Below are 130132 nucleotides of genomic sequence, written 5' to 3'. Positions count from 1 at the left end.
CTATCCGCACAAATGCCATTAAGGCCAAAATCGAAAAATCCTCTGATGATGCCAATTGCAGACTTTGCAAAGAAGCTGATGAAACTGTTGATCACATACTCAGCTGCTGTAAAAAAATCGCACAGACTGATTATAAATTGCGGCACAATTCAGTAGCACAAATGATCCATTGGAATTTGTGCAAAAATTATAATATCAAAACAGCAAAAAACTGGTGGGAACATCAGCCTGAAAAAGTCACCGAAAATCAGATGGTCAAGATCTTGTGGGATTTCCGTATACAAACCGACAAAATACTGGCACATAATACACCAGACATCACACTGGTTGAAAAAAATAAGGTCACAATCATAGACATCGCAATACCAGGTGATAGCAGGGTCGCCGAGAAGGAACATGAAAAAATCACAAGATACCAGGACTTAAAAATCGAAATTCAACGACTATGGCACAAACCAGCAGTAGTAATTCCAGTGGTAATTGGCACACTGGGTGCTATTCCAAAAGCACTGGAATTACATTTAAAACAGTTAAAAATTGACAAAATCACCATCAGTCAAATGCAAAAAGCCGCACTGCTTGGATCTGCACGCATATTGCGAAAATACGTTACAACGTCCTAGGCCCCTGGGTGGGGCCCGACTAGTAACCAATGCCAAATCCGGCGAAACAACTGGCCGCTGTGATACAATTGTACAACAACAACAACAACAACAACAACAACAACAATAATAATATTTGTGTCTTGTGCCTAGGAGTTCAAAAACATATATAAAATAGAATTGTCCTGTTATGCTGTACATCCCAATATTAGTTGCAATCATTATTGACCTAGTTTTTTTTTAACCTCGGGATACTAAACACCTTTGACTTTGCTTGGAGTGGTTGATCAACAAAGCTGTCACAATGATGGATTTTTCCTGAATTATTGCTTAATTAGCTTAGCTGAAGGTATAAATCAAGTGCAGTGTCAATTGCTTTATTCCACACACTGGCGCCCATGCTCAGCCTGACTGTAATGAATTATTAGTTTCTGCCACAAAATAACTGTAACATACAATATCAAGCTCATAATGGGACTAAAGCCCAAATGCATGTATAAAGCCCCCCCCCCCCCAAATGGGACAACTTTACCACAGATGTAACAATGTGGGTTACACTTTTAATTTCATTACTCTGTTAAGGCATGGGTTTTCAGACCTGTGACTAAACTTAGACCATAATCTGACATACATGTCATAAGAAAATATTTGGCCTTTGGTAATGGCACATCTTGACATATTTAGCCAGAATGTATCACACAAAACCAAGATGCTTTTGAAGCTTATTACAGAGCTCTATAATATTATATAATTCAAGTGGGGAAAGTAACAACTTTATGGGCAATCTTAACACACAAATTCCAATTTAAGTTTGATAAAGGTAATTAAAAACAATATTTTGCAGAATCTTACTTTTTAGCAACTGAGAGTTTAAGCTGCTTGAATTCTATTGGAAAGCAAAGTAATAAGTTGGAAGCAACTTGATGATCTATAGATCTTAGGGACTGGAAATGATTTTTGATCAATTCTGTGATCTGGTAAGCAAGAGGAGAAGGGAAACCGTAAATAATATAGAACACCAAGAAAAATAATCTCCAGGCAAATGGTTTCCCCGCTTCCACATTAGTTTTCCAGGCTAGGACTGAGCCCTTTGATTTAAAGTCTTGGGTAGTTCTCTACTTGTCCATATCATTCGCATGGGAAGGACTGAAGTTTCATTTAGATCTGAAACTGATAAAATGCTATTGAAGACCTCAATTTCTCATGGGCACCTGAGCAATACTAACAGTGACATTCTAGATTTTGGGAATTCTGTGAAATTTCATCCCACAGCAGTGTTTTTCAGCCTTGACAACAACAAATCTGGAACTTGAAGTCTACACATCTTCAATTTGCCAAAGTTGAGAAATACTGTTTTACAGGAAGCAAGCTTGAAGATGTCTCTTCAGCAGCTGAAGTTTCTGGGCTTCCAAAAATGTACAAATGAATGCCCCAAAGGCGCTTTTTCAAGAGGAAGCTGGACTTTATTTGAAGAGGTTTCCCTTCTTATCCAAGAAAATTCTTCAGAGCTGTCAAGCACGCCTCCTTGAGCAACCAAGAAAGAAATCTCTCAACTCCATTGTTTGTGGAATTAAAAGTACTTTTACTGGTTATGAAAAGATAGCAGTGAAGTAAAGCAAGGTCTGAGGCAGAAAAACGTGAAATCATACATATCAAACATTTGCCCAGCCCCCTCCCTCCAACAACCCCCACCCCATGCCCAATTCTGCAACTCCCTTAGGTGTCATGTGGATTGCATCTCCAAGAAGCATCTTCAGGTTGGTATGCAGGACGGTTGGCCTTGACCAGGTCCAAACATCAGCCATCAGCATGCACAGAAGATGGTGAAGACAAAACTCCCTTTTTTCCTAAACCTCCTGTAGCAATTACTTCCATCCCAAATACCATGCCCCCCCATTTCCATGGCAGCCGAAAGCAAGCAAGCGAAACCGAGGCTGACAAGAGCTTTCTGTTTTTTCTTTGAACAGGTTTCCTTTCTTATCTAAGACACTTCTTCAGCACTGCCTCTTGAAAAAGCATCATAGGGACAGCCATGACCTGGATGACTGAGAACCTCCATGGACATGTAAAAAAAATAATGAATTTGTAATCTTTATTCTCTGTGGAGTGGTGATGTGGGTAGTCTCTTTTTATTAGCAACAGACCATATGAATTTATCCCCCCCCCCCCCACTCTTTTTCTGAACTTTGATGCCATTACAACTTAGATTGTACAACTTCAAGCTGACACTTTGGCCAAACAGAATAGGGGAACAGGCAGGAAAACTTTTGGACATAATTTATTTGTCTTTTCAGCTTTGTTTGAAATAAATGGGGATTCAGATTCCATCTGTTACTGCAGCAGCAAAAAGACAGCAGGACAGGTATTAACACAGACTGATAATCATGGATCTCTGAAACTGCTAATAACAAAAACCAGGTAAGGCACTGTGTCAATCTTTGACACACTGCTGTAATGAAATTTTAATGCAGTGCTATAGAACTTCCTGTTTGTTTGCTTTTAAAATGAGTTGGCTATGGATTATTGAGTTCTGATTATGCAGGTAGGATGTGGAACTGTATTCTCTAGTGATTAGCTAACATATAATGGAGCAGATTTAAACATATTTTTAAAGCTACACATGCGCTATGTGTTAAAGTTATCTCTCACTCTCTTTTACACAAATTGTTAAATTATACATGCAGGATTCTATATCAGGGACTTGCAGACTTTAGATATTTATTTTGTATTTAAATTTATCTCCAAGTTTCTAAAATCAGGTGCAACAGACATACAATAGTATTTTATTAGCTATATGGGTGCTTCGTTTAAGCACCTTCTAAGCCAAGGATTTGACTTTCAGCACCGGAACAAACTGACTTCTAACACCTTTCAATTAAAAATCTTCTGTTACTGCATATTTCAGGATTTTGGGGAATGAAGTAGTGCCACTGCCTATTATATTACTATATGTGCTCTTGGGTTTATTACAGGTGCTACCATTTGCTGCCAGCATTGCCTTTCCCTCAACATCTCTATCATTTGGGATACTTGAAAGGTAAGGTCAAACTGACAGGAGTTCTGCCAAGTCACCTTCCAGTCCATGTTGCAAGAAGGCTCACAATTTTGTCCACTAGTTTTCTGAACATATGGTAGATCTCTATCTAAAACAAAAGTTTAGGGTTTAGGATGGATTCTTTTTGGCTGTATTCCCCTTTTGTCCCACAAACTGTTAGCTGGTAAGTTTTAGACTTAAGTCTACTTATCTTCCAGAAGACTGATAGATATGTGTTCAGAAATAGGCTAAGTAACATCTTACCAGCTGACAATATGTCATCTGAGCAACCTGAATTTCTTGCCAATGGTTCTTTACACAGTCTATTAGGAGAGTGATTAGTGGCTTTTCTGATGACACAGGGTAGGCAGGGATACCAAGCCTGGGGAATTTACCAATTAATAAAACCTCAAGGACATGGCCTTGTTACTGAATCACATTAGAGCTGAGTCATCTGGACAATGCAAAATATGTCAGGATATTTTTCCTTGGACTCAAGACTAGAGAAATGCATATTAATGAGAATAGGCCCTACAGGCTGGAAATATATTTTCTGCCCGGGTTATTTTACCTTGCTCACTTTGTTCTCACTTGAAATGCAAGTGAAAATTGCAGTCGTTGCACCAAATTGCAGAAATTCATATTTGCTTAGACCAGTGCCTTTTCCAAACAGTTGTATGACTTTGCAATAGTGAAAAATATCTGTAGGTCAGGTGTAGGATGAGGGTGATTCTCCAAGCTTGTGGATTGGTTTCAGAACATTTCATTACCACCCTAGGTAACATCTTCAGTGGAGTTTAGGGAATGTCAGTGTTCTTCTGTTTAAAGGGGCTTCAGATGTGGATGTGCCAAGTGAGGGTCTTGTGATGGGTCAGCTGTGAGTCATCAATGAGTCTTGTGATGGGTCTTGTGATTATATCAGGTCAGGGTCATTCGGAGGTGAACTTCTGGTAGAGGGGTTATATGGGTTGGTTGAGAGTCAGTGCTGTCTCTGGTTGGCTGTGCAGTTGATTTGGATTCTCAGGGGGGTCGTAGGCTGCTTATAAGACAATGTGTCTGTTGATGGAATTGCTTGAGGAGTGCCAGGCTTTGATAAATTCATGAGCATAGCAGGTGGTAGCATAGCAGATTTTTGTGTTGCTCCGATTGAACTTGTGCTGTTTGATGTCGGTGTGGAATGTGGATAGAGTTGAAAGACTTGCAGCAGTAGCCCAGTAATAGTGTGAAAAGACTAGGTGGCATGACTTCCATTCCTAGCTTGGGAAAAAGACTACAAATAGAGAAGCAAATAAAGATGACTTCTGCCCATTCCATTAGATCCAACACAAGAGGCATGCTCCAAGTCCTATCAGTGAAGCATCTAGTGAGACTTAGGAAGGATACCTTCTCTGTCATGCAACAGGCTCCTCTTGAGATTTTTATGGCTCCAATCCTATAGTCTTCTGTAAGTATTTGAAGCCTTGAATTTTTCAGTCACTGACGTTGGGATGTTAATAGTAGGTGCATGTGAGAAATGTTGCTGAAGTCTTTTTATAGTGACTTTGACTTGTTTCTTTTAAGTTATAGTGCATTGTATTCTATTTTTTGTTTGCTGCCCATTAGTAAATAAACAGTTACATAAATTTATCAAATAAGTAAATAAAGAAATAATTCTGTTTCTCCCAGTATTGTCAGCAATATTTATGCAAATAAATGTTTCTCTCAGAAAAAAAAATGGATTCAATGATTTCAGACGGTCTTCTCAAAATATATTTAGGACTGGCTCCAAACCATTCTGTTCAACTTACATTCTAGTTAGGACACAAATTATATTACCACAAAGCATATAAAAATATATCTAGAACATGCAACCCCCTCCAATGTTTGTGATTCATACATTTAAATGATAGTGTTGACATTTCAACAGTCATAAAACTGGATAGAGTGCAAAGTGAAATCCAAACTTGAAACTACATTTCAAAGAGTTATTTCTTGAAAAGCAAATGGCAGAAGGGTATCTCCATTATTCTGGTGTAGCAAAAACAATAGAACAAAATACATCAAGTCCCCCCCCCCTTCTTGTGTCTCCTTAAAACTATTATAGTACAAGTTTTCATATACTATTATAGCTCATGAAGCACATACCATAGAAAACTTCTCAACTTTAAGCTGCTACAATAAACTTCTTTACATTCAAAGGCTTAGAGAAAGATAAACATTTGTTTATACCATGTGTACATTGGAAACACTTTCATACTTCATTTCTATAAGTTAAATTTATGTTTTTCATCATCTTACAATCAATGCCATTCAATAGTCATATCTTTGATTTTCTTATCTAATATTTATTATATATTTATCATTGCATATTTACCATCACATATTTATCCATGCTTTCAAGATGTTTATATGCTTCTATTCCTCCCCCCCTCTTTTGTATTCAGGGCCTAAATCACTTCATGAATTACATGAATTAATACAAATTTGACACCTCTATATCCTAATCCAAGAATAGGCAATTTGATACTATTCTAATTGTTGAGTTACACCTGGAAAATGATTATGGGAGTTATAAGACATCAAGTTACTTGTATCTGTAATCTGTCTTAATTCATGTACTTGTGAGTTTTTCCACTTGATCTGCATCTTACAGAAGATTCAATGATTTTAGAAAAACCAAATAAAAATTCACATTGGAAATTCCCAATCCTAGGAAAAGTGGTACCAGCTCAACTTTGTTTAAAGCACATTATAGACAAGATTTTAGTATGCCATTTTTCAATGTATCCAAGTATTTTAAATATCCAAATAATGATTAACATTATAGCTGCCAACAGTGAGAAAAATAGAATAGGCTTCATACCATTTCATTTCAGTCAAATATATCAAATAGCCCTTATTTTGGTGGACATACTATTTTCTTAGTCAAAATATTAAATTCATCAAAAACTTAAATATGTTTTCATGTTCAAACAGTGTTCCCTCCTATTAACAATCCTTCTAATATTATCTGGATCTTTATGAGACACATGTGCTATTATTTATGGGGATTAAATGACCACACTGCAAAATCTTCAAATGTAATTTCTGCCTATTAATTTCTCAAAGTTTGTTAACAGGCAATTTGAAAATTTCATTACCTGCCTAGTATATGAAAACGATTTTATTAGAAGTCATAAAAATTGTGTTTTATATCCTAACTGTTGTTCTCTTTCCTCTTTATGACGAGGTAAGGCATTCTTATAAAAATCTCTTAGTTATGTTATACCTTTCTACATTTTTATCTGTCCATTTTTGTATTGTCTGCAAAAGCTTAAGAGTTTCAAAGGTCAGGGTTATAAGTGCTGAATAACTCTTCCTCCAGGTCCAGATCATAACTTGTATAAATTCATTAAAATAAGTTTGATTTTACTCACCATACTTTATATAGATTTTTGAAGAAAACAATTGGCTTTTAAGTATTAAAATTTTGTAAATTTCCAAGTTTTGCCTGCTGTTTTGATTGGTCTTTCAAGGTGAATGTGATGATCAGTTTTAGTTGCACAGCCCCATTTTAAACATGAAACATACCGTCTCCAATCTTCCCATTGTCCAAGATACATAGAGAATTTTTCTATTAATTTTTGAAAATCCTTGTTTAGCATTCTCAATAAAATTTTAAGAAATGGACACTTGGGGGAGCTAAAGGGAATTAAAGGTTACAAACTTGACTTACAAATGCAAAATAAAGCAAAATATTTTAACAATGGATTCATTGAAGGACCGTTTATTTTAGTAGTGCTGATAGAGACATCTATATGGAGAGACTATATCCAAAAATGGAAGAGGAACAATTTCTACCTTAAAAGATAAAGACAAAGCTGAAAGTGGACTTAATAAATGATTGACTATAACAATGACATAGAAAAAGCTGTTACACTGGAACTACAAAAGAAACTAATTGATATCTTAATAATTAAAAAGCATGTACAAACAATAGACCAACAGAAACACCTGGATGATTTCTCCCCCTCCCTGTTCAATTTACATAAGAGATTTTTTGAAATTTTGAAGACTATCATGCAAGGGAAACAACTAAAAAAAGGAAAAGGAATAAAGTTCCACTGCAGTATTTGAATAAACTAAAGATTAAGATTGTTGGAAGTAAAAGGAAGAAATATAAGATTGGTTTATTTGATCAAGGTTAAAATATACATATTGTATCTTGGGTAGTACATAATGGATCTTTGCTGATACAGGACTTAAATGATGATACTTTATAGATTGTTTATAGATAAGAGATGGAATATGAGAAGAAGAGATCACTTGCTTGGTTATCGGGCATCTCCTTTCTTGACATCACAAATGACACCATTTGAAAGCATTTTGGTGTGGCACCAATTATAGAGAAGATTAGAGAAGGCTGGCTCTGCTGGTATGGACATGTCCAGAGAGTGGCACCTTCCACTGTTGCCAAGACTGCCTACCAACTAGAAGTCAGTGGCCAGTGACTTTGTGGGCATCCAAAGCAGAAATGGCAAGATACCATCAACAAAGATATGCAAGCCATGGGCCTGCACCCTGGAGATGCAGCTGACTGTGCAAAGTGGCATTCAATGATAGGAAAAGTGGACCCTGCACCTGTGGGAATACGCTAGGAAGAAGAAGGGGTGTCGCTCACACATGTGCAGGTGGGTGGGCGTGTACATGTGATAGCGCACACACACTGTTTTGGCACATCTTTAGAAAAAGATTAGCCATCACTGACCTAAGATGATGCAGTTTTGATAAATAATTAAGTCTCAGGAAACAAAGTGCTAAAACACAATCAAACCAATATAAGATTAGGAATGTAAATTTATTGGTTGCACTGTGGTTGATGGGAGCTTAGTTCAACAAACCTGAGTGGCTGCAACTTGGAAGATTATTCCATGTAACAAAATAACAGAGTTGGAAAGGACCTTGAAAGTCTTTTTTATTTATTTTATTTAGTTTGTCAAATATGTACAAGGTAACAGGTACAAGTATAAACATGAACAGGGAAAATGGGTACAAATCAATGGGGACAGTAGGACAGGGACAGTAGACATGCTGGTGCACTTATGCTTGCCCCCTTTATGGACCTCTTGGTGTGGATTATTTTTAAAAAGTCATCCCAAGGCATTCATATGGTAGTAAACATTTTTTTCCCTGCACATTTCTGCTATTATCTTCTTTGAATACCATTCTTTGCATCTTTTTCATTCTTCTGATTATGTCTAGATTGCTTGATGCCTTTGACTGGTTCTATTCCATCTCTAATTAAACAGGCCTTCACAATCCATAACTTTCTTTTGAAACTCAGAGAAATGAGCAGCCTAAAACAGAAAATGAGAATTAAACCCAAGCTCTTTTTACTTGCAATATTTTATTAAATACATCAATGATCAAAAGTATATAGTATATAAGTATAAAAGTCCAGTTTTGTCCTACATGCATCAGCCTTGCCTTGCTATTTTTTTAAACAAAGAATTAAAATTTTCCGTACAAGCAAGAAACAGGTAAGTTCTAGGAATATCTGGCCCAAGTCTTACCTGTATTCGAAAGTGGTATAATTAGATTAGCAATACATGATCATGGTCATCCACTAAGGCAAAAGAAGGATAAGGAAAAAAAAAGAAAACACTAATTAACATTTCCATTTTTTTTAAAGTATATGTAGGCAATAAAATAGCAAGAACCTGCAATCCTATTTTCAATTTGGAGCTGAGATTTATTTCATGAATGTTGGTAGAAATTACTTCCTTTAGATTATGAAAACTTTCACATTTTTTCCTGTGTTAGTGCTTTTATGTTTCCCTAAAGGGTATCTTCTTTTGAGGAAAGACTTTCTTCTCCTTTCTTCACTTACTGCATATGTAACTTCTGTTACATATGACTGCAATCCCAACTGCTTGAGGCACATTTTTCAAATATGTAATAGAAACAATTACATGTAAAACAATCATACTAGATTATCACAGGGATTTGGAACATTTATTTGTACTGAAGGCTGAATTGCTCTATTAAAGGTATACAGCTTGTTTTAATTGGAAGGCAAAAGTGCTGTCTGAGCCACCAACCTTAAATGTCAGAATCTGTGACTTTCTACATCTTTCTATTACTGAATTCCCTGAAAACACTGAGGGAAAATATTGCTGAATCAACATTTAAAAATGATAAAAAAAAACAGAGAGTGAAAAGCAAACCATGTGCTGAAATGTCTTTTTAGAACACCTTGACTAGCATGCAAAATGTTGACAGATGAATAGGTCATTTATCCCATGTGTTGAATTGGCTGAATCTGGACATTTTTTGGTTTTAATTCTCTCACCTTAATGAATTATTTGGTTCTGTTAGTAGCACCACATAATTAATATTATTGGTACAGCATCAGTGTGTATATCTAGGAATATTTTTGCCTGTTGAAATAATTTGGGATATTCCAGTCTAAGCTCTAAATATTAATTATATAAAGGAAACTTCCACAACTTAGGATGTCTGTTTGGTGGACTTCAATTTCCAGAATATTCAGCAAAAGCTTATCAATTCAACCTTTATTGTCAGTGCACAACATGTGTACAATGAGATTGGCTGAGCCTCTGTTGGTGCACCTCCCCCCAACATAAATACATGTCACAGTGAAATGAAGAAAATCCCTAACCCAATAAATCATACTAACAACACACAATCGTCTACACATATATGTGTGTAACATTACATTATAATATATTGCACCAATATGAACATGTTGCACTGGCCCTGCAAGTCTATCATACTACATACTTATGATGTTACATTGCATTCAGGAGTCTAACAGCCAACTCCCTAGAGTTATCGGGAATCAAGCAGCATGTATTTCATAAATGTTATAAATAAATAAATGGAAAGAATCCTGTCAATTGATGTTATCATATCTAGTGGAAGTTTGGATATCTAGTTCACATCCAGAACTACTTTATTGATCAAATAAGCCTTAATATTAAAGTAATAAGAACTGAAGAAGGGGAAAAGTTTCTGACTCCCACATAAAGTCCAGCAATTTCATGGTGGCAATAGAGGAATTTTTCTTTTAAACTCCGCTGGTTTATTACAAACATTGCAGGAGACGGGTGGATTAACTGCTTCACCAGTTTTGAGTGTTCTCAGCAGTTGTTTCAAAGTTAGTTAAAAGTTTAGAAGATGTTATGTCCCTGACTGCATCTGGGATACCCTACTTCCTATGCCTAATGTTATCAGCTTTCCATGGAAGTAACAAGAAACAAAGACATTTTAACAACAGAACTTTTCCCCTGTCAGCACAAAAAGATACCATTTCCTACTGCTCTTCTCAACCAGTAAAATGTCTGTTATAAGATTACACTCTTATACATATGAATATTTCATTTTCCCAATTAACAAAATACCAATATCCTATATCATATACATGCACACACAAACGCACGCACACACTTTACTGTGAACATTAAATTCTGTTAAGCTTTTCCAATTTTTGCTCTTTAGAAAATAGTTTCATTTGAGGAGAAAAGCCATTTATTCCCAAAGATTAAAAAAACACACAAGGGGCGGGTGGTGGTGGGAGGAGTTCTACTCACCTCATCTTCAGTAAAGCAGATACTTCCCCTATTTTTTGATAAATTAAGGAATGCCTCTGTTTGATAGAAAACAAAATTATTTTGGGGATGGTGGTAAAGAAGACAATACAGTTTTTATTTACTGTAAATTCAGTCAACATTTGAAAAAATATAAGAACCAAAGATTAAAAACAAGTATGCAAGTATAAAACTTCAAAACTATTTTTTATAAGAAAAAATAATTGAGAAACTGTGGAGTAGTCCCACACAATGTGATCCAGCCCTGACACATGTTTATTCAAGTCATGACATGGTCCTCTGCTGAAGCCTGTGCTAATCTTTGAGGAAAACCAGCCCGCAAACCTCCTCTGAAATTGCTTTGGGTCCATTAGTTGCCTAGAGTAGGCTGAGCAAATAACCTCACCCCCTCTGCAGTAAGGGTGCCTGAGGAGAACTCCAGGGCCAAGGGTAGTGATCTGTTCATGTCAAGGGGCTGAAGTTAATATCCTCCAACTCTAAATCATGACACCACTATGTTATGTGATCCAATATGTGAATTCCCCATGTGAGTTGGGCCTTACATCACTTGACAAGTTTGAAGGTTGCCATGGCGGCCATGAACCTCTGAGCTACCTCAGATTCCATGCCAAAGAACATTATCTAGCATATTTATATAGAGACCTTTTGAGTTATTGGGTGTAAAACTACCAAATAATCTTAAGAAACCTTTTAACATTAGCTATGGAATATCATAAGGGGGGGGGGAATAATCAATATCTTGATTATGAGTTCAAGAAAACATCTTTTGTTAGGTCTATGCAAGAAAGCATTTACTTCAACAAGGGACTTCAGGCTGACATGCCTCAATAAGTCAAAGACACAATGGATTTCCCTCGATCAAGTATTTTCGACAGTGTCATAGCTAAAATATAAGAACATTAGTAAGTACTAATACTAGTAATAGGTTTCCACACTGAACAATGAACAGACTAGCCATCTTGTTTGCAAAACTGGTTGAGCCTTTTCAAGGACAATAACTTTGTAAATCTCACTTTCTAATCACTTTTGAAAACTGCCTATTAACCATCTTAAAGTTAGTAGAGATCTTTGGAATGACAAGTTTGAAAAGTCTTCATTGAGTAAGTTTATCTTCAACTCTGAACAAAACAAAAATTAATTATAAGTTGAAGAGCTTTAAAAAGTTGAAATAAACAGCAAAAGCTAAATAGACTTTTCATCTAAGAAAATTATAAATGGATTAATGGTCCAAATAAATTTGGAATATTGATTTACTATAAGATTTTAGAATTAATTATGAACAAAATAAACAGCTTCTCTTGGGAAATAGATTTAAATTAGACTTAAATTTAGAATAACTTTATTGTCACTTTGAATATATACTAATTGGCATACATTAAAATGAAATTTCATTGCCTACAGCTCTCAAAGGGTGACAACCTCTAATATACACTACATAAACATGACTAAATAAATAAATAAATACAAATGTATGCATATACCCACATATATTATATCACAGAGAAACAACACACAGTCTAGTTCAGATGTATGTTTGGATGTGAGAAAAACGAATCTTGCAATTTACCAGACAGAAGGCATAGGAAACAAAGCTTTAATAGAATCTGGTAGTCCTGCTAGAAATAGAAATTTATCTACCCTGGCTATCATAAGTCATAAAGATAAGTGATGGCTTGAGAAACAGGATACTATAGAGTACCAAAGATTCTAAGTCATTTTTAAAGACTGTTTTTAATGTCAGTTAATATTGACAGTAATACTTACAAAATGGCATGAAATATTATAATACCAGAAATGTTAAAGTAGATTTTTGAAGAATTGAATCAGGTCTTAGTAACAACAACAACAACAACATATTATAGTTACTAAAATAAATCATAGATAAATCAAACACTGTCAATAATGATGTCTGCTTCAATGGATCAACTATGTCTAAAAGATGCTAATGAAGATGTGGAACAAATGTTACTTGATAAGACAGAGAAAAAGTACTAAAATGGAACTACAAAGTCCAAGAAAATGGTTTGAAAAAGGGTACTTTACAAAAGGAATTGGCTGTAATTTTATAAAATTAAAGAGATATAAACTAAGAGAATAATCTGGAAAATATTTTCCTATTGCAACTAAAAAAGAGGCTTGTGAGAACGTTGACGAAACCTGTGCCTTGGGATAAAGAAGAATTGAAGAGAAATAAAATTCTGTGATCAAGGATTGATCGAATTAAAGATCAAGACTGTTAATTATTATTATTATTTATTAGACTTATATACCGCTTCATAGGGCTTTCAGCCCTCTCTAAGCGGTTTACAGATTTTTTTAGCAAATTGAGTCAGCAACTTGCCCCCACAGTCTGGGTCCTCATTTCACCCACCTCAGAAGGATGGAAGGCTGAGTCGACCTTGAGCCGGTGAGATTTGAACCGCTGAACTGCAGATCACAGTCAGCTGAAGTGGCCTGCAGTACTGCACCCTAACCACTGCGCCACCTCGCCACCTTGTTAAAAGCAATGTAAATTTGCTCTATTTGATGAAAGTTAAAATAAGACTTTTTAAAAAGTTCTGGCAGTTCTTTATGGACCCTCTGGTTACCCCAGGATTGAAAAGTTGATGTTTTATGGATTTGTTTATAGATTAGTGATGGGAAAAGATATCTATATGTAACTTTATGGAGGCGGGAGTTATTGTTTATACTTCTTGTGATGAAGGTTGGAAGTCAGTATTTATTTATTTTTATTATATTATTATTATTATTCTTTTCTTTTTTCATTCTTTTTTCTTTCTTTAAGAATAGTTTGTGTTAGTTTTTACTATTGTAATTAAAATTTCAGTAATTAAAATTCTTCATAATTTTTTTGTTAGTCAAAAATCAAATGATGACAATAAATAATGAGTTAAGTTACAATCAGGTTTGGAGAACAAGATACTTATACCAAGTATTAAGTTTGAAAATGCAGTTCTTTGTGCTTGGGATGTTATCCTTTTCTCTGATGTGTGTAACATCAGAACCAATTTATATATGCAAAACCAAGACATAATTCTCAACATCAAAGTAAATTCCCGAAGCAATGCCATACTCCAAGGGAAGAGGGAAATCTCATGCATAAAAGGCTGACTTGGTTGTTTACAGCTTTTAGCATCAATCTGAATATACACTGAACTTTAAAAGGTACATTATATATTTTAATCATATTATGTATATCTTTTTTCTTGGTTCTAATTAAACTGCTCTAAACTAGCTTCAGTTAAGCTGCAGGCTTAGAAAGCTTAGCCAAGAATTCTCAGAACAAAATTGCTGTAGTCTTAATGGTGCTTTCTCCGTTTACTACAAATGATAAAAAGAGATTATTTTGATTTAGATATTATTAGCATGATTATACAAGGAAGAAAAGCCTATTTATTTATTTATTTATTTATTATCTATCTATCTATCTATCTATCTATCTATCTATCTATCTATCTATCTATCTATCTATCTATCTATCTGTTTTCCATTTAGGTTACTGATATACTACCTCCCTCCCCACCATTTCCTGAGAAAGCCTTACGGGCAGTGTATAATGCACTTTAAACTTTCAGTAAAATAGTAACCAAAAATAATTAGTAAATGTTAGGTGCTTTGCTTGGAAGTGTGAATATTTTTTTCAGTAGTTTTTGAAAGACCCCCCACCACCACCATCTGGCAATCAAAGGCACTTTCATTTAAATACATATCCTTTCAAGTTGAGAGTTTTAGCATCCGTGATATCAAGAAATTAAGAAAATGTCCTATAATGTACTTTGTAGTCTATGATTTAATAAAAAGGAGGGTTTTTTTCCCCCTGAATGTTTTTTTTAGTAGTTGTACCTGATAAAAATCCAGTCTAAGGAAAAGATCAAAGATAGGATAATGAAATAGCACAGATGTAACATCAGTTCTCCTTTTGCCCTGATTTTCCACTTCATCAGAACATAAGCAAAACTTTTGATAATAGGACAAAAGCTTATCTGGCTCATCATTCTGTGACCCAGTAGCCAACCAGACAGAAGCGTATAAATTGGATATGCAAGTGATCACTTGTACTTCAACTGCTGGCATTTAAAGGTTTGCTGCTTATGATTCTATAGCCATCAAATCTTAATTCAAGAGATAATAGGAAAAACATACAAAAATCATTTAATGTATGTATGAGAGCTCATTAAAAAGTGAAAGCTAGAATATTTTGGACATGCGATGCGACACCCAGAAAAATATGCCATCCTTCACTTAAATCTCCAGGGAAAAATTGAAGGCAAACGAGGTCCAGGCAGAAGAAGAACATCATGGCTTCAAAACCTAAGGGACTGGTTTGGACAAAACTCAGCACTTTTTCACGTGGCTGTTGACAAAAATAGGATTGCCAATATGATCGCCAATGTCCGATGATGGATATGGCACAAGAAGAAGATGAGAGCTAATGTGGTATAGTTGATGAGGACTGGGGAGACTCAAGGTGAAGTCTGCCTTCAACATAGATGCTCACAAGTTGATCTTGGTCATTTTCACTCAGCCCAGGCTACCTCCTGAAACTGGAGGGGAGGGTGTTATGTTTACCACTTTGATATCTTGGAGAAGAAACCTATCAAAGAAACACTGCTAGCCAGTTTCATTTCATAGGGCTAAATAAAGATTAAGAAACTACACATTATTGTAGTGTACAGATCAGAACTCCAAGAGAACACCTTAATATCTGCTGGGATCATGTAAGTACAAATTTGAAAGGAAGCAAACAATTAGGAGGCAGTTTTAGACAAAAAGTAAAGGCTCAGTACTTTTACTACACAATCTGTTTTAAAGGAAATCAAAATGTTACAAGGATGTATTTCATTACTCTTTATTTGAAAAGAACGGTATAATTATTGTGCCAAAAATATTCTGCATATTTTTTTTCTACTGTTGATCATTTAAACTTAAGGGGAGAAAAGTTACTTTCTTCTTTTCCTCCCACAGGGAAAAAGATTAACTTTGGTGAAATTCCTATGAGAGGAGCGTGGTGTTTTTGCATTTATTTAGTGGCAATGTACACAGCGTGTGCCTGTGAGTCCATCTGCATGCATACATGCATGCTCAGTTTACATTTGTCTCTCCAGCTCTTTCCCACGCTTCAATTGGGAAGCCATCATGACGAACTAATTCCCATGCTGGTTTGTATACATTAGTCAATGCAGGCTTCTGAATGATGGAAAAATATCTTGCAAAATAAATACCACCAGCACTATTACTTTGCAACAGTAAATAATCCCATGAGCTTCAATTAAAAAAACCCTTCTAAAACAACTGGAACATACTTCCAAATGAAGGAGAAAAACTGAAACTTCTTTCACAAAACGAACATTTCTAGACTATTAAATTATGGATTGTGGAACTGCATTGTCTCATATATTTGTTATTCTATGAAGGTTGGTTGAATGGTGGTACCCATAACTTTAGTTTAAATAGAAATATTTCATTTGAGTCAGTCAGATATCCACAATGATTTTCCTTCAGTTTTGGAAAAGATGGAAAACACATTCTAAGACTGTATTATAGATGGGCTGCTATGATGATTTACATTTTTCTGGTGGCTTTTCAGGTGTGAGGCTATGGACTGTCACATTGGAACAATGTTTCCTTCTTGAGTTTTGAGCTCTGCTTAATCACTGATTCAACGTTTTCAGTGCTAAAAGGTGGCTCTCTGAATTTACAGTGTGCTACTTTCAAGGAAATGCCTGTGCCCAACACCATCTGCATCCCCATAAACTGTAACTATAGGTTTTCTTGCTGAAATCTGTTTTTTTAATTGTTTTAAAAATGAAGTGCTGTAACCATATTTCATGGACTAATGCTTTATTTCTAGATTATAATGTGTTGTCAATCAGCTCCCACACCTTCATTTTTGTAGTATGACAGTGACTGCCTATTCAACTCCTGAAGCTTTCATTTGTTCCATCAGTATGTGAAGAGCTCATTTTGCATATAGAATCCAATGCTGAAGAACATCAATAATGTAACTCATATTCTCCTGTGAAATGCCAAGCTTGACAGCAATTTCTTTACTGATTGTCCTTAATCAGTTCATCAACTTTTCTCAGGTAAAACTTATCAGTTGCTGTCATAATCTGTCCACTTCATTCTCAGCAGCATAAAACATCCTCTTTTTAATTCATGTTTATGTATTTTTGGCCCAGCAATTCCCAGTAGTCATATCAACATAGATCATCAGCTACTAATCATATTTCAGCAGTATACCATTCTACCCATTGTTACATACTCTAACCCTCATAGCTTCAACCTTAAACTGTCCACTGTAGACCTCACCCCATTACTAAGAGGTCCGTAAAGGGGACATGCATAAGCGCACCAGCATGTCTACTATCCCTGTCCTACTGCCCCCATTTATTTGTATTCATTTCTTTCATTCATATCCATGTTTATATTTATACTTGCTATCTTGTACATGCTTGACAAACTAATAAATACAAACATATTGCTTAAAGTGGACTGATTTCATGCTTTTATTTCACAAACAGTAAATATCTGTGGAGATTCTCAGTCATCTAGGTCATAGTCAGAGGTGGGATTCACTTACCTCCCCTACCAGTTCACAAATGTGAGCGCATTTGCACATGCACACGCTCACACGTGCCTTGTCTGTGCATGAGCACTGCCTTCTGCGCATGCACAGTGCTCATGGATTATGTCGGGGCAGGAGGGTGGAGCCTTTCACAGCCGCTGCTACCAGTTTGCCTGAACCAGAGAGAATTGGCTGAATACCACCTCTACTCATAGTTGTCTCAAAGGTGCTTTTTCAAAAGGCAACTGGCTGTCTTCTTCCTCAAGGAAAAAGCAGCCCAGTTGCCTTTTGAAAAAGCACCTTTGAGTTCACAAACAGTAGCAACACAAACTTTATTTATTTATCATATTTAGAAATCACCCATCTCCCTCACACAGAGACCCTGGACAATGTACAAATAAAATGTTAAAACATGTAGTAGTAGTTGTTTAGTTGTAGTTTATTCAATTTGCATGCCGCCCTATTCCCGAGAGACTCAGGGCAGCTAACAACCAAGAGAGAAGGGGATACAAATAAGAAAATAAAAGACAAGCAGATTAAAATAGGACAACAGTCGCAGCTTCAAATGGGGCTGCAAATTCATCAGCCCCAGGCCTGCCGGAACAACCAGGTCTTAGTGGCTTTGCGGAAAGCCTGGAGGGTGGTGAGGGTCCGGATCTCCATGGGGAGCTCGTTCCAGAGGGCTGGAGCAGCCACAGAGAAGGCCCTCCCCCAGGGAGTTGCCAGTTGGCACTGGCTGGCAGATGGAATTCGGAGGAGGCCTAAACTGTGGGATCTGATAGGTCTTAGAGAGGTAATTGGCAGGAGGCGGTCTCTCAAGTACCCAGGTCCGATACCATGCAGGGCTTTAAAAGTAACGACTAGCACCTTGAAGCGTGTCCAGACCCCAATGGGCAGCCAGTGCAGCTCGCGGAGGATAGGTGTCATGGGGGTGTACCGAGGTGGACCCACAATTGCTCGCGCGGCTGCATTCTGGACAAGCTGAAGTCTCCAAATACTCTTCAAGGGCAGCCCCATGTAGAGTGCGTTACAGTAGTAAAATGTAAAATGTAATCATAAAAACTGGATATAAAAATTTAAAATATGGTAAGAATATAGTTAAAAAGTGACGTTAACAGATAATATTGATCTTTCACCTAAATAAGCATCATGGTAATACTGTTCAAATTCAGTTTGGGAAGGAGCCCATCTTTCTAAATATACATTTTCTCACAATTGTAACTTTCCACCAACTGCAGTGAAAGAACATATGTTTAAAACACATATAAGGTTATAGCACATAAGTATTGCCATCTGTTGGCAAATTATATAATTGGAGACACTACATTTCATTCAACCCTCTTATTTGCATTCTGTTTTCAGGTTCCTTCAAGTGAACCCAAGAAAAATACACTTTCCAATCCTGAAAATCTTTGGTGAATTTGATACTACAGCTAGTCATGGCTTAACAGCACTAATTGGGACTGAAACTTTCATATTGAAGCAAAGAGATCATTGGGGAAAATGTCACGTGACCGCACCACTTAGCAACAACACTTCCAGTAGTCCTGGTTGTGGTTGTTAGGCAAGGATTCACACATCTCCTGGTGTGATAGAATGTGTAGATGACCTTGGGGAACGGGGGGGAAGAAATGCTGTCTAGAAAACAATGGGATAAAAGAGCCCCCAGTGGCTTAATATGTCAGACAAAGAGACTTAGGAATGACCTGCTCTAATGGATCAAGCAGTTAAAAGCAGAGATGGAAAGCCTATATTGTCAGACATGCAAGATTCTCTTAATGTAGCCTCATAATAAAGTAGAATTAATTCATTTAATAATGTCTCCTGTCTGGTTTACTGGGAGTGGCTGACACCTGTCCTGCATGAACTGTTGACTCCATATTGCTACCTCTTCCTAAGCTGGGCCTGGAAGCTCCCTTTGGCAGATGATGCCACACAACTCTTCTGCACTCATCACTTCAACTCCCTTCCATATAACCTATCATCTCCGCCCTTCATAAAGGACTGTGATGGCAAACCTACGGCACATGTGCTAGAGGTAGCACGCAGAGCCTTCTCTGTGGGCACGAGTGCCATTGCCAGCTGCTCTTTTGGTTTCCAGTGCGCATATGCACACTAGCTAGCTGCTCTTCATGGGCGCCAAAGCACTGGAAATTGGCCCGAAAAATGGACAAAACCAGGCAATAAACAGGCCATTTTTCAGGCTGGTTTTGGGTCATTTTCAGGCCATTTTCCAGACCATTTTTGTCCCAAAACAGATGAAAAACAGCCAGCTGGTCTTAGGTTTCCTGTCCTCTGGCACAGGTACATGCATGTGTATTCCAGTTTGGGCACTCAGTGCCGAAAATCATCACCATCACTGATCTAGGATATATATGCCCTTTAAATAGTTTAGAATACAAAGAGTATTGTTTCTCGCAGCACACAGGATAGGTACAGAGTAAACAATCAGAAAATAGATTCCCATTCAAGATGAAATCTTTAACACACACTTTGTTGCAGGACCACTTTATTTTGCTGCTACTCAGTGCATCTAATACCTGCTGAGTGTACCACTTACTTGTCATTGTCTCAAGACGAAACATGCAACACACAAAATCAGGAAAGTTTATTCTCTGGGTTGCGTCTCCGTAGCGTAAAACCAGGAGCTTGAGGACTTTGTCAGTGACATGCAGGCCTACAAGCAATCAGAAAACCATATGTTCTCAAATTGACACAGCATAAAAATGCTCAGCAGCTGTAAGGATTTTCTACTCCTATCATTTCACACAGAGCAACTTATTACAACAATATTGTTTGAAACAGCTAACAAATTGGAAATAAATCTGTATGTGTGATTGGGAATTGCACCAAATTACAACATAAACTACTGATGTTGGATGATTTCAGCGAAATTACTCCTATGTATATTTAAAATCCCAAGTTAAAATTCACTAATGAAAGCAATTTTGTTTTTTGTACAAATCAGGAATTTGCAGATCTCCGTGTGTGTGCATGTTCACGCATGCACACATGTCAGGCTGCATTAGTTCAGATTAGGATAACCCTTTAAAAAAATATGCTACTTCCAAGAAGCCCCAGAAAAACAAAGAATGGAATAAAGCTATCAGCAGCCTACCACCTTAAAGCAAGCCAGGGGCTTAAAAAAAGTTAAAACAAATTGAAAGAGACAGTCTTCTTTAAAAACACTTTTTTAAATAGATTTTTAAAAAGTAAACACACACTACTCCATTCTTTGTGAATTTTGTTGTGCTGTTGTTTGCTTGATCCTAAATTCCTCTGAGGAGAAAAACTTAAATCCGGCCCAAGATTAATGTATGGTAAATTTATTTATATCTCAAGTGATATTGTCATGCTTGAAATCAAAATAATATTAAGAACTAGACTCAGGTTGAAACTTGACCTTTACCTTAGCCTGTGGATAACTAAACATAATTCCCCAAAATAAAAGCATTGGGTTTTAGAAAATGGAGAAGCAGGGATGAGAGATGCTTCAGTGAATAGATTTCTCTTCACTTGCAGCTACTCAGACTTCATGACAGAAAGACAAAAACTCCAATTGTAATGGAGGGATTTTTTTATCTTGAACAATTCATCCATAAACTCTTTTACTCCTACAGAAATGAAACAAATGTTTTTAAGGTGCAATGAACTCCTCCATTCTTTTTTTTTCTTTGAGAAATAATTAAATGACCTCTTGAAGAACAGAGATTCTTATGTTTTAAAAACAATCTTATCTTAAAGGGCTCTTTCCCATCTAAGTCCCAATGCAGGGAGTAATACTACTAAATTTAGTTCTAAATGAGTTTGTTTAAATCATCTCACTGCAACATTACTGTTCTAGTGCAGTAATAGATTTTGACATCAGTGAAACAAGTTATAGTGAAAGCTAAAGATGGGATACAGGTAACCTGAATTTTGGGATTACTAGTAAAATTTCAGGCAACCAGGAAGATACTAATAAAAGAATATTTGATGCTCAGGGTTGACATGAAGAGTCCTTGGTGCTCTCAGAGATGGTTTGTTTTCTTGCAGACATTTCATTACCCAAACTAGGTAACATCATCAGTGCTACTAAGGAGTGCAGTTTGCTGTGAGTTTATATTCTGGTGGCTTGTCTGTCAGTTTTGATGAGGGTAGTTTAGAGATTCTTTAATTGGGCTGTTTGCTGTTTGCTTCTTTGGCAGTTTCTTGATTGGAATATTGTTTATTTGATAATTATTGGTCTGATGTTAACCTTGGAGTTAATCTATGCTGATCTGGTGCTGATTGCTGGTGGAGAGGAATTTTTGTTCCTTTTGGGGCTCTCTTTTACATAGCCTAGAGATGTTGCTAATGTCTATTTGTCTATTGATGGCTGATTTGTCAGAGTGCCAGAGTTTCTAGAAATTCCCTGGCATTTTTGTACTTGGCTTGATCTAAGAGGTCACATTTTCTCAATTGAAACTATGGTTAAATCTGCCTCTATGTTGTGAAATTAAAGAATTTTCATCATGTCTTCTGACTGATAGTTGGTGTTTGTGGATGTGTTCTGCCAATGTTTAGCCTTTTTGTCCTACATAGTTGTTAGGAATATAATCTAATGGTTGGGTTGGCAATATATAAAACATGTAACAATGCTATACCTGTTTCTTTAAATCATACTGTAAAATGTGATTGGTTGCTGTTTCCTCAATCGGCCATAAGAGGGAGCCAGAATGACTGTTAGCTCTCTATTTGTTAGATTCTGGGCTGATCTGATCTGAGTGTTTTGGAAGCTGGCTGTTAGACAGTGCCGTGGACTGTGGTAAGTTTTGCAACTGCTAGAAAACTTTGAGTACGGGACTGTTTGTATGATTACGGACTATGTTATTTGGATTATCCCTTAACTGAAAGACATTGATGACTGACTATCTTATCCGTGTATGACTTGGACTGTTTGATGGACTCTGATACCTCTATTTCCATGAAAGTAAAAGCCTACTTAAACTGCAGTGTCTCTGTATGCTGGTTTGTGTGTTCTCCAACAACACTCTCACAACCCTTCTCTGAACGTACTTGCTCTCCCAACGGGGAGCTTACCTAACACTAGTGGCTTTTGCAGTCCTTACATTGTATTGTGTAGATAACTCCTGTTTTTTTTTCTGGGGTTGTTGGATCTTTTGGTCTGCTTAGGATATTTTGAAGGCCTTTAGTTGGCTTGTATGCTATGCTGATTCCATGTGGTTGTAGTGGTCTGTTGGTGGTTTCTAAGATATTCTTGATTTATGGTACTGTAATCCATTTAAGGGTTTGTGTTATTTGTGCTGTATTAGGTTGTGTGACTTTTTGATAAAGTTGCGAAGATATACATTTTGTTGCAATATGTTGTACAATATAAATGCTCTATTTCCCTTTTCTGCTGTTCCGAGTTGCTGCAGTATGTTTGGGCTCATCATTGCAAAGAGGATTTTTGAGGTCTCTTTGCAACATTACTGGGCTCTCATGTTCCACAATTTTCTTTGCATAAAATATGAATACCAGTAATGAATACAATGTGGTCATTGAATGCAGAAATAAAGGATTTGACTTGATGATACTTAGAATAAGAATTTATCAAATACATTAGGATCCCCTGTTAATACTGTACTAAATTCCAATGATTTCAATGGATCTGTTTTATGAATGAATGTGTGTAGATCTATTTAACTAAAAACTTTGTGGCAGAGCATATCCTAACAATCAGTTTGGAAATTTCAGGTGCTCTGATATAGAAGAGATTTCAAGTTATTCAGTACCCTAACATAGAAGAGATGACAATGAAAGACAATTGTGCTGCTCAGGGCACTTTCTGTTGTTATTGTTGCTTTCTATAATTCCTTTCCCATTGCAAGCTTGGGAGAGTATGGATTATAGGGTTTGTCTAAATACTTCCTACATATGGGACAGAAATGGGGTCTTACTAGTTCATACTGGTTCAGCCAAATAAATAGTAACTTGCTGCCCTGGGTCACTGGAACCGCAATGACCCAGGCCTGCTCCCGAACCAGTTCTCCTATGGCAGTGACATCTTTTTGGTTCTGCACATGCGCAGAACAATTTTCATTGCAGAAATGTATTTTTTCCTTTTTTATCATTTTGCGCATGCGCAGACATTTTCAGATGCAAATTTTGCCCACCGAACCGGCAGTAATGCCAGCAGCAACCCACCCCTGATATGGGAGTGGGAAAGTGGGGAGTGAGGATGGATTTAAGATCCTTTAGCTTTGTATAACACCCCATGTATCTTTTTCCAATCTTTGTTTGTTTCTGTACAACACCCATCTTATATATAACAGAATAACAGAGTTGGAAGGGACCTTAGAGGTCTTCTAGACTTCTAGACAAATTATATATATATATATATATATATATATATATATATATATATATATATATATATATATATGTGTGTGTGTGTGTGTGTGTGTGTGTGTGTGTGTGTGTGTGTGTGTGTGTGTGTGTGTGTGTGTGTGTGTATGTATTTGTATTTGTGCTGATAAATAAATAAAGGGAGACTAGTATAGATCTATTTCAAGCTATTCAAGCTATCTATTTATATATATAAACCCTAAGCAACCACAATAAAACATAAAATAATAAAAATCACTAATAAAACTGCCAATGTCCCAAAACCAAACACTTCTTCATACTTCAACTCCAGCATCATCCTACCCCAACACTTCCCAATGTCAAAGTTTCCATAACAGGAAGACCTGAGCTCAGAATCTAGTAGGGGAATCTGATGTTGTAGAAAATCTGGAAAATCTGTGGAAAGTTCTCCACAGTCTTTTAAATTCTTGGAGTGAAAGTTTTCCATTAGCATTTATCTGTATTTGTAATCAAATCCCTTTGTAGAAAATCTGATGTGTTATGAAACTTGGAACTATAATTCTGCTTCTTTTTATAAGAAAGCAGTAGGGGTGGGAGTATTTGAAGTGTAATCCACAATCAAGACAAACAAGTATTGCTTTTAAATGGTTTTACTCAGATAGATAGCCTTGAGGTACAGTATTAACCAGATTGTTCTAAGAAACCTAGAATATTTGCTAAATTGAGAACAGGAAAATAATTTTATTTGGGGTTATACTTTCCACTGTTTCAGAAAACGAAACAGACTTTGCTACATACATATTAGTATTTTTTTCAGGCAAATAGAAACTTTTCTTCAGTTCATTAACTATACTGTTTGCTGCTTGCCTTTAAGGACTGCACAGCATGGAGTTTACCATTCAGGATTATACTATATTGCCTTGATTATTACAATACCCTCCTTTTATTTCTATTGATGCAGTATGTTGGTGATAAGAATCATAGTATTCTTAGAGAGCTAACAATTTCCTCCTCTCTTCTTCCTTGTCACCTTCCTTCTCCTCATCCTCTCTGGCATTTGCCTCTTCCTTTTTTACTTCCTCACATGGGAAACCAATACTGTAACTTGCACTGCCATCTAGACTTGTAAATGTTCATCTTAAAAGTACATTAGTGGATAGTAGCATCTTCTGTACAATATGATGGATTCCATATATAAGTACATCCATCAAACAATTCAGTTACAACTCAGAAACTGAGGAAGTGAAGGGTTTTTTTTAAAAAAAAATCCTTCATTATTCGGCAGATGGCAGTATTAAGACAAAGAATTTTGAAGTTGTGTTCCATGGGAATGAGTGAAAATGAAACCAAAATTGAAATCAATGATTTTCCATTAAAAAAAATTGGCACAGAGGAAAAAGCTACACTGTTGATTTCTACTTTATTTTTTAAAATGTATCAGACTTCAAAAATAACTTTGAATACATTTTCAAGGAACATCAATTTATCAACTACCTGTTTCATGCACAATTCTTCGCAAATTTGAAACAGTTAGGAATCCAGAATTATTTTCATCCTCTCTTCCAAATATATCCTGAAAAATATTTATATTTAAGATAATATATTAAAACAGGGAAAAATATATTTGTAGTTACTATGGAAGATCACACTTTTCTAATGGCACAAAGGCTGGGAACTGAAATATACGTAGTTTAATAATATAATATTATTAACAGTTTAACAAATAATAGGACAAAAAGATAGTCACGGCAACAGTTAAGAAACTAAGTGAATAAATTCCATACATACCCCATATTTCCTGAAAGTTCTCCATAGTCTTTTAAATTCTTGGAGTGAAAGTTTTCCATTAGCATTTATCTGTATTTGTAATCAAGTTTTAAATCAGGTGTGATATAAATGAAGCCATACAGTAGATATAAATGAGGAATAGATATAAACTGCAGCTCACCTTGGAGAAGCATCAGAATCTGGATTTTTGCCTTAATGACTACTATATTGTGACACAATTCTTTCTAAACTGAAAATAACTTTCTAAACTGAGAATAACTACAAGTTTTAATGCCTCTCTAATCAAAGCAAAGTAAAACACCTCAAAGCTAATGCCTCTCCAGGTGCAGAGCAAAAACTTGATGGGAATCTATATGAGATATCTGGTTTCCATCCAGCAGGTAATACTTCTCTATGTGTGTTTTTAAATAGGAGATGGATCACACTGCTTAAGAGACATATATGCCTTATGCAAAATACCATGTGCCTCAAACAGCAGACCTGAATGTGTGGTAGCTCATCTATCTGATCTGTTGAGCTCCCTCCCAGAATGCCTCTGGTAGTAATCTCTGGCCAGAGATTACTACCCATCTATCTATCTGCTGTCTAAGTCAGCAGGATTTGCAACAGCAGAAAAAAGCCTACACAACTCCCTAATCCACAATACAGAGTAAGGGATTTGGTACAGTGTTTCCAGAGACTCCTATTTTTTTCTTGTTCTAACGGCAAATACTATTTGAAGTATTTATAAATTTGATGGAGAGAGAGAGACAGAGACACAGACACAGACACAGAGAGACAGAGACAGAGACAGACAGAGAGGCAATTCAGAAGGAAATAAAAGAAAGAGAGAAATACCTGTAGGTAGAAAAGACTATTGCTCAACCATTTAGAATAACACATTAGGTAGTAATGAAGCACAGCACCAAATTTTGGAGCCAATGCTTGAGCATCTCTTTACTTCCCAGCATGTAACTGAGGCAGTTAATGGTGGTCTGATCACAGCAGCCTTCTAAATTTGCCTTTCCAATCTAGACTTTTACATAATTGTTTAACAGTGTATACTAAAGGTTACTTGTCATTATCAGAACTCTATATAAACATTTCAAGGCTAAAATTGTCTGTCAGGATGAAGCAATTTTGACTGCATCCATTCTACCCTTTTCAACCTTGAGTTTGAAGGTACTGATTTTCTTTTTTATTCCAAATGCAGCAGAAAAGTAAACTTTATCAGATTTTTAGAATAGCCACCTCAAGTCACTGGGAATTGGGTGGCAGACACATTTAATAAATTATTAATATTATAGTTGGTTTCATAGTCAGCCAGATATTTAGACTATATTGAGCCATTCCCAAGGATCTGGGATGGGCAAATGTTATTAAAGGTATCATCACATCACTGTTCCAAATAAAGAATTGAGTGATGGTGATTTCATCAAAGCTGATGGTATTCAAGTGGTGCTCCAGATGTTTGGGGTTGCATTTAAGGTGTCTGTTACTATTAGTACTATCTTTGCTTTCTTTTGCCACAGCTGTTCTATTTATATTTGCAGATCATTGTATTTTGTGATTTTCTCCAAATCTTTCCTTATATTATGCTGTGTCTAGATATTACAACTTCACAATCCAGACTTTTTTTGTTGTTTCTTATTGACAATTGTTAAGTCTGGAATGGCACATGGCAGGTACTTGTCTGTATTTTAAAATCTCAGAGTACTTTATCTTCTTCATTTTCTGTTATTTTAGTTTGTGGTCCCACCATTTTTTTCTGGCAGGCAAATGGTACTTCTTGCAGGCATTCTAATACACTATTATTGCTACTTAGTCATGCCAATGTTTGTAGTTATTCCCTCTTTCCTCAACTTTCCTGCTCTTAACCATTTCCAGGTCTTGTGTTATCTGCTTTGCCTGCTAATTTTTTTATGTCCGGATATATAATGCTCTGCCTTGCCATGTCTCTTTTCTATTTTTATTTGGTCTTTCTTGCCAGCCAGTTTGATATCTTCAGTATTCAGTAAGAATAACTGATGTACTAGCTTCAGGGCATCTTCTTCATTATCCTTCAAATAGTTTTCCAATGCCCTTTTATCTCTTCTGATGTACTTGCAACTTTCCACACCCACCTATACTACCCAGTAAGAAGAGCCTGTCAATGTCACTACATGGATGAAAGGTATGATCATTGTTATTATTTTTCTATCTTTTGGAAATCACAAATCTCAGGCCAATTGAAGAAGAGAAATGATGCTCATTTATTCAGAAAAGACAGATCTAGGGAACTAGTAATAATACTAAGATTCTTAATAATGAGATTTCTATATAAATATCTTGAAACAATCTAGTTTGGATGTGTGAGAAACAATCCTGCCAGACTAAGTTTATCTATTTTTTTAAAAAAAATCTGGCACTTTCATTGTAGGAATGCTATAAATGTACTGTTATCTTTACTTCAGAAAAGCATCACAAAGTACTTCATGTCATTCTGATTAGCAAGGCCATTATGTTTGGCTTGATGGCAATTGGGTAGATGCAGAATAAGTTCAAATAGAAAGTACTCATCAATGGTTCCTCATCAAACTAGAATGAAGTATCAAGTGAAGTGCCACAAGGATCAATACAGGTTCCTGTTCTCTTCAACATCACTTTGATTAAGAACTGAAGGGAATGCTTATCACTTTTGTAGACAACACATATTTGGATGGGATAGCTAATATGTTAGAAGATGGGAACCTACTTCAAAACAGACTTTCTAAATTAGCAGAACATGCTGACAATAACAGAATGAAAATCATCAGAAATGTGTTCTTCCCTTGGGAAAAAGAAATCAAACACAGTATAGAACAGAGGATATCTGGTTTACTAATAGTATTTGTGAAAAAAAGTGCCAGAAAATGTTGATGGCTACAAACCATGTATTAGGCACTGAAATGATATAGTTCCAAAGGAGATTAAATGCAGGTTTAAGATTTAGCCACAGAAGTATACTTGGTTTTCTTTCCGTGGTTTCCTGCATTCCTCTATTGGTCATACTCTGTTTTTTTACATTGTATCCAATCTAGCTCACTAAATATTAAGAAGCAGTCAGATAAATTGGAACAATGATCACAAAACTACAAACTGAGTCCCACGAAGAGAAGACTGAGGACATCTGATTGAGGCAAGGACAGAAATTTTCTGAACAGACAGACAGACCTGGAAATTGGATAACACCCAAGACTTCCGAGGCCTAATTTATATCATCCCAGGATAAAACAAGAATATGTGGCAGAGGAAAAGAATTTCAAGTTGAAAATGAGGAAATTATCAAATAAAACTATTTTTTAAATGGTGAGAGCATCTTCCCTTGACTGAATGTCTATGGAAGTTCTCAATCATTCAGGTTATGGTTGTCCCAAAAAAGCTTTTTCAAGAGGCAACTAGACTTTCTTACTTTTTTTAAGAAGACATTTTGCTTTTCACCCAAGAACTTTCTTCCGCTCTGACCATCTCCCCATCATCCAGTCTGAACACCCTAACTTTTGGGGCTTCCCTTGACTGCAGGTTCAAGCAGAGGCCATCTGTTACAGGAACTTTAAGTTGGATTACTTTGTGGAGCAGGGGGTTGGGCTAGGTGGGGTACATGGTCCTTCTTTGAGAAAGAATCACAGAAATGTTGAAAGGACAATTGGATTGATTAAATGTCAAAGTGCCATTAGTGAATTTGGATCCCCATTTTGACTGACGTTTTTATTAATATACAACCAATCCATCTGTGGTTAGTCCCTAATGAAAGCTTTATTATAGGTTGGAAGATTAAATACTAAGATCTTTCCCAATAATTTATTAGTACAAATACAATTGTTTGTTTGTTTGTTTTGGATTTTTTGTGGGGAGGGGATTGGGGCTTTCTGAAACTGAAAAAAGTGACATTCGGGGAGGATTATTGTTATGTACATCTTCCCCTTCCATGTAAAAATCTGTGGCAGAGAGAAAAAGTCCAAAGATGAAGATTATAGGAATTCACAGCATTTCTTCATAAACATTTGGCAGATCTTGTGATAAGAAGTTATTTGCAGGACTTGTGCAATGGGAAACTCAGTACAACTATAACTCAAAGCAAGGAAGGGGAAGCATAAGGAAAGTTTATTGCATTTGTTGAAAAGATACATCCATCAGGGCTAAAAGGCTTTTGCATGAATCAAAGCTGAATCCATCTCCAGTTCCCAGGCCAGCCATTAGATCTATAAGCAGAGAAATAAAAAAGCAACATACATCAAGAATGAGAGGTTAGAAGCCATACCACACTGAAATGGCTTACCTTGAAACCAGGAAAATTGGAGTCCAGCGTGATTGTTGCTCACAGCATTCTGTGAAATAACATGAGCATCTGGGAAAGAGCTGGATCATGTCTTGTGTATCACAGAGGGATTGACAAAGAGTATGCTTTTAATACATATAAAACAGCTTTCCTGACAACAGGAATAGATTGGGGTGTGGAGAGAATGGGCACAACGGTCATATTCTATCTTTGATGTGATACAAAAGGTGGATGAGATCATAATAGAAAAGAATGGTGCAAACTCTAAAATAGCAAGATATAAAGGTCCAGGCATGGATTCACAGGTGTTTCACAGCCTTTCCATATAGCACAACCTCCCTCTACTTTGGCCAACCTTAACCAAAGCTAAAACTGAAGACAAACATTTGAAAGATTTCTCTCTTATCCTCTCAATTATTTTGTAACCAGATGAGACAATGAAAATGCAATTTAAAATAGAACAATTGCAGAACATTTTTTTTTAAATGAACTTAATGTAAAGTCATCCATAAGTCAGAATATTATTATTTGGGACATTTTTCATTTCACTTTTCTACCCCTACATCTAAATATTATACATAAAGAGGCAATACTTTTAAGTTGGTTTGCCACCAAAGTTCAATAGCGTGAATTGTCCATCCCAAGGATAAAACACCCAGATAGAATGTGAGCAATGTGGTACATGCAGTACAATGCAGTGAGCCATGTGCAGATCTGTACATTGGGGGAATGAAAAAAACCACTTCATAAACGTATGACACAACATAGGAGAACAAACACATCAAGACTAGATTCAGCAGTTCATGGGCATTTAAAAGACACAGACCACTTTTGAAGAAACAAAGTCCATATTTTGGACAGAGAGGATCACTGGTTTGAAAGAGGGGTTAAAGAGTTAAACATCATCTATCTCCAATCTGCAACACAGTCCTTTCAACAATTCCAAGAAAGCTCTACACCCTTTTCCACCACTCAGGTGACCCTAATGACACAAATAAACCTCCAGATGACCTTAACAATCTGCTAAAAGAATGCAAATGACCAGCTGTCTGCAAGGAGTATAAATCCTTCCACTCCCCACCATCCAGTCAGAGCTAAAGAAGCTTCTTGGATGGGAAGCAAAACATCTTCAAAGAAAAACCGGAAAGTCCAGTTGCTCTTGAGAAGAAACAACAACCCACCTTTGAGACAACCATGAACTGGATGACTGAGAATCTTCATAGACAGACAGAAAAAGAAAGATTTTTGTATGAAAGCTGTCTGCCTAGTATAAATCTGTCTGTCTATCATCTATCAAACTCTATCCATTTCTATGACAGTCTGAAATATTAATTTTTATAGTAATGTTGTGGGCATGTTTGTTTAATATTGAATACATTTCTAGCCCGTTTTTCAGGGTTGAAAAGATTATGACTCAATAATGTAACATTCACAATCAAATCTAAAGTCAATATTCATTGTGTAAATCTTAATTAGGGAGATAGAAGAAATTGGAAAGTAGCATCTGGTAACCCCTTAAGTTAAAATGCAGAATACTAAATTCTTCCTATTGTTATTTTTGTTATTCTATTCTTTCTACAGGGTCTTTAAGCTATGCACAGAAAAAAGAATAATACACATTTCAATAAAATAATCTGACATCAACCAAGCAAGACAATAAAAAGGATTAAAAGTAAATAGAAATGTCTAAGTGTTATAGCAATGTTATTTTGCGAGGGATTCTGGACCTGGAAAAATTGTTAACCAGCAAAATCCTGGGTGAGCCAGTGAATTGGGATTGCTAGACAATTTTGGGACCAGCTAAAATTAGATCAGAGCCAATAAATCTTTCAGATCTTCCAGAAGTCCAGGGACTACCAAAGATCTATGTAATTGCAGATGTATCTTCATTTCCAATTAGGGTTGTTTCAAGAGGCATTTTCTTGTGGTGAAGGTTCAAGTGGAGGACTTCTTGAAAGTGCTTATGTGAGATGTCACAATGCCCCAGTTCTTACTTGCAGAACAGTTCCTGAAGTGCTTTCTGAACATTAACAGAAGCCACTTTCAGCAAAGTCAAATGACAGATCAGCTCTGCTTTGATGCCTTATTGGCTGATGTACCTGGATGACGCAAATTACCTCATTCAGGTGAACCAGTTGCAATCAATATATACAATATATAAAATCAAAAGAAGGGATATTATTGTTAGACTTCCAAAGGAGATTTATTTATTTTTCTTTTCACCTGTATCATATACTGGAAGTAAGGGACTCTGGAAAGGATTGACCGGAGGAATGTGGGAAGCTGGAAAATTTTAATGCTAATCAATAAAGCTTTATTATGACCAAACTTGGAATATTGTATTGAGTTTTGGTGACCATATTATAAAAAAGATGTAGAGACTCTGAAAAGAGTGAAGAAAAGAGCAACAAAGATGATTAGGGGCTGGAGACTAAAGCATATGAAGAAAGGTTGCAGCAATTGAGTTTGTCTAGTCTAGTGAAAAGAATAATTAAGGGTGACATGATAACAGTGTTCCAATATTTGAGGGGCTACCAGAAGAAGAGGGTGGTCAACCTATTTTCCAAAGCACCAGAAGGCAAGACAAGAAACAATGGATGGAAACTAACTAAGAAGAAAAGGAACCTAGACCTAAGGAGAAATTTCCCAACAGTAAGAACAATTAACCAATGGAACAACTTGCCTCCAGAAGTTGTGAATGCTTCAACACTAGAAGTTTTTAGGAAGAGATTGGACAACCGTTTGTCTGAAATGGTATAGGGTCTCTTGCTTGAGCCGGTGTGTGTGTGTGGGGGGTGGTGGACTAGAAGACCTCCAAGGTGCCTTCCAACTCTGTTATTCTGACTTTTGAGTTCTAATGATCAGAAATTCCTTTTGCTGAGCAAATTGGAGCCTCAGTCCTACTGAGACAGGAGCTCAGTTTAACAAGAGCTCAGTTATTCTCACTTAGCTGATGGCTTGCAGTCTTAGACCCCACAGTAGTAAGTAAACAGAGTTAATGTGGCCCAATGTACCAATTATGCCTCTTACTGTAGAAACAGCATCTGAATAGAACCAACGCAAAAGAAAAATAAGGGGACAGAATCAAATGTAGATTACAGTTAAAACTGGACATAAACCAGGGGTAAAATTCAGCAGGTTCTAACAGATTCTGGAGAACCAATAGCGGAAATTTTGAGTAGTTCAGAGAACTGGCAATTACCACCTCTGGCTGGCCCCAGAGTGGGGTGGGAATGGAGCTTTTGCAATATCCTTCCCCCAGGGGTAGGGAGGGAATGGGGATTTTGCAGTATCCTTCCCTGCCACACCCACCAAGTCAAACCCACAGAACCAGTATTAAAAGAATTTGAATTTCACCACTGACATAAACAATGAACTTTACCTTTGAGGAGAACACCATTCAGAATCCTTTGTAACTGTGAGGCATCTAAGTAGGAGTTCTAATGTAGAACAAACATACACAAACAAACAGACAAAAAATGCTTATGAGCGCTGTGGTTCCTTGGAAACTTGTCTTGTTACTATATACACTTAATTGAAGGACTCATGGTCTAGGGCAGTGTTTCCCAAACTTGGGAACTTGAAGATGTCCGGACTTCAACTCCCAGAATTCAACTCCCAGCGAATGCTGGCTGGGGAATTCTGGGAGTTGAGGTCCGGACATCTTCAAGTTCCCAAGGTTGGGAAACACTGGTCTAAGGTCACTTTCCATTCCTGGCAGAACATCCCAGGTTCAATCTCAAATAGCAGCTGAAGCATAGGCATCCTTTTGTCTTATTTCTCACAGTGGTTCTGAATTTTACATCTACGGAAATAATTTTTATTTATTTGGGGTAATTTGCAGCCTTCCCCACTAGCTCATTTTCTTTTACCCCTCTTTTTATCCCACCCCCCTTTTTTTCCTAGGCTTCATTTGTCATTTGGTGGTTTATTTCTGCAGTGTTCCAGATAGCACATTTTAAAAATGCAAGAAAGAATTGCACCTGACAGATGTCAGAGGAAGCTACAAAATCTAGATTTCATCATTTATTTATGGGCTAATTTGAAGATATTGTTTCTTCTCTAAATTCCCTTGATTCATTTATTATTGGGAAATACAAACGCACATTCAGAGAGAGAGAGAGAGATGCTTTCTTTATCGTGTTCTATAGGCAAATAATCAGCTAATTTTAGTAACAAATGTTTCAGAAGTGGATTTCTCATAATATTCAGTTGCCTTAGCAAATGACCAAACATAGGAAAAGCAGAAACTTATATGCTGACTGCTTAAATGAGCTTCCAATTTCCACATAAAGAAGATAATAAAAAAACAAATAAAACTGAAACACAAAGAGAAAAACAGATGAGTGTTTCATTCCAGAGTGATTTAGATGGTGACCCCCATCTCCTACATTAAGCTAAAGTCAAGGTAAAAGTAACTGTGACTTGGGGGATTCAAAGAATCACAGAAGTTTACAAATAAAAATTGCAAACAAAAACAAAGAATTATGCTCAATTTACAAGCTCAGTAGGAATGGAAAGCAAAATAGAAAACAGAGGCAGAGTGTATAGAACCTTGACAGAAAGAGAGAGACAGACACACACACACACACACACACACACACACACGCACATCATATAAATATGGATTTGGGTTCCGATAATATAAAAGCTCAGTGGCTATATATAGAGTCACTCAGGGTAGGCCACTGTGGGTTCACCCGGGTTTGGGAGAACCCATAGCTAACATTATGGCTAGTTCAGAGAACCTCCAAATCCCATCCCTGCCTGGGTCCTCCCCTCCCCACCCCTCCTTGGGGTCTCCATTTGGCCTGTTTTGGATGTGAGGTAAGTCCAGGGCCAGCGTGGAGGTTTGGTGAGGGGGGGAAATGGGCCTCCTGGAAGGCCCCTGAAGCCCAGATGAGGCAGTTTTCGCCCTCCTGGAGGCTTGAGGAAAGCCTCCAGAGCCTGAGGAAGGTGAATATGGCCCCCACGATGTGAGGCAGGAGGCCGACTAGGCCCCACCATGACCACACCTACCCAGCAACTGGGCGGAGAACCCATTGCTGAAATTTTTGAAGTCCAACCCTGGAGCCACTGGGTTTTTATATTATCCATTATATTAGCCATTTGTAATCTTCCATTTTTTTTCAAGTTAGGTCTCAACTATAGCTTCTGAGCGATCATTAGAAAAAAAAGGGGATGATTTGTTTTGGCATGTTCGAAGAGATTTAATAGGAGCCTAGAAGATACATAGAAGCTGGAGGTATCTGTCTTCCAGCAAGGACTTGCTTGGCTCAGGGGACTGCTATCATTTTCTTTCCTTGCCCTGACTGCTCCTAAAGACAAACTGTGTGCACCTTTCACAGTCAGCACTGCTGTTTTCACCTTTTATGTGCTGATACAACTATTAGCTGTGAGAGGTCTATTGTACAGAAGCTTTTGGCAGCAATTTTTCTCTCGACTAAGTCAAGGAGTCTTTTATAACAGTTTATTAAGCCATTAAGAGCATCTCCTGTGAACACATGCAGCTTGGCTCAGAAAGAATGCAAATCAATTACCCAAACATTGACTGATGCCTGCTTTCCAAATGTGGAAAGTACAAACTGGAAGTAATTCTGATAGGCTAAAATATGATCCAGGAAGCCACATCTATTTGTAGCCAAGGGTTACGGTTAATTGCTTGTTTGAGGAACATCTTTCTCCCCACAAGCAATCAACTCCAAACCATCTATTGTGTAGCCAGGTCCCTTGTCTGATTTGTCATAACAACTAGCAAATCAATAGCATTTTGAGAGATACCCTTGAGATCTCCATGGCTGAAGCATGGATTAAAAGTGAGATGGGAAAGTTCCCTTTCTCAATTCTACAATCCTTGTTGAATCACACTTTTATTTCCATTCAACAAACCTGAGCAGCATATCTTAAAAAGACACTTTCATAGTTGTCTGGATCCAAGATGAGCATATCCTGCATCAAAAAGAAAAAGAAAAAAAATGTATAAAAATCAGCCACCAGAAATCAGTTCACATGAGACACCTGATTATTATTCATTCATTATGTTTCTAGCCATTTACAACAGGCAACATTGCGCAGCCAACCTCAAAAGCCTGACAGTGACAAAACAGCCCTATTATCCGATCCTTCATGTCTTTCTTATTTATCTAATTAAATTCCATCCTGTGGCATCCCGTGTCTAAACTTCAAATTGCCCCAAGCCATTTGTCAGTGCATGATCTAGGAAAAAAAAAAGACTGCACGATACTAGCAATCAGCTAAAGAACAAAAAAAGGAAGGATGTTATTTTATGAGAGCTTTGTGAAATGCTGAGTTTTCAACGAAGTCTCAAGGATGAGGGCAGGTTGCAGTGATCAGTAGGGAGAAAATGCCAGATTTAGGGAGCAAGGAAGAAGTGGAATGAGACAGAAGAGCATCCATAAACCTGGAAAGCTCTTGAGTATAATCCTGTCTTTGAAATATGCAGCTGACAAGCTCTTCAATGCTGGTTAAACACCAAAGAGCTCACCACTATCTGAAAAAAAAAAAAGGAAACTGGCACAATCTCTCTGGTACTGTACAGATTTGAATCAGTTGACGCCTGCAACCTGGTGTTCTCCAGTTCTATTTAGACCATCGGTCACCAACTGGTGGTCCATGGACCAGTGGTGGTCCGCAAAAATGTTTTGGTGGTCCGCAGAAAAATTATTTGCATTTTTATATTGCACTAAATCAGGGGTCCTCAAACTATGGCCTCTGAGATGGAAACATGCAATGAACATTTGTTTTGCTGCAGAGAGTCTCCCCCTTTGGAGTCTTTTTGTGTGGGTTGGAGTGGGAAGAAATTTTGACGGGTTCTGCTTCAGCCTCCTGGTACAGAGCTTTGGCTGAAGGCTGGAGGGAAATGCTGCTAGTGACAAAGAACTGGAGGGCCTTGTTCTTATGGGACTCAGTGAGGTGCTTCTGCTGGGCCTCATTCTTGGTCAGATTTAATTTGAATTGAACCAGCTGTTTTGCCAACTCTTTCTCATGGTGGCTGCTTAGCTCCAACAACTGCTTCCTGGGCAGGCAGGCAAGGAATGGCTGGGAGGGGATGGGCGAGTAGAGGCTGGTGAGGTGCCCCTTGACATGAGTGACATTGAGTTGGTTATGCCCACCCAGTCACCTGACCACCTGACCACACCGACCCAGCCTGTCATTAGGCAAATCATAATAGTGGTCAGCGGGATTTAAAATTATGAATTTAGTGATCCCTGAGGTCCAAAAGATTGGTGACCTCTGGTTTAGATTACAACTCCCTTTGCCCTTTGCTGGTTAGTGATGAGAGAGATGCAGACAGCAACCCTGGAGTGTGCTATACACTACAGCGAAAGCTTCCTTAAACAATAGTCTTTTGGCAATTATTGTACTTCAAGCATTTCTGAACTACCAACATGTAGCACTACTAGCCATCACTGTGGCTGTATCTAACTTCTCTGAACTACTGATTTATTGCCCAAGCAATAATTGAGAGACTCTGCAAATTACTAGTGAATCATTGTTTCAGGGCAAATACGGAATTCACAAGACTCCCCCTCCCGTAAAAAAATCAGTGCCATGGTAGTTTGAGGTGTCTGTAATAAAAATGATGACATGCTAAGCTAACCAGAGTTACTCAATAGTGAGATATATAAATTTAATTAATAAATAAAAACTAAATTACATGGGCATACTCTAATTAAACCCAGTCACCCATAGCCCTTAGACATAATTGATGATGATGATGATGATGATGATGATGATGATGATGATTGATGAGGGCCACTCACAACAGGGGTGGGGGGTGACTCCCCCCCAGCATCAATGAGATTTTCAGAAGAACCTACCTTAGGGAAGAGTTTAGGCAAGTTTAAAAGCTATAAAACCATGGTTTGAATGTTGGCTGGGGAATTCTGGGAGTTGAAGTCCTCCAGGCTTAAAGTTGCCAAGGTTGGAGACCACTGCGTCTAGTTGGTCTTAAACAAATTATTTAACCTCTCTATCTCAGGAGGCTGCAATACTTCCACTGCTAATAAAAAAATGGTTGAACTTTACTTGGTATAAATTTGGAGCAGCCTTTTGACTTTAGTGTTAAATAGCATGGTGTCACAAGGACAATTAGGCAATCTATTTTTCAGGACAGCCTAAGATTTAAAAGAATAAAATAGTGAAGTGCTACAGCTCCTTTTTCATTGATCCTGAGTGTTACAGTGGTGGCATTAAATGCAAAACAAATTGCCTGACCTGTTCCTCTCAAGAGAATAGAAAGATGAGATTTCAAACAGAAGAAAGGATACCAATGCTAGTCCCGTTTTTCAATACTGCCAAAGAGGCAAACTTTCAACATTATATTTCATTTTACTGGAAAAATATACTGCATCATCTTTGCTTAATTCCCTCTGATAAATACTGATACTGATACCTATACTAATACTACTAATGCTAATAATGCTAATAATACTAATAATACTAATAATACTAATACTACGAATACTACTACAACTAATAATTTTTTAAAACATGATATCATTACAATGTCTAATATACAAGCTCAGCATAATCAAGATCCATCTAGGAATAAGGCTTTAGCATCCCAGGAAAGATTAAGGTGGCACTGAGATAACATCAAAATAGGCACTAGATGAGCCTCTATGATCGAACATTGCTGTAATTGGGATGCCACCACTTAAAAGACCCTTTCACTCGTGACAACCAACTTTACTCCTGATAACAATGGCACTTAGATTGAAAACAGAGGCATCCATGCAGGCCTAAGGAAGGCAGAAATTCTTTATGTGCCATACTCCCAAAGGCCTTTTTAAGGTTCAGCATGAACATTGGCCGCTTCAATAGTTAATAAATAAAATCATGACTTTAGCACTGCCCCAATATAAAAATCTAATGCTAGCCTTGTCTCTACATTTCTAAATACAGGGTGACTGCTATGGTTTGCAAGACAATTCAGGCCCAGAGCTGCTTTTCAATTCTGTCTGAATCATAGAACATCAATAATAGATGTCTTTCATTTAAAGTAAAAAAAAAAATTCACTTCTAGGAAATGGCCCAAAAGGAAGATGGTTATCTCCAGACCTTAGAGATCAATTAGTGTACAAAGGCTGTACAACTATTTCTATTGGAATGCGGCAACATTTTGGTGTCCAATGATTTCTTAGTTTTTTTTTTACTCTGCAATTTTGGGGGGAGTTTAAGATTTCTTATTTCTTTATCACCTAACTTAAATTCATCTAAGAGCTTAAATTGTTCCTCGGGTATGGATTTTATGTACTTGCTGCCTCAAAAAAGCACTCCAATACTGAGAATCGGAGATCGCACACATTGTACACCCTCAGGTTATCCATTCCTTCTTTATATCCACATACCTTTGTTGTCTCTGAACCGAATTCATTGTTTGACTCCCTAAAAGGAGGGGGGAAAATCACACACACAAAAATGAGAACTGTGTCAGGGCAGACTGTTTTTATTTATTGCTTACAAGATCCAGAGAGGACAGTGTGTTATCATATTCAACCTTGATATGTGTTTATCAAGCAATAGTGTGCAAATCATTATCTGTGCCCAAGTACTAAATTATGGTTATTTCCACAATTCTTTTTGACAAGAATATTCTTTTGTTCTCAGGGGAACCAAGGTCCACATAAGCAGTATGACTTTCCAAAAAGAAAATAGAGAATGAAAATTATGTTTTATTGTCTGATAAATCAAGACAATGGAATTTTATTTATTACGCTCTAGTAACAGCCCTCTGCACAGTTAAATGAACATGAAGGGATCCAGGATAATACAGTTTTGCCTTGGGTCAAATTATCTTGTCCAATATTTGATACTCAATACCGCTTATATTAGACTGAAATATGATGTAAGATGGAGATTTATATTTAGTTTTCCTAATGGAGCTTCTCAGATGATTTAATTTCATCAACAATAAAAAATCTTCTTCAGTTAAACGTTGCATACTACTATATTGCATACAAACTTTCAAGCATATTCAATTTCTCCATGTTACTCCATTTTGATCATCAGATATTATCAAATGTAAAACACTGCTTCGTGACAAGAATTAAGTATTGTCAAAAATCAACCATCAAACCTAAGAACAAAATATCATTGTCAAGTACTAAATAGTTCAACTAATCCCATCAAATGTTCAGCAACTTTTTTAGACAGGTTTAATTTGTCACAAAACAGCCCTTAAGAGCACCAAGCTTCTTTAAATGACAAAGGAAAAGGTGGATTTTCTTTGCCTCACACTATTCATGTTCGAATTGTGATTGCTTTACCTTATATTGCCTTGACTTCTTAGAAAGATTCGTAGAAGAAACTTTAATTCTTTGCTTTGTGGTGATGTCATTGGAATGATTACGTAATCTCCGGGTTTCAGTTGATAGGAAACGGTGATATCTCGTGTTACCTTAAGCTGCGTGTCATGAACTATGGTTCTACCCTTAAACAAAATATTATGGAACAAAGTTATCAGTTACTTTGAAGTGAATATTAACTTGCAGCCTTTTTTTGCCACACATACACACACTTTCACACAGACACACACACTTGCATACATATTTACCAACTGGTGGTAATGCTAGATTAGTTGAAGGGTCAAGGTTTCATGGCTATCCATAGCTAAAGCACAAGCACGTGCATCAGAGGTGATATTCTGGAGAACCTGTATGGAAACTCTGAGTAGAAAACTGAGAATAGAAAACAGGTTGGCGCCGCCCCCGCTGCCTCGCATCCTCTCAGCTGATCTTCTTTTGTTTTGAATGGAGATTTTGCAGTAACCTTCCCCTGCCATGCCCACAAAGCCATGCCTACAAAGCCACACTATGCCCACAAAGCTACGCCCACAGAACCGATAGTAAAACTGATAGACGCCCACAGAACCGATAGTAAAAAAATTTGAATCCTACCCTGTTTCCCTGAAAATAAGACCTCCCCGGATAATAAGCCCAATTGGGCTTTTGAGTCCATGCACTAAAATAAGCCCTCCCCCCCAAATAATCCATCCCCTAAAATATTTAAATGCCATTTCCTGAGGGGAAGGGGGGAATATGCCCCATGTGCCCCACATGCACCTGTCATCCATGCGGAACGGCCTTGTGGAGGCCATTACCGCAAACCCTAGTTACCATGTCTCTTTTCTTAGTGGCAGCCACAAAAAGAGTGGCAGGCCCAACACCCCTAGGGTGGGCCATAGGCTGTTAAGGGGCCTCCTGCACCTCAAAAATAATAAGACCTCCCCCAAAATAAGGTCAAGTGCTTATTTCGGGGGCCAAAAGAAAATAAGACCCTGTCTTATTTTCAGGGAAATACGGTACCACTGACGTGCATGCACTATTTTTAAAATTGAGATTCATTTGTTATAAATGGGCTAACCTCCAGATATTTATGCCTGAGACTGTACTATCTGTAATTTATGGAAGATATAGCAGAATCAATGAGTGGGAAATATTTAGGGAGAGGAGATTTTATCTGTATCTTTAGGCTTGTCATGAGCATTCTGAATTTTGTATCGAATCCATTCCTATAAGAAAATAATAGATCCTGCCATATTTCTTGTGGCTCCAATATTTTCAACAAGGTGGCACAATAAATAAAATGCAACCATTATTATTGGGATGACATATAAAGACAACATAATAAAAAAAACCCGACTAAACACATTCTTACAAAAACACTGGAGTGTACAAATCCCATTTAGAACGGTTACTCAGAATGGCACAATAATTTATGAGCCATGCCTTTGTGTTGAACTTAGAACGTGATGAATTAAAACTTCAATAAACCTAAATAGGGACAACTCTTTTCAAGGAAATGGAATTTTTCTTATGTATAATCATTTCTTTTGTTCAAGATACTGAGAAGCTTTTATGAATTTGGATGTTTTTTAACCTAGCAACTTATCCGTAAAACTGTCTTGATGCAAGCAAGCTATTCTAACAATGGAAAAAGAAACTCCAGATTTTCTGTATATAAATATTGGATGAATGGTTTTTCTTTCATTTCTGTTTTCCTCCTCCCTCTGCTGCCTTTATACCATATACACTTTATACTGTTTTTAATTGATTTGTTGTGTGTGAAGTGTTTTGTAAACAGCTGTAACATGATTAAGTATATAAAGCAGCATAAAAAATATCATCATGGTTTAATTCATCACAGCACAGCCATCAATCAGCGGTATCTGAGATATCCCTTGAATAGTTACTGAACTGATGAAAAAGTTGAACCTAATTACTGATAATTCAGAGAGCCGTTTTGGTGTAATAATTAAGTCCTAGGAAGGAGGCAATGGCAAACCACCTTGCCGAGAAAGCTGCAGAGACCTGTCCAAGCAGCTGTCAACATTGAGTCAAAGGCATGTATGTGTACACACAAGAGAGATAGGGGGGGAGGGAGGGAGGGAGAGAGAGAGAGAGATCAGAGAAAAGTAAAGAGGACTTACCTGTAGCTCATTGTAAGATAGAAGAAAAGAAGCAAAGCATATTAAGCATACAATTTGAGAATAAATATTTATAATATTATAATTACCACAACAACCTACCAGTTCGCAAATGTGAGCATGCGTGCATGATTGCTTCAATCATACGTGCCATCTCCATGCATGCACAGACTTTCTGCGCATGCACAGAATGTCAAAAACAGGACATGATGATGTCCGGGTGGGTGGGTGGAACCTCCTACTACCACCGCTACGGTTTGCCAAAACCAGCTAGAACTGGCTAAATTGCACCATTGGGAAGATACACACACAATGAATGTCAACAATCCAATTTGTGTTCTTATATGATATTCCTTGCCTGTGGAAATTACTGGTGTGGTCAAAGCAGAAGCATGCTATTAACACTTCTGAGCCAATATTGATTTTAATTGTATACATTATGATTTCTATAATGTTGCAAAAAAAAAAAAAGAGAGACATTTCTTAGCTGAAAATAATGGTGACAATATTGTACAGACTAAGAAGAAGAAAGAATGGAGTTCATAGATAATGGGTGTTAATGCTGTTTTCATTACTTATTATCCCATCTGCATTGACATTGCCTGTCACTATATGGCAATCTAGTCAGACTCTATGCATGTAGTAGGAATATGGTTGAGGTAAGAAGGCTGTTGGTAGTAATGAACCATAGGGGCCACTGCATGAAACATATAGTCCAAGCAGAAAAACATGCAAAGTGCAGTTGATACAGGAAGTGGCCAATATCATTCCTCTGGGAAGGGCATCTTTTCCAGTGACTGGAAGATCATTGTGGTAATTTTTGACTTTTGCTAAAAAATACAATTGCCTGGGGTATTTGGATCTTAGGTGGCTCTTTAAATGCAAAATAGCTATGTTCAGTCTTGCAAATTTAATATGTCATAAAAATGAGTGATTTTCTATTATATTTGGTCTCTGTAATCCTGAAGAAGTTGGGAATTACAAATGGGTTGATGAAGGCGCATAAGAAGTATGTGAAGCTCAAAGAACAACGCAATGTGAGATTATTCTTAGAATAATAGGGCTCGAAGGGACCTTGGAGATCTTCTAGTCCACCCCCCCCCCCCCAGCTCAAGGCAGGAGCCTTATGCCATCCTAGTCAAGTGCTATTCTGTTCCTGCACACATTGCTATTCATTTTTGATCCCTTGGAGGTACCTTCTCCTGAAGATTTCTAAATATGAAATTGTAATTCTCTTCTTCTAATGTAGATGACAATCTAAAGCAGACCCAGGTAAACAGTATATCTTGGATCTACCTATGTCAAAGCTCTTTATAAGTGATGGGGAACTTGATTTTTGTGAGATTTTTGTTCTGCATGGACAAACCTTGCTTTTATGTGAATTGGATCTATACACATAAGTTATTGTTTATAATAATTCTCTTATGTCACAGGACTTTCAAATAGCTTTCCTGATATTTTATTGTAGTAATCTTCCAACTAATAAAAATTGTAATTTAGTATAGGCTTGCTACAATGGTTTTGGGGAAAAGACTGAATTGGTCTGTAAACCACAGTTGTGGTATATTATAAGAATGCTATCAGTAGTGAAGATGCTTGTAAAAGATAGTTCAGTAAAAATCTAATTAAAATCACACAATTTAAATTTGTTCTTAATGACTAAATTAACTATATTTATTGTCCAATTAATAATTTAATGCTAATTACAGCTTCTTGGATCAGAACACATTTCTTATTCTCTGCAGGTTCTTTCTCTTTCTTGCAAACTTTCCTTTGTATCTAGAATCACATTGTTATATCTGAATATATAAGCACACAGAACAATATGAAACTTTAATATTTCCCTTACTTCATTTCATATGCAAGGTTTCATTTCTACTGGTTCTTTTGTTGTTTAATTTCCTTATTAAGGGTGTTGTTTGCTTCCTCAAAATCTAACCGGTTTTAAATGAAGTCCTCCTCAATTAGTTTTATAGCAGCTGTTTAAAAATATCTGTATGATTTATGTAGCTTATTTTTAAAAACACTTTCATATCGATTTATGATTGAAATATGAAGAAAAATATCAGTGTTTGCCAAATTAAAATAAATCCTTATCAAATATATAAAGACATTAATCATTTAGGTAAGCAGTAATGAAAACTGCATTTGCGAACACAATGAAATTCTATCCAAATGAATGGATATCAATAATCCATTGCTAACTGCCAGTTAAAATGTTTGTCATTTGATCTATTTAGAAGAAAAACCAAAACAATGCAGCCAAAATTATATAAACCCTCCCCTCAGGAAAAAAAATGGCCTTTTTCTCCTTTATGAATGACAAGTTTTATAATCTTATATTAAGGACTTGAATTTTTGTATGTTTGGTGAAGTCTTGGAGGTGTAAATTAGAAGCCCTGGCCTATATTGACTACTAACCACAAGAGGGCAGTGTAATGTACAATAGATACAGAGTTTTTAAATTTATCTTTATTTATTTGTTAAATTTATATGCCACCTATTTCAATGTTGAAACAACTCTGGGCCACCTTCAAAATGATAAAAGAATAAATATAAAACCAAGTAAAATTTATGTGAATTAAATAGAGATTAAGAACCATGAGCACCAATAGTACAGAAGTGGGGCCTCCAAGTTTTAAGGTTCTTCTGGAAGGTCAGAAGGGTGGGGACCAGTGGCAAAATCAAAAAAAAAAATTGCCAATGGTTCTGTGGGCATGGCTTGGTGTGTGTGGGGTTCATGTGACTGGGTGGGCAGGGCCAACTTTTTTTCACTTTTTAAAGCATCTTTTTCCTGCCTGTTTGGGCAAATAGGTAGGAAAAATGCTTTAAAAAGTTTTAAAAAATGATTCCAATGATTGCGTGGATCACAGCTGATCTACTGATCATCAGAATCATTTTTTCACTTTTAATAGCATTTTTTTACTACTGGTTCCGGCGAATAGGTTAAAAAGTGAAAAAAAGTTCCTTGAAAATCAGTTGTGCTGCGCAATCCTCGGAACCTTCCCCCCCACTTTTTAAAGCATTTTTACTACTTATTCACCAGAACCACTAGTAAAAAAAGTGCTTTAAAAAGTAAAAAAATAAAGGTTCTGAACGATCGTGCGGCACAGCTGATTGTCATGGAACCTTTTTTTCACTTTTTAAAACTTTTTTTTTTACTACCGGTTCAGGTGAACCTTAGCATTTCACCCCTAGTGGGGAGAGATCTCACCTGTGGCAGAAGGATGTTCAAAAGGGTGGGGACCAAGACACTTCTCCTAGAGCCCCTCCCCAGGCAAAATTCCTTGACAGACAGGGTCTTCAGCAAGCCCTTTCTGCTAGAAAGAATGGGATAGGCAAATCCTGTTGGGCCAAGATGTCTCTTCAGATATGTTAAGGATTGATGAGTTAAATATTTATTCTGTGCCCCCCTTTGTCTACTATTCTGCAGGCAGTTTATCCAAAAGATTGTTAATCTGAAGTCATTTATTTTGGTATGGAAAAAGCATGCATGTTCTTAGCTTCTCCTGGGTAGGCTGTAGCTAGCTAAGTGCTTTGCCTATCTCTCTAATGTGTTTCTTGTAAATAAATGCCCTTTCTGTAATACCTGTACCACCTGCTTCACTAATCCTTGCTGAAGTCAGATTCCTATTCCTAGAAATATCCGCATGCACATGTAGAACAGTTCAACCTCCAAGAAAAGGGCAATTTATCTTTCTGAGAATCATACAAAGCTGAAATAACTACAAATTTGCAGCCAGCCTCACGGGCTAGGCTATAAAGATTTAATTCCGATCTGACTCTCTACAGGAGTTGCTATAAATGAGTTTAAACAACTGATGCTGTCAAAATGAACAGTAGCTGAGTTTTTACTGGGTTTGCAAAATCAGACAGGGCTACTCAGAAATAAGAGAAAGTATAAAGCACACAGAGGAGCATCCTAAAGTCTGTGGAAGTAGATTAAAAGACTAAGGCAGAGAATATTTTTAGAGATAGAGCATTGCCTCCTTCATTATAAATCTCTTCAGAGGCTACTTCAGTGCGTAGGACTGCAGGTGGTGTTGGGAAGAAGACTGTTAAAATTTGCTTTAGGATGGGGAGTAGCTAAAAAGTTTCTCTCTCCTTCTCAACAATGTTTGCTATCAATTTTGGGAAGATATATAACCCCCTTCCTCCTGACAGAGGAAAAACAATGAAAACCAAGCAGCTGGAAAGAAAAGACAAACAGGATGTTAGGGCAGCTCAAAGTTTCAGAACAGAATTTTTTTTCCCAATGATACTTGAAGTGGATATATTTATTAGAAAGTTTATTGCAATTAAATTTAAATGTTCTCTGGATGAGAAAAGTGGTATCTTGATTTAGACCAAACAGACAAAAGACCAGAATCTATACAGGTCTTTGTTCATAACATCCATTCGCAGTTACAATGGTGATGAAAAAGGACTTTTGTGATCAATCCTTCCATTTATGACCTTTGAAGATCTATAAGACAAAATAAAGCTGAAGCAAGCTCATAAGCACAATCACAGTTTCACTTAGCAACTACTTCACTTAATGATTGAGTTGCTGATCCTGATTGTGGTTAGTAAGCAAGGAGTAACTAATAATCACAGCATTAATCCATATTTAACACTTACCTCACCTCCTAACCTTGTCGGGATTTGACTGCTTGAAGGAAGTTGAATCCAAAACTTTGCATTACCCAACTTCTCCTTAGACAAAACATCTAAACAGTTTTGCCATGCTGTCTCTGAAACAGCAAGACAGGCTAGCTTCTCATTGATGGGAATTCTTGCTTCATCACTCTTCCCACTTAAAAGAAGGAGCAGGTATTTTTCCTTTCTTTCTCCATAATATTACACAGCTTTGAGTGTTTAGCTGACAAGAAGCCAGAAGAGGGCTTTGCATAAGTGTGTATGTACAGAAGTTTTTTTCTGGCATAAATAATAAGTAATCCATGAGCCTTCAAAAATGGCAAAATGTCTCCTCCTAATTCAGCCAGGTGAATTGTGTCACTTTCATGGCCCAAATGTGCCATGGGGACAATGTTTCCCACTTCTATTTGCTCTTACTCACCTTTTTTAGCTGGAAACCTATATGTACCAGCATCCGTGAGGTATTTGCAGGTCTTTGCGTCAATGCTACTACAATGTTGTCTGTAGTCATAAACTCTGAAACTTTGATGAAATATTGATTTCTTGAAAGAGCATCTATTGTGGATTAACAGACATGATAACACAAATCAGACTTGATTAAGACTTTCTTTTACTCTCTTTCTCATCACACAAACACACACACACACACACACACACAATATCTTTAGATAAAGGCAAGTGGATCTAATATCTTCCAATTGTTATTTAACTCTAGAAGGTCACTACCCAATGCTTTCAAAGAAGATAAGGAATTCCATTAGTAGTTACAATTCTGAGAAGTTCTCAGACCCATTTACAAAAGAATAATGCCACTTTATCTTGGACAATTCCTTGTTAGAAGGAGCTTTGATTATTGAGCATCATTGTAATTTATTCCAATATACTGCAGCCACAATATGTCTTTGAACAGTTAACATTTCTGAAATAAAGCGTGCAACCTCTCAGTAACCTTTGACAAGGAATAGTGACACAGAAAACTGCCAGGTATTGATATAGACCACTGATCCATCAAGCTAAATATTTTCTCCATTGACTGGAAACAGCTTCCCAATTCCAGTTTTCTGGAAATTTCAGAAATTGAAACAGGGAGCTCTGGCTCCGTTAAATTCAATGAAATGTATGTCAAGATGGATAAGCAAGATTATACATTCATATGTTGTAAATGGCATAAGGTTCATGAAATAGAAGGCCATTCATTAACCTTGTGTAAGCTGACCTTTGTTAAAGAATAGCACTACTCTAGATACTGTTTCATGTTGAATACAATATATAAACATTTTAAATAAATGCATGTGTAAATAACAAATCTAAAATACAAATGACAGACACTTGGAGATAATGTAAAAACAACTTAAGACTGCAATTCTCATTTGTCTAAGAGTAACCCCAATTGGGACTTATCTCTACATAAACTTGTGTGTGATTGCATTGCAAAATGCTGAAGTATTATTTAAGAAGTCCTGGCTTTACATTTTGGTTCTCTGGCAGTGATGTGATTACTAACAATCAACAGCAATTTGAGGGCACATAATGAGTCAAAATGATTATTATTGTCACCATCATTTTTTCCACAAATAAGTGTATTTAGAAATCCAAGCCAATTCTAATTTGCCCTATTATTGTCTGTTTTAAATATTGTTTTAAATTCTTCATTGAACGTCCTTTCATTCAGTGATTGTTCAAAATTGCAACAGCATTGAACGAGGGACACTTTACTATGGGTCCTCGTAGTTGTAGAAGTTGCAGGGTCCCCATGGTCACATGACCCTGATTTGGGCATTCAGAAAATCACAACATTGCAGAATTCTGCAGTCATATGATCATAATTTGTAACATTCACGTGGCCTCCAAGAAGCAAAGTCAATGGGGAAGTTGGCAGGAGATTGCAAATGGCAATCACATGACTGTGGGACACTGTGACCATATGGGAATCATCTAATATTGGCAGCTGGGACTGTGGCAACTACCATCATAAGTTGGCATGGTCATAGATGCCGTGTTTTACAATCACATTGCTTAGTATTAGAGTTTCCATTCCCAGTTACTTTTGGCAAAACTGGATTACTTGTAATCTGAATAAAAATTCAAGAGGTACTACACAGACTATCATTTATATTACATGCAGGGCATAAAGTTATCCATCTCCAGATTTGCAATGTAACTATAATATTGTTAAATATGATATTCCTGTGAAAATGGTTTAGGATATCAACTTATTACCTCAGGCTACTTACTTCGAAAGTTGCTTTCTTCTGGAGATAATTGGTTGAAATATGAAACCAAAGACCAAGACGTCTTCTTACCAAAATCCAGGAATGTGGGCACGTTATTGCAAACTGACAGGAATGAAAAATTCTCTTTCAAATCTTCAAATGATATCCTGAGAAAAGAAAATGTGGATTTAGGCTGCAGATAAATGTTAGTTACCATTTCTAGTGTGCATTTGCAATTTTTAGAAGCCTAAAAAATTTCCTAGTGTGCAAGTATCTATGTAGGTAAGTATGTGTGTGGATACAGGTAGATAAAGATAGAGATGATTTAGATTTGGATTTGGATTTGGAGATGGACATACTGTAGAGAGATATGCAATTTAACATGGAGAAATCTCCCAAAGCCTATTTCATGAATGTGATAATACCAGAATTCGCCATCAGCCCTGTTCACATAGAATTTGTCCTTGAATGATTGAGGGACGTGATCCCATTCCATGGAACTGTAAAAGAGATCAAAATCATGTATCACTTGAAAGATACCAATAGCCTTGCCATTGTAATGTTAGTTTATAGACCTTTTCATGCATAAACCTCCACTTTGAGGAATCACATCTAAAACTTGAAGTCCAAATGGTGGCGAATTGCACCCAAGAAAATGCCACTCTCCCCCAAGGGTGCATTTCATTTTGCATTTCTTTTACGCAGAAAGATTAATTTGTTCAATATATTTTGTAGAAAACTTTTCATCTGCATGTGAGCTTGGCCTGTTTTACTACAGAGTTTGTGGAATTCTTCTCATTACTGGATTCAGTTTGCTTCATTCGGCTGCTTCTAATGCTAGTGTGACCTTTACAACAAAATTGCAAGGATAATTACAGGGAAAGAGAGTTCTTCTCTAATGAGATAGTCAGCTTTCCACAACAAAACCCAGGAAGTGAATAAAATAGTTCCTGGAAAATAGGGCTGATGCAAATACTACATCTTAACCAATTGTTCCAAGCAATAGAATTGAAAACAGTGATCCTGTTCAGTTCTCCATTGTGATGATTTCTGCAAATCATGTAGTAAAGTTGCAAAGAATCATTTTATCATGACAACAAACATAGGTAGGTAGTGCTCTTTACAGCAGTTGCCTCCTATTTCTTGAAAGAATGCATGGATCTCTCCTGTCATTTATTGTTACAGATAGTCCTCAAATTACAACGGCAATTGACACCAGAATTTCAATTGCTATGTTGTTGTTGTTATGAAGTCATGTCTGACAACATCATAACCCCATGGACAACGTTCCTCCAGGCCTTCCTGTCCTCTACCATCCTCTGGAGTCCCAATGACAGGACCAAATGATACAAAATAGCTGTGCAATTCTCAATATAGAATTTTGGAATTGAAAAACAAACAAGTAAGTTTCAAATGTAGTTTGAAACTCTTGCTATTTAATTAAGAAACTCAAATTCCAGACAGAAACTCAGAGGGAGCGATTTTTAAAAACCTAACATTTACTTATGCAGATCAGTCATCGGCTGGTCACTGAACTGGAATTGCTGGGAATAAAAGTTTACCATCATCATGAATTGAGGATATGCTTGGAATGCAGGTCAGGTTCAATTAAGGTCAACCTCAATGTTCTCATTGGTTAAAGTATAGTCTTAGATGGCCTCTTTATTAAGAAAATAATTCTTTCCATCTCTGACTTCTGATATTACCTCTCAGCAAACTCATTACAGGGAATTAGCTATCTAACTGTGTTAATTCCCAGGCTGCAATTTTATAATTAAGTGATAATTGTATTGTCTGCTTAGCATGAGCTAGGCGTGAATCAATAACCGTATTGATTTAAACAACTTAAGGCTGCTTCACCAAAATTTCAACTGAATCCAAATTAGACATTAATTTTTTGAACATAGAAAAGCTGTAGAGGTTAGTTGCATTCCAACAACCTTTTCAAGGAAATTTTATTTCTTGATGCTTTTCAGCAAGAGTCCTATTAACAGCGCCAATGGAAAAGAAGCTATAACTCTATAGCATTGCTCCCAATCTTAAAACCAGAGAATGGTCCATATTATCTAACATGATCATTCTCTGTTTTCAGCATAGAGTACTAGGGAAAAATCACAAACTGTTATTTTTTTTCCATAAAACTGCAAAATTATTCCCATGGAAAGCAATGAAGCTTAATAATACTTTTTTGTTTTATTTCATTTCGTTTTTTGGATTGAACCCAGGGTAATTCTAGCAAATTGTTTCTAAATGTGATGAAGGAAAATACTATACAATGTCTGAAATTAGGAACCAGATGATAACCTGCCAAAATTGAATAGCTGGCAAGGCTAAAGGGAGCTATTTCAGTTTCTCCAAGCTATAATTTTGCAAATGATTTTAGCAGCCGAGATGGACTATTTACTACCATGGCAGGTTGCAATGTTGGTTTCCTTTCCTCCCACATTTTTAACTTATATTTATAAATAATAGATCTCCTACTGTCTGTGGTCTTGCTGGCAGCAATAAACAGCTGTCACAATGCTTTTCTTGGCACCTCCTACTGTTCCCTTGCCAGAGATGGTGATGGCGGGAGTGGCAACAACAGAGGACCTCTGCTTCTACAACTACTTTTCAAGCATTTTAGGGCAGCTGAAAGATCAGTTTCCAGCTTAGAACCTTTTAGATCAGGAGTGTCTAATGTTGGCAACTTTAAGACATGTGACCTTCAGTTCCCAGAATTCCCTGGCCAGAACAGGAATAGGGAATTCTGGGAGTTGAAATCCACAGCTGTTGATATTGCCAAGGTTGGACATCCCTGTTCTGGATTATTTGGCTTCATGATTTCTGTATCCTTGCCCACAGACATATTGGCTGAGGGTTTGTCTAGATATATTACATAAAAGTTATCATTCGTCCAATTTAAATTTGCCTCTAAGTGCAAATTGCGGTAACAATTCCATTTGGGGTGGGGGAGGAAACAATTAATAAAAAATGGTAAGATCTGGCATTATCCGAATGAAGATAAATGAAATAGAAATGCCTAGTGATGTCTTGAATTTTAATATAGAGCATGAAATGCCGATCCTTGGGTTGCAAGATTAGTTCTTGCTAAAGTATTATTATTCCAGGCCCCTTCGTGCTAAGTCTTAAAAGAGTGTTCTCATTCCAAGAACTCAAGGGAGTCATCTTTCTTAAGAGATAAAAGGTTGCAAAATCATACTGATCACTCCAAGCTCCATTCCATTCCACAGTGCCCCACGGATTCCAAAGTTTGATTAGAGGTTCTTTCCTGTACATGTAAGGGACCTATTAGAAAGAAAGGAAGGGAAACTTTGTATATTTGGCATGAGGGAAGATATTTTATATTTATATTTTGGTGGATATCTCTTGAAGTATCTTTAGATAAAGATAGATGTGATCCTGTTATGGAAATCCTTTTCTGAACAGGGATAGTTTAGAGGTCAGACCATTATACCCCCTATTCAGAATATCAAATCCTATCAGAATTAATCCTGATCCCAAGGATACTACTAGACCAAATCTATAGATATAAGTCCTTTCTCTTCATATTAACATTTATTATTGAAAATAAAGTGAAGATGACCAGCAGTAAAATAGTTCAAATAGGTCAGTTACAGTGGTGATGGGTACAATATTGGAAGATCTGAAGGGCCAGGTTGAGAAGAGATCATCCTGGAAAATATCGATCTCTATGGTCTCTAAGCGTCAACACTGAATCTATCAACGCTAATCAATCAATCAACATTTATTACCAAAAAAAAGTAACCTGCCTATTTATGAAAATTTCAATTTGGGTTTTGGGTGATATGAAGATCTCTAGAAAAAAACACCAAAGTTTCTTTTAGGAGGCATTGCTTTATGCATTTCTACTTATGAATAAATAAGAAACATAAAATGCTTCCAAGGAGATACATAATACATCTAAAAGATCTGTCATCTTGGAATATATTCACTGAATTCTGAATTTGACTCTCATTTGATATTAACCTCTCTGTCTCAGTATCTAAGTGCTATCTGTTCACACTTCGAATGTATTTTTTTCTCTAACTATACTTATTGCCAAAAAGGTATCCCTCAAGGTCATTTTAGGATCCCTTTTCATATAAGACTTGAAATGTTTTGCTTAAGAAATATATATCAGTAATAAATTCTGGAGAGGTGGAGAGAACAAACTCAGTTTTCAGGCAACTCTTAGAAATAACCAACATTTCTCCCTTGTTCTTACAACTAATTCAGCCATGTCACCCAGCTGCTTTGACCTCCACTCCTAACTCAGCACTGTTTCAGCCTGTGATGACTCTACATGGAGAGTGACTGGCATGAGCCAGCAACTTATATAACTGCGATGCCATCATTTTATATCTCAGAAATTGCTACACATCATATCCATCCACAAGGTAATTCAGCTTAGTTTTCTCAGTATAATCAGTACTATACAGTGGGGGGAAATGAACTTCTGCATATAAACCAAATCCTTCAATCTTTTTGTTTGAGGGTTGATTAGAATAACCTGAGAATATCATGAGAATTTCACCTCTCTACAGAGAAATCATTGGTAGATAAATGCAGTATTATCTAGTGTAGTTCCTGGTATGGAGCCAGTGGTTAATGCATCACCTTAATCATAAAAGTTTATGGCTTAAGCAAAGTCATTACAATAATTAAAGTCTTTATACTTAAAGGGAATATATTAAATCATAATACTGAATGAATATCATTATCTGTTTAATCATATATTCTGTACAACAGTGGTATCATTCTTGGCTTCAAAAGTGCTTTATGCTAATGCAAAAAAAAATACTATTTTTTTTTCTCATAGGGGATTGGAATGTCACTACAGTAACAGATTTCACATATAATAGTCCTATCCCCTATGAGAAAAAATAGCATTTTTTGTCTGTAGTGTTGGTGGGAAAGGTATCTGAAAGAAGTGTCTGTGTTGTAGCAACATCTGTGAAGCCTGATAATTAAGCTAGCCCACTGGATTTGCTATTTAAATTTTCCATAAGACTCATGAAATACTTCTCACAGTCATCTAATGTAGTACTCTTTTTTCCATGACCCATTATCCACAGGTCTAGGAGGAAACCCATTAGAAGTTAAATTGTGAAAGTCTTCTTCAAAAATGGAGCTGGTCTTCAAAGGGAAATGTCTTCATAATATATTTGGCTGTTTAACTCTAGATCAAGAGTTTTGCAAGACAATGGATGTCAACATCTGTTGTCACCACTGTGCCCTTCTCTCCCTCTGCAGAAAGCCAGATCAATTCTGTATCTCATATTAAGAGGTAGGCTTGCTGCTACTGATGTGAGGAAAACCAGAGGATTAGATAAAGTCGCTGTCTTTCAAGACCTTTTCTCTTGTCATTGTGGATATTAGCATCAGAAATTATGTCTCCGGTGGGATGAAAACTAACCCCATCCTGATCCTCTTAGCTGCAATAACGTCTTTGCTTTCTTTCACAATTGTTGGATTATTTCTTCTGGCTAAATTGATCTACTCTGGAGAAGATGATATTAATATTTGGGGATGGCAAAGGCTTGTGCTTTGGAAGAATAAGCCTGAGTAAATGACTTTTTCATCCTGTTCCAAATTTCTGACCCGCTGTTTCAATGTAAACAGCAAAGCTGAGCTTGAGCTTGGGCTATGTAGCATAACGCACATTTCTAGGGTAGTTGTCGATGGATGTGGTTTTATTATCCTTTAAGGGATGTATAATTCTATTAAGTTTTCTATCAAATAGAAAAGGACCTTTAAGGCTTCAGCAGCAGACTTTCTGGGAAACCGAAATTACATTCAATCTTTCTTGCTGTCCCTCTGTCTTTTATTACACAAAAGTATGATCCTTGTTCCCAGAAAATGAGAGAGAGATATTTTCAATGCAGATGAATTTTCTATTGAATATGTGTGTGTGCATGTGTATTTACTATGAGATTACACACCTATCAAAGCAAACATAGGCTGTTTGCATGAAAGTTGAAAGCATGAAAATAGCATGCCATTCAAAGCAGCAATCATTTTTAGTGCTACTCTCATTTTTTAAATTCTGGAATGGAATGGAAATCAAGGCCATGGAACATCCAAGTGGTTTCTTGCATAGACATTATATAGATTTAGCCATGCTTAACTTCAGCATCATGCATGAACTATCATGTGCTATCAAATCAATCTACACTACTCAATGTTCTTATCTATAGAGGGCAATTGTTACCTGAGAAACACCCTGTTATTCAGAGATTGTTGTAGGGATCATGTCATTCCAAGACTCAGAACAAACAGTTCCCCCACCCTCTTTTGGTGTATCTCAACAAACGTACCTACTACACATGTGGACATTATGAACATGTTTAACAGGGAAGATTTCAGAAACGGTGCAGTGATGCTACACTATTGCACCTCCTGCAGAAAATAACTAAGAACCCCATTTTCTGCCCCTCCTAAGTAACTCTGGGTCCTACAACCTGACTCTCCCACTTTTTGTGTTGTAACTGAAATAAACCTCAGAGCTTTTCCTTTTCCTTGCAGTTGAATTGCAGGATGCATTTTACACCGGCTGTGGAATAGTTTTTTCGGTGCCTAGAAAGCCAACAGAAATTGCTCTGACTGATACCATAGGGTTAGATGATGATGGTGATAACAATGATGATAATGATAATAAGAATGCAGCCCACCCTTTTTTCACATAGAAAAAAAGGAGATGTGGTGGAAGATTTTTGGTTATTGTCTGATGTAACTGCTCAATTCCTGGCAGTTGAATTACATGAATATTGATGCCTTCTCAACAAACAGAATGAAGAATCCTTCTTGGGCCGCTATGCAGGCATTTAAATGAAAGTGCAGAAACTGGCAGTTGGCCAATGACTCATTAAATTAATACCTTAAAGGAGCATCTGTCATGCTCTTTTCAGGAAATCTTGTGAGTCCTCATCAAAATCACCTGCAGCTATAGATTTGAGTGTTGCTGTGGCAACTCCATTTTTTTGGCAGCTTGTCCTTGAGCAAGGTGGCTCTGCCTTGTATCAGATCAATCATCTGTCCTGTGAGGTCACACTAGCATCCTTAAAATATCTACTTAGGTTATAGAATGTTATTTCTATTACGTGGTTTCCAACCCTTGAAATCTTCTGACATTAAGAATGAACCCTAAGCAGCTTACTAGTTCTCACTGCATTGAACACAATCAATTTGCTTATGATAGTTTCAAATTAAATTATCTCCATGGAATGAACCTACTTATGTCTTCATTCATTTACATTCTGTTAGCCTCTTAACATTTGCTGGGGTTTCTTTTTCAGTAGCAAGTTATCTTTTAGTACCATTGGCTTAGACAATAAATATTAACTATGAGCTTAGAGTTCTTAATCCTTTACTTGAAAACAGGGCATTGGCAGACTATGGACTTGACTAATCATTTATTTTTTACTCCAACCAAAAGTTGTTTGGAGTACTTTTGGAAAGCAGGACTGAAGTGGTGGAATCACTATGAGGAAAGGAATATTGTCTTCTGGTTCATAAAGCAATATATCGACAAAAATAAAGGGGAAAAACAGTAGGACAGTTGCCAGTTAGAAGATAAGACAATGGGGAAAGGAGAGATTTATTCATTTTACCTCTCTGGCATCTGTAACAGCATAGACATGTTGCTGCACAATTCCATTCTCCAATATTTGGCTACCCGGCTTTTTCTGAAAGAGTACAAAACAGTTTTATTCTCTCCAAAACATTTACATTTGGTCCAACAGTTTCATTTTGATGGCACAGTGGCTCAGTGGTTAAAACGCTGGGCTTGTTGGCTGGAAAGCCCAGGTTCAAGCCCCAGTGTTACACAACAGGGTGAGTTCCTGTGCTCACCTAAGCTTCTGCCCACTTAGCAGTTTAAAACATGAAAGTAGATAAATAGGTCCCACTTCTGTGAAAAGATAATAGCCACCTGACCACAGCAATGTCTTCAGACAACACTGGCTCAATTACCTTGAAATGGAGATGAGCACCGCTCCCTATAATGGCAACAACTAATAGAGCAAAATCCACAGGTTTTCATTTATCTTTTTAAAAAATGGGAACAAAAACCTGGATCTTTTTTTATGGGAGAGGCACAGCCACCACTAAAATTATGGGTGCTTACCCTTAGGATATGTACTACTTATGGCACAAGCATAATTGAGCTAAATCAGCTGAATAGCTTTGACTTGCCACCTGCTGAGTTTGATAAGCTCCCTATTTTTTAAAGCAACGTAAGCAGTGAAAAGAAGGGGTTTACTTAAGAGCGCTACAAGGCATATGCATTTTAATTTGCCTCTTCTGCTTTTGAGAAAGGATGATCTACTTCCCCTCTAGCAGAGTAAATTTCTGGATCTCATTTTTGTTCCTAAGAAAGTCTGCTTAAACCCAAATAGTACACTATTACTGAGAGTTAGCAGAGGCAAATGGGAATTGTATTTCAGAAAATATATAAGCTGATATATAAGCTGATCAAAGACCCTTCCAGCTTTGTTTAACCTTTAATAAGTGTGATGAGTTTATAGCAGCACTGGGCTCTGTATACATAGGCATTGGATTTTCTCTGGTGCTCCATGAAATGACCGAGAAATAGAGGATAAGATGTAGAAATATTTCTGCAGAAAGCGTGCTGTGACTGTATGCCAATATTTTTTTGAAGTTTTAAAGAAAGCTAGAAAAACATTTCTTAACAACCTTATGCATCAGGGTTTTCCCCACTTTTTTGGTGGGGTGGGATGATAAATGCTAGCCGTGGTTGTTTGTTTGTTTGTTTGTTTGAGAGAGAGATTTGAGAGATTTATTAGATTATATGCCGCCCTTCTCCCAAGGACTCGGGGCGGCGTTACAACAATTAAAAGAAACACATGATATAAAAGTTAAAAAATAAATAAATGGAATATCCCTAACCCAATTAAAATTGACAATACTTTTTTTTAAAAAAAATCGAATTAAAATTAACAGTGATCAATACTGTATTTTGTTTTGTTCAGGCCAGGCTGGCTTGCTGGAAAAGCTAACTTTTTAGGGCGCGTCGGAAGGAACAGAGATTGGGGATTATACGAAGCTCCGGGGGCAGTTCATTCCAGAGGGAAGGTGCTCCCACAGAGAAGGCTCTCCCCCTGGGGGTCACTAGCCAACACTGTCTGGCCAACGACACCCTGAGGAGGCCAACTCTGTGTTTGTTTGTTTCCAGCCTTTATTATTTTTACAAATCACTCAAGTTGGCAAACACCCACAATACTTCTTCCTCCTCCTGTTTCCCCCACAACAATCCTGTGAGATGAGTTGAGCTAAGAATGAATGACTGGCCCAAAGTCAGTCAATCAGTGACTCAGTCAATCAATCAATCAATCAATCAATCAATTAGAATAGAGCTGAAAAGGACCTTTGAGGTCTTCTACTCCAACCCCTTACTCAAACTGGAGACCCCATTTCAGACAAGTAAATATTCAGTCTCTTCTTAAAAACCTCCAGTGATGATGACTTTCATGGTTACGGTATCACAATCTTCCAATTTCTAGCCTGTTCTCTTAACCCCTAGACCAAACTGACTCTCAGTATTACCAATTCCATAATAGATTCTGTTGGAACTGAACATTCCAAATACTTTCTTATGAAATTTTGAGTTAGCTTAATTTATATCTCTATTATGGGTGGTTAATCTACATTTAGAAGAAGAAGAAGAAGAAGAAGAAGAAGAAGAAGAAGAAGAAGAAGAAGAAGAAGAAGAAGAAGAAGAAGAAGAGGAGGAGGAGGAGGAGGAGGAGGAGGAGGAGGAGGAGGAGGAGGAGGAGGAGGAGGAGGAGGAGGAGGAGGAGGAGGAGGAGGAGGAGGAGGAGATCATTCTGGATTCAGTAGTGCATAGGGAATCCAATTCCACCAATTCCTATTTCAGTAAAAGACCAGAAAAGTAAAATCCTCCATCCCAAACTTGCTAATAAATGCCATCTTATAAATGTCAACTTGAATAATTGAACTTCCTATTCTTCCTTTTCCCTCTATTCCCTATCCTTTTACGTCTTTTTATTGGCGGTTGTGAACTAGCTTTAGAATTTAGTGTTCTTTTTAAATTGAAATGAGCTGCTTTGGGAAACAATAGTTAATCGAAGAACAGAATCAAATATAGGAAGTAAGTAAATGAACAACAAGGTATATAAAGGATCCTATATGATCTGACAGGCTGCAAGGACATTATTGAGATCAAATTAAGTCCTAAGGGCAGAACATATTTGAATGTTCTTATCCAAGCCACTCCACTTATACCTGCCCATTTGTATTACTACATCCAACTTACACTATTGGAAGCAGTATAGAAAGAAAAAAAGCATTCTGACTAACTCTTTAGGATTTTAAATATGGGAGAATGCCAGTTGAGATTCCAAGGCAACCTGTGCCCTGTTGCATCATCATTACTTAACCTCCTTCCTTACCTAAAAACAGTAACGGAATGACGACAGGTGGGCAAAAAAGGAATGGGCACAACAGTAACTTTTAACTTCCTGCTGGCTGCCCCTTTGATTTTCTTTGTGGGAAGTTGGCTGGGAGCACTGGAAATCCTCCCTCCCTTTTGTTTTTGTCAGAAAGTCAACAGAACCCAGAAAAAAGCACATCTCAGTTTTATATATGATCTGCACATGTAACAAGGAGCAGTGCCAAACAAGTTTAATCTTCCACAGACAGTTGTTGACTCTGAAGTCCTAACTCCACTTGGTTCCTTTAGCCAAATCAAAATTTTCTATGGATTGGAGCTCCCAACTTTCTAGTATTATCGTGTGATCATATATGTTTGGTGGATCAACAGAAGTATTAGTTCATATTCTTGCTTTCTGGCATTCTTCTTAGCAGTATCCAAACTGTGAATTGTTTTCCACCATGAAAGGATCATTTGTGTCCCACATGCATCATTTTTTAAAAATTTTCCAAGAACCTTCCATCAAAACTGTACGTTGTAATGGTTGTTTTGATAGCTAAAGGATTTGTTCTAGTAATTTTAGAGAAACTATTCTGAGAATCTCTTCCGAACAGCAGGCTGCCAATCTCTGTAAAGCTAACTTCTAACTTACCATTTGAGGACTACTGCATGCCATGACACAGCCTGATAAAGCAGCAGTTTTCATTATTTCAAACAAATGATCAGTAGTCCTTCCAAGATTGTATGTCAACTGGACCCCACCTGTGAGATCCACAAAAGCTTCAGAGATAAAACCATAGTGCAACTTCTCATAAGAACCACGCAATCTAGAAGCAAAGGGAAGACATTCAAGGTAGCAAACATGAAACAACACAAAATGTTTATATGCATAGAAATATAAAAGAACATGGATAGTTAGAGAAGTTCAGGCAGGTTAATGGTAAATGTTCTTTCTAGCACCACTAATGTGCTCTGTTAAGTCAGACTAGAAATAGAAACACAGCTTTAAACTGAGAGAATATTTATATTACATTGTCATTTTTGATTTACCTAATAGGCTAGATAATCTTTTTTCTTTCTTTGTCAATTAAAAGCCAGTAAATCCATTATACTATATATTTGTTAATGGTTCATTGTTTTAGATTTATTTCATTTCTCAATTCAACACAAACAGTAAGTCTTTCTTTGATTCTAATTCATCTCTTTTTCTTTTTCTTCCTTCTTTGCTTCCTTGCTTCCTTGCTTCCTTCCTTGCTTCCTTGCTTCCTTGCTTCCTTCCTTCCTTCCTTTCATCCTATAAATCAGAGGTGGGTTGCTCCTGGTTCAGTCCAGATTGGGTGAACCGGTAGTAGCAGCAGCGGAAGGCTCTGCCCACCCGCCTGGATGCTTCTGCGTATGCACAGAAGCGTCACGCACAGATGACCATGAACATGAGCAAACCAATAGTAAAAAAAACTTGAAATAGAAGCAGCTTTTGGAAATATTTACTTAGCATAAGCTTCCTCAAGCATAAAATATTCTACAAGAAAAAGTTGTAGAAAGATTTGCTTCTTCTCTGCATTTGTCAGACTCTCCAAATAACTTCTAAAAACTTCTCTTTTCTTTTCTTACAAATCTTTGTCCCCAGATAAGCCTTTATACATTTTTTAATGCAACAACTACATAATACATCACATACTGAAAGATAAAACAACACCCTTGATTACAACCTGAAGTTAAAAACATTTTCTCTGTTGGAAGGAGATCCGCCACAGATAAGTAAACAGGAAAAATAGAATAAAATTAAGCACAGCCTAGGCATTTATTTTTTGCTCCATTTTTATTTAGTTCACATCATCAAATATTCCTCAGATAGTGGCATAACACATACCAAAAACCATGTTTCAAGTTTTTGTTTTATTTTATTTTGAGTTTGTATTTATTAATGCAAAAGAACAATAGTAACATATGCCATTTAATAAAAGTAAGTACTGAACTCAATCTGAGCTTTATCCTGTATTTAAAAGAATGGAAATCCATGGTCTATTTTATTTAAAACTAATGTCCTCAATCTAGCATTTTCCTTTTTATTTCTTTGTTAACTTTTTTCTTGTCTTGCTTGTACTTTTTGCTTTGCTGTGCTTTCTTTCTTTTTTTCTTTCTTTCTTTTGTTTATATTAGTTTTTATCTTCTTTTTAAAAAGATATGTGTGTGTGTATGTGTATGTGTATGTGTATGTGTATGTGTATGTGTATGTGTATGTATATGTATATGTATATGTATATGTATATGTATATGTATATGTATATGTATATGTATATGTATATGTATATGCTTAGCACTGGCTAATACTTTCACCCACTGAAAGTTTGGTATTTTGGGTCTTGATCGCAACCATGACCCCACCAACTTTGTGACTGATTTACATTGTACTCTGTATAATCTTCACAGGGCTGCATTGCAATTTAAGGAAGTTGTTTCCCAGCCTCTGGAATTAAAAATGCATGAAAAGAAACAATAAGAAAAGTCTATCACTATTGTTTTGCTTGATTGCCAGAAAAGTTACTAGTAATGGCAGTAAATTTGAATAGATTGCCTTAGTTAGCCATTTATTTGGTTGCCCATTTCACAAAAATGATTCTGCAAGGCATACAAAAATTAGAACAAATGCTACAAAGTTTCTTGGTAAGTCCCCCCCCCCCCCTCAGTGTTGTGCCAGACCACTTCTTGCTGCTGTTAGGCATGTATGCAATATCTTAATAAATTATTATGCTTTCCATTTATGCCTTTTGGGGAACATACCTAATAAAAATATTTATGGTCTAAATTCTAGTTTTATTTTTAGAATTTTTTGAATGTTTTGGTGTACTTTTTCCGGTTCTTCCGATGATGTGATAAAATATTCCTTTCTTATTGTAGCATTTCCAATATTTATTGTTGAATGATTTTTCCACTTTGGTAATCATTCATTAGATTCTGTTCCAGTTTGTAGCTTGGAATAAACTTCGTGATTCCTCCTCCCTAATTTTTCCTATTGTTCCATTGTTATTACTTCTTTAAAAGTTTTGCATTCATTTGATCATACAATTTTTATTTTGTTCTATCTCGGTGTCATATTTTCAATAAGAATTTTCAATATGCCATAACATTATCTTAATTCTTTATCAGTATTTCCAATTCTGACATCTTTGGGCTGTGTTAAGCTTCAAAGTATATTCACCATTGTTTACACAACAGATTTCCTCATATTTTGTTGGCAACCATGGCTGGCATCTTGAAAGGCCAGGGATTGGTTGGGCTCCTATCATTACAGCTAAGTGACCTGACTTTGAATTGGTCTTAAAGATTGGTCAATCATATCAACAATAACACAACTCACTAACCTTGTGAGAGACTAAAAGGGCTGGGGATATTTCCAGGGGAAAGCAATGGGGAAGCCAGATTCAATTAACAATTGTTTTATTAACTTAATAACTAAGTAGTAGTTTACCTAACAACTGTGGCAAAATGGTGCAAAATTCATTTAACATCTGTCTTACTTAGCAACATAAATTTTGGGCTCAATTGTCAAGGACTACCGGTAAACATATGAGTTTTAAATGAAACAGGAAGATAATTTTTTTCCCATTGGTGGCCTCATGATTTTTTCCATTCAGAATCTTTAAAGATATCAATATATTGAAACCTGGGTTGGTGATTGTACTAGTCAGTGACTGTGACCAAAGACATACTGTATCTATCTATCTTTTGAATAAGAATTATTTTTTGGCAGTATGCTTGTTATGTTTAAATATGGAATTATTGTCTGCAATCCTGTCTAAACAGACTACAGTGGTGAGACATAAGCTTAAGCAAAACCTCAAATAGAAGCAGCTTTTGGAAATATTTACTTGGCATAAGCTTTCTCAAGCAGAGGTGGCCAGAATTCATTCTTGCTCCTGGGATGAACTGATAAGTAATTTCCATCAATGAAAGGCAGTCGGTCGTCTATCACCACATCAACCCAGCTTCCAAAATACCAGAACTACAAAACAAAAGAAAGAAATGTAATTTTGGATAAACAGGTTTTTTTTAATGATAGCACATCATAAAATGTCATAAAAGCACATCAATTATTTTTTAAAATAATTGTTTTTATAGTTCTTTCTTATCCTTTGGAAGTCAAGGAGATGTTTATGGAAGTATCTTTTCATTATAAATCCACAAGAACCTCTTGAGTTAGACCCAATTGGGAGAAAATGCATGTTTGGAAATTAACAGGAAGTTTCATGATTGAGTGGAGACTATTTTTTTAAAAAAAAGTGTATATGCACAATGAAAGAAAGAGCATAAACAGAGAGAGAGAGAAAAAAGGACCCTCCTCTAAATTTATACATCTCTTAATGAAACAAAGTTAATTTTACATGTATATCCATACCTAGTTATACAATTGAATTAATAACATTTAAGTCTGTCTAATTTAGAAACAAATGGAGAATTAAACATATAAACTACTTTATGTACATACTTTTCTTACCTTATAGTTGATAAAATAGATTTAGAAGGAAATTGCTGGAATACAAGGAATTACGTTCTTCAGACCATTACATAGCTTTTTGAGAATAATTACCTTTCAAATTTGTATCATTTAATGTTATACTGTACAAGAACATTGCATCCATTGCAACTGTCTTCATGTTAATTTCAAAATTACTGGAAAATACTAATGATCGCCTATAACCAATGAATTTTCCAAAACAAAATTAATGTTGTCAGTGAATCAAGGCTTTTATCTGGATTTCCCCAGTCTAACATTTTAACCAGAAGTCTGGCTTTAGGAAGTGTCTAGAGAAATTTCCTACAGCCAGGTAGGAAATATTAGCCTTGGCCCTGAATAATTTCATAGATTAATAAAGTATGATAATGAGTCTTGCAGTATTAGACTACAAATTAGTCTCCTGTTTTTAACAACAAACATCCAGGAGTTTTAAGGACACTAACAATGACAACATAAAATCCTTCTATGTTGATTCTGTTTTTACATGCCTCAGCAAGAAACATTCAAAGATATATTGCATCTAAATCTATAGTTATGATCATAACTGAATCCGTCTAATCCCATTTTAAAGTTCCTATACTTAACTCCACATTTATGACAGCCAATTCTATAAGGTAATTACACTGTGACTAATGAATTGGGTGTTTTAATCTATCTTGAATCAAATAGAATTGGTTTCACTGACCCAGACTCTAGAAATTTACTCTAGTTAAAGTATTCCACTTCTTTTCTTACAACAAAGAAAAAAAATCCCAACTTTGAACTAACTTTGTCTTTTCTCTAAATCAGTGGTTTCCAAACTTGGCAACTTTAAGAGTTGTGGACTTCAACTCCCAGAATCCCAGCTCTGCTGGCTGGAGAATTCTGGGAGTTGAAGTCCACAACTCTTAAAGTTGCCAAGTTTGGGAACCACTGCTCTAAATCATCATTAACATCAACAATGTGCTCTACATGGGGCTGCCCTTGAAGAGCATCCGGCGACTTCAGCTAGTCCAAAATGCAGCCGCGCGAGTGATTGTGGGCGCACCACGGTTCGCCCACATAACACCGATCCTCCGTGAGCTGCGCTGGCTACCTGTTGGTCTCCGGGTGCACTTCAAGGTCCTACTTACAATTCATAAAGCGCTCCATGGTAGTGGATCTGGCTATTTGAGAGACCGCCTTCTGCCGATTACCTCCCTCCGTCCCATCAGATCGCATAGAGTAGGCCTCCTCCGAATTCCATCCGCCAGTCAGTGCCAACTGGCGACTACGCGGAGGAGAGCCTTCTCAGTTGCAGCTCCGACGCTATGGAACAATCTCCCCATGGAGATCCGCACCCTCACCACCGTCCAGGCCTTCCGCACAGCCCTCAAGATCTGGCTATCCCGTCAGGCCTGGGGATAAGACTTTACTCTCGCCCCTCCCGAATGCTGAATGAATGTTGGGTTTTTACTACTAATTATTTTTATTCACATTTTCTTTTTGTGTTTTGTCCTGCACTCCCCCCCCATTATTGTAAGCCGCCCTGAGTCCCCTCAGGGAAAAGGGCGGCCTATAAATGCTTAATAAAATGCTAAATGCTAAAACAAAACTTTTTCTTCTTTTTACAGAATGAAATTTTGCATCTTTCTGCTGCATCTCTATCATTTTTTTTCAATAACCATATTTATAAGAGATTATACCATAATCTCACAACGTAGGCATTATATGTAATACAAAATAGGGAGATTGAATACTGGAGGATAGTTATCTAAAACTCCTGCATCTAAGGATGGTCTTCTCAGAAGGGCATACACTCCTTCTCAAACAACTTTCTTTCAGAAAGCAGTAAATCACTTATTTAAATATAAAAATGGAGGGATATTGTACAATAGAATGATGCGTATGTGTATTTATTGTAGAATTATTGTGTGACTCATTGATTAAAACAGTCTAAAAGATAAACTGCTTTTCAAACAGCCTAGATAACAAAGATAGTATGTGAAATTAATTACTTTTTTTTTTAAAAAAGAAAAACCTTCATTATCTACAAGCATTATATACCCAAGAACTATTGATTAAGCATGAGTTGCTTGGTTCTTTTTGCCAAATCATAAAATGGACTGTGTCTACAATGAAATTCAATAGTTAAAAGCTATTATTTTACCTATGAAAGAAAGGGATTCTACTGGCCACTTAAGCAGCTGGAGGGCACAGGTGTTCATCTATCAAGTACAGCTGATGAATTGTTTCAAGAAAGGAGTAAAGGAAGCCTTCACTACAGACAAACCAAAGAATCCATTTCTGCCATCATTAGCAGCCTAATGGAGTGTGTCATGACTTTGCTAGCTCTATGGGACAAATCTCCATAGCTGTAAAACAAAGACATAAACTAAAGTATGAGGGATCAATGTTGGCATTGAATGGTTGCTTAGATGGGGGGCTTTAAAAGATCCAGGGCAGAACAGAATGAAGCCCTTGGAAGGTCATGTCTTTGGAAGTCACAAAGAAACATGAGGGGGATGATCTTGTCATACTGTCAATTAATAAGTAATAATGAAGTAAAAATAGGCCTGAAGGTTTTATGTGAGTATGAAATTAAAAGCACTATGCATGAAAGCAAATAATGTTTAGTGCATGGTTTGACATTGAATAAGTCAAGGAAGGGGGATGTATTTATGAATCAATATATGGGGAAAGCTTGTGATGATATTAGAGGAGTTTAAGTTGGAGATGTGACTGCATGTGTACTTTTGTGTGCAGATGATGTGTGTTGTTGATGGAGAATATAAACTTGTAACAAACTTTAGCTTGCATAATGATCTGAAAATTAGTTTATCGAAAAACAAAGTAGTTGCCTTTGATGGGGAAATGGAGCAAATTGCTGCAAGTTATACATAAATGGTAAAGACTAGTGAAAGTAGATTTTATATACCTGAATACAATGTTTAATAAAGATTAGGAAATGGTGGAGAACTTTTTAAGAATACAAATGTTTGTAGAAAAGTAATATAGTTATGTGCTGAGATAGCAAGGAACACTTTTTGTTGCTGCTGTTGGCAGAATATAAAATACTTACATGTAGTGATGTGCTTCTGCCCAATTTGTTTTATGAGAATGCAAGTTTAAGTGGAAAAAAACCTAATTTGTTTTGAATTATGAAGTTGAATGCAGTGGGAATGGAGTACTTAAGTAGTGTGTGATAAAAGAAGAAGCGATGGGTTCAAGAATAGATGGGTGCTAAATGAATGTGGACAAACAGGCAAGTGAATTATCACTATGTAAGAAACATGTTAAGATGCCTTAGAGAGGCAGAGAGAGAGAATGAATGAGGAGTGAATTGTAAAACAAATATATGAAGAGTGAGATAAGATGAATACCTAGAATGTTATGGGTGGGCGGGAACTGATGAGATCCTGAAAAAGAGAATTGTGAGAAGCTTAGAAAATAAAATGCAAAATATAAATTGTGTATGGAAACAGTGGAAGTAAGGATGGTTGAAAAGGATAAAAAAGTATCAAGGTATAATAAATAGGGTTGGCATAGTTTTAGCTACTATATTTTTCTTCTTTTGTCTTATCGCATGCTTTTTAATTCCTTTGGTTTAGTGTTTCTTGTATCTTATGTGCACTCAACATAAGATTGCTTACCCTGAAAGAAAATAGTGTCCCGGGGATGCATGTAGCAAAGGTAGATAGGTAAGTAGATTTCTTTATTTTTTATTTTATTTGTTTTAAAAAAAGAACATTCTTCACAAAGTTGCACAAAAACCAATTAGCAGTTACTAGTTGTTACCTGAAACTTTGAAGAGATAATATAAAAATATTACAGAGAAGAGCTTTTGATTTAGAGGTTGTTTTTCTTTGCTTCAGTTTGATCTTGCAGGAAGAAATATAGATTGTAGGAATAGAGGAAACGTTTGGTAAAGACATGTGCAATAAAATGCCATGATCTCAGTATCTGGTTACCTTGAATACCTATGAGCTCACCTAATTAGTAGAACCAGATGTAAAGAGAGAGGAAAGGTTACGTACAGACATGCGCAGCAAGCCTCCATGACCTCAGTGACAGATGACCTCAACTGTTTATTAGAGCAAGGTAGTACCAGGATATGTGAAGACTCTACTCTGGCTGAGATGGACTTAGATATTGACAAGTAAAATGTGCCAATAAGATGCTGTTGCTATCCCTGCTTTTGCTTTACTTGTTAAAACTGTATAGAAGCCAAATAAACTCTGCGTAAGACAGATAGACATTTTGGACAACACTGCTGTGTTGGATTTCTGAGACCTACAATAGATCCAGGTGTATTGAGCTGCTGATAAGAAGGCAGTGAAAAAATGGTTTCAGATAGCATTTATAGATTCTGCTTCTTAATAAGAATAGGTTGCTTCCAACCAAGTGCCGGTCATGAAGTACTTCCTAGCAGAGTATTTTGTATCTATATTGGAATCAGCAAGCCATATATAATACTCAGCCATATATAATACTTACAAAGCAAGCCATATATAATACTCAGAACTAAATATAATACGTGGAATTGATTATCGTGGAGAATCTGACATGACTTGTTCTATTGTACATCGAATAGTATTTATACACCAGTGGCTAAAAACGGTTGTAGTGAATATTTTACTATTCTGAAAAAAAAATCCTCATTTGATATAAGTATGCAACTTAACATTTTTCTGTATGCATCTTTTTTGCACATCTTAATTAATATACTGATAATAGTGCTTATTTTGTTGCAATACTTGCATTTAAAGATATTTTGATCTTTAATAATTCTTTAGTAAGAAATAAGTGCTGTCATCCAAGCTCTAGGTTTTAGAAAAGTTGAAAAAGAAACTGCAACATTTTGCATCACATACCTGAAAATGAAAGATCCCTGCATAAGTGTGATTAAATCCTTGGTTTTTAGGAATCACATTTTCCAGGAACTGCTGTTGTTGGGTCAAAGCGCCCAGAGCTGCTAAAACCCAACAGTCACCTTAAAGAAATGAATGATAAATTACAAAAGTTCTCATACACAACTTCCTCTCCAAAACTCACTATTAGTTCAACTTTGGGTCTTCAGGTTTGTAGAATGTTGATTTTTCCAACATGTCTGGAACATGCTGGGAAATCAGCAAGAGATTAATTCTTTCTTTCTGTCAGATCCCTAAAAGTGATACTGTCATTCAATAGGGAGGAGGGGAGCCTCGGAGTTAAATCATTAGCTACATCTGTAACAACTGTGTTTTACAACTGGTTTCCTGTCACCAGAAGACCGAAGGTCCCAACATCTCTGGAGGGATGTTTATGATAACCATGTGGGATATCTTACTTTAATGTCTAACTAAAGATAGCCATGGGAACGTGTGTTTTATTGACTCCCAGGGCAGAAGAGTTAAGGAAGCATCTTCACACTTGTGTATTGGTCAGAATCTGCATTCGGACAAAGGGGGGGACATTATCAGCTTAATTCCATTTGCATGGCCTAAAGGTTTTCAGATGCTGCTTTGCCTCTAATGGTTTCCATCCTGCCTGATTAAAGGTTCCTTTTGAAATAATCCATTTTAACAGTCTTTACCTTCTCAAGTTAGGAGAGGAGTCATTACACTTTCCTTGCAAAGCATGTGCTCTCCAGTGTGATATGGCTCTTTTATATACCTCATAAAAATTGCCTGTTTCTATATTTGCCCAGTTCTATATTTTCCCAGTTCTAACAATTAGATATTATTTACTGAATGGAATTTTTTCCAAAAAGTTTATTTCCGGTTTGGAAGTGTTGGTGTGGTGAGACCATGACCCCAACCCCAGGTATTCTGTACGCCCTTGAATAAAATATTTCTTGGGAAGTTATTTATTTTATTCTTACTGAAACAACTCTCAGTTACTCTGCAATTATTTTATGCAGTATCTTATCTGATGAATGTCATATCTGAGTCAACCTTTCAAATTATTTTTTCCAAATATCTTATCACATTATTATATATTCAAATACTTTTCCCAGATATGTGTTTTAGGAGCAGAAAAATTATAATTTTCAATGTTACAAATTAGAACTTACACACACAGAGAAACACACAGGGAGAGAGAGACAGAGGGAAGAAGGGGAGAGGGAGAGATATCTGCTTTTGAAAATAATTCAGAAAATGAATGAAACTGCCTCTGTTAGTCTTCACTTTTCCTTAAATTTTAGGTCCTAATGATGTTGACATAAAAAAAAATCTGGTATATAGTAGAACCTTGGGTCACGAATGCTTCTGACTATGAGCAAATCAGGTGCCAACCAAAAAATCCACTAAATGTTTCACTCTGGTTGTGAACAAATCCTCGGGTGGCGATCAAACACAGCCACAGCAATTTTCCCTGCCACAGCAATTTCCCCTTCTGCACAAATTTTTCTTGTATGTGCATGCACAGTCCATCTTGCTTCTGGTCACCACCAAATCAGGTTGCAACCGAAGTCCTGGAGCCGATTACGGTCGTGACCAGAGGTTCCACTTTATTCTGCTTATTTTCTAGTTTGGCTCTTAAAAAAGAGCCTGAACTTATCCATCTGTGTAAACTAGGAGAACAAGGATAACTTGGGTGGAATACACACACACACACACACACACACACCTTTGAGAAAGTTAGGAAGCTAATTGAATTTCAAATATTGATAGCTCCCCTCAAACTTTCTTGTGACAGGTGCACATTCTGAGAATTTCCCTACGTGTTCCAAGCAGAAATGTCAGCCAGGCAGCTAGCATTAATTTATATCATATATTAATATGTGTGTGTGTGTGTGTGTGTGTGTGTGTATGTATTGTGTCACAACCCCTGGTATGCCCAAATATGGGAGGAAGCATCTCTGTCTATCGGCTCACCCCAGGAGATCATTCAGACAGAAAGCCATTATTTTTACTGTTGCCTTTGTTACATTTGTGTTGCATTTGTGCTGATAAATAAATAAAGGGAGACTAGTATAGATCTATTTCAAGCTATTTAGCTCTCATCAGCTAGCCATACCCTTACCGGGATTTGAACCTGTGCTGTATTACATATTAGGCAGTTGTGTTAGCCTAACACAACTGCCTAATATGTAATACAGCACAGGTTCATATATATATATGCTACCCGGCTGACATTTCTGCCTGGAACACTTAGGGAAATTCTCAGAATGTGCACCTGTCACAAGAAAGTTTGAGGGGAGCTATCAATATTTGGAATTCAATTAGCTTCCTAACTTTCTCGTAGTTGTGTGTTTGTGTGTGTGTGTGTGTCTGTGTGTGTGTGTGTGTGTGTGTGTAAGGAAGCACTTTTAATTCTCATTTCATTTACTTCCAGGATCCAAGCTGTTGTTCCTTCCATTTTTTTTGTTTGCCACACATACTTTTTTCTTTTCCACTTCAGCTGCTAATATGCCTTGCATATCCAGGTCATCTTTCATGAAGACAATTTTCTTGTTTTCCTTGCTGTTGTTTGCTTTTCATTTACTCTATCCTTGGTCCGCTGGAAGAAGGCTGTCGTTTATCACTCTGAGTACATGATCTCTTCATTTTTTGTCGAAGGCATTATTGCTTTAGCATGCTGTTTGCCACTTGAAGTGCTTTTAGTTTGAAACAGATATGCTGTATATTTAGTTTCTCAAATATATTTAGATGCATAATGTTCTACATATACATTATATATAATTATATATGAGATAATAATGTTAAGATAACAGTTAACTTTCTAATGTGAGGATTTGATGATGTGCTTAATGACTGCATATGATTCCTTAACAACTCCAACCTGAACTGTCATTGTACGCTGAAGATCACATTTAATTCGTTGTACAAGGTGCAATGACAATAAAGTAAACTAAAGTAAACTAATTATATAACTAGAGATTACTGAGAGTTCCAGGGCTTCCTTCCTTGATTGGAGAGAAAGGCTCATGTCTTTAGTTATTCTTAGACCCCAAGAATAACTAAATGTCTGGTATATCCTTATCATGTATATTCTCCAATAAACTATAAAGAATGCATACCAAATCACCTTTTGAAGGGTCTTCATATTCTGAATTTATGGAGTCCTCAGAAAATTGTTTTGAAGGGATGTTTCCAGTGGCTAAGATGCTGAGTTTGTCAAGCAGAAAGGTCGGCAGTTTGAAACCCTAGTGCCGTGTAATGAAATGAGGTCCTATTACCTGTCCCAGCTTCTGCCAGTCTAACAGTTCGAAAGCATGTAAAAATGCAAGTAGAAAAAATAGGAACCACCTTTGGTGGGAAGAGAACAGTGCTCCATGCACCTTCACTGTCTAGTCATGCCAGCCACATCACCATGGAGACGTCTTCAGACAAAGAAGACTTTGACTTTGAAATACAGATGGGCACCACCCCCTTGAGTCAGGAACAACTAGCAGATATGTGCGAGGGGAAACTTTATCTTTACCTTACAGGAAATTGTTATCTGACCTTCCTTACTATTGAACAAACTTACCAACTTTAAGGTTTAGCAAATTTAAAATATGTGGACTTCAATTCCCATAATTGCCCAATGAGCCAGCTTTCTTGGACTGAAAAATGAGGTGAAGGGTGGGGAGGAGATGCATGTTTAGACCTGCAAGATTCTGTTACAATAATCTTGCAATAAAGATAGTGTCAATATTCATGATTGATGTTTCTTGTCTGGACCACCTGTGAAGGCTAACCTCTGGGAACTGAGGTCCATATATCTAAAAGTTGTCAAGGTTGAGAAACCTTATCATTGATCTATGTCACTGCCTGTTGCATTTTATTGCACATGTGTATAGTATATATGTGTAACTATACTGCATGTGTAGAAACAATATATAGTAATTTTACATCAGGTCTCTTTGCCACCTCAAGCATTGGGTCCAGCAAATAAAACAATAATTTGGATTCTCTCCAGTTATTTAGGATAAGGTTTTTGGAAGTCTTTTGCACACTTTTCCCATTTCTGCACAGATTCACCACTGGTTTCTATCATCTCAAAGGTGCTTTTCCAAGAGGCAACTGGATTTTCTGGTTTTCCCTTGAAGACATTTTGCTTCTCATCCAAGAAACTTCTTCAACTCTGACCAGATGGTAGGGAGTGGAAGGATTTATATTCCTTGCAGACAACTAGTTATTTACATTCTTTTAGAGGGTCATTGAGGCCATCTTGAGGTTCATCTGTGTCGAGACGGTCATCTGAGTAGTGCAAATGAATATGGAGCCTTCTTGAAACTATTGAAATGACTGTGTTGTAGACTGGCTATAGATGATGCCATCTGTTGAGAGAGGGTTGTTCAATTTTGACATAGATTGCCTCTTTGATCCCTCTTTCAAACCAGCAGTCTTCTCTGTCCAAAATGTGGACTTTGCGCTCTTCAAAAGAGTGGCCTTTGTCCTTTAAATGCAGATGGACTGCTGAATCTTGTCCTGATGGGTCTTATGATGTGCCAGACTTTTATGAAGTGGTTGTTTTGTTTCCCCAATGTACAGATCTACACATGGGTCACTGCATTGTGCTGCACATACCACATTGCTCAGTTTGTGTTTGTTTTATCCTTGGGGTAAACAAGCTTCGGCCTTAATGTATTTTTGGGTTTGAAGTGTGCATATATGTTGTATTTCTATGTGTTCTCTCTCTCAGGTTTGTTATTATATTGTGGTAACTTTATTCCCTTATCCCAACCCACTGCCATCATCTCCCCACAAGCCTGTTCTTAACACATTTTCTTTCATCCATATCCTATTCATTTTTTTCTTCCCTTGTCATTTGCCTTGCTTCTTTGCACTGTCTTGCTTTATCAGCCAAACCATCTTTCTTCTCTTTAAACCTCTCCTAATCAAACCTTAATTTTCTTTTTTTTCCAAAACACATCCGTCACACATCATCGGTTTCCTATTTGGAACTATGCTTTCTCTGCTAATAGTTAATACTCCATCAGCTTTTCTTTTCACTTATCAAACTCTAGCACCTGTTTTCTGCTGTTTTGTATTTATTACAAAGCTGATGAATGAAATTCAGAGCATAAAATTAAATGTATGCTTAAATCTCCCTCTGAAATCAGTAGGCTTCAGACAGCTTAACTTTGGTGAGATTGCTTCCTGGACCAAGTTCTGTTCTCTTCCACTTAACACCATGTCAATAGAGCCCTGTTCAAAAGACAGGGTGGGTATCAAAACACAAGTAAGATAGGCTCAAAGAGGACCATAAAATAAAATAAAAAATAGGGAAAGTAGACAGTGAATAGAGATTTCCTCCCTTATCTCAAAATGGTAGAATACAGGTTTTGTCATGATCCTGAAGAGGGGGTTGCGGGTAGGGGAAGCAGCACTTTCTACAATGCAAAGTGAAATTATAGAATATGCTGTGATAATATATGGCATATGACTCAGTCTGGATTATGCAAATTAACAGAAAGTTTATCAATGTATTCTATTCATAATCGTTACATCCTATGTCCATTATCAAAAATATCATCCCTCTTAATACAAATTGCTGGAAGTCACAAATTGCCAGTTGTAAGCAATCAGATGAAGGTGTGAAAGGTAGAAATTGGCCACTTTATTGTATTATACCTATAGTACAAGACTCTACTCAGACAGTTGGGAAGAAACATAAAGTTTCATGGAATGGGGGTGGGGGGTAGGATCAATCCTAGGTCTCTGGGCATCTGCGCAATAACTGAAGGCTAACTCCCCATTTGATCCCTCCTTGCCTAGCTGGTAATTTCCCAACACAGATTCTTCTAGGGAGCTATTGTTTTATGTCCTATTTCTCCTAGGAATAGTTTTGACCATTATGAGAACATTTCATGAATACATAAGATCCTCTGAAAACCTTTAATGAAGAAAGAGTAGAACCAGGCAACCAGGGATATTTCCAAACTCATACTCTTATTACTTAAATATTCAATGGCTTACCTATTTTTTGTCCTTGAAGAATATCAAATCGGCTTATTCCATCCACGAATAAACATGGATTTCTGACCCGTTCCTTTGATGGAAAGTGAAAACCAATATTTATTTATTCTTGATTAATGAATTATTTACTGAATTATTATCAGTAATATAAATAATTATTTATCCTAACTACTGCCAGGACTTCAATTTAAATAAAAAAGAGAAGTCCTGTGGGCCCTGGTTAAGAGACTCAGAGAAGTAGAAAACATATATTCAATTGGAAGTGATTTTCATACTGTACCTACATGTTCATCTTGAAAATCCAAAGACCTGAAGATCTAAAACGGTATATGCATACTCTCATCATCTCTGCAGACTGTTTTGAAACTAGACATGCATTTGGAAACTATGGCTGCCACTGAGATGTATGCACCAAAGAAATACTTTAGAAGAGGTGTGTTTCTTGTTACAAAAACTTCCAACTTCTTTTACCAATGTGTAATCCAGTTTAATGAATTATACTAGAAGAAAGAGATTTAGAATGTACTTCATTCCATTTGAAGTTATTGCATTACATCAAAAATGGAGCGCTCAGTGTGTTTTAGCAACTTTGTTTACTGGACTTGAAAGAAACTGCTGGAGTTATCCAGCTGAGCCTTGTTACCTACGGCAAGAAATTATTTATCTAGACATCCGCTGTTAGTCTCACTGCTTTTTATTTCTTAAAAAAAAAACAGATATCTGCAAAAAACCTCAGTGATTACTCTTTCACATCTTTCCTAGTCAATTTAATTAACTGTCAGGGACTCATCAAGAGTAGTATTCCCACCCCCACCCTCCTTGGAAAGCCACACAGGTTTATATTGCTCTAACTTAAAGGAAAGATTCTGAGTTGTATGCCACCCAGTCAAGTCCTGCTTTGATGTCTGAGGTGAGGTCCTGCTCGGCCACCTGGAAAGTACTTAAGCCTGTGAATCACATGGGAATAATACTATAGGCAGCCAGTGTGGGTGTTTGCATATTAGACCCATGCTCCCTTTTGGGGGGGGGGTGTTTTGGGGAAGGCAACATGTGGTTGGGTCCAAACAATGATAAATTCATTATTTAATGAGGTTTCATCTGTTCTGAAAAAAATGGTGGTATTACTCCTTATCAATAAACAATACTGTACCCAATAGTGTTAGATAATTTATAATTAGTCCCCAACCTTCCCTTTTCAGGCAAGTTTATGGAGCTGATGGTAGTGCCTGGTGGGAGTAGCTTATCTAGACCCTTTCAGTCAGGTTTCAACCCTGCATGTAGTACAGAGGATGCCATTGATTATGCTAGTGAATATCTGGCTTGTGACCTGATTCTCCCAATCCTTCTTTATCCCTTGTACTGTGTTTGAATGCTAGTATGGTTCTACACCATTCTCTGTAGTCAGTTTTAGTTAGTATTAATAAAGAGGAGAAAATGTACCTTAGGATCTTGCTTTATGAGGTTCTTCAATGGTCAACACTTTTATTTCTTCTGTTTAGCCTCTAAATTAGGTCATTGAATAAGAGACTCTGACAGCATGGAGTCAGGTATCATCAATATGCACAATATACCTAATGGCATATCTCAATCCTAGGCCAACTGATGATTGAGCTTCTGTCTCATTGTCTGAAGTTAGGTAAAGTTTGCATGAGAAGGAACAGGTTTAGATTCTACCCTAATAAGACTGAGTATCAATACAATACAATACAATAGCAGACTGGGAAGGGACCTTGGAGGTCTTCTAGTCCAACCCACTGTCTAGGCAGGAAACCCTATACCATTTCAGACAAATGGCTATCCAACATCTTCTTCCAGTGTTGGGGCATTCACAACTTCTGGAGGCAAGCTGTTCCACTGATTAATTGTTCTAACTGTCAGGAAATTTCTTCTCAGTTCTAAGTTGCTTCTCCCCTTAATTAGTTTACACCCATTGCTTCTTGTTCTGCCCTCAGGTGCCTTGGAGAATAGTTTGACTCCCTCTTCTTTGTGGCAGCCCCTGAGATATTGAACACTGCTATCATGTCTGCCCTAGTCCTTCTTTCTATTAAACTAGACATACCCAGTTCCTGCAACCGTTCTTCATATGTTTTAGTCTCCAGTCTCCTAATCATCTTTGTTGCTCTTCTCTGCACTCTTTCTAGAGTCTCTACATCTTTTCTACATCATGGTGACCAAAACTGAATGCAGTATTCCAAGTGTGGCCTTATTCAATGTCTATGGATATTCTCAGTCATCCAGGTCATGTTTGTCCCAAAGGTGTTTTTTCAAGCGGCAACTGGATTTTCTGTTTTTTTCTTTAAAGATGTTTTGCTTCTTATCCAAGAATGAATGTGAAACGAGAATGAATTGATGAGAAGCAAAACATCTTCAAAGAAAAAACAGAAAGTCCAGTTGCCTTTTGAAAAAACATCTTTGGGATATTCATTCAATAATCCTCTATTTCAGGTTAGTTATTTATTTTTTGCTTTAATGTTTGATATGGGAATAATTTTAAACACATGGAAAATACTCATAATGTTTAATTAATGATGTAGAAATATAAATATGCATGTTTAAAAACATTTCCCCCTTGTTCCATCCAAGGTTTGTCCTGATCCTACTTCTTTACTGGAGTGCAATCCAGAAAAGCATATCCCTCAGCACATAAAGCTATTTACCTCCAAGCATCAATTCATCATCTCCATCACTATCAATCAATAGAATTAGGAAGCTGGACTCATAACTATTTAATTCTATTTCTCTTTCACTGTAAGTAATAAAATTTGATGTGTTCTTAAAATGAGCATTACTGAGCTTTTTTGGCTACATACTCAATATCCCAAAGTAAAAGCTGCATTCCCTCAGCTCAAGAAGACGTGGAGTAACATTTCCTGACTGTGACTCCTTCATTAAAGTCATGTCACTACTTATTTATCTGAATAAATTTGGTGCGGATTTTGAATTGTAATTGATGTCTGAGAAGAAGAAGCAACAGCCTGTGATGTTAGCATTTGCACCAATTCAGTTTCTCCAGCAGGAGACCTTTTTAAAAAGGGCATGACTCATTACCCTGAGGTCAGTTTTATTTTCTCAAGGCACAATTCAGTCTTCTTTAGAAAACTTGTCAGAAAATCCCTTGTGATTTTATTAACCTTTTCTATGGTGGGTAGTACGTTAAGCTTTATTTTCCTAGATTGTGGTACTCCAGTGGACTGTAAAAGGAGGAGAAAGAGAGAGGGTGAGCGATTTAGACATTTGACAAACCTGAAGTAAGTTGCTACGGATAGTGCTTATGAAGGATACTTTTGTATAAGATATTATGATAGAGACATTAAAACATATTCCTTCTTTCCTTAATCCATCATCCATAAACTATTGCAAAAGGAGACAAATCACACCCACTTTATTATTCATTCATTTATTCATTCTTTCTGTTTTTGTGGCCACTCATTTCAACAATGCAACTCAGGATAGCTTACAACATGCAAAAACACTTTTAAAACCCCAATATTAATGGGCACTTTTTAAAAACAGTGATGGTCATGAAAGATCAATCCAAATCAAACAGTTAATAGAAGCTTATCAACTTATCTAAACTTCTGGCCTTCAGACTGAAGCCCAGTCATGAAAGTTCAGAACAGATGAATGAAACATATGAATAGTTGAGGTTCAAACAGGGAAGCTAATTGATGGAAGATTTTGATGGCAGATACAATACACCATGGGGGGTTACACTAATTAAGGGGCTTGGTCACTTAAAATGTTTCTAAAAATAGATTAAATAAAAATCAATAATACCATTTAGCTTAATTTAGCTAGAAATCTATTATATTTTAACACACATTTATAGTAATCCCCATCCAGTATTTTATGTGATTTTCAGGTTTAAAATAAATTAAGAGTTAATTTAGCTGGTATAAAATCCAGCTAGTTTACTGCTAACATCTGCCAATCAAGCTGCCATAGTTGGCAAAAAGATTAACAACCCCTGTCTCTCTTTCACTTCTATGTTTCCAAATTCTTCAAATGGCCAAAGGCCCAGAAGAGACTAAAATGAAAGGAAAGAGTTCTTAAGCATCCACTGATACTAAAAAGGAAGGAGTCTAATTCTCTCTAGCCTTTGGCCACTCTGCTTGGGATTCTAGGAGTTATAATCCAACTCCCTGGAAGGCACTAAGACTGGTCTTAAACCAGTAGCAATCACTGCATGGATTGGAATGTACTTAATCATGCCATGAGGATGTTTAAAAAGTGAAATGAACTGTGCATGCATAGCAAAGATGTGTCAGCAGGGTGGTCTTGTAAGGAAGCTGAGCAAGATCAGGCCAGGTAAATTCTTGAATGGTAAATGATCAGAGAATATCAGAACTATAGGCTATGCGGGAAACTGAAAAACCATCCTGGAAGAAGCCCTGGCAAATCTTCCATATTATGGCTGAGAAAAACTGCAGGGTTATCAGGAATTCAGTTTGATTCAAAGGCATCTTTTTTTTAATTCTCATCAGTAAATTAGCTATTTGATCAGTGTTAAAGTGAAAAAATATCAAAGGACCAGATTTTTGCCTATTGGATGGAAGTAACTAGTATCAAATTTCTACATCAAGGTATTCTAGATTTTTAAAAGATGGTATTTCAAATTTTAAGCATAACATACAGGATTGTATGGTTTTGATTATGGGCAAATCGTTGACGTAATATGTGTCTGCCATTGTGGAGAACTGATGTAGCTCGAGGCTGAGTTGTTCAGTTCTCAGTGTTCTTTGAGTTTGTGTCTCTTCCTGGAAACATTTCATTAGTAGGCCATGTAACATCATCAGTGTGTCGAGGAATGGAGTTTTATGGCTGTTTGGTTTGGCAGCTTGCCTTACCAGCCATGACCAGGGCATTGTTTCTTCCCTCTTTGCTTTTGGGGTGGAACATTGTCTATTTTTTATTCTTGTTTCTCTAGTCTAGTGCAATGAAGGGGTGGATCTGTTTAAATTATTTGCTTTTTTCCACTTTAGATTGCTTCCTTTCTTGAATAGTTTATGCAAGGTTGTTATCTCATTGTGACTGTTTATGCCTGACTCATCGGAATGCAGAGTGCCATGGCCATGCCTCTAGGAGTTATCTTGAATTCTTGTGGTTTCAGTTTCTAATGGAAAGAAAGCAACCAAAGTTCAAGGAAAGAAACAAAAGACCCAAACACCTCCTTCTCGTCCCACACCTATTAACTAATACAAAGATAGCCAGAAATTCTAATCAAGGCTGCTAAAACAAGCTAACGCATACCTCAGCTCTACTTTTCCATGCTTCTTGTCTGTAGGATTCAGATTAAGAGAATTAGAAGGGATCTTGTAGGTCATCTAGTCCAACCTCCTCCCAAGCAGGAGACCCTACACTATTTCTGACCAATGCCAGTCCAGTCTCTTCTGGAAAGCTTCCAGTGATGAAGCTCCCACAACTTCTGAAGGCAAGCTGTTCCATTGGTGGATTGCTCTCACTGTCAGAAAATTTCTCCTTATTTCCAGGTTGAATCTCTCCTTGTTCAACTTCAATGACCGATCAGTGAATGAATGATTTGGTAAGCGAGAACAGTTACCTGCATTTTCTTTCAGTTTTGTGCCCATCCATGCATGCCACAGAACCAAATTTTATGGCCAGTTCATGGCCTACTCATGGGGGTTCTAGTCTATTCAATTCCAATGAATTCAACCATAGGTGGGCTCTTCACCCACTGACCACATTTCCTATCTTCCCCCACAAACTGCAATAAGGCATCTTTCTTCCATCATATTCTGACTCAACTCCAATTCAATTCTGAGAACTCTAAGAACAATACAGGTTTACTATGAGTACATTCCAATGCATTTCTGAATGTGTTGCCTTTTGCAAGAATTAGAATGAATGATTACAGTTTTTGTAAGAAATTTAATTTTAAACCAATTTACTTTGGCAAGTGACAACCCCTGCAAACAATGGCTGAGCTTTTTCGAAAGGCAAGGACTTTGTTTGTTTTTCCTTGAAGACATTTCACTTCTCATTCAAGAAGCTTCTTGGGTGAGAAGTGAAATATCTTCAAGGAAAAACAAAGTCCAGTTGCCTTTTGAAAAAGCACTTTTGGGACAACCATGACCTGGATAACTGAGAATCTCCATAGACATATGACTGAGCTCATAAGTAAAGCAGATTTGGCCTTGGTCAATATTTGGCTAGGAGCCATCAAGAAATTCCAAGGCATTTGGCTAGTTGAAAAAAATCCTGGGAGAAAACTGTGCCACACCTATTTCAAAAAAACTGTCTGGAATACAGTCACAGGCTCAATTTGAAGTGAATATTACCTTTTTAAATATAATAAATCCCAACACTTTACATCTATGGCTAAAGAGTGGGGAACTCAGGCTGTGTCAGGAATGATCGTTCTGTGTTCCAATCCTGCTCCCTTTGGGGATTCCTGTTGTTAAATTGGCTCGCTTTACAAATCAAAACAAGCTGCTCCAAGCTGTCAGCATTGCCTGGCATCTGCAAATCAAGCTGTGTTCTTTCTGCTTTGTGCTCCAAAGAGTCCAGGCTCTGAATGTAATTGGCAATTCTCTTGTCAATGCATGAGATAAAACTGAAACCTGCTTTGCTTCTCAGCTGCCACATTGGATCTGGAAGGGTGACAGTACTTTAAAAAAATGTTATCTGTCACTTAAATAACCAGATATGGCATGACTCAGAAAATGCAAAACAAGCAAAGACTTCTTAGAAGAGTAAGGTACTCTTCTTTCTTTACTGTCACTTTTCAAAAACCAATCTTCAGGTGGGAAAACAAAGAAAAAATATCTGAGAAACAACACGACTGTTGTGCAAAATTGAGGGAATTGCTCATTGAAGCTTTCAATTAAAATTAACATTGAGATTCTACTACCTTGTATAGAATCACATATGTAGCCTTTTAAATGCAAAACACCTTCTGCTCTGCAGCTGAGCTTCACTATTTGTCTTCATTTTCTAAAACAGCCAGGAAAGTGACTCTTATAAACTTTATTAATTAATTTTAAGAAAGAAGAAAAAGGAAATGCTGTGATGGGAGATGAATGAGATATTCCATACTAATAAGGAAGTGTACCCACATAGTTGTATCCTGTTACACTTCCTTATCCACACCACATATACTCGGACATAAGTTCAATGTAACTTTCTCCCAATTAGATGTGTGTACAGAGGCAGCCTAACTCTAGAACACAGGCTACACTTGGACCACTTAATGTTCCTTTTGTAAAAATTGACTATTAATTATTTGAAAATAGTTATCACCCCTTTCAACTTCCAGAAATTTCTAGTGCTATGTCAAGTTATTTTAACTGCAGTAATATAGCTGTTGGTAGCAGAGTCAAGCTAGAAAATGCCTTTGCCAAATTTTGACCACATGTAGGCAAAAATCAAGAATCTGATGGAGATGTCTAACACAAAAGTAATCTAGTTATCGTTCATTCCAAATCCTTTGAATTTTCCAAATTACGATTGTTTTTTAACTAACTTTCTTCCAGGATTTTTTTAAATATTACCATTTAATGCCTGCTGCTCCTCCAAACAAAAAATTTGTGGTCCAGACAATATTACAAAGCTTTACTTATATTAACATTGTCCATTTGAAATATATTGGCTGACTTTATGATGTTGGTTGTGTCATTAAGATGGTATTAACTTTTAATGACCAAAAAGATCTTCAAGAAGATCTGTCCTCAACCTGATCCTTCAGGTCAGCTGACTTTATAATCATTTTAAATTCCATTATGCTTAGGAATTTGAATGAATGAATGGATGGACACGTGGATGGTTAGACGTATGCCTGGATGTAGAACTGAAGACAACAATTGAGATACATGTAGATCAGTGGTGGGATTCAAATAATTTAACAACCGGTTCTCTGCCCTAATGAATGGCTGGGTGGGTGTGGCTCAGTGGTCATGTGACTGGGTCGGCGTGGCCAACTCAACATCACTCATATCAATGGGTGCTTCACCTTAGCAGTTACAGTGTAATAAGGATTAATGGGAGAGGCAGTTTCTGTAAGCAGGGCAATAAAGATTAGGCTAGAAACAACACCAGAATGTTTCCTTTCTGCCTTCCTTACAGGAATTAGCCCTGTAAAGTGGAAAAAAACAAAAGGAGATTTTTTCCAACGACCGGTTCTCCCAACTGCTTAAAAAGTTAACAACTGGTTCTCCCGAATAGGTGCGAATTGGCTGAATCCCATCACTGATGTAGATGACCTATAGGCTATTCAGAGTAAATCATAGAAGCAGTTTAGACTTGCATATTTAGCTGGGCAATTTATTACTGAGATGAAGATGGATTTAAGTGAAACTAGTTTGGCTATTGAAAAAAGGTTAGAATTGGTTAGATTGCTCAGAAAGTAAGAATGCTGTTCCTAACAGTCCCAGGCTATGTAGCCAATGATGAATTAATCCAAAATATTTGGTAGGTATCAAACTGTTAATTCCTGGATTAGAGAAACACTCTTTAGAATTTGATTCATCTTTCTAATTCTGATTCATGGGCTAAAAAGTGGGGAACTAAACTCTTCCTTTGGAAAGCTGACATCAAATAAAGAACTTAATTCAATGAGCAACTGACAGGAAGAAGACAGCAGAATTTGCACTTGTTGTAAGAGGGCCGGCAAGAAAACATATTTTAAGGTAGAGCAGAGGTAGATTAGATTTAGTATGGGTTGTGAAGGTACTTATCATCTGTATTTTCTGTGCAACAAGAACCTAGAAGTGGATGTTACACCAAGCAGATAATTCTCATATATACTATAAACATATACAGATACCCCAAGGCACATAAGTTTTATCAGTACTCACTTTTGGTCTCAACCACTGTACTTTTCTCAGTTTCTCTTGTGAAAACAAATTAAGTCCAATGGAATAACTATTTGCTGGGAATGTGTCATCTTCAAAAAGTAGGCCCTGATGCAGGCAGTAGTTTTGCAGTTTAACAAAGTCCTGGTTGTTAAATTTCAAAGGGAAAGCTGGGCTTCCTTCAGTTGCTTGATTTTGCTTGAAAAGCAGGTTCTTGTCTATTTCCTTTAATGAGAAAAGGGGAATGGAGAAGAATTTCATTAGTTGACAAATCTAAGAACTGGAATTCACTGAAGAGAAAAAAAGATCACTCCTATATCATCAAATCAAGAGGACCTAGGTTTGTCTGAAATGTGCAGTAATCTTATGCAGAAAAATGTAAAAAAATAACATTCAAATCAGGAAAAATCAATAGTGGGCACTTTTTCTAGAATTTAGTTTCCTTATGATTGATTAGGAATTTAATTCAAGGATTGGTGACATTGGGGGACCTCAGAGTTGCATTTCACAATTTTGGAGGATGGTGTCAAGTCTTTCACACAGTCACAGAAGCAAAATTGTGCAGATTCCATAAGGCGAGTTAATACTCACATCAGGATTAAGATACACACTTTTTGGAAATAATAAGGATCTCCATCTCTAATTTATTAGCGAATTAATTCAAGCAGAGTCTGTTGGAACACTTTTAATCTAGAACATAGAAGAATAGAATTGGAAGGGACCATGAGGTATTCTAGTCCAATCCTCTGCTCAAGCAGGAGACCCTATATTTTTCAAGAGAAATGGCTGTTCAGTGATGGAGCACCCACAACTTCTGAAGGTAAGCTGTTCCATTGGTCTCTTCCTGTCTTTTTTTCAGCAGGCATGAACTGCCATTTATGAGATAAGCTATGATTAAATCTTATTGTTATCTCTGATTGTTTCTGTCCATGATTGAATGATGTGCATGCCAAATTGAATCTGTTACAAGCAGGATTTCATGCATATGAATATAAAATCTGGATTTTCAATCCACCTGCTTCTGCCAACAAATGCTTTGCCCAATAAAAGTAAAACCACTGGGATAATTAACTGGGTACAATCTGATTGGATGAAAATGAATTCTGAACTAACTAAAATAATGAGTATATATAAGATTGCTTTATGTAGCTGAGCATTCACATCAACTTCAAAGCTTCCCCGATAACTTCTTTAAGCCCTTCTTTAAGCCCTCATCCATGAACTAGGTGGTTGCACACCAGTGGTGGGTTTCAAATTTTTTTAGAACCTCTTCAGTAGATGTGGCCTGCTTTGTGGGAGTGGCTTGCCAGCCATGTGACTGGGTGGGAGTGGCTTGCCAGTCATGTGACTGAGTGGGTGTGGCCAACTTGTAAAATGTGGTGAAACTCACTTAACAATGCTCTTGCTTAGCAACCAAAATGTTGGCTCAGAAACTCTGGCATTTGAAGCATGCAAGCCTTAAAGCTATCAAGTTACAAGGCCCTTGCATCCCTAACCCTTTAGAAAAAACCCAGGTGTGTTCAAACTTGACAGCTTTAAGACTTGTGGACTTCAACTCCCAGAATTCCTCCTCTCGCTCTTCATCTTGATGTTGTGCAGACGGGCGAGGGGAAGGGAGCTGGAACTGGTTCTAAATGGCACTGTAGATTTGTGAAATGTCTTCTATAGAAGATGTTAGAACTGGCAGGAACCCACCCCTATTGCACACCTTAAAGAACACATTTAGATCTGGCTTCTTTGCAGGCTGATTTTGCATCTTGCACTAGCTCTCTGCCACAAAGGTACATTTCCCGCGAATTGATTAATTAGTTTCTACATTGACTTAAATAAGGAAAGCAGTTCCTTCTTAAAGATGAAATTGGATGACATTCCAAACTAAGCTTCCACTGACACCAAGAATTAATATTCTTTTCCTGGTTCTATTTCTCCTACAACAGATATAAATCTTATGTAATGTAGCATAACACGACAAGAGAATGGTTTCCCCTTAACAAATACTCATTTGCAACAGAGCTCAAGTCCCTGCATGCAAAGATCTATTTCTCCTAATGCAGTTCCAGCAAAACTGATGACTAATTCCACAGCCCAAATTAAAACTAACAGAGCTTGAAGACGGGGGCTGACACATGCCCAATCTTTCTTTTCACTCCCTCTTGGTGAAGAACAGAAAGAACTTTTAGCATGTGAGCATGTATGCTTAATTACATTGTTTAACACACTGGGAATAATTTAGTAAGTGAAGTGAAAAAAAGAAGGCATGTTGCTCTCCTCTGCGCTGCAGAAGAACTTTATTGACTTCATAAGAAAGGGTGTTTGGAGACATATGAACAAATGTCAGAGGTAGAATTTCCTGCCATTTAAAATTTCCTGTTAGAGAAAAAAAGACTGAACACTAGCCAAAGATAGATAGTATTTAGACTTGCGATTGTAGGAAGCTGCTTTTTGTTAGTTTAGCTGGATTAGTAACTACTAATTAACTAGTTAATTATTGATTAAAACAGTAATTAGTTCATTAATTAAATATTAATTAAATATTAATTAAAATATTAATGAGTAATTACTAAGCATAGCACACAAAATTTTCTGCTACAACATCCTACTTGTTAATGACTACTTCAACCGCAATAATACACGGGCAAACAATAGATACAAACTCAAGGTAAACTGCTCCAAACTCGATTGCAGAAAATATGACTTCAGCAATAGAGTGGTCAATGCCTAGAATGTTCCACCCGACTCTATTGTTACATCCTCAAACCCCCACAGCTTCAACCTCAAACTGTCTACCATGGACCTCACCCCATTCCTAAGAGGTCTGTAAGGGGGCATGCATAAGAGCACCAGCGTGCCTACCATCCCTGTCCTATTGTCCCCATTTATTTGTATCCATTTCCTGTGCTCATGTCCATGTTTATACTTATATCTGTTATCTCATACATGTTGGACAAACTAAATAAATAAATAAATAAAAATTACTGTCCACTCTAAGAACATAAGAAGAGTCACAGTGGCTCAGATTATATAAATCTATCAAGTTAAGCCTGCAGTTCCCACACCAACCAAAAAGCTTGGATACATATTTTTTTAATTTTTATTTATACATTTTTCTTTAACATATGTAAGTATTTAGTAGTGTATTGTGCCTAGAATGGGTCATTTTACATATACATAGTAAAAGTAGTAATAATATTCTTTATTTGTACATAATAGTATTTTTCCAACTTCTAATTTTATGTAAGCCGCCCTGAGTCCCCGCGGGGAAAAGGGCGGCCTATAAATATTAATAAAATATCTAAATATCTAAAATATCTATTTTCTATCTTTATTTATCATTGATAAAATAAATCCCATGTTAAAAAATATTCTTTGCCAGATACTTTTTTAAAAACTCTATCTTGCATTGATGACTTTAGAATGATTATTAGAAGTCACTTAAGACTGCCAATACTTAATTGCACCCTGGAGATTTTTCTAATATTCCCCTCAGATTTCACCAATGAGTTTAGAAAATAAATGGCTCTTGGTTGCCTGAAAAGATCTGATGCGTACTAAATTAGCAAAATGGTTTCAACAAATTAGAAGCAGTGCTAATTATGGTATTGGCAGGTTAACATACATGATTCACATCATAATACTGAAATGAAGAACTAAAGCAAAGAGAAGAGGTATCTTTGTTCAATTCCTCTATAATAGCAGTTTCTAAACCTGGGTGGATCTTTGAGGATACGTTGATTTGCTGGCGATCTGAATGAAGTGGCTTTATTGAAAAGATGGACATCAGATTTTCTTTGTTGAAGGTGTAACAAAATTGTGAGTCATGTGAACATCTGGTATCTTTTGGGAGTGATATTTTCATGTTTATAAGCAGCTCTTTGTCTCACTGTCCCATGAGTCCATCTCTGAGATTTGCCCACCTCATCTGTTTCCTTGGTTCATTTTTTAAAAATCATCAGGTAAGAATGCAAAAAATAAAATAAAATAGAATAATAGGAGAAAATATCCAATGAGATAACCTGGCAAGTTTCTTGATAGGGGAAAGTGTGAGTATGTAGCATTGCATTCCAATTATGCTTGTATACATCTACACATATCATCTCTAAATGCCATAATTACTCCTACCTCATCTCTTTGCTCACATATAGTTGTTTCCTGCTGGAGTGCCATCTGTTCTATAGTGAGGATTTTTAGATAGTAGTATCTCAGCAAATGACTGAAAATTTGCTTCAGTAATTAAGTTATACAAGTTAATCTCTCTCTCTCTTTTAATTACCTGCACAACATTGTTTTGAAGACTCCCACACACCCACATACATACTTCCATTTTCTATGTAGATGCTATTTTTTTGTATTATATGAACAAAACAAATTAAATATAAAAGATGCCTGGTTGTATATGTTCATTTGGAGATTACCAACCACAACTGCATGGAACATGATGATGAAGCATGCTATTTGGAGTTTGAGTGGGGTTACCATCTTGAGTACCTTAAGCCGAGGCAGAGGCTCATTACAATTATTTTTCTGATAAAGTATCAGTGGTGGATTGCAGGTGGTACACCCTGGTACAGGCGTACCGGTGCCTGCCGGGAGTACCCGGTACCATTCCGGTATTGTGCTCTGGAGGGCCCACCTGCCCTCCCAAGCTCCTTACCTGTATTTGAGCTCTTTGGCGCTTCTGCGCGCACACACGGAGCATACAGCGCCTGTATGACGCTCCGCTGAGCAGCTGGAGTGTCACAAAGGTAAGGATGCATGAACACACTGTGCAAGTGTGCACACGTGCTGCGGGCATACATGTAGGAGACACTGGGCCCCATTGCACCGTACCATTTGCAATGGGATCCAGAACCCAACACTGTAAAGTATGCCTGCTTTTGAATCTAAACTTGGGAAGAAAACTGATTCTGCACATGTCATTTATTCACAGTCTTCCCCATTGTGCAAGCATTGTTACATTTCTATTTACACAGAAATATTTTTACATATAAAAACTATATCCATACCCATAAATGAGTATATGTCTATTTCAAGCGCCCCTAGTTTCTTTCTCTCTTCTTTGATGATGATACATTTTAATTTCTTTAGTGATGCAAAAGATTGCATGCTGTATAGGATTTGCCTGCAGCTGGCTATTTATTTTCCACTACAGAATAAACTAGGATTGTCCATGTGTCATCGTGATTTATCCACTGTGGTGAGGAAAATTTAATTAACTTAACCAATCCAGAAACAATTTATAAAATAAAAAGAACAAGGAGGAAGGGCAGTTGAATCCTAAGAACATTCAGATTGATGACTGAAGCTCAAGCCACCCCACCAAGGGAATCACATCCACAGACCTGGACTAGTTTTGCATTTTCCTGGCCAGGTATAAAAAATGCTTGGAAGGACCACCACAATTTTACTTACCATCACAGGTCTAAAATGATTTTTCATCTAAGGTTCTGCTTTGTACCCTTTTTAGGAAAATTAGGTATGAAGTCTGGAACTTGTTGAGGGATTAAGACAAAAAATAAAATATGATACATCAGACCATTCAGCAGGAAGCAGTACAGTATGGAGCTTTGCTTTGTACTCTTGGCCTCCTCCCTGGGGATGCTAGAGACTTCTGCCAATTGTTGAACTGCACCAGGGCCTTGATTTCATCTGGGTCCTTCTCTGCAGCCACACAAAGAGAAGCCTTTCTAATCACTGCATTCTGTAACCCGGAAAAGTGAGCACCTAGTGATTTGTGCCAGTATTACTGCTATAAAAGACTCATATCCCATCATTTTGGCCCAGAGGTTTTCTTTTGTGTTATTATAGAAAACAACTTGCTTTCTTTGAGCATTCTTTTTATTAAAAGAAAAAGAAAAAGAAGGCTTGCGTGGTTTCAGACTGAATTTATTCAATTGCTATCCTGAGAATACTTATTACTGTTTCTGCTGCTTCTATAATGAATATGTAGCTAAGCCACAAACGCCTTCTCTTTCTTTAAGGGTGCCATTGTTATTATCATCATCATTTTCATTTTGAAAGTATTTGCTGCTACAGTTTTTGCTACAAAGAATACTAAGAGCTTATGTTACTATTACTAAGCTTGTTTAGATGTTATGTATGGGGTTATGTACACGGGATTGTGAAAAGAAAGGCAGTCATGAAACAGGATTGATCCTTACTTAAAACTGGACTTTCTGATTTTTCTTTGAAGATGTTTCACTTCACATCAGCTCTTCAGCTCTGAGCTGAAGATCCTTCTTGGATGTGAAGAGAAAAACCAGAAAGTCTAGTTGCCTCTTGAAAAAGCGCCTTTGGGACAACCATGACCTGGATGAGTGAGAATCTCCATAGATGCTTACTTAAAACACGTCTTTTCCCTAGTTCTGTGGAATTTTCCACAAAATTTCCTATGCAAAGTTTCCTATTGAAGATAGATTCATTTATTTACTGGGGAAATAGTGTGAACATTACAGGGATTGCTGTTTGCTTTCTCTTATCTATATTCAACCTTGGCTTGAAACCCCCCATGATGGAACACCCAAGATTCCAGAAGGCTCCAGGGTATTCCACTGTTTAATAATTCTTGCTATCAGAATTCTTTTTTTGTTTGAGTTTGTCTCTCTCTGTAAAAATTTCTACCCATGGGTTCTTGTTGTTCCCTCAGGGAATAAACCTACATCCTTTCCCCTGTATTAGTCCTTCAAGACTGCTATAAAATCTCCTTTAGCCTTTTCTACGTTAAGTTAAATGTGCCCAATTCCTTTAATATTCTTCATCAGATTCAGCCTGCAAGCCCCTCACCATTTTTGTCACTCTTCTCTGCCCTCTTTCAATTCCTCAGCATCCTTTTTGAACAGTGGTAAGCGAAAATGGATACAGTGTGGTCTGCCCAGTGTGATGCAGAATAAAATTATCACTTCCTGTGAACTTGACATTATTTCTCTCCTTGATGCAGCTCAGGCACCACTTACCTTATCCCCATGCATCTGGCTTTTCCTACCTCTGTATTTTTCACCACTGATTGCATTTTATTAGGGAGGGCCTTATATTCAAGTCTATCAAGATCCTTTCGATCTACATTTCTTTTTTATGCACATCAGTGCGGCTTCTGACAATTTGGACCATTTTTTCCTTTTGTAACAAGATAGATGGTAAATGATACTGTCATTATTTTCTCCAACAAATGAACCAACCAACCACTTCCTTGTCTTTCTTCTTGTTCCATGACTATGAAAAAACATGTTTTGCTATTTTTGATTTTGATTACAAGCTGAACTTCTGTTTTTCTAACCCCATTGTTATAATTTAAAGCTGTTCCCTAATATTCTGTTTTTCATATGTGCTTCTCTTTCCTTTTTAAAGTTTGTTTGTATTGTTTTTCAGTTTATCAGAGAGCTATTTATCCAGCCTTAATTATTTTATGAGGTGTTTCCTTTTGTTTTTTTTCTTGCTACTGCTTTTAGAGCTTAATTTTTCAGAAATTTACAACCCTTCTGAAGATTTTTTCCTTTCACAATTTTTTAAAGCTCATTCCTAGTTTCCCCCTTAGATTATTCAAATAAATTTTCTTGAAATCTAGAATGGAAATCTGTTTTCTGTTCTTTCTTCCCATAGAATGCTGCGTTCTAGAATCACATAATCACTCTCACAATGTTTCTACAATTTCTACTTTCTCCATGCTTTATTTTTTTATTAATAAATATTAACACCATTATATCTGATCTCCTAGGTCCCTATTACATTTTTTGGACCTTGACATTTCCTGCAAGGCACATCAAGAACCTGTTGGCTTTCCACTTGCTGCAGATTTTGATTTCCAGCTGATGTGGGGGTAGTTGAAATTCCCCATTATCAAAATAATGTGTTTCCTGCATAGTTCAGTCATCTGATTGGTGAAAATATAATTTCATCTATATCTTCAGCACAGTTGGGTGCTTTTGGCATAAAGTCATAGACCAAACTTTCAAGATTTTCATTTTTCTTTCCTTTTAAATTTTGCCCTGACATTTTCAGCAAGGTTTTTACCATAGCTGTCATAAATTATATATGTTTAGTTATTATTTACATATAATGCATCTCTCTCTCTCTCTCTCTCTTTGTAATGCCAATTTGTCCTTTGGAACAAATTACCGTATTTTTCAGAGTATAAGACCACCTTTTTTCTCAAAAAAGAGGCTGAAAATCTGTGTGCATCTTATACATCGAATACAGCATTTTTTGCCTCCCGAAGCCCCGTCCCCTTCACCAAAATGGCTGTGCATACCCTTATGAGGCTTTCAAAGAGCTCCTGGGGAAATAAGCAAAAAACGTGCCATTTTTGTCCCCCCCTCCCCCCTGCAGCTCCCAGCAGCACTCTATAAGCATGCAATTTTTTTTATGAAAAACAGGCCCGTTTTTTGTTCCCCCCGTCCGGAGCATTCTGCAAGTCCCCCAAGGCTGTTCATACCTTTTTTTAAAAAAAATGGACCCGGTTTCACAAAAAATGGGCCATTTTTGGGAGGTTTGCAGAGTGCCCCCCCCCTTTTGGGAAAGCTCTTTAACTGATTGATGAGAATTACATTGATCAAGTGCTGTGCCAGCAGAAACAAATTTAGATGCTGTAGATTGTCAGTGATTTCCTTCTCCAGCACATGGATAAATACACCTGGAAACATCTACGTACCTACCCTCTCTCTCCCTCCCTATCTATCTACTGTATTTCTCTCCCTATCTCTCTCTCTATATATTTCTCTCTATATATATATCTCTCTACCTACCTACACACACACTCTGTCTCCCTACCTACCTCCTGTATTTCTCTCTCTTTCTCTTTCTGTCTCTCTCTATCCCTTTATCTACCTATATACCTACTCGCTCGCTCTCTCCCTACCTACCTACTGTATTTCTCCCTCTCTCCCTCTTTCTCTTTCTATCCCTCTACCTACCTACATACACACATTCTCTCTCCCCCTCCCTACTTACTGTATCTCTCTCTCTCTCTCTCTCTCTCTCTCTCTCTCTCTCTCTCTCTCTCTCTCTCTCTCTCTCTCTCCCTTTACCTACCTACCTACCTACCTACCTATCTACCTACGTACCTACTCTCCCTACCTACCCACTGTATTTCTCTCTCTTTCTCTCCCTATCTATCCCTCTATCTACCTACCTACTTTTTGAAAAAATTGCCTCTTCAAAACCTTGGTGCGTCTTATACGCCGGTGCATCTTATACTCTGAAAAATACGGTATATTTACACCATATTTCAGTCATGAATTCCATCAGGTTTCAGAAATACTAACAATGTGATATCTGCCCCCTTCCCTTTACCAAAAAGTTTTAAGTTTTCCTTATTTATTTCCATACTCCTCCATTTGTACACTTCCTTGACTAGACTTCACTGTTCCTTGAGTCCAATGCCTCTGCGGCTCATGGTATTTAGCTTTGATTCTCTAATCTTTCTGATTCTAGATAAAGTTCCTTCTATTTAAGCAGCTGTGATGGTGTTGAAGAAGATTAGGTTACTAGATTACTAGTAAGGCCTTTGAAAGGGACGCAGTGGCTAAGACACTGAGCTTGTCGATCAGAAAGGTCCGCAGTTTGGCGGTTTGAATCCCTAGCTCTGCGTAACAGAGTGAGCTCCCTTTACTGTACCAGCTTCTATCACCCTAGCAGTTCGAAAGCATGTAAAAAATGCAAGTGGAAAAAATAGGACCCATATTTGATGGGAAGGTAACAGCGTTCCATGCGCCTTTGGCATTTAGTCATGCCGGCTACATGACCATGGAGACATCTTCGGACAGCGTGGGTCTTCGCCTTTGAAATGGAAATGACCACCACCTGCTAGAGTCATGAACGACTAGCACATATGTTCGAGGGAAACCTTTACCTTTACTTAAGGCATTTGAACAGTTTACATTCTGAGTTACAAACCGAGTTATAATTAAGAATATTAATGAATTAACATCTTCAACAATCAAAATCTTACTCAAAGATCTATGTTTTATAATATAGTGCCATGTGTGTATATTTAGCAAGACATTTCACTGAATCTTACCATCAGTCTCTCTGGCTCTAACTTGACACAAGATAACTTTACTAAATGAGAATTTTCACTGCACTCTAAAATAAAGCCAAATTCAATTGCTGATAGCCCAATATCAATTTGAGAACGCAGTCACCTTTTATATTCACTGCTATTTAAATCTGGCCATTTCATTTTTTCCCCATCTTTCTGCTAGCTCAACAAACATTTTGCTTTGTTTTCCCCAAGATTTGTGCTAAGCAGATGACATAATTGGCATTCTTGTCCTGGGAAGTTCTGTCAGCATAACTCCCACACTTCCTCCAAGAAAAATCTGTACAAAATGATGGCTTTATTTTGATTTTGATTGTATCTGACACTTCTATTTCAGTGAAGATCAGTGATGTATACTTAGTTTTCAGCATTCAAATATCCATCAATGTAATAGTTTGCATTGGACTGAGTATCCAGAAATCAGATTTAAAAACTATCCATCAAGAAATCAGTAAATGGTCAGTTTACTTTCCCTTGATCAGGTTTTGTTAACAGAAATTACTCTTCTTTTTTACATTATAAATGTATGTATAGCATCAGTAGGTAGGGCTTTATGTTCAAGTCTAGCAATATCCTTTCAATCTACATTTCTTTTTTACCCACATCAGAGTTGCGCAGTGGTGGGATTCAATTTTTTAATACCAGTTTTGTGGGTGTGCTTGATGGGTGTGGCATGGTGGGCGTGGCTGGGGAAGGATACTGTAAAATCTCCATTCCCTCCCCACTTTCAGGGGAAGGTTACTGCAAAATCCCCATTCCCTCCTGATCAGCTGGGACTCGGAAGGCAGAGAATAGATGGGGTCTGGGCTAGTCAGAGGTTGTTCTCTGAACTACTCAAAATGTCCACTACCAGTTCTCCATAATTGGTCAGAACCTGATGAATACCACCTCTGGTGTGACGTCTGACAAGTTGGACCACTTTTTCCTTTTGTGACAAGATAGATGATAAATGATAATTAAAGAGCTCAGCTTTCACCCTATTGACTTTCATTATTTCCCTCCAACTAATGAACCAATCACTTTGTTGACTTTGGTTGGTTTGTAGATTTGGTTGGTTTGTAGACTTAACAGAAATTACTCTTCATTTTTACATTATAAAGGTATGTATAGCACCATACATTAAAGCAATTCAACTTTTTTCAACTTCCTACACAGACTTAAAAAAGCTGCTGCTACGGCTGCTGCTTTAAGAGGTTCATTCATTATAGATGATGAAGTTCTTTATTCATAAAGCAGCAGCAGCAGAAGCTTTTTTTCAGGTTTGCTTTCACAAAGTCTAAATCACTTCTTCTGAATCATTTTTGAAGTATGCATAGCCTATTTATACACACATACACTCATTTTATGCATGCATTTCTGCCCCTTCCACAATTTTACAATGGTTTCTTTTGATCAGCCTTCAGCTGACTTTTTAGTTTATTGTTCCTTTATTCTAAGTTGGCATCTGATAAAGAAGGATGTCATTTAATAATTTCTAAGAAGTATGTCTCAAGATGCCACCGAGAATATTTCCCAAGCTTTTTCAAGTGTTTTGTTGTTGAACTTGCTGTCTTCCTGATTTACTGCATTGTTTTTATTGAAGTTTCATCAGTTTAATATTTCTCTAAACTGCTTTAAGCTGTTAAGTATCTGAAAAGCATCATAAATATTTAAAATAAAATAAATTCTGCTTTTGCTTTGGTTGTTGTTTTTTTACTGTCACAAAGCATCAGCTGAAGACAGGGACAAGATCAGCCATCGCATTTGCAGCAAGTGCATAGAATGGATGCTTTAGATGCTAGGAAGCAAAGATATTTTCTTTGAAACAGAAGCAGCTTCTGGGGGAAAAAGATAGCAATCATTGTCCCCTTTTGTACAAAGAAGTGGTGATCTGGAGAAGCTAAAAGAAGAATGGTATGAGAACGGATTTGGTTTTAGCTGAAATTTTGTAATGACATAATTTCAGCCAGATAAACATGACCAAAAGAAGAATGTAGTATATATATGGAACAGTGGTAGGATTCAATTCACTACTGGTTCTGTGGGCGTAGCTTGGTGGGCATGGTGTGGCTTGGTGGGTGTGGCAAGGGAAGGCTACTGCAAAATCCCCATTCCCTCCCCACCCCACTAGCCTGCTTTCCAGCTCTGCTCTCCTGTTCAGGACAACAAAAGAAGATCAGCTGGGAGGCAGTGTGGGCAGCTGCCAGCGTATTTGCCAGTTCTCCAAACTACTCAAAATTTCTGTCACCGGTTCTCCAGAACCTGCCAGAACTGGCTGAATACCATCTCTGGTATGGAAGTTTTCAAAGTTCTTAGGTGATAGAATTTATTCTGGGGATTGATTGAGTGAAACTTTTATTTAGAGTTATAGATGACTACTTCTACTGGGAAAAGATATCACCAAGACACTTGTTTTAACTGTAAAATGTTCCAGGGTCTGGCCTCAGTATCCATAGCTAAAAAGAACTTTATTGGATTATTTCAACCTTCTAATGTGGTGCTACCTAGAGGTGTTCACTCATCTCCCAGCATTTCTACCCAATGGCCATTTGGATTAGAAATGCAAGGAGGCTGAAACCAAGGAACTGCAGGACACCAGGCTAGGCAAACTGAGTGCTTTCCCATTCATAACCTCATACAGGTATATACCATTCAGGTTGAGTAACCTGAATCCACCTATCAGCAAAGATTTGCCTATACAGGCTCTGTAAAGATCATCAGGAGACCAATGGATGATCAAACTAGACCTATTGACATAACACTCTTTGTAGAAATCCAATATATTTTTACATCTCCGGAAAAAGGAAGAATTAATACAGATGTTTTTTTTACCATAGATACCATAGACCCATTTGACAGTCCGATGAAAACTTTAGACCCTTATTTGAATATACATTGAAATACATAAAATAAAATATCTGGATATAGGTTGTATTAATAGAATATCTGTAGCTCAGACTTGAACTTTGGTGCCCTTTCAGCTTGGTTGAATATTGATTGCTGGATACTGCTATATGACCCATCAGTAGACCCACAGAGATAAACCACATTTACACACATTCAAAAGAGACAATAAAAAGAGAAAATAAAAAAACCTAGCAAGGAAACAAAAGAGTAGAACACATCCATTCCATCAGCCAATATTCAAATAAGCAATGATCAGTACCAGACAAACAATCAGGCAGAAAGCAATATTCTAATCAAAGAATCACCAAGGAGGAATCCCCTTCCTCCAAAAAAACCTGAGAGTGCAGGCTACTGTTACATAAATAGGAAGGAAACTGCATGCTCACTTGAACTGATGCTATTCCCTATTTGGGTAATGAAACATCTGCAAGCAAGCAAGTAAGCTGAGGGAGCATATAGAACTCTATAGATTGCATTACGAAGGAAAACAATTGTGGTTAAATGAAGTTATCAAAATATTTTGAATCAATAGGGGGAAAAATCAGATTTAAATAAAGAGTTTGACACCTCTTGGACAAATCTCTAATAACCGTAATTATAGCTGGACTAGTCATGTTGTATAAATTAATTGTCTAATCAAAATTATTTGGGATAGGTTCATTAAACCTGGGCAAAAAAAATCTACACATTTGGTTTGTGGCATAATTTGTGTTCACTACAATTTTATTTCTAATTTGCAATTTAGCCTCTATTTGTTAAAGTGATGCTGTTTTCTGTAATTATCTATTATTTAGAAAAAGCTGTAAATAAGCCACTCCTGCTACAATTACTGCTTGTTAATGCCTTGGGAGATCAACATTAAGCTAAAGATATTGTATGCAAATCCCAGTCATACATACTATTTTGGCACTTCATGGTCTTTAATCCTATTAAGGGGGATTTTCTTATTTGTATTCATTAGAAGATGACTATTACACTTTGTATATAAAACAGGCTCTACTCAAAAACTTTGCCATGTAATTTAACTGGAAAATGTGCAGCCACTGCCACATAGCTTTCTTTCACTTGAAGTTTTGTGACAGGTTGTTTTTTTTAAATCATGCTCAATTGGATTGATCCAGACTCAGGAGAGTCATAAGCCCACCAGACCCTGGACAGGTAGGTTCTTTATACCTCCCTATAAGGATTGGATAGATATTTAAATTTGTGAAAACAAACATAAAAGTGATATGAAAATGCTTTCTATATTCTATTCTATTCTATTCTATTCTATTCTATTCTATTCTATTCTAATGCTATCTCTATACTGTTACCATGATCTTTACTACCATCTTCAATTACTATTATGACAATGCTTATACTCTAAATCATTGCCAATAGATATATTGTATTCTCTACTAATACTATTCAATTGCCATTACTTATTACTCTATTACCTAATCACCTACTACTTGTATACTAGCAATGCATCAACATTTCAAATTTCAACATTTCAAATGTTGATGCATTAATTAGTACAGTGAGATCTTCGGAAAGAACATTTCTGTCTTAAGTCTGTTTTGTCTATCTATTTCATCCTCTTTTTCTGTTAATAGCCAACATGTCCAGCTGTTGCCCCTTTTTTGCATTGTGCTTTGTCTTCATGTGCTGCTATACTTCTTTTACCTCAAGTAGTAAGGGGAAGAAGGCAGCACTGGTGCCTGCAATTTTGCTAAGCTCCCTGCTCTTCCACAGGCCTCCTCTCTAATTCATTTTATTTAAAAACCTCAAAAAGTGTATTTCTGATTAATCTATCAGCCAAAGCTATGGTTTTCTTTAAATGTATTTTAGAGAACACACCATAGTAGTTTAGTTTGTACATAACACTAATCCATAAAGCAAGGCTTATAAACCATAACAGTTGGGTTTATAGACATCTCACTAAGTAAATCCGACAATTTTGGCTTTGCATAACAGCACCTGGGGGCCCATTCTTACATAAATTCAAGATTTTATTCAAAAAGGCATAATTTACATAATAATTATGCTTGTTTTCATTTCTATACCTAATTTTTTAGTAGGATTATGAACACAAACTAACTTGGGAAGAATTAATGTTTAGCCTGGAAAATATAGTCTAATAGCATAGTGGAGAATTTCAGCTGTTTTCCAGTAACCTTGATCAGATGGTACTAGGAAAAGAGGGCTGCTTTTCTGTATATAATGGTGAGTGCAGTCCAGCAATTCCACTCACAATTGATGAGATTTATCCCCATTTCCCAGGCACTTTGCTTAAAATTGGTGATTCTTCCCCGTAGGGAATCAGTAATATTCAAGTAGGCAGGCCTTAGTTCTCAAAAGGTTAAGGAAAATACCCTTAAAGGAAGAACTCCTCTAATTTTATTTAACCTCCCCCCTTTTTTTTTCATTTTTCAACGCCATTTAATCAGACTGATTAAAAATGTGCCCCTGCCTCCTCCAGCTAAATCTTGGAGTTACCAACAGAGAGTCAGTCTGGTGGTGTAGTGAAGGTATCAAGCTGCCATAGAAACCAAGAGATTGTAAGTCTTGGTCCCACCTTAGGCCCAAAGTCAGTTGAGTACATTGGCCGGTCATTTTCTCCGGCACAGAGAAGGAGGAAATTGCAAAGCACTTCTGAAAAACCTTGCCAGGAAAACTTCATGGATGTGTCAGTTGCCAGAAGGAAGGAAGAATGGAAGGAATGAAGGAAGGAAGGGAGGAAGGAAGAAAGAAAGAAAGAAAGAAAGAAAGAAAGAAAGAAAGAAAGAAAGAAAGAAAGAAAGAAATCCTCTAACTCAAGGCACAAACACGCACTCAAGTTTGAAAGCAGGGCTGCTGTGAGTGGTAGATGAGTTTTGTTTCCTCTTCTTCTAGTGAAGAAAATTGCTTTAAACTTTAAACTGTCTGCCGTGGACCTCACCCCATTCCTAAGAGGTTCCTAAGGGGGAATGCATAAGTCCACCAGCGTGCCTACCGTCCCTGTCCTACTGTCCCATTTATTTGTACCCATTTCCTGTATTCATGTCCACATTTATACTTATACCTGTTATCTCATATATGTTTGACAAACTAAATAAATAAATACAATAAAATGGCGAGCAATCAAGTATCTTTCTCCCCACCTCCCTCCCTCCCTCTCTCTCAACATTTTCTTATAAAAACCAATGAGGTCTATCTACAAACTCTGAGTTAATCCAAATGCAAATTCTTAGCTTTTAAATCACCACCACTCTTCTGCAAAGTAGGAACCTAGAAATAATAAACTTGCTTCTGGAAAGGCAAAAAATCAGGAGGGCTCTGGTTGCACCTTTCAGAAGTAACAAATTATTATTAGAAGGCATAACCTTTTGTGAGCTGCAGCTCACTTCATCGGATGCTTTATAATAAAAATGTTTTATTTGGAAAAAGGATTATCAGGACCTTCTGATTTTTTTTGCCCCTCATTACCTAACACTATCTTCCCTGGGGAGGGTAATATTTAGCACGTTTTCTGTAGCCTTAAGGCAGAACAAATCCTTTTGTCTTTAGAATAAAAAGGTTAGCCTCAATCACCAATACCCTACCCACAGGAAAATATTATCCTCAAACTCTAGAATCTATGAAGGTTACAGAAAAAGAAGTCTTAAAAAAGACTTTTCTGTTTGACTGAAACAGCAAATTTACTTGCTCAGATCTCTCAAATAATCACTAAAAGAAAGTTTCACCAGAACAACATTCATTTTTTTTATTTTGTGACCTCCCCCATCTGAGAATTGTTAATTCCCTCAATGAACTTGTTCTATACACTCAACAGTATAGCCAGCCCACATCTGCAATTTGTTTTTCTGATACCTTATCAGGGTGGCACAAGGAGCCACAGATTTGAAAAAGAGTGTTATCCCTCCCCCCACAATAATTGGCAAACAGATTTACAATGGTGACCAAAGCCCTTCTTTGAGATGTTTGCACATGGCAAATTCTTTTTAAAAAACCAAGGCATTATTTATTCTACTTGCTAAAGCACCATCTATAAAGCCTGTGGATTCTGCAGATATGCAAGTAATGCATTCTTCAAGAGCAGAAGGCTCACAAATTTTTCATGGCTGTAACTCATAAAATTAGTGCCATGCCTAAATGTGTGTCTGTAAATTTTCCCAGAAGTTACTTCTAATTAAAGAGAAAGCTGAGATGATGGGCATTAGGCAGAAATCTTAGCAATTCCTCTATCCCTCACACATGCATACCAAGATTATTCCCTTTGGGCATTTTCCAAAAAGAATTTGAATGAGGTATTTTTGAGAACGTACCATTTTGCTCTGAGCTTCTGTACAAGAGAATGATCCTTCTGGCTCCTCAGATGCACACTGTCTCCAAGGAATATCAATCACGACAGTGTGCCTGAGTAGATGATTCTAGCTTTTAAGTCTTCCAATGTTTGTGCAAAAGGCACTTTTCCAGTGTCAGAGTTTTCGGTTTCCTTTTTCTCTCTTGAGAAGCAGGAAAATAAAAGTTATGTTTTACCTATAAAAAAAATTACTCTGATAGGTGTAGTAACCAACCCCAGCAACATAATACTATAAATAAACAGAGTTCAACTTTGCAAAGTATGTTATCACCACCTTGAGTAAATACTGCTGGGTGAATATGAGCTCTGGATTAAAGGTCAAGACAAATAAAAAGCCCAAGTACAATGTAGTATTGTTCAATTTTAAACCTCTTCTTTCAGGGTGTTGTTCAATTCTTGTCCTGGATTTTCCACCAAGTTTAATTTGGTCTTTGTTTTTTTTTCTAAACTCTTGCAGGAAATGAAGAGAAATTCATGAAGGAAAATGAAAAGGCAATCTAAAAATGGTACATGAATTGACGCAACGCCTCTGATGAATACAGGCTATGATTTATTTAGGGCTAGGCAAGAAATAAATCACTTACTTTGAAGTTGCATTTTAATCAACATATGATTGGGTTTCTCAGACGTTCTAGTACCTTAGCTGTCAACTGTGTTTTGAAGAAGAAAAGCTGGAACATGTGATAATGTCCTACTCTGTCTATGTAAGGTTGCTAGGCTGCTATGAGGAACCCCCTCAAGGTACTAGTGAGGACCTGGTCCACTGTTTGATAATTCCCATATTATCCCATTCAACATAAGAGTTCCTATCTTGTTGCTTTGCATTTCTTTACTTTTCATTTCACACATTAGTTGTCGTAATTGTGTTGGCTAGCATTCTACCTTTCATTAACAAAAACATAATGAAGCATTATGGGATCACTTTCTGCTTTTTTAAAAATATAAAGGTGGTCAGTTGCTTTCTCCCAACTTTTTAAAGCATTAACGACCCTGCCATGTTTACAACTGTTTGCAAAGCCTGTCTCATTTTCTCATTGCTTGCTGAACTGACCGAGCATGTCAGACTTTGAAAAGCTTAAGCAAAACTGAAAGAGATTCCTATCTCTGTTTGGTCAAAAACATTTTTTTTAAAAAAAAAATCCATTCAAAACAATTTGCGAACAGAAAACACTCTACCAAAGCAAGACTGCACAGATCTGCACAGCTCAACTAGATGTCTATATGATAGGAACTGCTTTGGAAAAACTTGGGAGATTACTTTTAAGGGACTTCTCAAAAATGTAGTAACCCAGGTAAAATTAGTGTTCACAGAACTGCTAAGGGTTAATAGTGAAGCAAAGGAAAGGATGCTAATACAGTCCTTGTTTAATTTAAAGGAAGGAACTATGGCTTATTATAAACCAGTCAATCTTCCCCTAGGCTCCAATCATTACATAGACAACTACTTCGAAGATCTGGATTCACTCTCAAGATACTATTTTTTGGGTAGTGTTCTGCTTGTTTTCAGTAGAATCTCTATGTAGAAGCAAGTTAAATTAAACTAGACGAGTTTCTTCCCACTGCTTTGATGCAACATATATAAAAAGCTAATTACTGTAGGCCCATATAGAAGGCCTCCTGTTTTTTTCTTAGCAAAAAGCTCAGATGTTATAAGCATACCTTATAGCTTATCTTATACCTTATACCTTATAGCTTAACTTGATAACAGGTACAGTACACTCCATTAATCATTGGTTATCTTGGGAAATAGCAGGTAACCTCCCCTCCAGGTGCTATAATTCATTGTCTGAACTGGTATCTTGGCTTAATGTGATTTAAGAAAATATTCATTGCCAACTTGATTAGGAAGCCCTATCAGCAGCTTGGCAGGGAAGGCACTTAGGGTGGCATGGCACCATTTTGTGATTGTCAGCCTTTGTTTATAGGAAGTGAAAATACAGATGTGTTGTTTGCACATTGGATTCAAAAACATTTTTATATTTCACTACTGTCTTTCTATTAATTAAAAAGTTGGGAAGCTATAGCCCCAAGACTGCATGTATCCTTGTATTGAAAATTGGACCATGCAAACTTTTTGATCATCTCTGGAAACTCCTCTGACTCTAGATGTTTTTTTTCCTTCCCAGTCTGAGGCAGCAAACTAACATAAATTCTAGAGTATTTCCAAATGCAATTTAAAAAAAATTCTGCCTGTTTGTCAGTGTTATTGCTGAATCTGTACATAGTCTTTGGGTGTTGAGATGCCCTGGACAGTTGAGCCTGTTATTCCTATTTATTTTGTTACATTTGTAATCTGCCACTTCTCAGCTGCCTTATTTCTTTCGCTTAACAAGGGGAATGCTGAGAGCAATGAAACAGATTGGTTGGAGTGGAAGTGGAAGAGTTTCTAAGATGGTTTGAATGGATGTGGAGAGTAGCCTTTTTAAAGATTCATCTGACATCCTTCTGCTTAGCAGTCTTTGAAAGGAAAATGATTTAATTTTCTGCAAAGAAAAAGGTGGCAATGCTTTATAATACTGTATCTATCAAAATATTGTGTAGGGAAACTGGCAGTTGGAGATTTCTTTGAGTAATTAACCTCAGTTTATACAGAAAAAATAGGAATCAGATTTATTTTGTTTTAGGCTGGTAATCTTTTCAACTGCTTGCCCCATTCATATTTATTCTTTCCAGCTAGTAGGTTTTGAAGGTATGGATAAGACACATTTACTCAAGCTAGGAGAGGCAACTTCTCATGGTCAAGGAAGAAGACTGATGCTTCTGGAGGGTACATTCTGTTCTTACTGGTAATTATAAAATTACCTGCTTTGAACCAAAAGATCTCTGTAAATCTAGGTCAGGCTCAGGCATTCTATTGCTGATTAAGATGCTAAGAAGATGGTAACAACTCTTAGAACATGGTAATATCACAGCTCAAGACCCAGAACTTTGTTTGAGATATGATTGCCTCAATAGATGACTGAAAACTAGATGGAAGAAAATGTGATTCTAGTTGGTACCATAGTTTGATATTTTTAAGGCCATATGTTCACTGTTTTTCAGTGAAGCTGAATCACTGATTTCATGGTACACTTGGGTGTATGCCCAAGAGGTGATATTGGGAGATTATTGTATCATTCTTAGTGATTGAAGTATAGGGTCCCACAGGTCCGATCTTCCCTCTATTGTTTAACATCAACGTAAAAGGTCTGAAGGAGATCACTCAGAGCTTTAGAATAGGATGTCATTGAATGCTGATGACATCCAGATCTACTGCTCCCTACCATCTAGTTTCTAGATCGACTTGAAGATTGATTAATCTCAATAAAGATCCAGGCAAGGCTGAGGAAACAAATTAAATCCAGATGAGATAGCAGTATTATTGGTAGGCAGAAAACTCGGACTGAAGGATATAGGTAAAAAACTGCTTTGATTTCGAGTACATCCCCTCCCCAGAAAGAACAGGTTTGCTGTTTTGGAGGGTTCCTTGCCTCAGTTCTTATTGGATGTCATATGACATTGCATCATAGAGTCATGTGTGTTTGCACAACTGCAAACATTCCTCAGCCAGTTGCATCTGGTAAAATTAGTGACCTTCAATAGATGATACACAGTTGTCATTTTTACCACATCTCAGTTTGCTAAGTTGCTGAATCTGCTTCTCCACCCATATTGTAAAATGCTGCCTTTGCTCACCCAGTCTTGACAATCCTGCTTGTTGTTGCTTCAATGTTATTTTGTTTAGATTATTTTTTCTCTATATGAATATTGAATATCTGAATTTGAGTCCTGATGACATGCTGCCATCATGATCATATGGCAAGACAATCAATGTTCAGCATATGTTGACTGACTAAAGGCCAGGCAAAGCCTTCACCTTTAATGAGAAGATAATTTAGCCCCTTTCAGGTAAACCTGATTCAGTTCAGAAGGACTGCTCTGAAAAACATGAATTGGAATACCAATAAATAACATACTTTTCAGAGCCAAATTGATGCTCTCCAGAATTCCTGATGCCCTAACTTCCATAACCTTCCAGTCTCCTGGTTCCCTTTCCTTCCGATGTCTTCCGTCATCTGGCATTGCTGTATAGTTTGTGTTCAGAAGATTTTATTTCCATTTGTAATTAGCAATAGCACTTAGTCTTATACACCACATCACAATGTTTTTACAGCCCTCTCTAAGTGGTTTACAGAGTCAGCATATTGCCCCCAACAATATGGGTCCTCATTTTACCCACTTTTACTCTCAATCCAGATAAGACCGAGTGGCTGGTGTGTTTCCCTCCTACTAATTGGCCAAATGTTCCATCTCTCAGGCTGGGGGGGTAAAACAGTACGCCCCTCAGACAGGGTTCGCAATTTGGGAGTCCTCCTGGACCCACAGCTGACTTTTGAACACCACTTGTCGGCTGTGACCAGGGGGGCATTTGCCCAGGTTCGCCTGGTGCACCAGTTGCGTCCCTACCTGAATCGGGAGGCCCTCACAACAGTCACTCGCACCCTTGTGACTTCTAGACTACTGTGACTTCTAGACTACTGCAACGTGCTCTACATGGGGCAGCCCTTGAAGAGCATTCGGAGACTCCAGCTTGTCCAGAATGCAGCCGTGTGAGTGATCGTGAGTGCACCTCGGTTCACCCACGTAACACCTATTCTCCGCGAGCTGCACTGGCTGCCTATTGGTCTCCGGATACACTTCAAGGCGCTAGTCATCACTTATAAAGCCCTTCATGGTATTGGACCTGGGTACTTGAGAGACCGCCTGCTGCCAATTACCTCCACTAGACCGATTAGATCCGACAGATTAGGCCTCCTCCGAATTCCATCCGCCAGCCAGTGTTGACTGGCGACTACCCGGAGGAGAGCCTTCTCTGTGGCTGCTCTGACCCTCTGAAACGAACTCCCCGTGGAGATTCGAACCCTCACCACCCTCCAGGCCTTCCGCAAAGCCCTTAAAACCTGGCTGTTCCGAAAGGCCTGGGGCTAAAGAGCTGTTGCCCCCGTCTCGAATGGTATAACTGTTGTGTGTTTTAAATTATGCATTGTTATGTGTCGTTTTTTAATTTTTTGTCTGTATCCCCCTTCCCTGGTTTGAGTTGTGAGCCACCCTGAGTCCCCTTCAGGGGAAAAGGGCGGCATATAAATATAATAAACAGAAACAGAAACAGAAACAGAAACACTTTGGAAGGATGGAAGCTGAGTCAACCTTGAGCCTGGTGAGATTCGATCTGCCAAATTGCAGGCAGCCTGCAGGCAGCAGAAGTAGCCTGCAGTACTGCATTCTAAACATTGTGCCACTGCAGCTCATAATTAGCTAGTTTTATTATTAGAGCTGGGCAAGACATTTAAAAAGACACACTCCAAAAACACTGAAGAAGCTCTGGCCTCCAAAACCTTCAGTATAGCTGCTTCAATGGTCTTCCCAGGTTGACTTCACTGGCGTTTGCTTTGGACAATTGCTTGGGCAACTGGGAAAACTTTTGAGGAATATTTCTGCCTCAGGGCTTCACAGAGAGAAGCTTCATAATTCCCCTTGAATATTTGCAAGCATTATTGGTTATGTTGCTCAAACCTAACAAAGAGGTAGCTTTGAGATTACTATGTGTGGAACAAGTCAACTTCATTCAGAGCTTTATCAAGTTGGTTTCTTTCCATTGAGTATTGTCTAGTTTTTTTGACAGCATTTGTGATTGTTCTAAAACATTTCATGGCTGCTGAAAGAATCTGGAGATGAACAATATGGAAACATTCAAGTCTGAGATTTCCTGGCACTTGATCTCATAAAACTAAGTCCACTGGGATGGACTAATGTTTGTTAGTCAAGAGTTCACTTAATATTTTTACTAGTGAGAAGACCAGAGTACTGTAAGTGAGATGGTGAGAATAGAAGGTCAAGCATGTATATAAAGCAGGGTTTGGGATTTTCAAGGTTTGGAGCTGTAGTCTCAGGGTTTCAGAGACTTTCTTGATGACTTTCTTGCCTTAATGTGGTAAGAAAAAGAACTGTTAATTTTTGGAAACTGTGATTATTATAGAGTGCAAAAAAGAGATTTTTGATGATAGAGTATTGGAGCTTCAGTTCTTCTCTCTTCTGAATCATAAGTTAGCTTTGTGCATTTTGTGTATACACATACAAATTGGAAAACTGCATTGCATATCATGAATAGCTGCCATGTTGAAGAACAACAAAATTTCACTTTGTATATTGACACATTATATAAGTTTGTGTTAAAAGATGAAATGCATACATTTCTTCCCATTGGGATGTAGGATGTACAGTTCTTCAGTCTTCAACTATTTTCAATGCTTGGAGATACAGTTATTTTCTGTAAAAATTTCTCCGCTTTTACTCCAAGCCTTTGTTCTTCTTTTGAGGGTCCGTCTGAGGTTAGAAAGCTGAGGTATGGCTTTCTTGGTTATGACCTGCCCTTCCCAGAAGAATTAACCTGATTATTTTCCCCACCCTTCTTTCTCTCTCTTTCCCTCTCCCCACCCAACCTCTATAATCTCATTTGATAACGTCTATTGTTATTATGAACTCAAGTAATTTATAACTTCACTTAGCATTGCTGTATTTCATGTATAATGTGACTTTCTGATGCTCTTTCTGTGTACTTAATGTCTCATGAAAGCTTGATTGCATAAGCTAAGGTTACTACTAATGCTATTGAAAGTAAGTTTGTATTGAAGGATTGCATAGTAAAAGGCTAAATAAATAATAAGCAAGCTACAGCATAGACACTGGCTCCCTAATGAGGTCAGAACGCTTACTATGACTTGTTTTACACCCATTTGAATAGCTTGGGCAGGGAAGTCCATGCTGCAATTATCTGTTTTTGGCTGCAACATTAGGTAGATGTCATGAGCTACTTTCTTTCATTCTCCGTTTTTTCTTTTATTTTCCAGGGGTATCTTCAGGAGATGAATGTCAAAAAAATCAAGAAGTCAGCTGCAATTGCAAAGCTCAATTTCTTTTTATGTGTGTAGATTCTACCACTTCTCACATGGTATCCATATCTTCCTACACGGCATGTTCCCACTGTGCAGTGCAGATGCCAGCTTGACTTTTTTTGACATACACAGAAGCCACTGCTCCTTACCTTAAACAACAGGTCTCAGTGAATTGGAAGAAACTGGCATGGTGGTAGAAGGTTCAAGATGTACTGGGGGGAAAAAAGAAACAAGTTAGAACAGCTACTTGCTGCAGGTACCTGATCTACACCGTGCATGATTTACACACACAATTAACTTTAGCAAGCTCTGGGTTAAAGTGTGACAGCTGTTTAATAGTGTCTCAGAAAGACACACATCACATTTGAGCAGCCAGTAATGGATGTTTTTGAATCTCTGCAAGCAATCTGGTGTGTGAAATGGAGTCCTTTGAGGATTTGTCATATCATCTGCTTTCAGACCTTCATTGAGTCTCAACCTCATCAAACTATTCTTAGCAACTTAACGGTGTATGTATATATGGGACCACACAGCTAGAAATACATTTTGCTACATATTAAAGATCTGTGAGTGTGGGGAAGGGGAGGGACTTATGTGAAAAATGATCAAAAACCCATTAAATGTTACTGTTTATTTTTCAGTAACAATTCACACTGACACAAAGACCTGCACCTTAAGTCAGAGCAGCCAATATAAAACAGATGGCATTGATACTGATATTGCTGGATTAGCTGGTGAATAGATAATTTATGCTGTACATGGTTCTGCTTTGGGAGGTTATTTTAAATACAAATTCCAACCTTATCCACTTTTTTTTCTTTTTTTGCAAACACATTAGACATTTGATTATGAATATTGAAATATGCATATCTGAATGTGTGCTCACTTTTGGTCAAACAATTTATAACAGAATATTTGTTCTTTTTCAATTTATAAATAGATGACATTTCAAACTTTATTATTCAGACAGTCCACTGTGTGGGTAGATTCTACTGATGAACAAACATTAAGATAACTCAATGCATAGTTTCAACTGTCTCAAAGGTGTCATACAGTATTATGCAGAATACATGCCATAAATTAAAAGATAGCACTGGGACAGTAACTTTCTATGCCCTATAATAGTATATGGACAACATCTGCTTTAATCCATTAATTGCCTGCCTTTCTATATAAATCCAGTATTTCTCAAACAGTATGCAACAGAATGCTCTAACCACTGCTAGGACATTGTGAGAAAAGAACAAAAGCTCTTAGAATGCCTTCAATATTTGGCAGCTCAGACTCACAGGTTCCAATAGTGTCCACTAGCAGTGATGGCAATAAGCTGTGATCTACCCACCATATCTAAGAGGAGCCAGAATGCCATCACTCTATGGTCATAATAGGAAATGTAAAGGAAGGGCACCTAGTGCTAGATAGCAAAGTGTCATTATTGTAACATGAAGGTCTTATGCAGAGAAGGGGTTCACAACAAGCTTTATATGAAAGCATCTCATAAGTTTCAGTGAATGCTGCCCACTGCATCTTGGTTTTATCTAGTATTCTGTGTAGTGTTCTGTACTGTTGTCAATGCAAATATTGCACCATCCTTCTTCACAGTGGAGGCTAATCCTAGCCGAGTGACTTACCTGAAGCTGGGATCTGATATGGTCCTCATTCATCCCACTTTGTCTATGATTGTTTGAAGAGGCTGAAAGATGTTGAGCTGTAGTTTGAATCCAGATGCAGATGAGATCTGTTGGGAGGAACTGCATCCAAAGTACAAGTAAGAATGTGTGCAAGAAAAAACCTGCAAAAAACCCCACCCCGACCCCTTTTCCCCTGCATTGTCTGCATTCTTAGGCATTATCTATTATTCCTTAAAAATGTAGAAAATTCCACAACCCTTTACATTCATACGTCATGTAACATATGGTAACTTTTGCTGCATCTTCCTTTAATTTATGTAACGGTTAAATTGCCCAAGAATTCTTTTTATAAGTGCAAATCAATCTGCTTTCATTTTTTTCACATGGAAGTTTTCATAGTGCTTTTTAAGTGCAAAACTCCCCAATGTAAGCTCCTTTTTAAAAGAACTATAATTAATAAAGGAGAGTGTTTGTAGCTCTGGGTTGAAATGAGGAATCCTTGGTGCTGATTACTGGTGGAGAGGTGCTGGAGTCTTTTTGTTCTCTTTTGGGCTGGTTTATTGTCTCTTTTACATAATGTTGTTAATATCTATGTGTCTGTTGATGCTGATTTGTCAGAGTGCCAGGCTTCTAGAAATTTCCTGGCATTTTTGGACTTGGCCCAGTCTAGGATTATAACATTCTCCCAATTTAAACTATATGTTGCGAAATTAAAGAACTTTCATCATGTCTGCCAGTTGGTGTTCATGGATGCATTCTGCCAGTCTTCTGCCTCTGTTCTGTCAATAATTGGCACCCAGATCAGCATTGATTAACTCCAAGATTAACTTCAGACCAACAATCAAGTCAGAGATGGGTTCCTACCAGTTCGCACCAGTTCGGTAGAACCAGTTCGTCAAATCTACCGAACCGGTTAGAAGAGGTTCCACTAGTGGACCCGGAAAGCAGGCCACACCTACAGAAGAGGTTCCAAATTTTTTTGAAACCCACTACTGACACACACACACACACAGACTCACACAGAGAGAGAAAGAAAAAGAGAAAGAAAGGAAGAAAGAAAGAAAGACAAAGAGAGAGAGATGAAAGAAAAAAAGGAAAAAGGGACAGAGAAACAAAAGGAAGGAAAGAGAGAGAGAGAGAGAGAAAGAAAGAAAGAAAGAAAGAAAGAAAGAAAGAAAGAAAACACATGGCCAGCAAGCCACTCCCACCAGGTCACATGGCCAGCAAGCCACTCCCACAAAGGAGACCACACCCACAGAGTAGGTTCGAAATTTTTTTGAAACCCACCACTGAATCAAGTAAACAATACCCCAATCAAGAAACTGTCAAAGAGCCATCAGTAAACAATCCAACCTAAGACCACCCTCACCCACACAGACAGGCAAGTCACCAGAATATAAACTGACAGCAAACAGCACTCCTCACTAGCACTGATGATGTTACTTAGTTAGGGTAATAAAATGTCTGCAAGAAAGCAAGCAAGCTCAGAGAGCACCCAGGACCTCTCAGAACTATAACCACCAGTGTTTATATCCAATTTTAGTTACTTGCTGTTTTTTAAAAAAAACATTTTTTTTATTCTGTTGCAAAGTTCATGAGATACGGAACACCCAAATTCATGAAGCAAAATTCATGGTAGAAGTTTTCACAAAAATAAGGCCTTTTTGCTCTTCAAGAACGTTCCAGGATATATGATGGTGCCTTGTGTGGAGAAAATCTTACATTCAGTTCTAGATTTTGTTGACATAAGCTCTTTGCTTTGAATTTCCACAGCACTGTTTTTCAACCTGGACAAGTTTAGGTTGTGTGGACTTCAACTCTCCCAGTCATTATGCTGCTTGGGAAATTCTGGGAGTTGAAATCCATACATCTTAAAATTGCTGAGGTTGACAAATACTGCCTTAGAGAGTACTCACATAGAAGTGGTCTGCCTTGAGGCATATGCCAAAGGAAGAAATGTATGGAAAGCCAATCCAAAAGAGAAGTTTATGTATATCAATTTGTACAAACCATAGGACAATGGGGACTTGTGGAAATTCTTTAGGAAAAAAAGAGAAAGCACATGCTGACAAATAATAGGGTTTTTTGGATTTTTTTGTATTTTAATTGAACAAAAACACACAAAAAATAATCATCCTTCATTGCATCTTGTAGAAAGCATGTCGATTGGTTACAGATAACTTTCGTGCATTTCTTCTACACTCATTACTTCATAATAGATTATATTCATATAATATTATTCATATTAGATTATCGAATAAATTGAATAAATACCAATTATACACTTTAAGTCAAAAATCTTTGTATATCTTACTATCAATGTACCACAATTCTCATTTGACTACAATTATTTGAACATGCTTTTACCTCAAATCATTCACTCAATGCCACATAATGGCATTCATTAGCTATTTCAAAAAATCCTCCAATAACCTTTATAGCATCTTTTAAGTAAAAGTCAATAAATAAAAATTTTAAGTATTCCTCCCCCTTTTTATCTCACTGACTCATTTATATCTAAATTACTTTAGCCAATAGCATGTATATATTGTTAAACAATGACCATTAACATTTCCTTGTTGTTATTATAATTGACTAAAAATCATTTACTAACATTTCCTTGTTGTTATTATAATTGACTAAAAATCATTTACATTTACTAAAAATCATTTACCCCCATCTCCTCTCAGGGCCCCCACCTCACCCCAAAAAACCTTACAACTTTATAATAAGATCTAAAGGAAAATTTGTTAATAAAATTTATAGGTCTTTTTCCCAAGTTACAATTTACAATTTATATCCAAATTTATTTTACTAAATTGTCAATACATGTATATATCATTATGCTGTATCCATTATCATTTCATTATTATTATTTATGGTTAATTAATTGTTAGCGAGTAAACATTTAATAACAATCTAAAACAATCTAGGAGTTACAAAGTTCCTACTTATTAATCACCAATAATAAAAAAGAAACTATTTTTTTATTACCAACTTTCATTGTCAACCTGTATCTTTACAGTAACAAAACAGTCTTATCTCTCTTGCCAATTGTGGAGTCAGTCTTCTTTTTGTTTCCTTTATAAGGTTTTTATAAGCTTCTCCCCGCACTTTGTTGCTTGAAGGGTCTCTCAGATAATCTCCTTGCCCACCAGTTTCTACTAAAGTTAACTTGTCTTTGTTTGTCAATCTTGCTTCTGAAAAAAATTCTCTTCTTATGTCTATCACCATTAGTATTTTTTTCTCTTCTGTGTCCTGGAATCTGGGGTAGAGCTCCAATTCGTCGAATTCCCTTTTCCACATTCCCTTTCCATTTTCACCCACATTTGCTCATTAGTAAATTCATCTATTGTCTTATCTTTATCTTCTATATCTTCATTCTCCCCTTTAATTTTGGGGGCTCTAGCCCCATCATCTTTTGTTGTGAGGAAGACTGGTATTTCCAGCTTCTTCTCAATTCTCCCATATCCTTCCAATAGATTTTGAATTCCAGCCAATATATTTTGGAATTTTAAGGTTTCCTCATCTAAGTATTGACCCATGTTTCCAAAACGGAAGAGAAAAAGAAAAAAAAACCAATAATGACTGCCAGTCTAATCTTCCAGGCCTCTCTTAGCTTTTATTTTAAGTTGACTTAAACACCAGTTCTTTTATGCTCTTCAAAGGGGAAGGGTTCTGTTCTCCCCTTCCTTCCTTCCTTCCTTCCTTCCTTCCTTCCTTCCTTCCTTTCTCTGCCAAAATAGTTCTCAGAGGCACCTGTGAAAACATTTCTTGCCTTTGGTTTTTTATCAATTTCTGTAAACAAGTTGCAAACCCTTCAGCTGCAAAGTTAGTGAAGTCAAATGAAGAAAGAGATATGTTGTTTTAAAAAAACTCTGACTGGCAGTTAATTTTCACCTTCTGTAGGAAACAAAATTCTTTAGATTGCTTTTAGTGTGATTTAATAACAAGTAGTAGGAAGAATTGTTAAAATAAAAAGGAAGGTTTTAATCCATAAGTCAAAAAATAAAGCAATAAGAAACAGAAGAAAAAAAATCAATCCGTTCACTTTAAGAGGAGAAATGGAGAACACGATGAGCATTTCAATCCACAAAAAATAGTTACAATGACAAAGGGGAAAAAAACTTTCCACGTCGATCCCATTAGGATTATTTTCACCGCTCAGTTCTTTTGTTTAAGGATCAATTTGGCTTTAAAGAAACATTTCTTTGGGCAGTCTTTAGCAAAATAGAAAAAATACCTCACCAGATGGACTCACTTTCTCTTTTCACTTCCTTCCTTCCAGAGCCTCCCGAATTCATCAGCCTAGGGGCTGCCTGTTCACCGCGGGCTTGAAGCACTTCCCTTGGGTCTATCAGGGTTTTTGCAATATCCCTGAGACCAGCAAGGCTTTGTCTTCCTGATCACCATCTCTACAGGACGGTTTTGGTCTCAATGGATCCCTCAGTGGCAAAAGTGTCAACGGTGGTCTCAGAGTATCGAGACCGCACATTGCAACATCGTGACGTGGCTCTTCCTTCTGAATGCCGATAAATAATGTTGTTAACATTACAGGGGATGCATTCCATTGACATAGATTGTTGCAATTTATATGAACTTTGCTCAAACCTATGGTTGCAAATAAACTTTTCACATCAATCAGAAAATGAAGAAGCCAATTTATGCAGTGTGGAGAGGGAGTAAATTGTTGGCATATGGAAATGCTGCTCACTAAATGATGCAGGGTCATGCAGGACCTTGTTAAATTGTTTTAACAAGTTAAGAAAATAGTAAAAGTCAGTCAGGGTGTTTTTGCAACTGATTGGCTTTGTAGGTAATCTGGGATAAAGTACATAGGCTCTTCTTATGTTTCAAGAAGAATGACAAATATGTATATAATCCAGGAGAAAACAGGCTTTGGACTGAAGTAAAAAAGAGCACAAAATAATAGGGTGATGAAAAAAAGCCAAGTATTATAGAGAATTAGAGAGGTTAGGGTTCTCTTTGTTCGCTTCTTCTCTTCTCTGTTTGGCTAAAGATTTTTTATCCCTATTGAAAGCTGCACAATACAAGTAGCAACAACAAAAACATTGTTGATGGTGAAAGAAGAAGCAGGAATGGTTTTCAGTGGACAAAGGTTTGTATATAATGTTTGGGTGCGTCTTTCCTTCATAGCTACCATTTCCCATCAATTAAATGTAGCTACCTAGCTTAGAAAATGCCACTGAGCACAGATTCATTGTGTTCAAAAAGCTTCTTTTTCTGAATTTTCTGCGCTGTAAATCTTACCATTTATACCCTACATAATAATGTAGAAAGTTAGCACCCACCCCTTTCAGAAGAATGAAATATTTTGAGAAATATTTAAAAAGAGAGAATATTATATTTCCCCTAAAAGAGAAATGGAAATCTTAAGGGAGACAGAAACTCAGAGCCTCAGGTCCCTGTCCCCAGCAGTGCCCATTAAGAAGGACTGGGCCAACCTATCTACAAGATAAAAAACATTCAGCATCAGGGTGATGGAATTAGCCCTCACTCAAAATTCAAGCCAGGGCAAAGCCATTAAGACACAACAAGAATTGTCCAACACCCTTTCACAACACAAGCCTCTTCATTGCATCACCCAGCAAGATTCGACCAAGCTTGACTCAGAAAACCTACAAGGTCAGCTATGACCCCTGCATGGCCTCATAGGAGCATGACTATAGCCAATAGAATATATTTCTTGCACAGGAACAAGAAGTTCAAGGGCAAGGCAGAAGAGAGAGCATAAATAACCTTCACTCTCCTCTCCATGTGGTCAGCTGCACCAGGACCATGTGCTTGATGGTTCTGTTTCATTAAACCATCCTTCCAATCAGCCTCCATGTTTCCAGTGTCTTTCTCCCCTGTTGGAACTGAACCAGATGGATGTTTCTTCCAACAATTGTTTATAGTAACAGAAACATTTATTGTCGTACCTGATTGCAGAGATTTCAATTTGACATTGGATTGGTGGGCATGAGAGATATCTACTCAAAATCTAAAGATCTTAATCCCTTGGTTGTTTTAAGCCTTAAATGAACAAACAGGACTTTGTACTTTTTGAGGCATTATTAACATTGGTTCACTCAATGATGCTCTTAGGCTTATTCTATCTAGAATCTTGTGAAATAACGTATGCAATCATCTCTTGCCATGTATGACACGGCGATGATAATGATAATTTGAATTTGTAAGGCTTTTCAATTAAAAAATAACTCAAAGTGATGTGCACAGTTTGTTTATTAGAGTTATATGGCTGCCCAGTCCACAAGAGCAACCCTGGCCGATTTGCAATTTGAAGAAATATGTCAACAAGAAATTAAAAATGAATAGAAGATTCAATGTATAATTGTAAAATAAACATTAAAAACAACAACAAGATAACAAAGTAACTATGATAAGTAACCAGGGATAAGCAATAAATATTCCATCCTAGGTCCTGTCATCCTATGCAGTCACATCCTGCAATCTGGTCAAATGCTATGGGAAAGGGATAAGTTTTAGGGTCTTGGAAACAGCCAGAAGGGCCAGGAATGTCTGAACCTTAACAGATCATAACGTTGCATAGGCCAGGCACTGAAACAGTAAAAACAACCACAGAAAACAAACATGCAAAAATGTCTTTATTAAAATACCAGGATAAGTGCTCTAGATTAATGTCTCTCAATGTCGGCAATTTTAAGATGGGCAGAATTCAACTCCCAGAGTTTCCCAGCTAACATGCTGGCTGGGGAACTTCAAGAGTTGAAGTCCATCTTGAAGTTGCCAAGATTGAGAAACGCTGCTTTTTATTATACCAAATTATGAGTTGAATCCTTTAGTACAGTGTGAAGGAGAGATTCCCTCAGTTGTCTTAGGTAGCTATTTGGCACCGTCAAAAAGATATTTAAATCTTTATTTGCTTCTCTCCAAGGATGCAATCTCTATGCTTCTCATTCTGTACTGAATTGTAGCCATTAACTAAACTCTTCTAGTCATTAACCAGAAAATCAAGCTGCCAAGTGTTTCCACCGCACTTACAGTAGTTTAATAAAAGCGGCAGAAAATAGTACTGAGAAGGAAATACAGCAGCCTAGAATGTATCACGTTCTTTCCTGAACACAGAATTACCGGCTTTAATTTTAAGTAACTTCCCCCAGCCCCCTAAAATTCCATTGCACGTTTCCTTGAGACAGGCAGCCCTGATTGCTTTCACACCAATGGTTTATTTCTTTGGCCTTTGCAGAAACAGAAGGGCTTAAGTTCAAATCTACTGCCTGATTAACAGTCTGCTCCATGCTGTGCCATGTGTTTCAGCAGGGACCAAAGAATGCCTTTACTCAGCAAAATACCAGACTAGTCAATTCCCTGTCAGTTTTCCTTACCCTCTCTCAGTTTGAACAACCTAAGTTGTTGTGAGCATCCCACGCACTGGGAAGAGCGCAAAGGTCCAATGTGATATTAGCTAGATCCCTTCGCTTGTCTATGCTGTCATTTCCTCAATCTACTTTCAGTTCAGTTACACCACTATTGTTATTTCATCTAGTGGCATAGAGGTCCACAAACATGATTTTACTTTTAACTTTCTCTGTGTTATTCCCACTTGCTGCATTAACCTGCATTGACATTATTCACTTACGGTAACTCATTCAAATTGTTAACTTAACTGTAGTTTCCTTAACAGCGACCTTCAAAACCTGCAGTCTTGGTATTTGGGACAAGGGCTGCCTTTTCAGGAATCATGTTTCTTACTTCTTTCAGTCCTGCTGTCACACTTGCTGGCATGATTTCAATAGGCCAAGAGGCCCATCCTCATTGGCCAGGAAGCAATTTGACAAACGATCTGGTCTGGCAGCATTTTTTTTCTCATTTCCTTGTTCTCTATTTTGTATTGTCACCTCTTGGAAGGTGGATGGAAGATTGGCATGTTTTGACTGGTTTGCAGGAAGTATATATCATATTTGCTTAGGGAAAAATCACTTGTTTTTTAATCACTCCTGTACATCTTGAGGTTAAAACTGTCCGTCCTCTTCTCAAGTACAGTCAGGATTATCAGGTTCATCAGATTTTTGAATTATTATGCAAACAATTTGGAAGCTGTCCTCTGTTAACATTGATCTTACCCATTTATAACTTTTTCAATGGTAAATACTGAACCACCTTATTAGGCCTTCATATCTCTTTGTTGAAGATGATGGATACTGTTACTGTACATGAATTTTCCCATGGGCCCATCCCTCTTTCTTGGCAGGCAGTCTTCAATATTCAAAACAAGAGGGGGGAGGATATTCTGGTGTGGAAGAGACCTGTTTCATTAAACTCATTTTTCTATTAATTTAGCACAATGTTTCTCAACCTTAGCAACTTTAAGATAAGTGGACTTCATCTCCCAAAATTCCCCAGCAAGTTACAAATGTCTGAGGAATTCTGGGAGTTGAGGTCCACTTATTTTAAAGTTGCTAAGATGGAGAAACACTGGTTTAGCACAATATTCTCAGAAAAGAAATAGAAGTTCAGTTGTATAATTGATCCTTTTTTCAGATACGTAATTGAGCCTTTTATTTTGAATAGATAAGCAACAACGGATAAGCAATTTGAGTTCTTTTGATTTTTTAATTGCTTTAAATTTATTTTCAGTGTTTTGTAGGTTTAAAATTGTAAGCTGTTCACAGTTATTTGGCTGAAGTGATAGGAGGGGGTTTATAGAAATTGAATAAATAAATACAGTAAACTGGTAGCTTAACCTTTCCCTTGAGGTCACTTGCTGCACTGTTGATACAGGTGTCAAGCCTCCAACTAACATATCCCCAAAAATAAAGTCCAAGACATCCATCTTCCTTTTCAAATCCATTTTATTAGGCACACATTAAATTGGCAGGACGCAGTGTAATTCTGACTCTGAACCGGATCCGGAATTACACCCAATAAAAAGCAAAAGTTTGAAACTTCCCCCCTGAGTCACAGTCTCCAATCAATCCTCAGTCCAACACTGCAGTGACTCCAAACTCCACCTTCAGCCAGCTGCAGGCAGCTTCTTTCTTGCCATGGGAAAGGAATGCACAACATTCCACCCCGTTATCTTTTCACCCCCTTTGCAGCAGTTAGAAACTGGCGAGCCTGAGATAGTTTTAAAAGCAGCTACTACAAGCCCAAGAGAAAAATAGAGAAAAAAGAATACAAAGGCTACAATAAAATATGGCTACACATACGGTATGTCATCTTCAAGGTCAACAACAGGTTTCTGTGGTTTTGCTATTTCTTGCTCAACCATGTAAATCGGTGGAGGAAGTAAAAAAAAAGTCAAGATGACTCCTGTAACCACAGTTATAAAGCTCTGCCCCTTTCTATGGGCATCACAACACAGATAAAAAAGGGGAAGGGCTTTGATTGCATGGATGCTGGTCTGGCTTCCCTGCAACCCCCTGTAAGTTATGAGTAATTGATTTTACATAATGTGTTGAATTCTATAACTTGGCTGCCAGCACAGAATTGTTCACGTGGCATGTTATGATGTGTAACTTAAAATACATATCATGGCCTCATGGGATGGCCCATCAACCTTATCATGCTACACCGTGGTTGAACCACACACACTACAGTGCACGATTCCATTTTACCCTTCTCTGGTCTCTAATACTCCTTCCATGTTTATTGTTTTCCTTGGTTTAACTGGAAGCAATCCATTACAACACCAATTGGTCTCAATGTGATAAAGTAGAACAGGGGTGTCAAACTTGTGGTGCCACGTTGTCATCACATGATGTATCGCAGTGGTGAAATTCATTTTTTTTTTACTACCGATTCTGTGGGCGTGGGTTGGCGGGTGTGGCAGGGGAAATCTCCATTCCCAACTCACTCTGGGGCCAGCCAGAGGTGGTATTTGCTGGTTCTCCGAATTACTCAACATTTCCACTACTGGTTCTCCAGAACCTGTCAGAACCTGCTGAATTTCACCCCTAGCGTATCGTGACTCTCCTCTTCTCACTAGGTGTGGCCAGTGCGTGACGCATCCAGCCCACAGGCCACGAGTTTGACACCCCTGGAATAGAAGATTGACCTCAGGAATAAAAATAAATAAAATTCTGCAGAAGTCCAAGCCTTGATGTTGTTTAATAAGAGAAAACTGAAGCAGAAGCACTTTTCTGATTTGCTCCTGCTGATTGCCTTTAGTTATGGTCTTTAAGCTCAATTTGTCAGTTGTTTGTGAATTAGGCAAGCAGCTGATGTAGTGTGTTTGTTGGGAAGACTAAGGACCCACTTATTCTCAGCTGAGCTATTAGCTATTCCTCAGCATCTGCTCCATTCCATCATTATTATGTTAATACAGGAGATACCATGTGCTCTAGTCCCTCCTAATGAAGTAATCCCACATGAAATAATCTTTTCAGGAACAAGGTGCCTCTGCTTGGCTTCAAGGTTCTTTTGCAGCATGTTATTTTTTTTATGAGGATCTGATGTTATTCCTAATACCAAGGCATAGTTTCCAGACCTCCATCGTCTTAGCCTAACTAAAGATAAACGTGGAATGTCAGTTCAGAAAGATCTACATGAACTCCAGCATCAATTAGGGTGCTTCTCAAATGCAGCAGCAGCACCTAAAAAAAGATACTGTGGGAGATCCAGAAGAAACAAACATGAATTGCTGAGGAACAGGTGATAGGGAACACCAAATACAGTCCCACAAATAAGATATCTGAGCGTGGAAATGACAAATCATATTCATTTACAGCCTAGTAGTCATGTGTGTTCCTAGTAATTAAGATACATTTGGCTATCTAAGAATGAGCCAATGCTGCTTGCACAAAGAAGGAAGTGATTCTAAAATATCTGTGTCCTTAGATAATTTACAATTTTTATGGTAGGAGGAGTTGTTTTGATTGGGATATGTACGTATTTGCATGTTACTCTTGGTTCAAAATACTAAGTATTCTCTTGCTGTGTTAGAAACCCTTTTTATTGAGTGAGGTTTAGGATTTTGACTCAAGGTCCTGTTCTGATGAGACCATTACTCTCATGCCGGTCTCAGTAGCATACTTACTTCCCCTTGTCTTGTTTGTTAGCCTTTCATTTCAGAGACTGAGCATATATTTGCAATATTTTTTTAATGATGTTGAACTGCAGACTTTATTTGACAGATAGTCCTTCCAGACACACTTAGAAGCATTTTTCCTGTTCAGGTAGAGTTAATTAAAAAGGAAAAGACCCCAAGACTTTGCACTAGGGGAATGATGAGTCCAGAAAAATAACTGTGTTTTTACTGTAGCAGTGAAATGTAAAGCCATCAACTATCTCATCAATGGAGCGTCTGTTGCATTTGTGAATTTTTGTCCCTGCATCGCCAGTGATCTGCAGGGCTCCTGGACATATAATTCATGTTGTAGTCAGTGCTTGTCACAGACCGAGTGTTTCACTGGGGTTCAGTGTAATTGCTTGCATTTATCACTTTAATGGCCTAATGAAGGTGAGATGTAATTAGAAAGGTGTCAACTGGAATACGGAGTTTGTTCCTCAATTATCAGTACAGTGGGTTACTACTGTCACAGCACAATGGCAGTTATATAACTGATAATGTGAAGCAAAAAGGAACATCATAGGTGATGCAATGTGACAACTTTTCAACAAATGCCACTTTTTTTGTAACTAGCTTTCAACAAAATTTGCGGGTACAAAGCCTTACTTACAGCATACTAGAAAATTCTAAAATAGAGTCTTTCCATTTCCAGGTACAATGTCCAATGTACAATCACTCCAGAAGGAGATGATGCCATTGTGATCAGTAACTTGTAGATAACCCTTAATTGAGCCCCCAAATGGGTCTTTGTGTAAGAAAGCTTCTAACACATCTGACAATATTCATATGATTTATTTATTTATTTTTTGGTTCCATTCAGTCATGTCCAGTTCTCAGAAACTGCTTGACAAATTCTGCAGTTTTCTTGGCAAGGCTTTTTATAAGTGGTTTCGTTCTTTCCTAGGGCTGAGAGAAAATTAACGTCCCAAGATCACTCAGCTAACTTTGTGACTAAGGTAATACTACCGTAGATCTTACCGTTTCTAGTCTGGTGTCTTCACCACCACACCACCCTGACTCTCAGAAGAGTTTACAGTGGAACAAGTCTTGGCATAAAGTGACTTTCAGTTTCATTGTTTGTAGCACCTTTATTTCTAAACTGCAATTAAAATGTTTGCAAATGAAATGAATATTTGATTGGTGTTATTCTTTACTTTAAAATAGCACTTCTGGAACATTTTGAAGTGCTGTTCCAGAAAGCTAGGTGATTGATCGTTATTTAAGAGGGAAGGGTAAGTAATATAAAAAAGATTAAAGGTAAATGTGCTAGTCGTTCCCAACTTTAGGGACGGTGCTCATCTCAATTTCAAAGGCGAAGAGCCAGCATTGTCGGACCATGACAATCCATGGTCATGTGGCCGGCATAACTAAATGCCAAAGGTGCACGGAACGCTGTTACCTTCCCACCAAAGATGGTTCCTATTTTTCTTCTTGCATTTTTACCTGCTTTCAACTGCTAGGTTGGCAGAAGCTGGGACAAGTAACAGGAGCTCACTCTGTTACACGGTGCTAGGAATTCAAACCACTGAACTGCTGACCTTTCTGAACCACAAACTCAGTGTCTTAGCCACTGAGCCAACGCATTCCTATAAAGAAGATAATAGTCTTCCCCAATTAGATACATGCCATGTTTTCTGTCTGATGGGAGCAACAGGAGCAGAGTTCTGACTGAGCTACAGCAAAGTGGTCAGAGCAACTATGAGCATAACAATTCGAGGCAAAATTATTTTGGAAAACATTCACTGGTATGCCAGGTGGCCAGTTGGGGACAGCTCTACCCTTGGGAATAAACTCTATTTATCTATATAATTGGCCTTGATCTTCCAGGCTCTTCAAAAGGAGATTAAAACTTGGCCTTTGCCCTGCCATTTGGGTCAGGATGGGTAAAACAGCTGTTAGTGTCGTGATGTTAGCAGGATCACTCCCTTTCTTTTTACTGCTTCCACTTTCTCTTCATAGGCCAAGGATATCCACTGAGGTAATAGAAGAAGTCAGAATGGTGAGTGATATCTAGAAAAGGCATGTGGTTGGGCGCCTTTCTTGACTTTTCCCCTCCTCTTCCCAAGTTGTCCAGCTGGGAAGCCAGAGGCTATTATGGAACACTCTACAGTTCCCCTTAAACCTTTTTTTTTCCCTTTTGGGGAATTTTTTTTCAAACATTTTCTCCTCTCTCATTTTTGTTCTTGCCTTCACTTCTTCCGAACTGACTCTGCATATTATTATTTATTAAATTAAAATACTATTAAATATATTTTCTTCAGTGCAATTGGGAATGTTTAAAATGTTATTTTTGCCATTAGATCCTTTCAGCTTCTGTATTACTAGGACACAATCTTTCCTGACCTTATCTCTTCTAGCTTTACCAGAGGCTCATTTGTTAAGTACTCAATTTCCATTAACTTCAACTCTCCTTTATATTTCTCCTGACATATCAGTCCCTCATTTTTATGTAACAAAATGGGCAGAATCATGCTTTTACAGCACATACGAGCATTTTAGCTAAAACATTCATCCCTAGCAACCATCCAAATACTACCCACTTCCCTTCTACCAGCCAAACATATAACAAACTTTCTTTCTCACTCTCCTAATTTCTGAGTGACCTACTAAAGAACAGATATCTAATTTGCACATTCTCTGCCTGGCATAACACCACACCACATTTCCCAGACTCATTTGCTCATTTTCACTTCTTGTAGCCTTTCAATGTGAATTCTGCCAAACGCCTTCTCAGCCACACATCACCAAATCATCCGAGGGTGGGCTTGGCATTCAAACTTGTTCTCTTTTCCTTGCAGGGGGATAAAGTGACAGGCATGCTTTGAATCATTTGTCACAAACACAAACACAAAGAAGCACAACTAACCCACCAACATTTGCAGCCGTACTGTTTTTCAAGAACTTCCAATACTGAAATAATTAGGACTTACCTTTCAGCCAATTTTTTCCTTGGACAATAACATTTACAGCTCCTTCTTCATTTCATTTTTATTCACGATAATTTCATCACTTTTATTTTTAACTCCATTCACACTGCTGGATGTGCCTTAATTGGCGTTTTCGATCCATTTCAAAGTAATGTTTAATTTCCTCCAAAATTAGTCTGTATTTTCTTTACCTCTTTTAACCCCTTTTTAATATCTTTGATTATATTCTTTGCAACTTTTTTTACTATATGTATCATTCAATGTTTTTCTCTCATACTCATTGTTTTGTAGCAATTATTCTCTGCCATGCATTTTTCTTATCCACAGTTTTAGTTCATTTAATAATTTGATCAAACATCTTTTTTCATCCACCTTATTAGAATAACATCACCCCCTTCTACCACATTGTAACAGAATTCATATAATTCTGTTCCAAGCAACTTCCACAACCTCTTTCCTTATGTCCACTTCCATTCATTCTGTGTAGAGATTAATTTGTCTTCTAATGCTTTTAATACAAGATTCCTACTTTGTAATCTTTCGGGTATTCTATTTTTGCTTTCTTTTCTTTCATTCTTTCCTTTTTTCCATCTCATTTTATCCAAGATTCACCAAGAATACTACCAAATAATAACCTATTCAACATTTAGAACTAGTCAGTACTCGCATTTTCCTCATTTCTTTCATCATAAACAATCAAATCAATCATACCTTTGAGTATATTCCTTTTTCATGTGTATTCATGAATACACTTATTCTTTAATCAAGTATGTCAAACAAAAGTCATTTGCTAAACAAATACTCACCAATCACCAGTCTCGTTCATTCTTGTTTCTCCAAATGAGCTAATCTTAATTCCACTAATCCATTCATGGCACCCAACAAAATAATCACCCCGATCCTGAGTGCATTCATTTAGAATGCTGTGTATTTTCCCCCAGAGCAAATCTCTGATTCCATTGTTAGTATATGAATGTAATGTGCAACTATCAGCAAACTATGAATTCCTAAATTCATAGGCATTCTCAAAAGGACACAAATTCAATCTAACCGGGCCACAGTTGTAACCAGGTGAAGTCAAGGAAAGAAAGGGAATTCCTGGAAGCCTGGTTTTCTATCAATAAATCAATAAACAGACACATTGACATCTACCCAATCTACCAACCACTACAAACCATTTGCAAACAAATTGCCAAGCTTGGAGGTCAAATTCCTAGTGCTCTCTCTCTCTCTCTCTCCTTCCCTCCCTCCCCCTCTCTCTTTCTCTCTCTCTATATCATTTAATTTATTTTATTAAATTTATATGTCACCCATCTCACTAACAAGCAATGCCGAGAGGTTTACAGCATAACTTGATGATATTCCTGCACTGTGGCATTGATATGGTTTATAGCATAATCAAAATAAAGCATTAAAATGACAAATATTAACATTAAAATTATGTCTATTAATGTAATGGTGGGTGGATGGATGGATGGATGTAAAGATTTCCCTGCCCAGTCATGTCTGAGTCTAGGGTGTAGTGCTCATTTCCATTTCCTAACCGAGGGACCAGCATTGTCTGAAAATGTTCCCATGGTCATATACCATGGAAATATACATATGATTATATACTGAGATGCACATAATGCTGTTACCTTTCTATTGAAGGGGTACCTATTTATCTACTTGCATTTGCATGCTTTCAAATTTCTAGTTTGGCAGGAGGTAGGGCAGAACCCTGTCATGTGGTATATGAATCTTCCAATTTTCTAGTCAACAAGCCCAGCATCTAAATTGCTAGGTCACTGTGCCTCCTACATGTAATGGATGGATGGATGGATGTATGGATGGATGGATGTATGGATGGATGGATGGATGGATGGATGGATGGATGGATGGATGGATCAGTGGTGGGTTGCAGGCAGTACGCCCCGGTACGGGCGTACCAGAGCCTGCCCGGATCACCAGATACCATTCTGGTATGGTGCTCCAGAGATCCCACCCACCTGCCTGCATTCCTTACCTGTCTTTAAACGCTTCAGAGCTTCCGCACATGTGCATGGCGCGTAAAGCTCCTGTGTGACGCTCCGCCGAGCAGATGGAGCATCGCGGAAGCTTGAGAAAACATCATTGAATGGTAAGATGCAGGCACGCAGGGTGCACGTGTGTACACACGGCATACACATTCATGTGGAGGACGCCATGCCCCATTGCAACCAGGTTGCAATGGGATCCGGAACCTACCACTGGCATGTATGTATGTATGTATGTATGTATGTATGTATGTATGTATGTACGTACGTACGTACGTACGTACGTACGTACGTACGTACGTACGTACATTCTTCCCCTTTCTCTTATATTTGCAAACAAGCAACATATTTTTTTTCTTTCTTTCCTTTCATTCATTTAGACTCTTTAGCACTTGCCTGTCTCACATTTCAAGTCACAGTTTTTCATGTTACATTCATCACCAAGGGCAAGTTGTTCATTGTGGGAGAACAGGTAACAACAACCTTCAGTTGTTTATTTAACATCCTGTCTTTATTATTTTTTATAGCAACAACCTTGTGTGAGTTGGGCTAAGAATAACTGATTCAAAATCACCCAGCCAGTTTTTCATGTCTAAGGCAGAACTAGAATTCATGGTCTCCTAGTTTCTGGACAGCACTTTAAGCACAATACTAAACTAGCTTTTTAAAAATCTCCATTCTGTTTATTTACCTCAAGAAGTGTTGATGGGATGGCTGATGCCATTGCTTAAAAGAGATAGATGGGAGGACAGCCAAAGAGCTCAATAAAGTTGGACTTTCTGCCTCGTTGCTGTTTCTGAACATTCCTTCTAAGCAATAGCCAAGTCATAAATTAATTGACTTAGCTGCTTAAGGCAGGTGGGATCACAATGGTGGACTAGAGTGTTGAGTGGTGTCAAAGTTCTGGGTAAAAGTGCCCTTTATGCAATGGGTGGAAACTAATCAAGGAGAGAAACAACTTAGAATTGAGGACACATTTCCTGACAGTTAGAACAATTAATCAGTGGAACAGCTTTTTTCCAGAAGTTGTGAATGCCCCAACACTGGAAGTCTTTAAGAAGATGTTAGATAGCCATTTGTCTGGAACGGTACAGGGTTTCCTGCCTAGGCAGGAGGTTCGACTAGAAGACTTCCAAGGTCCCTTCCAACTCTGCTATTGTATTATTGTATTTGCATTAAGTGCTTAACAGATTAACAGAGTTGGAAGGGAGCTTGTAGGTTTTCTAGTCCAACCTCCCACCCAAGCAGGAGACCCTACCCCATTTCTGACAAATGGCAGTCCAATCTCTTCTTGAAAGCTTCCAGTGATGAAGCTCCCACAACTTCTGAAGGCAAACTGTTCCTTTTATACTTTACTTCTAGGGAAGAGACATTCCTCGATATATTCTCCAACTGAAGGAAATTTCTTTGTGCAAATTCATTTCTAGTTCCAGCACCCACAATTAGCAATGCATGTTTAACTGCTCCCTATTTTATTTTTTTTATCCCCCCTGGATAAAACACAACAAATGAACATTCCTCAACAGGAATGGTTTCTTTCTTATCTCAAAGGACATGGCTTTGGGGTGTTATGGCTACTGACCATTGCCCTCCTAATACATTTATGTATTTTCAAGGTTACATAGAGAAAACACAGAAGTCCCCAAGAGATAAACCACAATATTAGGAGAAGAAACTGTTTCCAAATTGCAAATTCTCCTCCCATGGTGTTACGGTTTACTGTTCTCCAAATCAATATACTCAGTGACAGAATACATGCTTTGCATAGAAATGATCCCAGATCTCTCTAGTAAGGCTGGAGAAATCTGTAACAGAATGCTGGGGGGGAAAAGAGCCACCTGAGTCAAATGTAGATTAATGGGGTGACTCAGTCTATGGCCACTTTCTAGCTCCTTGTGTGAGAAGAGAGAATGACTATAAGGCAGTGGGTAGGGTGGCATCAAGTTGCTTGAAGGATCAGTGTTTGCAGTGTGAGTTTTGTCTCAGCTGACTGAGAATACACTGGTATTGCTTTGTAGAGAACTGGCTCCATGAATGATATTGTTTAGTTAAATTGGAAGGTTATGTAATGATAGTGATGTGTTGTGGCTCAGCAGGAGCCGTTGGAGCTGCTACCAGACTCTGACAGCAAGAGGTCCTATGAGTCGGCCCTGGAGGATGCGGAGGACCCTGGACAGGGTTCCGACTCTGAGCAGGGCACAGAGAGACTGGTTGGTGATCATGTGGCACCTGAGCCTTGGATAGTGGGAAGGAGACAAGAGAGAATGATCCAGAAACCACCTGTGAGTTGTTCCGGGATGCATGCCATCGAAGGGCTACTCGGTGTCAAGAACAACTACGTAATTAAAGGAGGTAATTACGCTCAGCTGTTGCTCATTAAGATCCTCTCCTGATTATAAAAGAGACTGCTTGTGCCACGCCCTTCTTGCAGAAGTCAACATTAAGGACTAACGAGAAAGAAACTTGACAGGCTGGATTGCTGCCAGAGTTTGTTTGCTTTGCTGCCAAGGTTTGTAGGACTTGCTGCCAGAGTGGTTATCTCTTTGTTTATTTTGGGCTTGCAGCCAACGAGAGTCTGGACTGATTAAAAAACATTCTCATTTACATTTGTCTTGGCTTTCGTTCCTGGACAGAGGAGGAGGGGGTCAGAACAGTAATGGTTGCTGAGAAAGTGAAGTGAATGGCAACAGTTAATCTGTAATGATATAATGAATGTAAAGATTATGGCTGGCTCAATTCTAAATTATCAGTGCAGAAGGTGTGGATCATGTTTAGACTACATTTTTTTTCCTTTGATCTACCAGTACCAGTATCAGACCAGCCTTAAAAAAAAAACACTGCAATTGGGACTTCAGAAAAAGAAAATAGTGTGAGGGCATCAAAGAAACAAATGCTCCCAAGTGATTAAAAAAACCAAGAAGCTTCCAAAGACAGCCCTTTGACCTAGGGAAAATCCAAGCTGATCCATATGAGATTGAAGCTCCAAAACAAGAACCAGTCATATTTATACAGAAGCAGATTATCAAATGAGATTTCTGTTTGGCCATTTAGTTCGTCCGGGAATCTGTGTGTTGGGCAGAAATAAATATGTGCTGAACAGCTTGTACCCAGGGAGCCTAAAGCAAGATTAGGAGTATCAGACGTAATGATTTCCAGCAGGACAACTAGATTATATCCTGGAAGTAGATGCTGCTTATTGTCAATATTGTCTCCACATGAAAGCTCCATCCCATTAATGTTCAGTGTTAACAACATGACCAGTCAGGATGAAATCTCTTTTCTGCATTGCACCAGGCCTCCCTGTAGAAAAAAAGACATAGCCAGCCTCAGAAAATTTACTCCATTCTCTGCACAGGGGTGCAATGTCAAACTTGGTCTCTATAGATTGGATGAAAAAACCTTGTGAACAGCATCTGGCTCAGAGGCCATGAGTTCCCCATTTTTGACCTATAAACAAATATAGATCATGCCATTTACATAATATTTGAAAAAGAATAGCCATATTTTTACTTGGTGCTTTAAAGATGAAGTAGATGCCTTTCTTGCATAGTTTTAAAAAAGTTGCATGAACCCTAACATATTCCATTCCAATGAAATTTGAAATGTTGAGTTCCTTTGGCAAATTGTCCTGAATGACATTGTGGATGACATTAGACTATTGTAATAGGAGGAGGAGGAGGAAGAAGAATAAAAATATCCTTGCTGTTGCTACTGTCTGTTTTCTGTCCTGTGTTTCCCAGATCCACTTTCAAATGTTTACAAACCAGCCAGTCATATTTCAGGGAATCACCAAGCATCTTGCTAGTGTACCCAGTTGGAAGTGATGGTTGATCATAATGTTTCATAGCTACATAAAATCTGCCTACAATGAATTTCATAGGATATTTAAGTGTTGTGCAATGAGCTATTTACTTTTATATTCTAACAAAGCTGCCAATCATTTTATAGGATGAGCTCAGGCTACTGATGTTTTGATTTGAAACTTGAGCATAGTTTTCCTTGAATAATTAGTCTTATCAATGCCTTTTGCTGCACTCATAAAAGGACTGGGAACAATCTATTCTAGTGGTCGAGATGATCAGTAATGCTGTCAGTATCATGACAGGTGTATGTTATTGATGTGTCACATTGTCTTCTCCATGTTAAGTAAAGTGCCACTAGTTTTAACAATTCTATGATTATGACTACTTCCCACACACTGGCCATATTCCGTACCACCTTCTATATCCTAAAGATTGGGATCCAATGGTAA

General features: G+C 37.4%; 1 protein-coding gene across 3 annotated transcripts; it reads right to left on the bottom strand.

The window, feature by feature from the left end:
- Window positions 1-8554: 8554 nt before the first annotated feature.
- Window positions 8555-101481, bottom strand: CAPN13 (calpain 13). 3 transcript variants are annotated; one of them, XM_087717877.1, is made up of 23 exons: window positions 101282-101480; window positions 84083-84304; window positions 78513-78620; window positions 75270-75342; window positions 69252-69370; window positions 63773-63906; window positions 60556-60730; window positions 57103-57177; window positions 52692-52777; window positions 49915-49989; window positions 49511-49656; window positions 47698-47831; window positions 40480-40643; window positions 39562-39598; window positions 36077-36136; window positions 33570-33627; window positions 30037-30110; window positions 25912-25980; window positions 25618-25696; window positions 20354-20470; window positions 11208-11263; window positions 9168-9220; window positions 8555-8951 (listed from the first exon to the last, which is right to left on the bottom strand). In XM_087717877.1, the coding sequence occupies exons 1-22, from the start codon at window positions 101282-101284 to the stop codon at window positions 9194-9196; spliced, it is 2091 nt and encodes a 696-aa protein (XP_087574003.1). In that variant the 5' UTR covers window positions 101285-101480; the 3' UTR covers window positions 8555-8951; window positions 9168-9193. The 3 variants fall into 3 exon arrangements, with proteins under 3 accessions (XP_087574003.1, XP_087574004.1, XP_087574005.1); XM_087717878.1 differs by lacking the exon at window positions 78513-78620 and having other exon boundaries at window positions 101282-101479; XM_087717879.1 differs by lacking the exons at window positions 8555-8951; window positions 9168-9220; window positions 11208-11263; ... (1 more) ...; window positions 25618-25696; window positions 25912-25980 and adding an exon at window positions 24498-24620 and having other exon boundaries at window positions 101282-101481.
- Between the last annotated feature and the right edge of the window lie 28651 nt (window positions 101482-130132).

Source organism: Thamnophis sirtalis, unplaced genomic scaffold (genome assembly GCF_051295495.1).
Source record: "Thamnophis sirtalis isolate CommonGarterSnake01/CBP01778 unplaced genomic scaffold, rThaSir2_p1.2 scaffold_6, whole genome shotgun sequence".
NCBI classification, from domain to species: Eukaryota; Metazoa; Chordata; class Lepidosauria; order Squamata; family Natricidae; genus Thamnophis; species Thamnophis sirtalis.
Note: the sequence above shows the minus strand (reverse complement) of the source record. Positions and strands in the feature narration are given on the sequence as shown.

What these genes read in the sequence shown, in the direction of transcription:
- CAPN13 (XM_087717877.1), bottom strand. An exon ending in TCTTCAAGGACAAAAAATAG is followed by an intron (nt 69,371 to 75,269) that starts GTAAGCCATTGA and finishes CATTTCTTTAAG; the next exon opens with GTGACTGTTGGGTTTTAGCA. An exon ending in GAACTTTCAGGAAATATGGG is followed by an intron (nt 25,697 to 25,911) that starts GTATGTATGGAA and finishes AATATTTTTCAG; the next exon opens with GATATATTTGGAAGAGAGGA.